The sequence below is a fragment of the Podarcis bocagei genome (assembly GCF_964188305.1).
Source record: "Podarcis bocagei genome assembly, chromosome: 2".
In the NCBI taxonomy this organism is placed as follows: domain Eukaryota; kingdom Metazoa; phylum Chordata; class Lepidosauria; order Squamata; family Lacertidae; genus Podarcis; species Podarcis bocagei.
The window spans coordinates 61,677,552-61,792,939 of record NC_138126.1 but is presented as its reverse complement, the minus strand read 5'-3'; the positions used below and the strand labels follow the sequence as shown (position 1 = coordinate 61,792,939).

Below are 115,388 nucleotides of genomic sequence, written 5' to 3'. Positions count from 1 at the left end.
CTACATGTATTTCATATTAAATAGAGATAACAGCAATACTTGAAAGACTAAAGCTAGTTGGGCAATTCAGGATAGCAATATTTATATCTTTTCAATGTGTAGACATGGACATGATTCCATAGCATTCAATTGCCCTATTTAAATGCATATAGGCAATGTCATAGAAGCCTTGAAATGACTTGTGGGTAAGGGACACAACTGTCGAAGGTTAATTAAACCTACAGAAATGTCATTTGTGCCCCTTTAGCCCCTTTAAACACTTGCCACAGCATGCAACAGTTAGGATTTCTACTTTATTTAGTAAATTTGTGAATGAAACTCCAAAGATCTTAATACATATTTCTGCATGTAGCACTACAAACAACACAACAGGCTAGAACACTATACAAACGAGCAATGAAATATTTTCATGAGACGAAAGCAACCAAAATGAACATTTTAGTATTTTTTCAAATGTTTAATCAAACATTTCAAATCTTGATTCTTGACTCAAATGAAAAGTTGTATTTTTTTTTTTTACATATCACGGGTGGAGAATATTTAGGGATGGACAGAGAGCAAGGCATATGAGAGAGAAAAAGGGAGACAGATCTGGATGCAAGGAGAAAAGTGCTTTGATTTTCAAGGTGCAAATCTTTCTAGAGATCCACATAAGCTCACTGAAGCACAGGTGTTCTGGACACACAATCCATTCAATATTTGCTTCCTTTAATTTGCTAGTTCCAGTAATTATGCCATGAAGAATTTAAGCCAGTATAGCCCATGCTAATCAGAGCTGTCTTCATCACTGTCTTTGATATCCATCCCATCTTCATTCTCTGAATCTTCCCCTTCCTCCTCCTCCTCCTGGGAAAAAAAAAATCATGGCACTGATGCACAAGCGGTGAAGATTAAGGGATACAGATGTATGCACATTATCTATAAGCATTTTCATTGAGCTAGCCACCACAACCCCAAATATTTCTTGGCCTCTCACCACCAGTTTAAACCTTATTAGCATATATGTAAAGTTAGGGGTAGGTTTCACCAATGTGCAAATTGCTGCCTTTCCATGTCCAAGAAAGGAATGGTTCAGAGTGCCATTTCCATCTTAATCTTATCTCATTAGGCTAACCGGATTATGCCCATTGGTCAGCCTACCCCCCCTCGAGCCTACAGACTACAGCTCATTTCATGCAAAAGATGTTAGTGAGAAAGAAGCAACAGTGGCACAGCTCAGATTACAACAACAGTGAAGACATCTTATCATTGTGCATTTCCTGTACCAGAAACAGAATGATAATCTTGACCCTTCCCCTACTGAAGAATATAATGATCATAAAAACAACAACAACCACAATAGGTGCTTTAGACAATTACCTCTGTAGGAAGCTTGGAAATCTCCTCCTCCATCTTGCTAGCTTGAGATGCCTGTGAAAGAATCTCTTCTCCCTAAAATGGACACAATAAACTTATGATGCCACTCAAAAATAGAACTCTCCTCTCTCTTGACTGGCTTTCTGCTAGTCTGTGAAGACCTTTTGTTTTAGACAAGCATTTGACTCCTGGCATATGACTATTTGGTTTTAAAGCTCTTTTGGTTGCTGCCCCTGCCCCTTTTTTGCACATGGCTCATCTAGTTCCAACAATTTTAACTTTACCATTTCTTCACCGTACAGAGCTTGCTTAGTGTTCACTCAGCTTTCTAAAAAGACATCTGATAACATAAAAGTTATGATCTTCCATGTATTTAAATGTTATTTACTCTGCTAATACTTGAATAATGATGTCCATTCAAATTCCACCAAGCTCAGTCAATGAGCCATTCACAAGAAACCAAGTAGTGCTGTACACATATATATTCTCACCTGCAGATCCCTGTTTTTGAGGACGCCCACCCAGAAAGCTTCCTGACAATGATTGAGAGCCAGCATTGCTTTCACTCGGTAAACAAACAGCTCAAGGGATTTCTTCAGTAGCGGTACATGGCTGGTGAGTCCTGTGTCTTGATGAATCTACACATGGAAGAAATGCACAGAAGGAAATTAACAATCCTTATCTTTTTCTGTATTTAATCAGGATTGTTCAGTTGGTTTGGGATATAGGAAATCTGGCTTCAAACCCTGTTTTATGAATGCACTGAATGGCATTCAGCAAGGTTTTATCTCCCTGTCTCTGCTATGATGGAAATAACGGCCTTCAATATGGTTGTTATAACTAAATAGTATAAAGATTGTAAAATGTATATTATAAACTTAAGAGTGCTATTGATATTGTAGCTTGTTGCCTTTCGACAAACTTGCTCTTTCTTCTGAAGTTTGTCTTCTACCTCCCCTTCTCTCCCAGTTGCTAACTCTAAAAGGACAAGTGTAAGATCAAGGAACAAGTTGTAGGCAACAGGACTGGCAGTGGGGCACAGGGGAGCAGGAAAGGGTCTGCTGCCATAAATATAACCTTCTTAAGTTGATCAGGGTTGAATATTATATTACTACTACTACTATTTTACAACAAAACAACAACAAAAAACAATATCAGGAGTAGCAAAACAGATGATGACAATTTAGCCTTCCAGAAGAATATACCTGTGGTTGTGATATGTCCATAATAATAAAGGTCAGACTTACAAGCTAATAGCAATTAGCTTATAAAAACATTAGCCGGACCCTTCTTATTATGCATGGACAGGAATGGATAAAGCAAGAATAGCTGGAGTACAACCTGGAGATTCCCAGCCTTTTACTGGATTTGCAATTCATTACAAATAATCACTGAAATGGGAAGACTGAGCATACTCTGATAGAGAACTTAAAGCAGATTGACCAGATTGTACTAAATTAGAAGCCAACACCTTTTTTGTAGCCTTCTTTACCTTGGAATGGCCACATATGTGGTGAAGTTGTCTAGTGCTCAGCTGCAAGGTTTTCAGCAAACTCTGCACATCCTCCTGGAAGGTGGAAGAAAACCATTTACAAGCCTGTTCAAAACTGCCACCTATTGGGCTACTTGGAATACTGCATTATCACTAACTCAAGGCTCTATTTTCACTCAATGGGGTATACTGAACCAATTAGGACGGCTTTGCATATTACATCACACCAAACTCAGGTTTGCTACCAAGTGTACAGTCTTGGTTCCTGGACAAGTGTACTTGTATGATGCCCATATTTGCCACATGTCCCCTAAACCTCTTTGAGATGTACATTTAAAAGTAACACACGAAACAGCCCTTATCTGAGTTACTGTCTTACTATTATCCCATGCTCTGGGTCATGGCAGGTTTGCAAGGAAGTGTCACTAAGGCACATAAGTTGTTTCACTATTGGCACTGTTCAGTTCTCAGATCAACTCAGTTATACCAAACATTTCCTCCCCCATTTTCATTGTATCATTTGCACAGTCACTATACTCCATGCTTAGAAAGAGCAGCCACAAATTGTTCAGTCCATTCCCGTGTCAATCAGACGACAGCCCTGTTTCCAACACCTTACCCTGTGTTTTTTAAAGCTGCAGTCCAATAGGGGCATGCCAAGCTTCAAGAATGTTTCCACAAAAAGACGCCCATACTACATGGAGCAAAGACAAAAAGGCAGAAAATGTGGTAATTGCTTACAATAATTAGGAGCTGCTATTTGAACAAGCCATGAGTTTACAACACAGAGCATGGAACCTTGCATATTTGTTTATTTCCCTTTCCAGCCTAATCAGGGAAGAAGTATTAAAGCATATCCCTGCCACCAAATTACATCATTTTAATTTTTATAGTTTCTCCCAAACAATCTCAGGAACTGTTTCATAGGATGCCTGTAGTGCAATGTAGCTATGTAATCAAAAGGTATTTGTGCTCCAAAGTTTCTCTACTGTAGCAGGAATACTTGGGCAGAAGGTACATGTGCCAGTAATTTCAAGTATCAGCATGGTGCTCCCTCATACCTACATCCAAGTTCACATAATAAGCACCTTTCACTGAATGAAGTTCTGTGCTCCCTGCCTTGCAATTATAGCCAGGTGCAGAGTCAAATTGAAGTATCAGAGTGGAAGGCTCTTGGAAGTCCTAGATTGCCTGGGTTGTTTTTGGCACTGAGAGACCAGCAACTTTTGGATGCTCTCCATTTTTTCCTCAATTCCTGCTGTTCACTGCAGATCTCTGTAACTAAGAAATAGCACCTGAGCTTGCTTCCCCCCCCGCCCTGCTCTCTCCCAGCCCCCTTTTCTTTTGTGTGAGCTTGAAGGCAGGGATTGTCTTCTCATGCATTTGTAAGCCCCTGTGGGAGCCACCATTGTCATCAGATCCTCAACTTACCTTCAGGCAAGCACTGAGCACAGGCCTACTGTCAAATACCTGTTTGGAAAGAGTAAAGGATCCAGCAGAAAGAATGATGAGAAGCCAGAATGCTAGTTAAAGCAATTCCTCCCACCTTCCCAATGAACGTAAAAGTCTGTACAAGGTCCTGAGGCAGCTCATTCCAGCTGAACAGCTCTTGTAAGAAATTGCTGTTAGGAAGTTTCTCCTAATGTTTAGCCAAAATCAGCTTCCCTGCAATTTCCACCCATTGATTCTAGTCTGCACTCTGGAACAGCCCCCTGTTTCTGCATGGCAGTCCCTTCAGATGTTTGATGATGGTTACCACATTTTTTTTTTTTTACTCTTCTCCAGGTTAAACATAAAGGCACTCGTTTTGACTAAATGGATAAGAATACAGGAATCCTGCACGGTCATATTCCAGCAATGCATGTTCCTTGTTAATGTGAAGGCTGCTCACCTTGACTAAATTAACAAGGATGTGGAAATCCCGGACAGCCAGGTTCCAGCGTAGCAACTTCTCTAGCTGGACCTGTGGAATAACAGGAGTAGAAATATGTTTATTTGGGTATCATCTGGCTGCTGCCAGGAGATATGTTCCTCAAGGTGAGAGGGAGAGGCAGTGGTGATGAGCAAGTCTGAGGTTCACCTAGGCTTGTTCACACAATGCTAAATCACAGGTTAGTGTTACATCTCATTTAGGCCACTGTCAGTTATGAAAGACAACACATTTATATGACTGAGGTTCCCTACGATAAACAATGCAAGTGAGGGTTTGATCCTCCTCCAGCAAGTACTTTTAATCCAATTGTGCTTAAATGCCATGGAGTGTTTGTGTGTGCGCACATTTACAATCGATTACAAATGTGCTATTTTGCCACTTAGTTATTGTACTTGTGCAAAATCAGCTCTGAGCTTCAGGAATGAAGTACATGGTGAGGCTGAACACGCTCTAACACATTCTGCCAGAGCTATGGCATGCAGACTTCCTGCTAGAAATCTCAGATACCCTATGTCACCCTACCTCACTGGAATCTGATGGTTTTCCAGCAGAAATGCTTTTCGCTGAGCTTTCAAGCTGAGCCATCATCACTCGGAAGAAAACTGGAAAAGTTTGCCTGGTGAAAATAGAAAGTTGTGTTGAAGTCACACCATTTTGAAATAATACACAGCTTTCTGAGCATTCTTATTCTCTGAAGCATTTACATATTATTCATGCTGTATACATAATATAAGTTTCTCCAATATTCCTTCTTTTTGAAGAACTGTTCAATGGAAAAAATAAATCTCAAGGTCTCCATTACCTGGTCAATGTAGGGTAAGTGGAAGAGTATTCATCCTTAGAAGATTGAATCAGCTGCGGAATCCCAACACTGCAAATGTCTTCTATCGCCTTCAATATATTATCTGTGTGCTCCATATAGATACTGTGTGGAACAATTTTTTTTTACACAAATTACCAGAATTCCATATGGTATCAGAAAGCCTTATAAGGCTTATACTACATTACATTACATTTGGCTTGATGTACTAGAAAAGCATAAATGATGTTTTCCTCCCTATTTCATCAACATTCATAATTATAAAAATGTAGCGTAATTACAAATGCAATTTGATTAGAAATTGTGATTTTTAAACAATCTCAGTCGTTGCCAATGAGGCATTTTCAATGTCAAATGAAATAAACTGGCTGCTACATCATGATCTTTTTGTGGGAATGAAAGTAGAGAGCATTATGCTTATATCTCAAACAGAAAGCCATCCTTACCAGAACAAAGTGTGGAGAGCATCATTAAACTGGGAGCCCTTCTGACGAATTCCACTGGGCTGCAGCCATGATTGGCAGAGAAAATGTTTAGTGATGGAAGCTGTCGAAGAAGAACAAAAGAAGAATGCATGGATTTATTTTATTGTGCAGGGCATGCAACAGTCTGTTGATCCGCTTTCAGTGTCTCAGTCAGGTAGCCAGCATGGGGCTATCCTGAGGTTGCTGAACTCCAACTCCCATTAGGCCAGCCAAGAAAGCCAACGGTCTGGCATGATGAGAGTTGTAGTCCAGCAACATTTTAGGGACACCATACAGTGGTGCCCCGCAAGACGAATGCAGGGGCGCAGACTTATAAAAAATATTGGGGGGGGGGGGCGGGAAAGCTCATGAATAATAAATAAGCTCATGAATATGTAGATAAAGTGGCGCCGCCTCCTCGTGAGCGAATAGGGGAGAGCGTGTTGCGCCTATTAATCAGCTCCGAAGGAAATTGGGTGGAGCTTTCGCTCGGAAGGGAGGGCAGGAGGCATGCAGCCCGACCCTGTGCATTTTGGGCTGGGGGAGGGGCGGCGGTGGCGCTCTGCTGGAGGGGTGCCCGAGATTATTGGGGGGGCAGAGCCCCCCCAAACGAATTTTTGAGAGGGCTCGGGCCCCCTCAGGCCCCATGGAGTCGGCGCCTATGGACGAATGCCTCGCAAGACGGAAAACTCGCTAGACGAAAGAGTTTTCCGTTTTGGAGGTGCTTCGCAAAACGAATCTCCTATGGGCTTGCTTCGCAAGACGAAAATGTCTTGCGAGTTCCTGTGGGTTTTTTTCCTCCCCCCCCTTTTTCTAAGCCGCTAAGCCGTTTATCAGCTGATCCGATAAGCTGATAAGCCACTAAAAGCCGCTAAAAGCCACTAATAGCGCTAATGCGCTAATGCGCTAATCCATCAATGGGCTTGCTTCGCAAGACGAAAAAACCGCTAGACGAAGAGAATCACAGAATGGATTCTTTTCGTCTTGCGAGGCACCACTGTACTGGCTATCCATGAGCTAGGCAGATAACATGTGTTGAACACACCATGTGATTTTGCATCAACTTTTATTTCTTGCCATTTGTGACATCTGTGGGCTCAAGTACCTGTGGTTCTGCACCCATTGGAGTCATAGTCTCATAATCCTGCAACTATTTTTCAATGATCTCTGTTGGGTTGTGACATACAAAGCTCCCCCTGTTTTCAGGGAATTTCCAATAAGACGTACAAACATTGTGTGCATCATCCACTTTGGAATCCTATTTCCATCCAGGTTAGTTAAGAAACACTAACCATAAATTAAATCATTTCAACATTTTATTTTTTGAAAGCATAGCATGCCTTCTTCAATGTGCTTGCTGAAACTCTCAAAACTACACATAATTTATACAAATTAAAGCTATGCAATGCAAGGAAACTGTACACATTACCTATTTCATTGCTTTTCTGGCTAGTCCCAGATTTTTCAGTAATGACAAGCAGAAGCTGAGTGAGGCTCAGTGCACAGTAAATGTTGGGAATACTGTGCTGGAAGTTCAGTAAGTATTGAAAACTCTGACTATAGGATACAAAAAAGAAATTATTATTATTACTATTACTATTATTAACAACATTGCTGATAAATTGGCATAATAAACACATTCTAATATTCAGTTTCCCGTGCCCATTGATGGATCCTATATCCTGTTTCTGAATCTTTACCTTTTAGATCCATTTGAAAAACTATCCGGAAGGATCAAGCACTTTGACAAGAGGAAAGGTGGTCTATTCAGAATGGGACTAAAAAAACACTAAGGGGTGCACCATGAGGGACATGTTCTTTATTTTACCTGAGCAACTCCTCAAGAGGGAGATCTCTCTCCCCTGGCTTGAGTCTATGTGCTAGGACACGAAGACCAGATTTCAGCAAGCTATGGTTTTCGTGTTGAGAAAATCCACTCCTGAGGAAAGAGAAGACATCAATCACCTTTTGCAATAATGCCTAGTGTGGGGAAGAGAAATGTAAGCATTCTTCAAGCTCTGTATGCTTTTCATGCACAGACTGCCAGCCACATGTCGTCAGAAATCTTGGGACTCATTTCTACAGCAGAGGACTATCAGCTCTGATTGCATAGTTGAGCACCCTAAAGTTTTGCTTACATTCTTGTCTTAATCTGACAAAGTAACTGTGTCAGGGCTATATGACAATGAGCTTCACAGGAGCCCGTTCCTGACCTTAGCTAAGACTGGCTTGTTTGATGGGAGTCCTAGCCAAGAAGAAAAATAAGAGTCCTAAAATAAGAGTGATGGTTCATCCTCACTGTCATATTTGCACTTCCACACACTCACCAAGCAAACAGAAGGTGAAAGATTTGCAATAATCGCTGGTAACAGGATGACATGAGGTGGTGTTCTTGAATGTTGACCCTTGGCCCATCGATCACACCATGGTTCTCTGCAATCAGTGCCTTAATTGAAGAACAAACTATTAAGTAAAAAGCTGCCATTTGCTTGCTTACATTGTGATCCACCTACTTTACAAAACACTCATGATGGAAACAAACCCCATACCTGTTAAAACACACATTGTATGTTGATGTAGTCTAAGCAATTTACTTTCTAACCTGGAAGTAGTTGTGCATATTTTCCATGTGGTTACACAGTGGCTTCAAGAGTTCAACAGCATATTCAATCACTTCTTGAGATGATCTTTGACAAAGATGTGAGAATCCAACATTTCTATTTCCTTTTCCCTGTAGAAAATCCAAGGTTTTTAAAGTTTTATGCAGTGATCAAACCTTAGTATAGGTGAAAGGGATTTTACCAATGAATGCTCAGCAAACATGAAATTGTCTCCAGTATAGACTAAAGTGCATGGCTGGTACCAGCGTAAAGCTGGGCACATAACTGGGTCACCTTTTGAAGAGAATAAACTTGGAAAAATGTGGCTTGGACTTCCTCCCTCCCCAGCTTCCTACTTTGATCAAACCATAGTTTACTAAATTAGGTTTAACAACAAACTATAATTTGATCAAACCAGGAAGTATACAAGAGTGAATCAGAATGCACAAGGGACAAAGAGAGTGCATTACTTTTGCACAATAGGCTAGTTTTTACACACTCAACGCATCCCTCTCTGCCCTCCACCCAGGCAAGCAAGAAGCACTATCAGAATTCAAGGACACATTTCAACTGGGCCAAAAAACCTCTAGTAGGTTGTAAAGCAGAGCTGATGACAACTGTGGTTCGGGAGGATGTATGCCTTGGGGAGAGTCCTGCAGGCTAGAGGCCTGGGGAGATGCATTTGGTCCCCGACATAAGGAACACAATGCCTTCTTGCTATCTCTTTTGTACGTACCTTAAAAAAGGGGGCTCTTCTTGCAGCAGCTGGAATCAGCATGTGTTCCAACTTACGACTCAGATCGTCCAAAAGGAACAGAAGCTGTGTTGGCCCGATCTGCACCACTTCATGGGTCTAAAAATTTAAGGGAAGAATATGACACAATTAAGCCAAATGCTCATATGGTGCCTATAAATGAAGTATTCTGGGATCTTCAGGGATTTAAATATAGCACTACATAAAAATGCAAGTTCAGGAGATATCAGAGTAGGATGGGACAAGTGTGTGTGTTGCTGCTGTGTATTATCACCACAACAGGTGAGAGTAAGTAGACTGAAGTTTATGTCATTGTTTAAATTTACATGCCTTTGTGTGCATCTCCGTATCCAGAGCAGATTTGGTCAGCAGGCCACTGTGAATAATGCTAAAAACCTCTAAGTCTAGTTCACGGAAATACGCACTATAACTCTGCAGTGGTACCAAAGGAGTCTCTGGTTCTTTTTCTGTTGAGTCCTGAAAAGAAGAAGAAGAACATATTTCTTTGCACAGGACACATCTCTGGGAACTGACTGAGTGCCAGTCAAGTGCAAAAGTAACTCTGCATTTTGCCAGCATTGGTTCTCAATGGCATTTGATAATATGAAATACACAGGTGGCATATACAGATACAGACTGTGCAAATTCCCCTTTCAACAGTATAGAATTATAGAAATGTAAGGCATCTCAAAGGTATCTTTGCCCAACCCACTGCTGAAGCAAGAAATGTTGCTGCTATAGGATCCCTGATAGGTAGATAGCCATCCTAGTCTGTGCTTAAAAACAGCTATAGGACAATAGAATTGGAAGAGCATCACAGAATGGGAAGATAGAAGCACTGCCAAACAATATGGAAATGACTGCACATTCAGATTATGGTGCTTCTTCCTTAATGTCTTGTCTTAGATTTTCACTAAGGGGGCATGTATTTGTATATGCTGCCAGTGTACTGCACATCCAGAAGGAAAGAATATAAGAAAAATAACAAATCATGGGTACACCGATTTAAGACTTGAAAAATCCAAGGCACCCTAAGAATCTGAAATGCATTTTTGCTGGCCCCAACCCCTTAAGCCACTGAGTGGATACCAATTACCCTGGCATGTTTGCACCAATGCTGCTTTTTTATCATGCGGTTTATCAGATTTTTCATGAGAGGATGGTCATAATCAGGGAGAGAATAAAGCTCAAATTTCTAGGGGGAAAACCCACAGCACCCCAGTCTGCTCTTTTCAGTTTCCTTTTGTATACTCCTTAAAAGAACTTGGGCTATATAGAACCTTCTCTGGTTGGCTGATCTCAGCTTCAGGCTGATTTGCTTCTGTGTTCTCATCCAGCTGTGAGTTGTCTGCAGAACTGTTTTTGCCATTATCAGATTTGGGGGTTTTTTGCCCTGAAAAACAAGGGAGCATTTCACAAGCAGAGGGAAAGGGGGCAAGATCTGTTGGGATGAGCATCTTTGGATCCCCAGCTAAGCTGGGAAGTTCCTGACACAGCTAAGTCCCCACCCTTGGCTCAGATGGAGCTATGCAAACTCCTGCAGCAGCCAAAGCTGGTGCAAGCCCAGAATAAGGGGCGTTCCAGGACAGGAGGGAGGGGGGACATAATGTGCATCCCAAGCCCCGTCTGATCAGTCATGTGACCCTAGGAGCCCTGCATGAGTTAAGCTAGCAAAAAGGATGGCCTAATGGAAACAACACCACAGAAGTCAACGAAGAGGACCTGGTCCTCAGTAACTGGGCCCAGTAGCACCTGGTGCCCCACTGAGGCCACTCCAAATGGGACTTCTGGACCCAGTGGATCTCCAGTTCAATCTCATGGTTGTACCTGCAGGATTCAAACTGTGCATGCCCCAAGCACAGCTCACTTCACTTCTTGACATCTGTGGTGTGTGGTATGCTGCCTCACAGGCTCCCTGCATATGGACTTTGCATTCAGGAGAGGGGCTGGGGGCACTTGGAGAAAGGCGCTATGCACTTGAGGAACACACTCCACAAACACTGGGTGCCTTCCAAACAAAGGCTGCCCCTCAGACATGGAGAACAATCAATACCTTCATGCTAACACCTTTCTCCCTATCTTCACTCTCCAAAGGAATGCCACTAGCGCAGCAGTGACTGCTGCCGTACTACTACTCACAAGAAGGAGTAGCTATAGACGGAGAACTGGGTAAGCCTGGAAGAGGGGAGCCCTTCTCAGTGTGGAGGCCTGGCAGCCTCCCGGTCGACCCAGCCCTTCTAATACTCCTGCAGCACCATGGTATACAGGCCATGATATACAGAATCCTTCACTGAACAAAGGCACAATTATACTTTAAGCTTGAGGTGCTGTGCTATACAGTCTTTTTATTGCGTAACCTCTTCTGCATTCCTGGACTTATTTGCAAAAAAAGTTTATAGTCTCGATTATATCCTTCCATGAATTTTTATTTTAAAAATAAAGTTTAGCATATGTTACCTTTGCTCTTCTTTTTGGTGGCACCAATGGTATTGATGACAGGTACTCCTTCTGAGGATTCAGAATCAAAATTTGCAAGAGGGGGAACATATCCAGGGCTTGCTGAGAAACAAAAGGGGAAGCAATTATGTTGACTACATTAAGGCAGCCTTCATACATTACAAAGTTTCTACATGAATTGTATTTCCATGTGGCAATGAGAAATATACAGGTAGCTCTAACTGTGCAGCAATCCTACACATGCAGAAAAACCACAGTCAACCTGTTTGCCAGCCCATCTACTTGTAGACATATGCAGATACTGGATATTCTCTTTCCCCCATGCCCTTTAACCCTGAATTTTGTTCTTGCTCACCTGCCAAGCATTTTTCCAGCAGACACTGTAGCTCCGTAATGTTCTGTAACCGAGTCAAAACTTTCCCCTTTATCTCGGGGTCATCTTGTTGACAGAAGGCATTCACCACCTTAAAAGGCAAAGCGAAATTGTGAAACTGAGAAAGGGACATCTCCTTTCCTAGCTACCTCTGCTAATCTAGGATGGCTGCTAAACCTTTTATCAAATCTGATAATTCCAGAGCACACTGGAGAGACATCTTAATGCACTCCACAATAAGGATTGTGTCCTTCAGCCTTTGTCCAATTCCAAATACATCACCTGTTATAAATAAGTTGCTGACTTGGACCATAAAATGTCAGCCAAACAACATGGTGAAGTGCATCTGCAAATTTCATCCCCTTGACCAGGAACCCACAGCTTTAATGATGCAGATATATTTTTTGAAACTGTTGTACTATACTGCATGAGACAGTGCTCTGACATCTTGGGGCAGACAGTCTTTTCAAAAGTAATGTGACAAACAAAGAAAACAATTAAAAAGAATAAAAAGAACCCTGGAGGCTCCTTTGTACACTTATTTTTCCAGTTAGAAATATTAATATCTGTATTATAAAAAGTGTGTACTTCTGAAGGCATGTATTTTTTTACATGTACCAATTAGGAAGCCACACACTTCTTCACCCCCAAACGCAAAAATACTATTTATGTCATGAAAATGTGACTCCATTTAGACACACACAGAACCCAGTTTAGGAACGCTTCCCTTTATGTTTTTGGGGAGATAGTATTGTCATATCAGACAGACATCTGGCCTATTAGCCAGAATTTGAAGGAGTAGGAAATTAACTATTTCTTGCATAGTACTGCTCACCTCACGAAACCAGTTGAGGGCATGAAATAGAAGAGAACAGAGGAATTCACGTTCTTGCTTCGATAAGGAATCTAACTTTCCTACCACCTCCAAGTTGGTCAGATACAAAGGACATCCTGTAACAAACATGGCAAAACCCCAGGGCTTAAGTTAACTTAAGTTCAACATAATCAAAGCACCCACCCACTGCCACCTTCACAAAGTTCAGCTGGCCTGAGAGGTAAATGGCACACGACCAGTGATTCCTAGTATACCTTGGGTTACATACGCTTCAGGTTGCAGACTACGCTAACCCATAAATAGTACCTCAGGTTAAGAACTTTGCTTCAGGATAAGAACAGAAATCGTGCTCCGGCGGCATGGCAGCAGCAGGAGGCCCCGTTAGCTAAAGTGGTGCTTCACGTTAAGAACAGATTAAGAACGGTTTCAGATTAAGAACAGACCTCCAGAATGAATTAAGTACTTAACCCGAGGTACCACTGTAATTCAGTCCATTTTGGGGGAATTAATAGTATAACTTAGGAGACAACAAATTAGAAGATAAGATGTTTTGCTCACAACCCAGCTCTGAACATCCCAAGTCCTCAAAGAGATTACAGGACAGGCAGAGCCAACTATCTTCTGCTGTAGTCCATGGGCTAAAGCAATAAATCATGGAACTTTGGAGTGTCAGGCATAGCCCTACTGGCTTTAGCCCAAACGTAGCAGAGTTTTCCTGCACAGCGAAGAAGCTAGTTGCGGCAGTAATGACTAGTCAGCTAGACTCAGAAGAACTATTTACAGGATTTATTAAAAAAGGGAAAATAAAACCAGCAGAGTTTCTGCATACAAATAAAAGCAAAATAAATCCTCTTTTTCTCTCTCTCAAAACCATACACAGCACTTCTAACTCCTAACACACCTCACACCAAACTGTGCTAGCAATCCCTAGATAACAGAGTTGAGTGCTGCTCGTTAACCAATCAGAGTGAGTAGTTTCTAGGTCAAGCAGACCTGGGCTTTCTGCCAAGAGTAAATTGACACCAGCTGGAGTTAATTGGTGAAGCTAGAATCTGCAAGTTTCCCACAAGAACCAATTAACAGAAACTGAAACCGAAACTGAACACCCCCTCACAGATTCTGCTGAACAATTAACACCAAATACACCTATGTAGGAGATCATTTTTCCAGCAAACCTAAACCCTTGCACATTCGCTTGTTCTTTACCTTTGCCAATGGTTTAGTTAATACATCTGCTACATTTTCTTCACTTGACACATAAGTACAGGTGATTACATTGTCTTGTACACAGCAACGTACATTTTGGTATTTTACAGAGATATGTTTTGAACGCGATTTGAAACCCTCTGTTTTACTTAAGGTTATACAAGCTTGATTATCAATGTAAACTTGTACTGGTTCTCCACAATTTACATTTAAATCTGCCATCAAATGCTTGAAATAAATCACCTCGTTGCACAATTCACTCAATGCGGCATACTCTGATTCCGTTGATGACACACTTACAACGTCTTGCTTGCGTGACCGCCAGCTGATTAAAACTCCACCGACCATTATAACTAGTCCTGTGACAGATTTTCTATCCGGCAAATTTCCCCAGTCACTATCACAGTAGCAACTCAACATTTCGTCCTCTGAAGAATTTAATTGTAACATATAGCCAATTGTCTGTTTGAGATATCTCAGAACTTGTTTTACCCCTTTCCAGGCATTTAGTGTGGGTTTTGAGACCAATCTACTTAATATGCCTACTGCATAGCTAATATCAGGTCTGGACCACTGTGCTAGATACAATAAACTTCCAATTACAGAGTGATATACATCAGGATATTCAAATTCAGGACTCTCATCTATGTGAAGTGTTTTTATGAAACCTGGATCCATAGGCACCGCTGCCCCTTTGCAATCCTGCATCCTGTATGTAGTCAGTAGTTGTTTAACTTTGTTCTGCTGACTAATTAGGCAGCTGCCATCTTGGGCCCAGCACACTTCCAACCCTAGATATGTCCTAACCAGGCCTAAGTCTTTTGTACACCCACCTGCAGCCTACAATCTTTGCCCCCTCAGGCGCTGCTACTGGTGTAAAGACCTTATGCTCATTCAGAGAGGACATCTCTTCCTCCATTGCCTGTTTCCAGCGCTCTGCCTCCTCTTTTGGTAACTTTAACACCTCCTGAAAACTCTTGGGCTCTGCACTTACACTAAACACATTTGCAGTATCTGGGGAAAAACGCACTGGAGGCACTCCTTTGTTTTGTCTTTTAGATCTTCTGGGAGAAAATTTTTCTTCTGACCCACTTTCCTCCTCAGAACTACGACCTCTCTTTTGTTGCTTAGCCACTGGTCTCTGGCTAACTTCACTTTCCTGAGAGCTCTTATCTGAACTTTCCTCCCCCTCAGACTCTGATTCTCTATGTTTACCTTCAGAGTCATGAAGCTCCTGGGAAGGTTCAAACCAAACCTCAGTATTGGCATGTAGTCTCTCCCAGCCACTATGTTCACAAAAGCTGGCATTCCTGGAGATCACAATGCCATTCGTCCCTTCAGCAAAGCGGAAACCTTTTCCCAGCTCCTGGTAATCCACAAACACTAACTGTTTGGTCTTAGGATCTCCCTTCTTCCTCATTTGTTTCGGAATTAATACCCAGGCTTTTGATCCAAACACATGCAAGTGGTCAATTTTGGGTTTTTTCTGAAACAATTTAAAGTACGGAGTTGTACCTATTGTTTGGTGAAAGAGCCTATTTTGGAGATAACACGCGGTGAGCATGCTCTCCCCCCAATAAGACATGGGTAAATCAGCATCATCAAGCATGGCAAACATCATATCTTGTAAAGATCTGTTTTTTCGCTCTGCAACGCCATTCTCCTCTGGGGAAAAAACATTCGTTTTTCTATGCCCAATGCCACGCTTTTGTAACCAATCTCTAAAGGCATTTGACATAAATTCGCCACCTCTGTCCGTCTGTATCCTTTTGAGTTTAATGGACAGAAATCTTTCCACAGATGCCACCCAGCCTTTAAACTTAGTGAACACATCACCCTTATTTTTCATGGGAAAAACCCAAGAATAACGCGTGGCGTCATCCACAATTGTTAGTGAAAAACGCGATCCACCCCTGCTTACAGCAAATGGACCAATTACGTCCATGTGAACCAGCTGTAGCGGTGACTCACTAACTCTGTCACTTCTGGGGTAAGAGACTCTGTGGGTTTTAACCTTTTTACAGACATTACAATCAAGGTACTTGTTACAACTCTTTAAATTACCCCCATCAGCCAATTCAGACATTTTTAGTACACTTTTCCAGCAAGCATGCCCCATTTTCCTATGCAATAAGTGCACACAGTTGTCATGTATAGCTTTGTTATTCACTGCAGGCTGAGATTTACTGACTACTGCTGCAACTTGAGATCCTGCTTTAAGCCAAAACAAGCCTCCCTCTGACTTAGCAGTGCCTAAAATCTCACCAGCCTTCTTAATAATGCAACTGTCTCCTTCAAAATGCACTTTAAACCCAGCTTTTAGCAAACAATCTACAGACATCAGATTGCTCCTTAATGACGGCACACAAAGTACATTTTGCAGGCATTCACGAAGACAAGGAACAAAAACTGCACCCCCCGAAATCACTTCGGAAGTACTTCCGTCTGCTAGAGCCACCTGGCTGCGCTGTGCTGAGTTCTTGGAAACAAACAATTCATCTGAATTCACGATGTGGCGAGACGCTCCCGAATCGACCACCCAGACCGCTTGTTTCTCATCAGCAATCTTGACCTCGCCGGTCACCAGCTGAGCCGACTGTTTTCGTTTGAAGAATTTCTTTTTACGCTGCTGCTGCTGCTGCTGCTGATCTCGTCTCTGCTCCTGCACTGGCAACTGAGACTTGACCAACTCCGGACATTGTCGTTTTAGATGCGCTGAAGACCCACATCGGAAACAACGCCTAACAGCAAACGCTGACTCCTCACTGGTACGCTGCTTTTGCTCCACCTCTGGCACGGCATGAGAACTCCTTCCAAACCGTCCACCTGTAGAAGCCTCTGCAGCCAACGACCTTTCTTGCCTCTTCTGCCATTCTTCAATCAAACGCCCAGTAACGTAACTGACTGATAAATCACGCTCCTGCATGCCTTCTAAAGACAAAACTAAATTATCCCAGCTTTCCGGGAGAGAACTCAAAATAATAGCCACCTTCTCCTGCTGGTCTAATGCACAGTCTCTTTCCTGTAGCGCGGCAAACTTTAACTGTAAACTGTGTAGGTGTTCCTGCATTGTAACCCCAGGCTGTAGCATTGCCTTGTACAATGCCTTGCGAATGAACAGCTTGGAAACCGCTGTCTCACGCACATGGAGTTCTTTAAGTGCTTGCCACACACCTCTAGCTGTCTTGATTCCCCTCACATACGGCAACTGGGAATCTTCCAGCCCCAAGACAATTGTGGCCCTTGCTCTTTGGTCTTTATCGAGATCTTCATCATCAGGCTTCGTAGGAAACTTACTCACCACTTGCCAGAGACGATCCCTCTGCAGCACTGCCTGCATGCGTTCCGACCACAGCAAGTAATTGGAGTCATTCAGACGCTCAAAAGCCATCTGAACTGGTTGTGAGGCCATCTTGAGAGCGATGTCCCTGGAACCCGGAACCAGCTACTCACGACCACCGAGAGAGAAAACAGGAACCACAGCACCCAGCACTCACACGCTGCAGCTGTTGTCCTTGAGTCCACTGCGTCACCAGCTCACCACGGTCAGGAACCAGCCAGAGAACAACAACCTCTGGAACTACTGGAACCAACGCCGTTGATGCTGACACCACCGCAACTCAGGCTGGCAGCACAATGCCCATAACCTCATGGAACTTTGGAGTGTCAGGCATAGCCCTACTGGCTTTAGCCCAAACGTAGCAGAGTTTTCCTGCACAGCGAAGAAGCTAGTTGCGGCAGTAATGACTAGTCAGCTAGACTCAGAAGAACTATTTACAGGATTTATTAAAAAAGGGAAAATAAAACCAGCAGAGTTTCTGCATACAAATAAAAGCAAAATAAATCCTCTTTTTCTCTCTCTCAAAACCATACACAGCACTTCTAACTCCTAACACACCTCACACCAAACTGTGCTAGCAATCCCTAGATAACAGAGTTGAGTGCTGCTCGTTAACCAATCAGAGTGAGTAGTTTCTAGGTCAAGCAGACCTGGGCTTTCTGCCAAGAGTAAATTGACACCAGCTGGAGTTAATTGGTGAAGCTAGAATCTGCAAGTTTCCCACAAGAACCAATTAACAGAAACTGAAACCGAAACTGAACAATAAATGCCATTCATTCACAGAGATAACTGTCCATAACCTGTACCTAATAGGGCATCAACATCATCCAAGCTCCCTTTATTCAGTTCCGCCATGCAGAGTCTCAGCAGTCGGAAGAATGGTGACAAACACAGAGGAGACACTACCCTGGGGAGAGAAAGGAGAGAAGAAATGAAAAATGTCCTAGTCCAGTCTTCAGTATCTCCGGACATGGCTTGGAAAGACCAGTCTGAAGCCCTAGATCAGGAGCAGCTAACTTGCAGCCTTTCCAGACGTTGATGAACTCCAACTCTCATCAGCTCCACCCAGCATGGCCAACAGTCTGGGATGATAGGAACTGGAGTCCAACAACTATGTTGGCTGCCCTGGTCTAAATCTATACAGGACCAATAAATGACCACCAAGTTATCTCACACCACTTAATACGTTAAAAAACCAACAGTTAGTTTCCTTGGGGGATCTCTTTAATAGGCATATTCATTGTGTTTATGTATGAGGGCCACAGGTTAGCCACCCCAACCCTAGACAATACTATGCTAGGTGAATAAATAGTTTGGACTTTGCTTAAGGCAACTTTATGTGTTCTTACTACGTTCTTCTGACAATGTAAAACTTGGCAAATTTTTTAAAGTATATTTAAATTTGCCTGCATCTTTCTTGTTGCATAAATTGCCTCCTCTCATGAAACTGGAATCTTTGTTCCCATTTGCAAGGACTAGGGGAAAAAGTTGGGATAATTGGGAGATGCAGATGCACTACTTAGCAAACTGGAGAGATAGGGAAGGTAAGCTGTGGCAAGGCAATGAGATGTGTTTTGAAAAGGAATACTGTGAGTCTGCTGCTCTTTCCCCTTGTTTTTACATTTATCAGAAATGTCTGCGTGTTTTCTTCATAACCATCCTGACTAGTTCTTTCTGAAGGAACAAAACAACATATTTCCATGATTCCATTTAAATTTTAAAAAGTATGTGTTAGGAGTCACATTCTGCCTTGGCCAATAAGAACAGAGAAGCACCACTGACCTTTTGTCATGGCTCTTAGCTGCTACTTCATCTACATTCTTGCTCAAATAGCTCTGGGACAGCAGAGGCAACAAGTTAATAGCAATTATTCCCTCACTTTTGTCATCTTCCAAGCTATACAGGGACTTCACCGGGAGCAGAAAAGCACTGCAGAGGAATCAAATATCAATTGATGGCCAATGGTACAATAACTAATTAAATTTTTTTGTACTAAAGGAGGTGAATGGTATTTTTTTCCTGAAATACCTGTCCTCTATAGGGAGAAGATCTGTCACAAAATCTCTCTCAAAGTCCTTCTCCACACTGTTCTCAATCCACTCCTGAAAGAATGACAGTTCCACAGGGAAAATTCATTTTAAAGAATTATGTTGAAGGGTGACTGTGTAGGCTAGAGGAGGAAGTGAAGCATGCAAACTAGCTAAAGCAACTCCTCCTTTATCCCCCACTACTTTTCCTTTGACTGCTTCCACTGAGAACCCCTTTACCCTCCTAGACTTTAATTAGCCTAATCTACTCCCAATACTGGTTCAAGTGGTATGGCACTTAGGTGTGGGGCCAAAACCTTATTTTCCCTCCAAAAACAAGATATTATTTTATTTAAGGATTTAGTAAAGCAGCAAGTTAAACTTTCTTTAAGGAAAAAAGATTTTAGGATGTAGAAGTCAGAAGAAGTCAGAAACAAACTATGGCTTACCACAAACATGCAGCATGCTGGTGCATGTTATTCCAATTGCATCCACGCTGTTTCTTTTGTTGCCAAAAGCCAGGTGAAAACCAACCACAGTGCTGGCAGAGTGTTACGTGTGAACCAGCGCTCATGGTTTGTTTCTTCCATGTAAACCAAGAGCATGAAGTAAAAAACAAACCTTCAACTCATGGCTTATAGAGAGAGAAACAAACCATGAACAATGGTTTGCATGTGACGCTAAGCTAGTGCTGTGGTTGGTTTCCTCTCAGCTTGGTAAAGGGAGCAGGAGGAGCAACTGGAGCAATATGTATGAGCACAATTGCTTCAGATTAAGGTTTACCATGATTTACCAGACTACTGTTTCAGCTAATATTATCCCAGCTACGGTTATACAATGTCTGTAACTGAATGGATGCAGACCAATAGCTCTATAACTTACCAGGATCTGAGAATCCAAATTCCCTTTTTGAATCAAGTTGGCGAGTTCATCGTAATAGAGAGCCAAGGCCTGGGGGACCTGTCCGCAGCAAGAGCAAACCAGCTCTAGTAAAGATATAATCTGTAGGAAAAAAAGAAGCAGAGTAGTTACTGGAGGATGATATGGTTTCAGCTTTCCAATGTTCGCACATAGCCCACAAACCCCCAAGTGGCTTTAGAGGTTACAAGAAATGTCATTAGCCAAATGAATGTCACTCTGGCATTTGGTCGACGGCTCTTCTCATAATTGTGATAGGATAATTGTACAGGCAACTTGTGATGGTTCCACAAGTGCAGGCAGCCTCTGCACATTCCCCTGTGAACATTATAAGGAACACCAGCAGCCAAATGTTAAGTAATATCTGACACCTATCTCTGAAACGCATTCTGTGTGCACAAATCTACACTGACACCTTGTCTTATTGACAGTGACATCCTGCTCCTCCCATAACTCCAACTCATCCATTCTCAGATTAATTCTTCCAAGTTTATTTTTCTAACCTCTTTACCTGGCCTCACCTCACATAATGCTAAACCATGGTTTCTAGCATTATGAGCAAAGGCTCTGACAAGCCTTGGGCTTGAATATTCTCTCCTCCCATCTCCTCTTTAGCACATAAGGAGATAGTTTAAAATGAAAAGCAGAAACTTTCTAACGACTCCCCCCCCCCCATGTTAAAATTGGGGCAGATTACGGTCAGTTTAAATTCTAAGTTAATAAATAAGCAAGCATCATGTTGGTCTGAATATCTCCCCAAGCTTTACACTGACTGATCCTTCCCATTCAGTTCTGCTGCAATTTTTCAAAGAACACATCTCTTCCCCACATACTACCTATTCCCAGAGGGGTCCTGCAAATATCCAAATACTTGCCTGTCTACATTGCTCCTTGCTCAGCTGTGCCCGTTCCAAGAGCTGTCCATTTTCTTTACTCCTGAAATTATATTTTAGAGTAATTATTTTTAACAGATGTAGTTGGGCGCTCGCATATACATTTCTGAGCCACAGAAATGGAACGAAGGCTGCTTCAAAGACTATAAATTCATTACATTCTTTACATCTCATTGATCATCATTCACTGTCCAATTAATCATCACAATGATATAACTGTCACAGTCCCATATGGGTAGGGAGGTGGCTTCAAATGCCATAAATGCTCACATATCCTCTGAAGGCTTACTCTCTAAAACAAACGAACCCCAAATACTATTGCCTAATGAACTGAAAACTGAAATCCAGTAAGAATTGTGTCTCTTCACAAGAACACTATTATTTTATTTTATAGCTTCTGTTGTGTTTTCGATCATGCAGCACTTCATATCACAGAATTAAAACAATACCATGGAGGGGTCCCTTCCTAATTTGCAGAATGCATTTTGATAGCATTCATTCCAAAAGCCCAGGAACGCAGAATTCTACCTCACCTTTAACAAGGCATCAATAAATCATATGCAAATGTATTGCAGATCATTAGGCTCTACAACATTTTGGCAGACATTTGAAAAGCGGTGTGCCCCTCATCTCTCTTGCACTATTGGTATACGTTGTGTGTACACAGGGAACACAGAAATCCTGCTGCTCACTTTTTCTAAGGCTCTGCTTTCTTTTTCCCCATAGACCACTTAAAAATTGCTGAGGGTCCTGGTGGACCAATTAATGATTTTTTTCTGCTTGTTGTAGCAACTGTACTGCACTGTGCTAGACGCTGTACAATTTTAAACTGTATTTTTATTGCGTCCTTCAGTTCTTATATAATTGTATTTTATTGTATAACAATCTGAATTCCAGAGACTTCAAACTGTAATATAGTAGAATACAAGAAATAAATGAATAAATAAAAATACAATTAAAAATCACCATATTTAACACAATGGATAAGCTGCCTCCTGTCTTCAGCCACAAATCCACCTGAATGAAGTTTGCCCATGGACGAGTTTGGAAGCCCCTGTTCTAAGGCATACTGTTGGCATCAGCCTTAATGGAGCTCTTTTGGGCAACCTATATATTTGGAAATTGGTTTTTGAAAATTGCTATATTCTCTTGGGTTTTTCATGGTGCGGTTTTCAAGAGACACCCTCGGTTGCCATCTGTATATAGAAAAGAGTTAAACGACAGTGGGCAAATTCTTCTCCATTTCCTCACCTCTTTGCTGCCATGCTTCCCACCATGGTAACTGCACCAATAATACCAATGCGCTTATACTTTGGAATAGTGCTGGAGAGTTGCTTCCTGATCACCATATGCATGTCATCCTGCATGGAAAGAGAGGAACCAGAATGTCAGAAATAACAACGCCTCATCCAGATGCAGTCACAGTAAATCTCATGCCACTGAATTATGCGTGAAATCTCTAACACCTGAAAGGGTAGAAGTAGTACATGTGCTGGAATTCAGTGGAGTAAGTCTGAGAAGTGGATAAATGTTTTCTCTCTAAGGTAGCAGGTATCAGCAACGTTCAGCAAATTTTGACCATTCAGTTAACACACACACACACACACACACACACACACACACACACACACACACACACTGGCATCTAGATATTTGCAATTAGGTCATAAGAACATCCCTGCTGGATCAGACCAAAAGCCCATTTAGTCCATCATCCTGTTCTCACAGTGGCGAACTAGGTGCGTATGGGAGCCCAGAATCAGGACATGAGTGCAACAGCAATGCTCCCCACTTGTGCTCTTCAGCAACTGGTACTCAAAGGAATTCCATCTTGGAGGTAGTACTGTATTGGCCCAAATATAAGCTGCACTTTTTTCCAAATTCCGACTCTGAGAAGTTAAAGTGCGGCTTATATTTGGAGCCGAGTGCCAGCACCGGCTTGGGGAGTGGGGTGCTGAGCACCGGCTGCCCCCTGTTCAGGGCGTTAGTGCTGGGAGGCGGGCCGCACCCGTAAATAAACCTTGAATTTTAAAGGTGTGGCTTATTTGCGGGTGCGGCTTATAGCCAGGCCAATACAGTGCATAACCATCAGGATCCACAGGACTCAGTATGTTTTTACTCACCTGAATGTGACTGCTTTTGTGCCCCTGGCTGAGTGCCAGCATGCTAAGAATCTGGAATAGCTTCCGGATTTGTTGTGGACTTAGATTATCCATATAATCTAAAATGCTCTGAAAAGGAGAGATCGGAGTCATGCCAAGTACTCCATATCTTCATGATAAATTCTAATAACAGAATGTGCAGTACAGCAAAAAGTATACTGTTAACACCTGGACTGACTTCCTCTGTGTAAAGGGCCACAAAAGGTGGACCATTAACCAAACTGTGGTGGACCGTCAAGCACCAGCCGACTGCTCAAAGAAGAATGGTTAGTTGTGAAGCTGTTAGTACCAAAGTGAGGGCTCCTAGCTTTGTACCATACTTGCCTTCAGAAAGACTGCATAAGGAACTATGGATGAAGTGTGAAGAGACACTAGGTCAATGAGCATATCCAGAGAGACATCAACTGCAATATTATTGCCACCACATGCATGAGTTACCAAGGCACCCACAATCTCCTGCAGGAACAAACACAAGGAAAAATGAAAAGCATGCAGTCCAGCTTTGGGCAGAATGGCCCTGACCTGGTATAAGAGAGGCTAGAGATGCTGCCTACTTCCAGAGGCATCCCATCCTGTTTTGCCACCTGAGTCCAAGGCCTCCTTCAGTTGGGTCACACAGCAGTGCCCACAAAGTGAAGGGCACAAGATGTCTCAAGATTTTGGTGAGATCTTGCTGGAAGTTGCCACTTTCCCAACAGTCATGGGGACACTGCCTCCTGGGATTCTGCCGCCTGAGGTGGCTGCCTCAGCGCATCTCATAGGTGGGCCGGCCCTGCCTTCTTTGCCTGTATAGTCTTGTTCCGCTTTCCCCTATTGGTTAACATAGTTTGCACCTACATAAATTGGACTGTAGAGAATGACAAGAAACTCTACATAAACCAGAGCAAAACACAGAACAGAGATGTGCTGATCAAACTAATCACAGCAGGCATCTTGATGTAACAAAAGGAAAATAAAAGAGAGAAGTGCAGATAAACGTTTTTGACTTTTGACGCCAGAGGTGTGTGTTTTCAGAACTCATCATATTATTGTGATTTTTATCTATTTTTATTCTGAATTTTAAATTGTTCTAACCTTCCCTGGGACCTCTCTAGTGAAGAGCAGGCAATAATTTTAATAAATAATAATATGCTGAACTATTCCCTCCCTCTCAGTGGTGTTTAATGTGAGGAATTAAATATTTCCCACCCACCAGAACGTGGCCCAGCCCTGGTAGCTGCAGGGTGGCTAATAGTGCTGTGGCCAGAAAGGGCCTTTGGCCAGTGCCCTGTCTCACCTATCACTGGCACAGGCCTGGCTACAAAACAGGAAACTTGATGCAAACTGGTTGTCTTCTATGATCCATGGCATTCTGCCCCCCACTACATTAGAACCAGTAGCTGTCAATTGCTACAAGGCAACAACACACACACACTTCACCAAACAGAGAATGGAACTATACCTGCTGGCAATAAGAGTCAAAGACTGTGAATGCTTGCTTGTACATACAGCAGCCAAAAGAGACAATGCAGGGATCTGCCGAGTGTACAAAGATCTCAGCCAGTGACAGGACAGCTGGAAAGAGGTCTCTCATAACCTAGATAAAGACAGAAAAAAGGGAGATTCTGATACATACCTCTACTATCTTTCCAATTGTCTATCTTACTCCAAGTTAAGGGTTTTTTTTTATATTTTACTGTCCTGAAAAGATTGGCAATGATTACAGGAAACACTTCAACATCTCACAAAGATGAGCTAACAAAATACTGGAGCAATTCATACAGATTTGCCAGACAGACTGACATTTCTAAAATTACATTGTAAATCGATAAGACAATGAGGCAAGCAATAAGGAGGCTTCTGAGGGGATAGAAGCCACCAACGCTGCCTAGTTCTGCCAGAAGGAAGTTTTACTCCAGCTGGCTTTAGGAAGCGTACGTATGAGGATGTCTCCTGTTGACAGTTTCCAGACGTAAAGAAGGACATGTTCAGGGAGCATATCTTTGTAGGAGCCAGTAACACCCTGAATCCTAGAGCCAGTTCACACATACAAGTCTTGTTATCTTCAGAATAAATCAGGCAGCATGCGGAGGCAGCCAGCAGCCATTTCTGCAGTTGAAACCACCATGATTGCAGGAAAAGCTGTAACCATCTCTGCCTGTTTTACTTTAATGTCTCTCCATGCAGATCTGTACCTGTGTACACAGCCATGTGGATAAAATAAGCAAGGTCTGTATGCAAACCAGTAAATAGTGATGCAGATTTTTGGACGGAGGATGGAATGGGGGAAAGACTGTCAGCATGCTGGATCACACAGCAGCAGAAGTACTCACCATTAAGTAGTAACGGAAGGCATTGCGCAGCAACTGCTCTCTTACGCAGCCTGATTGAATCTTGTTTTTCAGCACTCTCTCAATCTGCTTCTTGTTCTTGCCATTTGTAGCATAGATTACTAACAGCATTATCAGATCCAGAACCTTTTGGCAAGTAAAACAATTAACAAAGGTTAACAACCAGACAAGGTAGAAGAATAAGGATCAGACCAGACAATGGATCTAGACAGCTCACTTGGCAGAACCTGTGGTAATTTTATATAGCATTCTGAAAAATGTCTCTTTAGTTTTGCTTTTAAAATGACACGTTCCTAGTGTTCATGATTCAGAAGAAAGATTGGAAGGCCCAGCCACTGTTTACAATAAACTAAGGTTTCAGTGAAAATTCATTCCTAGTCCTCATCTACTTTCTGATAAGAATTTCTTCCATAGCACAAATACATGGAGGGGAGAAAGTGAATCCAAATTCTGAAAACAACTCCTTTTTGTACTTATGTAAATCAAATATAAATGTGCATACACTGAAGGCAGTGTCTAAAAGCAGAATCTGACAAGACTCTAAAACAGAATTCTAGTATCTTGGCCAAAGAATGGAATAATTTTCTGTCATATCGACAAGCAGGCCAGAGATTGAGATCTCTCAGTTTAGAGGATGGATGAAAAAGAAGTTTGGCCCTTGCCCTGACTTCTAATGGCTTTGAGTGAAGAGACAGATTTGCTACAAATATTGAGCTAGAAAGGTAACTCAGGTGTGTCAGAAATGCAGCGAAAGAAGGTAAAGGTCAGTTTCAAGAGGTCCTCTTATTACACAAGTGACAACTTCACACTATTCCAAATTAATGTAATTGCTGCTGGGAATTTTTTTTTAAAAAGTTCCCCCCTTCAATTAACATCCCTAAAAAAATAATTATAGGTAGAGAACAGCTACTGCAGAATCTAAGATATTACCTTATGTTCAGAGGCAGAAGCAACACTTTCAATGGCCTAGAACAGAAGCAGAAAAGACAGTTGCCAATGCTGAACAAATAACCACCCTACACAAGAGACTAAACACATATTTCCAGCTGATTGCTGGGATCACATGAAATCATGCACAAGTCAGACATAGGTAGAGGGCCTTCTCAGTAGTGGTGCCCATCTTGTGGAATGCCCTCCCATCAAATGTTAAGGAGATGAGTAATTATATAACATTTAGGAAACATCTGAAGGCAGCCCTGTATAGGGAAGCCTTTTAAAGATTTAATAATTTGCTGTGTTTTTATATATGCTGGAATCCACCCAGAGTGGCTGGGTTGGCAACAGAGTCAGATGGGTGGGGTACAAATAATAAATAATAATAATAATAATAATAATAATAATAATAATAATAATAATAATAATAATAATAAGTGTAAACCTATTGGAACCTTCCTAATACAGTGGTACCTCTGGTTAAGTACTTAGTTCGTTCTGGAGGTCCGTTCTTAACCTGAAACTGTTCTTAACCTGAAGTACCACTTTAGCTAATGGGGCCTCCCCCCGCCGCCACTGCATAATTTCTGTTCTCATCCTGAAGCAAAGTTCTTAACCCGAGGTACTATTTCTGGGTTAGCGGCATCTGTAACCTGAAGCGTATGTAACCCGAGGTACCACTGTACATATCTTCTACCACAGTCTTAGGACAAAGGTTGTGCTATGGGAATGGGGAGGAGAAACACACCTGGGCACTTCTGCCACATGAGTCAAAATGCTCCTGGAACTTATTAGGGCTCACCATCAAATACTGAAAAGAGACATTCATCCCATTTCAGGAATATAAGCCTCTGTTCTGGTGGTGTAGTGGTTGGAGTGTTGGACTAGGACCTGGGAGACCACGGTTCAAATCCCCACTCAGCTCAATTCTATGATTCTATTATCTGCATCTTCCTGGATTATTATGTTATTTTATCTTCTTTTGACTATTAGTTAATAAGTTTGGAAAGGAATTTACTCCCAGTCTTTCTGCATTCCTAGCAGTAATTCCAGGCAGCCAGATGTTATACTGCCAAGGTTAGAAACTCAGGTTGGAACTCAGGCACCAGATGAGGAAGAGTTAAGGAAGCCTCCTTAACAGCACAATCTTATACATGTCCACTCAGAGGCAGGTCCCACTTTCAGTGGGGCTTGCTCCCCATGAGTGGGTATTGGATTGCCGCTTAAGACGGCCTGCATTGGCAGCAGGGAGATAGAAAGGCTTCAGAGCACAATGAGAGGATTACATCATCAAGAGATGGTGTTGAATAGGGAGGATAGCTCATGGTTAGCAAGGCTGTCCCTTCCCAGGAGTGTATGCTGGTCATTAGACTAGCCACGCATGTGCCTGTCCATCTCCACTGCCCATGTTCATTACTACATATGGTTATGCTCTATCAAGTGTTTTCCTTTCCCGTTTCTTCCTCAACGACTATGATTGTATGTTACACCCTACATTGCAGAATCTGGACTGGATGTCCTCAAAAGATTCCTCCCAACTCTGTGATTCTATTCTATTCTGTTCTGATTTTCTCAAATAGGACTCAAAGTCTGAATTCAACAGCAGAGCCGTTCTGTGATGATTCTATCATTCACATATAATTTCCTTACTGAAAAGGAAATAGATTTTAACAGGATCTTTAAATAAAAATCTGAAGTACATATTTTTTATAGAACTGCATCTGAAAGAAAGAACTTGGCAAAAGTGCATACCCACAGAGAAAATACACCCTGACCTTAATCCAGCCTTCTGAAATGGTCTTCTGGAATTTAACAGCAGACTTTATAATTTCAAAAAGGAGCTTGACGCAGTCCTGGTTGACACACAGTTGGCTTGCAGACAGACTGAAAAGAAGCACAAGATGGGTAGGCAGCCCGTCATCTTAACCACAAAAACAGCTAAGCAGGTAAAGTCTAACTTTGGTGGCTAAATTGCCACCCACAAAAGAATGCATTGGCAGGTATAAGGCACAGCAGCATTGAAAGGGAGCGAGAAAGTGGGAACCCACTAAAATGAAGGCAGCAGTGATAACTGCACAAAGCAGCAGTACCATCTAAGGCAAATAAATGGCAAAGAAGGAGGGCAACAGCTGGAGGAGATGCAACAGTTAACACACCAGCCATGCCACGGAATGCTTAGGATTGTCCAAGTGCACACTGAGGTCTTGGGTCCCCTCATTGTATCAATCACCCTCTTGGTGTGAAGAACTGTCAAACCTCTATCAGATAGTTGGTAGCTGCTGTTGGTGGAAAGGCTCTCCATGTGTTGGGGACACGCCACACAACCCCTTTCTAGCCATTACCCTTGTCATATGGAATATTTCCTACTCCCGTAGGCGACTCCTAGATCTACCCAAAGATTCATATGATCTTTAAGAAGAAAACCTCCTTGTGGCAGATAAGCTGTGGAATCTGTATGTTCTTCTTCAAGGATCAGGTGGGGATTCTTAGTTTTGTGTGTATGTGAACATGTACTACCAAAAAAAAGGGGGGGGAACTCACCAGGGGAGATGAGCATAGATAAATATAGAGCTGTGATGGTGATGCTGATTTGGCTGAAAGGGAGAGAACAACTAAATAGTGAGATTTCAAAGTGAACACGTTCAAAAGGAGATGAAATGTTGCAATCCCATCCATGCAAACAAAGGCACCAGAAACCTGATGTAATATTTTCTTTGCTATGTTTCGCTGAGGCTATGATTTTGCCTCATCCTAACTGCTCATGCACGGAGACTGCAAGTCTTTGGGTGAAGCTGAATGTCAACACACAAACCTTGTCCGAGTCTGGCTCCTGAACTTGGTCTGAGAAACATGAATCAGTGGAAGTGAAACACACGAGTCCAGGTCCAGCTTCTTACGAAGGTCAGAAATTACCTGCATAACACAGTGCATAGGTTTCTGCAGCTATTACTCAGAAATACGCACGAACATTCATGGTCATATATTTTAAGACAGTGATTGTGGAGTAGGAGAAAAAAAGTGTAAATGGGGTAAATGTCAAGGAAGGAGCCTGCAAAAATACTTTTTATAATTTATACAGAATCATCAAAACTAAACAAAAGCTTAACATTGTTTTTGGACTGAAAAGAGGATATTTTTTTAACTATCATACTTAAAATAGTTTTTACAAACGCAAACCTAGTTCTACTTCCTTTTATGGAAGGGAATGCTGAATGAGCAATAAAAAAGGAAGAAATTATTCCCATTTAAAAAAAAGTTTGGTTTTAACCCTTTGTCTGCAGCAAGAAAAGAAATGTCTTTTGCTGCCCTGTGAGCCATAATTCAGTTTTTGACTACTATATGCCAAGCAAGCATTTAGCACAGAGAAAGGGGTCACACTTCTTTAAGAGTCATGCACCTGCTTAAAAGATGAAAAATTTTAGCCAAACGATACTCTTATCTGCCTAGGTAAAAAGATAAAAAGGATTTAAAGCAACTGGAAATCATGAACTTATAACATTAGTTTCAGAGGTGTGTGCTGGCTCATCTTGTACACATGTAGAAATAAAACAAATGTTTGAGTGCTTATCCCAACAAAGTCATCTCTGCATTCCTAAAGAGTATACTTTTCAGCTTTAATAGTAGACACTTTACCTCTGTTGCATCTGTGGCCTTGACGGAACGGAGAATAAATTTTACTACTACAGGCAAATCTTCCACTTTTACGGCACTGACTGTGATCATAACAGATTGGCGCACCTAGGTTGAGAGCAGGACATTTTTCAGCTGTAGGAGCAGGGGAAAGTGCAGCATTTATTTACAGTTCTTCCTTACCTCATTATTAGGGCTCTCAGCAGTTGTTAGTGGAAAATTCACACAGGCTGAGAATATACTAGAATCCTGAAGGCTCAAATAAAAAATGACCACCAAGCACCACCCCATATTTTAAGTCACTCAGAACTTCCAGAAAGTGATCAGGAACAAGCTTAGGGGAGCCTCCAGAGGGAAAGGATTTTATAATTACAGAGCAGCCACCAAGATTGCATGTTAATGTGTCTGCTATCCAAACCTGGGATCCACGTGCTATAGTTAATGAGGATTTTTCAGATCTGAAAATGCATTACTTCCAGCCTTGGCAAACCTAATTCCCATAATTTCTAACTCTCCTATGCTCTCCCTGAATGCCTGTATGTATTTATGTACAAAGAGTACCTAGTCTCACCTATATCATGACTTTAAGTAACACTTATACCTTGCTTGTGTGCCCATCTATTTAACACAGAGCTTCCTACCTCAGACAGAAGTCCCACATCTAGATTCAAACTGGAAAGGGCATCAAGGATTGGAACAGATAGCTCAGTCTTCTCCTTTAATAACGAACTAAAATGCAGGACAACAAAACGACCTTTTAAGATCTAGCAACATTCCCAAACTGCAATTGTGGATTACAGTCCATCCAGTATCAATTTGTACAAAGACAGTTTTGTAGGCTGCTACAATAAAAGTTTATGAATGATTTATTGCTTATCTCTACAATGTGTAACTTGCCCGTGTTTGCTGTCTTTCTTTTTCAATCAAGGATACACAAAAGGGTTTACAAAAGATTTTAAAATATACAATCAAAACAAGAAAATAAAATATAAAACACAAAATATCCATTTTAAACTGTGGGTGCTTCCATATGTGGATGATTTAATCATTCTTGTTTCCTTTAAGCTGTAAATGGAACAGCAACTCTGCTTTGAGATTTCAGGAATCTAAATAATGTTCTGTAGTTGGCGAGGAGGAGGGGGTATTTTAATTGAGATTATGGTATTAGGGATTAGGCTAAATAATGACCCACGCGCCCCCCCCCCCTTTCCGGCTGCACTCTCAGTCATGATCTTCCCCACTCTGCAATTAAGGAGTGTGGGGAGAAACAGATATTAGACAATGGTTCATCTACACTTAAGAGAAATTATGCAGCTGTTCCATTGTGTTAAATAAACAAAGCACAGTGGATTTTCTGGGAGAGAGGAACAGAAACTGAAAAGGGAAAACATGGGAGGAGGCTGTTTTGATTATGATACTATGAAGATGCTCTATTAAAAGTGAACAAAGCATGGCTCTTCCACAGTAAATGCCCAAATATGGAAGGAAGCAGCTTGTGACAAAAATAAAAACATATATGACCATATATGAGAATGTTGAAGTGTGATGCAGTTTTCTGCCCTGAAGACTAATTACGGTAGTTGAAATGCATCAGGATCAACTGACCTTGTTCAATAAAAACTTTGTTTGAATTTTGTGGCCTTCTGGTTTTATCCATGTGTTATAAGAAGAGGAAGAGGAGGGTGTGGGGTTCTGCTGAAATCTTGCTTTTTTATGGAGCACTTGAAAAGCTCAGACTGTCAGTGCATCAGATGAAGACCACACTGAATGCAGCAGCAGCAACAGCAGCAATGAACTGAGAGATACAGCCTTAAGGATTATGATGCCACCACCATTTCTTGTGAATAATCAGATTGGCATGGAGAAAATACTATGTGCAGAGTTCATGCTTTGAAGGCTCCTTATATCAATTCTAGGCAACTCAATGCCCTTCCCTCTCAGAACTCTTTTGAAACTGCAATTACACACACGCACGCACGCGCACACACACACACACACACACACGCACACCTGTAAAGCATGAACTGAGACACAGCAGTGTCTTACAATTGTGGCTGCAGTCTCTTGAATGCCAGGGTTTGGATGCAAGAATTGATGGGATGACAATCAAACATGCAGATGACATCAAACTGGGAGGGGTAGCTATGCCATAGAAGACAGAATTGGGATTCGATTGGACAACTGGGCCAAAATTAACCAAATGAATTTCTATAGGGACAAACATAAGGTTCTGCATTTAGGCAGGAATAACCAGCTGTACAAATATAAAATGGGGGGACACCTAGCTTGCCAATAGTACATGGGAAAATGATTAGGGGTCTTAATGGACCACAAACTTAATGCGAGTCCTGGTCACTCTTGTCTGGATGCACTCTAAATTCACTTCTTTTCACCTTATGCCTAGTCAGAAGGTATCTTCAGCTAAGGCACCAGAAACAGCTAACAGAAAATTATAGAGAGAGTAAAAAGAGAACATGGCAGCATCAAACTTACCTAAGCTCTCTGGCAATTTCACTATGCTGAGAATCCTCTAGGATTTCTGGCAGGCTTGTGATTATGTCGTGTTGGATTGATGGAGGAGAAACACAAATCATCTGCATGAGTTTCTGAACAAGATCCTGCAGATGAACAAAAGCTTTAGAACACCAGGAATTCAGAAAAATGACATTTCCTTAATGCTGACAGCTTAAACACAGATAAGCCAACAAATGTATGCTACATATGCATCCAGAATGGAAGCTAAGTGATTGGTTTATTTATCAGACATATATTATTTTGTACTTTTTTAGCATGCAAATATTTTAAAATGCTTATCTCTTTTGTCTCCACAATATCTCAGTTCATTTCTAGACCCAATTAAAAATGCTGGTTATGATTGCTAAAGCCCTGGGATAGAGCTACTTGAAAGATCATCTGCACTCATATGTACCTGCCCAAACCTAATGCTTAGCCTCAGAGGCACTGCTTGTGGATTTGTCAGTGGGTACAATTAGAATGCCCTGTCTTATGTACATAGCAAGATATGAAAGTGCCCAAATCTGCTGTAGAAAGTAGTCATGAACACAGAAATTGATATGTGATAAAGCTGAAGCCTTAAGAGTTTTAAATGAATAAAATCTTTATTGCTAAAAGCTATAAGCCGTCACAATTGGTCACAATGCGTGAAATATAAATAATTAATTTAAAACTGAACAGCAACAACAGCAAAGCAAACACACCAAAATTCAAAAATCACACCTGCATAAGTGAAGCATTCCACTTCTCACACTCCCCCTTATGATACTTGTCTTGGTGCCTAGCTCTCAACTTACTTGCAGCCAAGGCAAATTTTGAAACCTGTGCACAGTGGGTGCACAGTTCTTTGAAATCCCAACTATGAGACTTCAAAGCACCCAAGCTCCCAATGCCATTGTAATGTCAGATGATTGACGGGTGAGCATTCCTATCCACCTATCAAATTTGGCCTACAAGGTTAGGATCTGATAAAGATCTGGTCCATGAATTCAAAAAGGTTTCCCATCTCTGGGTTAAAGAAACCAACATCTAACTAGCACGTTGCTAGTGCTCACTGAATGTTAAACAATACCCCATGAGAAACATACGGTAACTGATTGCATTGGTGGTACTTGCCTTGCTGTCAGCTATCCTGTCAAGCCATTTTAACTGATTGACAATGAGCCGAGGCAAATTGAGTCCATCACTGCCCACACTGAAAGATCAGAAGAGATAAAACATAAGCCCTTGTTCCTTTTTATTACTGAGAAACCCTTCTTTCTGAAGTCACTTCCAGATGCAGCTATGGAGGACTGCTCTCAATCCTCTCTAGATGCTTTTCGAAATCCAATGTATTTAGAACTATAGTTTCTTTTAACAAATTCTGTTAAAAATAAATATGCCATGCCATTCTGTATATGAGCCACTTGAGGAGATGCAATACACACTAGTTTTCAGCCAAGCAAGAAACCCAGCCTCAGGATCAACAGCAAGGTAATAATAATAATAATAATAATAATAATAATAATGGTAATAATTGCTGTTGTTATTGTTAATACCCCACATAACTGGCTGGGTTTTCCCAGCCACTCTGGGCAGCTTACAGCATATCTAAAAACAAAATAAAAACATCAAGCATTAAAAACCTCCCAATGCAGAGTTGCCTTCAGATGTCTTCTAAAAGTTGTGCAATTCTTTATCTCCCTGACACCTGAAGGGAGGGTGTTCCACAGGGAGGGTGCCACTACCGAGAAGGCCCTCTGCCTGGTTCCCTGTAACTTGGCTTGTCACAGTGAGGGAACCAGCTGTCGCATTCTGCATTAGTTGTAGTTTCTGGGTCACCTTCAAAGGTAGCCCCACCTAGAGCGCATTGCAGTAGTCAAAGCAGGAGATGACCAGAGTGGGCCACCAAGGAATCAGCTAAAAGGCCATCAGCATGGGATAAAACATCCCTTACCACTCTCTGGAAACCATTTGGATCCATTAAGTGGTGGGGCAGGAGCATCCGAATTGGTCCCACTTCCCTGTGGAGAGGAAGGGTTGCAGAGAAGTCTAGTTGCACCAGGAAGTGACAGCTCACTGTAATCCATTCATTTATTCCGCCATCTAAAACTTGCTTTGTACAGCAGAAAAGAACACACAGTAAAAGCTTAAACTTCAGTCCTTTATAGCGGGGTGACTACTAACCTTTGGCTCTCCAGATGTTGTTGGATTCCAACCCCCATCATTCCTGACTATTGGCCATGCTGGTCAGGGCTGATGGGAGTTCAACAACATCTTGAGGACCACAAGTTTGTCCAAGTTCCTGAACCTTAAATGAGTATAGAGCATGAGTGGCAAAGATTTTTTAAAATCTTTCATGCATGCTAACGAGATCAAGTTTTGAGGATTTCAACAAGTGGTTGAGGAGAAGCAGATGGAAAATGCAGAGCAGTCAACATTTCAAGTTAAAATAGCGGAGTACTTGCCTTTCATGAAAAAATTCGGGGAGTTTTTCAAATAGTAGTCTTATAACAGCAGGCTTCCAAAAAGAAAAAGGCATTTTGAGAAATTACATTTTCAATGAGGTAGCACACTGTGTACACAACACTGCAGACCAAACCCCATCACCCACTGTTAAAGAAGAGTTCTCTGCTATGAAGCACAGTATTCAGCGCTTGTGCAATAGGACCTTCCCCATTCTGTGCTTCTCCAACTCTACTCCAGAGGGCCAGGGGAACCACAGGTGTGTGTGTGTGTGTGTGTGTGTGTGTGTGTGTGTGTGTGTGTGTGTGTAGAGTACTTTAACAGTGGGATTGCTTTTTGTCAGGGCAAGCCAGAACTGTAACTCATATTGGTTTTAACTTTGGGAACTTGTGCTTAAGGTTGCTTTTCCCTCCTCCCTCCGATTCCTTTTCCCTTATGCCTTTTTAGTTTGTGAGCTTGTAGCGCAAGAACAGTCTTGGTGTGCTTTTCCCCCTATGCCAATCTGAAAAGGTTGGGATATAAAATGCAATCAATCAATCAATCAACCAATCAACCAATAATAGGAAGCTGGGAGATGGTTGGGAGAACTGCATGGAAAAGTGATCTTACCTGTAATATCTCAATGCCAAGGAGCAGTTTAATGAGGCTTTCACAATATGAATGGATTGCATTACTGTAATGGAGAGAGACACTTTGCTATTATTATTAGAAAATGGCATCATGTGAGTACCTGGGTTTAAAACAATATACTGTATTTGTGATAGGCGCTCCCTGCCCCACTTTGAGCTCCTTAGACAAAGGGACACACATGTAATAAATAAAATCAGATTAGTTTAACCCCAAGTACCTTCTCTTTTGTTGCTGTTTAGAGTTTGACCTTTAAAAGGTGTATATGTTTACAACAGAATTAAGTTTGTTTCTTTAAAAAAACAACACATTAAAAAAACACCTCCAGCTGCAGTACAGAGGCAGATTGGAGTATATACAGGTAGTCATTTACTACACTGTCATGGTAACATACTGCAAGTATTAAACCATTTACATGGCAACTTGCAGGGAGAAAACAAATGAGGTTTTTCATTGACCTTGTTTCCTGATTTTGTGCGGGTATGCATGGTAGAAGACAATTCCTGAAGTGATCTCTGTTTTCTATGTGGGATTCCAAGCCACTGATGAACTCCTCACCAATCTAGACAGGATGGAGGGAAGGAGAGAGAGAAAATGAAGGCTGAACAATTATCCCTACTGTTTCAAATGCATGAATGTGCAAATCAAGCAGTGAAAGCCTACTGTTTACACAATGCCTGTTCTTGATCTTTGTGTGGGATGCATAAAACTGTAATTTGTAAATTGTTACTTTTTAATGGAAAAATCCAGTGACCGGTTTCATACTCTTTCCAAATCTGTCAGCAGCGAATCATAAGCAAGAACTCTGTATCGATTATGGAGGTCTCCTATTTTTCTCTTGTGTTCTGTTTTTATTTAATTCATATATTTAAAATGTAAGGTAAAGAATAAGAGAAGTGGATTGAAAAAGAGATTTTAATTTGGGAGAGTGTGTTTGTCAGAAGAGAGACACACAGAGAGAGATGGACAGAGACAGAGAGCTTTGGGTGTTAGAATCAATACAGGCCCACTTCAGTTTCAAAGACATGAAATAATGCCAGTTCATACCTGTGGTTGAGAAGGGTGCTTCTTCAATGCTTGATACAACTTCTTCTGGAAAATTGCTCCATCCACAGCTATGGAAAAAGTGCCAAGAAGGACAAACATTGTCATGTTCATGTCATAATAGTCTGAATCTGCCATTTTCTGCCCTTCCCACTAACTGCCACGTGACAGACAGAAATCCACCTGGCAAAACTTTCCCTGGCATAGAGGTAGTGAGGCTAGAATGCTAAAAAGGTAAAATTAAATAAATACATTTCTAGCAGAGCTCCTCTATTTTTAATAGTTGTGCAAAGTAGCAGAAAACCAGCAGGTAAATGTTTTACACTTTAATTTCCTTTTAGAATTACTGCTAAGAATGTCATGAAAGTATATACCTATTTCATTCTGTCGTTCTCCAGCTTTCAGTATAATTCCTCCTGTCTTGAGGAGCTGCCCAAAAACATTGTTGTTCTCTACTACTCCATCTTTGGGAATGGATCTGTTCTTACCAAGCGTGCAAGATTTCTTTGTTTCTAAGATGGAAAAGTTACTAGCGTAAGATAAATGTCATATTTGAGAGTCAAATACCTCAAAACAAATAAATGGAAAAAATCAACCTTTATATCATGAAGTTTGTACTGTATAAAGTTTGAGGTCCCTTGGAAGATGAACCCAAGGGCTATATATTCTAACCTAGAACAATTTCTAAGAGAGTGTAGGAAATACATACAATAGAGCAGGGTTTCCCAAAACTGGGTCTCCAGCTGTTTTTGGGCTACAATTCCCACCATCCCTGACCACTGGTCCAGCTAGCAAGGGAAGAAGGGAGTTGTAGTCCAAAAACAGCTGGAGGCCCAAGTCTGGGAAATCTTACAATAGAGGAAGCAGGATATAAAGCAAAGTTAGGGAACCTGAGGCCCTCCTGATGTTATTTGGACTAATTCCCAGCATCCCTTACCATTGGCCATGTTGGCTGAGGCTAATGGGAGTTGGAGTCTAACAATATTTAGCAGACCACTAAGTTCCCATCCCTAGTATAAAGGGTGCAACTAACAAAGCATTTGAGTAAGTGGTTTGTGGATTGCAATCCCAGTCCTAAAATTACTGGACAGTGAAGAGAGTTAAGATGACATCACTCCTCTGAAACCCTAAGATTATAATTATGGAATATTATATACACCACAAATAGCCAGCCAAGACTTGTGGCCAATAAAGGATGCATGTTGTCTTGTCCCTGACCTTATGTTGTACTTCACCAGTGTCTGGTGTACAAATCAGGAACAATTCCCATCTCCAAGCTCAAGATGAAGGATGAAGCTCATCTCTATCCTACTGTGCTTCTTATGTACCAAGACTACCTCCAAAAAACAGTATAACAGTACAGCCCTTTTCTCAAGCTGGAGAGGGAAACATGGATCACATCCAAAAACACAGGAGCGCCAAATACTTGGAAGTTTAACAAGCCCCAGACAAGCCCCAGCCCCCCTCTCGAGTGTGGAGTATAAGAAGAGGTTGATAAATTGTTCTCACTTACACCACAATTCCAAAACACTCGTGAATTCTTTAGAAGAACAGTTTACTCAAGTCTCCCCTCAAGCTGGGAAGAATAGGATAGCTGGGAACAGCAGGACTGTTATGAGACCCATTACGTACAGTGTGACTTCTGAAAATATCCCTGACTCCTTTTCCATTTCCAAACAATCACATAGTGCTTCCAAGGGCACAATACAATTCCACAGCCTCTAACTCAGGAGTGAAGCTAGCATTCTGCTGAAGATGGAACATTCACTGTGGCAAAAATATGTACAGACTCTGCATAAAATGTAGGAGCATAATTTAAGTCCCTGTCAGCAATCCTGTATGTCATTACTTAAACAAAGCAAGATTATCACGCTTGTGGAATATTATTTTCATTTTATGATAGATAAAGAATTTTCTCCTTTGTAATTTTTCTCAACGAGCTTACAGTGAATTTATATACAGTTGTACCTTGGATCCCAAACACCTTGTGAGTCGAACGTTTTGGCTTCTGAATGCTGCAAACCTGGAAGTGAGTGTTCTGGTTTGCGAACATTCTTTGCAACCCGAAAGTCCAAAGTGACTCCGCAGCTTCTGATTGGCTGCAGGAGCTGCACCTTGGTTTCTGGATGTTTTGGAAGTTGAATGGACTTCCGGAACAGATTCCATTCAACTTCCGAGGTACCACTGTATTCAGTGCTCATAACCATGGAGAAAAAAGTATTCCAGGGCTGGGGGGAAACACCACTGAACTCTATGAATATTTTTGTTGTTGCATTGGGTATTACTAAAAAGGCAGGTGTTTCTGCCTAATAATAACAATAACAATTATTATTATTATTATTATTATTATTATTATTATTATTTATTATTTATACCCCGCCCATCTGCCTGGGTTTCCCCAGCCACTCTGGGCAGCTCCCAACAGAATATTAAAAACATGATAAAACATTAAACATTAAAAAACTTCCCTAAACAGGGCTGCCTTCAGAAAGTCAGATAGTTGTTTACTTCCTTGACCTTGGATGGGAAGGTGTGCAACAGGGCGGGTGCCACTACCGAGAAGGCCCTCTGCCTAGCTCCCTGTAACATCACTTCTTGCAGTGAGGGAACCACCAGAAGGCTGAAGGATGGGGTTGGAGATGCTTCAGGTATACTGGGCCAGATGACAGGAAAGATTCTTGCTTTACATACTTGGTAAGTTTTCCATCAGATTTTCTCCTTCCACATCAGATTTGGACAGTTTCCTTTTTGGAGCCATGACAGCAAGCACTGAGGTAGTCTATTTCAACTGTGGGGTGGGGGGAGGGAAACAATTAGAAGCTGACTGAACGAGATGTTTTGTTATAAAATGGTGCACAAAAGAGAATTTATGATGATACAACTCTGTTCTTGAAATGGCAGTAGGACCTGTTTGAAATATACCTTATTTACAATAACGAGTATCTGTGAATGGCAAAAGGGCCTACTACAATAATTTGCTGAAGTAAGCCATTTACCACAGTGAACCAATCCATATTGACCTGAGGCAACAAATATTAGATCAGTAGTTTACTTATTTTAGACATATGTGCAACTGGATACATTTTCATGAACACATTGGACGCAAGATCACAATTAGTGTACACGTTGCATTTATTACACTTTATTTTTATTTCTGGATTTTTAAACTATCTGTGTGAGACAAAAAGCAGTCCTGGTCACAAATCCTCCTCCTTCCCCAGTTTTCTTCTATACCCAACAGGCGATTTGGGAAAGAAAGATGAGGCCAAATGCATTAAATCCTGCTCTTTCTCACAACAAGAAGGATGGGAAAGCTCCACTATACGTAATCCTGCTGTCAGCTCGGGTCCTGATTTCCCCTCCCCTCCCCTCCTTCAGGCCACAGAAATGCCTCCAATGCAATGGAGGTTATCATTAACAGGCAGGGGAAAAGTGATGCTTCATTGGGTTCTTGAGCCCTATATAATTCTGCATCCGTACCCACTTTGACAACTGGTTGAGAGCCCAGCCCAATAGGGCCAACAGGGCCAGAACTCGTACCTGCGCTGTCTGTTAACCCACCTGAGCAACCGCGGAAGCGCTGTTGAAGGCCAGCGGAGGCCAAGGGATAACCACCCAACCTGCCTTTCAGAAGCTGGTGGGGGACAATCTCCTGCACACTGGCTCATTCAGAAGTACAACCCCTCGCCCGCTTCGTGGCTGTTCAGCCGGAGCCCTGCCCGAGTCCCGCTCCTCCTGAATTCCCGGGACGGCGGAGTCTTAGTCCCAGTGAAGCAGCGCTGGAACAGCAGCGCTTAAGCAGAAGGCGCCCCTCACGCGGCGCTGAGAGGCCAATGGAACTCCGCCTCCCTTCCCCGCCGAGGCGCAGTTGAAACGGCGCGCGCGCTCCCTCAGCCACCCTTCGCCCCGCTTTCAAAGGTTCCCGCCAAGCGCCGCCTCGGGACGCGTCTCAGTGACGTCAGCGAACGCGCGACGCCTCTCCCTACCGGGCGCCGCGAAAGCGAGTCGGGCGTCGCTCCCGGAAGGGTGAAGCGGGGGAGGGAGACCGAGCTGCTGCTGCCGCCGAAGAGGTAAGGAGCCGGTGGGCGCGCGGCGGGGGTCGTGGCGCAGGTGCGCCTGAGGGGGGGCCGCGCGGCGTCTGCTTTCCTCCTCCGGGGGGGTGGTGGCCGCGGCTGTGGCCGCTGAGGGGTCGTGTAAAATCTGCCCACCTGTGGTGAATTTGTTGGGGGGGGGTTAAGAGGTGCTGGGGCTTGAGCCTCATCCCTGCGACTTAATTCCAGGTGCGTGGAATCCGGCTGTGATCCCTTCTCCGAAAAGGCAAGGCCGTGTATGTGCGCATGTATTTACATTTGTTGGTTTCCGTTGACCTAGTCCTAATAGGTGAAGAAATTTTTTTAAGGACTTTGCAGTTTTCTAGAGGGCTTGTCTCTGTTTCGTCGGTCCCGGGATTGAGCTCTCCTTCATACGGAGTGCTGCCTGCTTTTAATGACATTTCGGTTTGCTTCCTGCCTTGTCTCTTAGGCCTCTGCCTGTACCAGGTACTCGAGTGGCAAATTATTCGGCCTCACTGTGCTTCCCTGAGGACAAATGGGGATTAATGCCCAGAGCTTCCATTGCTGCCCAGTGTCTTGCTGTGGCTGCCTTGTAACTTAAGAAGAAACATAAGAAATTCCTGGGTGTAAGGAATGACTGCTAGGGTAGAATTAGAAAAGCCACTGTGCTCTGGGGAACTTAGGCAGCCTTCAAAATAAACAAAACTTGGCTAGCAACACGCTAACTGGCTCAATGTTTTCGGAAAGTTGAAGGTAAGTGGAAATTTCTAATTGACGACTTGTGCTTTGTTCCCCTAGATACTGAAGGTTGAAGTGCATGACCAGAACTGAATTTTAACAATGAGTGAGCCGGAGCTGTTGTTGGACTCTAATATTCGATTATGGGTGGTGCTCCCAATCGTCTTCATAACCTTCTTTGTGGGGATGATTCGTCACTATGTATCTATCCTTCTCCAAAGTGACAAAAAACTCACCCAGGAGCAAGTATCTGACAGGTAAAAGATGCTTGCAATTGAAAACTGAGCATTGTCACTGATACTAATAATTGACAACTATAGAGCTTGATGACAGTACTTTATGGTAGCACATAGGCTTACTAAACTGCAGTAGGTGGGCTATATCTTGCTGCGTATGTATTTGGGAATACTTGTAAACCCAGCTTTGTGCCTGGGAGTCCAGATAGCAGGTAGGTTTGGGGTGTTTTCAGAAAATGAAGCCTGGTCTTTGTATATTAGCAAAGAAGACTGCACAGGATAGATTAGAAAAAGTGGACCCTAGCTCCTGGATCCTGTCAGCTGGGCTGATTAAAATCCCCAGGATTATCATACTTAATCTTAAAAATGGTAAAAATTCAAAACAAACTGTTATTTGTAATATTTGTAATACTCAAATTCCTAAATTTTATTTTGAATGTTTTTGCTTTTTAGATTTTGATTTCTCTCTTTAGTCTTTATATGGACTTTCCCCAGCTTTTCTTCTATAAATATGTATATCTTTCTTCAGATTGTTTCTAGTCACATAGATGATAGCAAAGGACTAGTGGTGATGGTAGAAGGGGATAAGAAAACAGTTATCAAAAATCGCTAGGCCAATCTGATTGAAAATATCTGTTCTTTTCAAGTAGATTTTGTCATGTTCTATGACTGTTCACTTCTTTATGGTTTTACAATACAGTGGTGCCCCGCAAGACGAACGCCTCGCAAGACGGAAAACCCGCTAGACGAAAGGGTTTTCCGTTTTGGAGGCGCTTCGCAAAACGAATTTCCCTATGGGCTTCCTTCGCAAGACGAAAGCCCATAGGGAAATCTCCGGGACAGCGGGGAAGCGCAGCGCTTCTTCCCCACTGTCCTCGGACCTCCTCCGAAGGCTGGCGGTGGGGTGGAAAGCCCTTCTCCCCGCGCCAGCCTTTGGAAGGCTCCTCCGAAGGCTGGCGGTGGGGCGGAAAGCCCTTCTCCCCGCGCCAGCCTTCGGAAGGCTCCTCCGAAGGCTGGCGGTGGGGAGAAAAGCCCTTCTCCCTGCGCCAGCCTTCGGAAGGCTCCTCCGAAGGCTGGCGGTGGGGAGAAAAGCCCTTCTCCCCGCGCCAGCCTTCGGAAGGCTGCTCCGAAGGCTGGTGGTGGGGCGGAAAGCCCTTCTCCCCACGCCAGCCTTTGGATGGCTGTCCTGAAGACTTGCGGTGGGAGGAGGGTTTTCCTTCCCACCGCCAACATTCAGAATGCTGTTCTGAATGTTGGCGGTGGGGAGGAAAAACCCTCCTCCCACCGCAAGCCCCGGGAACAGAGGAGAAGCGCTGCGCCCCTTCCCCTCTGTTCCCGTACCTGTCCTGAAGGCTTGCGGTGGGGAGAAAAGCCCTTCTCTGCACCGCCAGCCTGGCAAGCAGTTTCCATAGGAACGCATTAATTGATTTTCAATGCATTCCTATGGGAAACCGTGCTTCGCAAGATGAAAAACTCGCAAGAAGAAAAAACTTGCGGAACGAATTAATTTCGTCTTGCGAGGCACCACTGTATGGAGATAATATAGGGAAATGTATGTACACTATAATGTTTCCCCACAGCAAATGCATGGATTGAGTATTTGTACTTTTCTACCCTGCTTTCTGGTAAAAAAGGGGGAGGGGGAGTTTCCCCACAATGGCTGTCTGGTCAATAACTGCTTGTACACTTTAGATATTTATGAGCAGCCCTGTGTTTTCTTCATGGAGCATTTTTGTGTTTTAAAAAAGAAGTATATGAAGCAGCTCTCTGTGGCAAGGAATGAAACTGTTGCCCTCATTGGATTAATATCTTGCATTGGTTCCCAAATCAGTTCTTGCTGTTCTTGAAATCTTGCTCAACACGTTTTTAAACTATGAAAGATGATCAGTTTTTATATGAAACTGTGGATATTGATAACTTGTTGGGAGGCTCTCAGTTGTATTTTGCATCAGTGTCACATGCAGTGTTCGTGCAGGAATATTTTTCTGTCTTCCTCCTTATTCTCTTCTTCTATTTCATATGTATGATAATGGCTTTCTTTCTTTCAGTCAAGTTCTGATTCGAAGCAGAGTTCTCAGAGAAAATGGAAAGTACATTCCAAAGCAGGTACGTTTCCATTTGTGCGAGAATTTAAAAACTAGAGGTAGGGGAAACCTTAATTGTTCCAAGATTTGGAATGTAGTCTTCATAAGGATCTAAAATGCACATTGTAAGCACATTTGTGGAGTAGACCCAGTCATTTCTATTACTATTAATATGCAGCAATGTACATCCAAGACAGTGGGGTATTCCATCATTCTAATTTGCTGTCATGTTGCAAAATTGGATCTATTACTATTTTGAAATATATTTACTAAGATCAGCATGCTTAGACCAGATTAAACTAATGTTAATTGCAGCAGTTAAAATGTTAATGGTTAGAATGAATCTGGGACATCCTGTCAATCCAAGGGGGGCAATCCCTATCAAATTAAAGTGGCTCATAACAGACACAAGCTAGCAGACTACAGAGCTTGCATAGTTCCCTGATAATCCAACCTCATACATTGTCTAAATGTGTCTTTTGGAGACCTACCGTATTTTTTGCTCTATAACACGCACCCGACCATAACACGCACATAGTTTTTAGAGGGGGGAAATCCGTAGGCATGCCACCCGTAGGCACTCCCTCCATAACACGCGCAGACATTTCCCCTTACTTTTTAGGAGGAAAAAAGTGAGTGTTATGGTGCAAAAAATACGGTACTTTGTTTCTACGTCACATGCTTTAAGTTTTTTCTAATGCATAGCACTAAAAAAATAATGTGAGCATCATATAGCTTTCAGTATAATTTTGACTTTGCATCTTATCAACATTATGGGTATACTAGACGGAGGAAATTATTTGTATTACCACTGATCTTTTGGAAAATGTGTAATATGATTATCTGTAAAAATGTTTGGCTACATCTCTGTTTATATCACAAGTGCCTAAACTATGTCACAGGCAAAGATACTTGGAAAAATTAAAGGAGGGTATGCATTGCCACAGTTTCCATTGAAACCTGGAAATATTTGGAAAAGCAGGGTAGGTCGTTTGCAGGGTAAATGTCTGTCATCCTTATTGCCAGCTCTTCTACAGAGAAATACAGTGGTACCTCGCAAGACGAAAGAGTTTTTCGTTTTTTGAGTTGCTTTGCAAGACGAATTTCCCTATGGGCTTGCTTCGCAAGACGAAAACGTCTTGCAAGTTTGTTTCCTTTTTCTTAAAACCGTTAATGCATTCCTATGGGAAACCGTTTCAATGCATTCCTATGGGAAACCGTGCTTCGCAAGGCGAAAAATTCGCAAGGCGAAAAAACTCGCAGAACGAATTAATTTCGTCTTGCGAGGCACCACTGTAACCTGTGCTTAATTTTGAAGCCTTGTGTCCACTTTTTTCATCATTAGAACTTGTTTTTCTTTTTTCAGTCCTTTCTGACACGGAAGTATTACTTCAATAATCCAGATGATGGGTTCTTTAAGAAAACTAAAAGGAAGGTAGTGCCACCTTCCCCAATGACAGGTAAGTAAGAAGGCTTTTCCTAAGAGTTTGTTATATTCTAAAACATGAGCAATAGAGTAGTAATCAGTGTTCGAAACTCCCATTGTTCTAGGCGCATTTTGGAACAGGGAATTTCATTAGCATGAGCAGCTTCTGAGCTCTGGGTGCAGTACTGCACCTAAGATTTCTTATTAAAACTGCAGAATAGAATAAAAGGAGGACCTTTTTCTGCTTCCCCACTTCCAGCTACTCTCTGAAGAGAACCTCTTAAGAGTATTAGGGGGTTGGGCAGGGGAAGGATTAGACCATGTGAAAAATGAACATAATATTTTAACTGCAGTTCATTCATTTTCAGCTTTGTATTATTTGTATTATTGTTATAAAAAAGCATGCGTAGACATAACCTAGGTTTAAGGTGCCATTTAGCTCCTAGCTTTCATATCACAGTTTCTAACTCTGGTAGTAATAGGAACATCTGATTTGCTTTTGTGCTTAGCAGCAGCCACTAATTCTGAAGTCTACCTGGTTTTCTCATAAAATAGCCCAGATATACTTAAAGTCAGATTAAATAGCAAATTAAAGACTAAAGACTAAACCAGGTTGATCTTTTCAATTATGCTAAGGAGGTTTCCTTTGTTTTTAAAGTAGTATACCCAAACTTCAGAAATCCGTGGGTTTATAGACTTTCTATTGTGTGGTCACTTTAACTGCATTTGCTTTGCAGATCCTACTATGCTGACAGATATGATGAAAGGGAATGTAACAAATGTACTTCCTATGATTCTTATCGGAGGCTGGATCAACATGACCTTTTCTGGTTTTGTCACAAGTAAGTGTCAGTTTAGGAATCTAAACTTGTGTGGTCTAGAGGCCTTCTAAAATCCCCTGATGCTTCTAAAATCCCAAATTTAATCAGCGTTTTCATTAGCTGAGTGTTCGTGTTCCCTGTCACAGGTTTTAAGCTCCTTGTGAGAGAAATTTCCCTTCAGTTATATTCCCCTGCAAAGCACTGTGTTTTATGGTGCTTTGTAATAATCATAATTGTTTCTGACCATATTTTTATTTTTTACAGCAAAAGTCCCCTTTCCTTTGACGCTTCGTTTTAAACCAATGCTACAGCAGGGGATTGAGTTGCTTACTTTGGATGCATCCTGGTAAGAATCCTTCACTGTGCTTCAAACAATCTTTGTCCATCTGAAAATGTGAAAGTTACAGCAGTGTTGGGAATTGGGCATTTGTGCATTTGTTTAAATGACACTCAGTTTCTTTGGTTTGTTAGGGTTAGCTCTGCTTCTTGGTATTTTCTGAATGTGTTTGGACTTCGAAGCATTTATACCCTCATTCTTGGTCAAGATAATGGTAAGAAACTGCTATTTATGTAAAAGTAAGAGTGATTCTTGATTTCTTAAATGTGTCAAACTATGCTTAAATGTTTCTTAGGAATTTTGGCCTAGTTACTAATATTAGTAAATTGTAAAAATTTCCAGCAATAATAGACAAAAATCTTGTCTTCAGCTTATTAAGGCTGAAGAAAGTTAAGCATACCTGACTGAGACCTCATACCTTTTTCGGCCTAACTTGTACAATACAAGGGAGATATGTTGCTGTCTACCTCAGCACAGCACTATAATGCTCACATTCTTAATTTTTCCCAGCTTTGATAGTATTGCTACTGTTATATAGAGTCATGCAAGTCACGCTTTCATATTTACAGCTGCCGATCAGTCCAGAGTAATGCAGGAGCAGATGACAGGGGCGGCAATGGCCATGCCTGCAGATACTAATAAAGCATTCAAGGTATGAGGCTTCTGTTCCAGTTGCTGAAACGAGCTGCTCAAGTTTCATGTAGCCTTGCTTCTATTCCTTGAATGTACAGAAAAAATACTTCAAAGGATTAAAACCTGCAAAAAATGATGGTCTTAAATATCTGTTTATTGAATGTATGCTAAATAAATTTTGTAGCTTATAGGAGTGTGATTGGAAACCCCTATTCTATTGTAATTTTTTCATGCCGCTTTAGGGTAGATAAAACTTCCATTCATCAGGAAACACTAGATGAGAAGACCAGTAATGGTGCAGAAGCTTAGCCAAAAGAAGTGCCCATTATTACCAGTGCATAGACAGGGGGTATGGGTGGGGTCCTTGGAAGACAAAATGGTAAAGTAAGAGTGTCCAGGGGGTAGAAAGTTTGAAAACCTATGCATTAAAATATACCGTATTCTAGTTGATGACCTGTATGGAGAAGATACTTAACATTGTATACAAAGTGGAAATATGTTGAACAGAAACTTGTTTTACAGTACTAGTTGCAAGGAATAAGAAACAGAGGTTTCAAACCCCATAAGTAGCTTCATGCATTCTGAGCTGTTCTTCTGTCTGCAACTTGTGCAGTAAAATAAAAGCTTAATCTCCAGAAAACAGCCCACTTGTCAAATGCTAGGCACTAGCAGCCATGTACACACAAACCAGAAATGCCCAATGATCTCCGTTTAGTATTGCAGGCAGTTGTTAGCTGTGAGGACCTGCCCCTCCCCCAAACATAGCTGCTTGTATGTTCAATAGCCTTGCTGCTTCCTTGTACACATTATAATTCTTCTTTGCAAGTTCCTACTATTTAATCACTCTGCACACATACAGTTCAGTCACAAACTTCAGTGTCCTTGTTCAAGATTCAGAGTCTAAAGCAGCATGAATAAATTAAGGCAGAATTGTTGAGCAAAGGCTTTTTTCCAAGATGGAAAGTAGGTGGTTGGTACACTTCTGTTGGCTGCATCAATGTTTTTTCTTTATCACTGCAGACAGAATGGGAGGCTCTAGAACTGACTGACCATCAATGGGCCCTAGAGGATGTTGAAGAGGAACTCATGGCTAAAGACCTCCGCTTTGAAGGCATGTTTAAGGAAGAGCTGCAGACGTCCATGTTCTGAGTTGCTTCATATGGTTGGCATTAAGTCAGTTTGTGTTTATTTATCTATAATGTACTCTTACTGGTGGCCAGAATAAAGATGGTCAGAACTTATGTGAGTTATATACCTGCAGGACAGAGTCTTGCTTCTGAGGTATCCTCTGATGCCTTTTGAGTCACATGGAGCTCTGATTTGGCAGCTGCTAATAGTCATGTCAGAAGGCAAACTACCAAACTTGTAGTGATTGACCAAACTTACTGGAAGAAACATTTATAATTCAGGAAAACTTGAAATTGAGTGTGGGTCCCTGCAAATTTTAAATGTACCTGCTACTCTAGAGACATACTAAGCCTAAGTCAGAATCCATTAATGATTAAAATATTGGTATAAGATTTAACCCTTGAAGCATCTCTCATTGCCAGGGCTCAGCCTTGCTGCATATGCAGCATAACTGCCAATACTCAAAGACTTGAATTTAGATGAGAGAAGCATCCAAAGATGATTCTCCTTACTGTTGCCATTCAGTGGTCCACAGACTGAGGACTCTGTCTACTGGGAGGCTGGTTCTTTTGAGGAGAAAGGCTTGATTAGGGTCTGGACTAGAAGCGACCTGTTGTCTCTAGAGCCACTCTTTCTCCTGCCCCTTAAGTGCATGGTCAGAGGTTATGGGTCTGCTTGAGCAGTAACTAAACACTGATTTTGGTATTGAAAAAGGACCATTGGTACACTTTGACTTTAGCTGGCACCAGCACTGAATCTATTTGTGAGTAGACTTCTTTCATTTTAAGAATTTGATTTAAATGTTTTTAAGACACGATCTAGAACCAAGGAAAATCCCTTTTTTTATTAAGATACTGGTTTGTCTTTGAAAGACAAGCTTTGAGCTTTTGCTTTTATCGTCCATTAGGGAACAAGCATCTGAAGTCTCCCAATATCTATGACCTAAGGTACTTGGTGAATTATAGTTCAGTGCTTCTTGGGGGCTCGTTTGTATAATCAGAAGACAATGCACATTCCTCAGATTCATAATAACAGAACTAGGTTGATTGGATAAACTGTTCTTTAATGACTGTGGGTCAGTTGGCATAGTGTGACAGTAGAGAAAAGGCTACTGATGCCATAGTCTGAAGTTGGTCAGAATGTAAGCATTTGATTATCCTTTTGGAATAACATGTGGCCTTGGCTTATGTTTTTATGCCTGAGAAAAATGAAGGGAGCTGTTCACTGTATTTGTGTCTTTAAGAAACAAGATAATGTGTCAATGAAACAGAATTCTGGTTCAGCTCTGGTCGCATACTGGTCACTAGTACTGTAAGGGAAAGTATTACATCCCTCCTGGAGCAGCTGTATCTGCCCATGTCAGTGAGGCTCTGAAATATATCCTGTTGCCCATTTCTGCCTATGTACAGCTCTCCCTTGCTGCAGCAGTATATTTATGTTTAGAGTAAGTTATAAAGTGTTCATTAGTGAAATTCAGAAGCTTTCATTTTATTCTCTGATTCTAAAGACACATCTCCTATCCAGTTGTAGGCTTATGTGAAAACTGCTTTTAATATGATAAAATCCATCCTAAGCAGTGACCTAATTTGACTCCAGCATCAAGACTGCTTTACTAATAAGCATTGCCCCCCTGCAACTGAAATGGTTAAAGCTACCTATACACAATAACTTGAAAAGCAAAAGAAGATTTATCACAAGTGTATGTGTGGGGTACTGGGAGATGGGTACAGCTGCTTATTATCTCCATGTTTATAGCAAATAAACTCTTAGACTGCTCTTCAACCTTGATGGTGTACATATTCCCTGCCCCCCTTGTGGCAGATTGTAAATCTGCTCTTGAGGGGAATGTAAAGAGGTTTCTGTACTATAGCAGATGCTGAATGTTTTAAGGTGCATGGAGTAACTTTAAATGCTCACTTTGTAGTTAGTTACTTCTAAAATCACTTTCACAATATCTCATCCTGTCCTTGCAAGCATTTTCTCTTGAATAGCTTTACAAAATAAGGCAGCTAAAAGCTTGAAGAACTTTAAGGCAGTTTTGACATAATGTAGATAGTTGGATTTGTACCATCCCATTGCTTGACAAATGTAGTGGGAAACCATGACTATATAATCAGTTACCCCTTGTCATGCACATTGCGGATAAGTTGTTCCTCAAAAGACAGGAAGACAATATCTTAAGGGTAGTATCTTCTGATCCAGGCCTAGATAATGTTCCGTGTTCATTAGCCTATGGGGAAAACACTATAACGCCACACTATTGTAAATCACTTTAATAGTGCATCTTGCAACAGAAAGGATTATTTGCCTAAGTTTCCATGGTTCAGAAGCATTAATTATCAAATCTTAAATAGCTCACACCTCACACCAGCCTTTCTACTGCAGCTGCTGCAAGGTGGAGCTGTTTGGTTTGTAATCCTCTTCCATATCCAGCAGTGTTTCAATAATTGCTTCATCCTCTAAGGTATGCTCCAGGACCTTTCTGAAACCGATCTGTGCACTTGGATCCAAGGCTGAGGCCTCATCTAGAGGAAACAGTTCACTTGAGAGCCTAGACATCTGCTGAAGTTCATTCTCAAAGTCAGTTTTCCTGTGCATCCTCTCTGATGGCCAAATAGCTGGGTTATCTTCAGTGTAAAAACAAGAATGCAACTTATCAGTCCTGCCCCTAAATATCTGCACAAGTTGAAGAATAGCTGATACATAGAGGGATTTTCAGCATAAACACTCCTGATAAGCTTCCATTACATGTAAAGTAAGTGCAAGTACTAGGCTTTTTCCCCCCCTAAAGAGGAACCCAGTGCTTTTAGCATTCTAATAACAATTACTCAAATATCTCCCTTCCAAGTTTGGAATAAAGTACCTTCATGTTTGTCAATAGGTGATGGCTTGAAAGCAAGTGTGTAGCAATGGATGTGAAGGATTCTAAATTATGAACGCTAATTGGACCACAGTGGTCTAAAGGAGGGATGATTCACCTATGAGCTGCATCCTGCCTGCCAAGACTTTTCTATGCCCTTCTCTTCTCTCTCTTTCCTCACCCCCAGGAATTTGGCAGGGATGGTGATTAATTATTTAACCAATTCAATTCTTCCTGCATGTAGAGTACTTCTCAGAAGGCTTGTGCAAGTTCAGGATGCAAATGGTCTCCCACTCACCTGATCAATTACCTGATGTGTGGGAACGAAGCTGCATTCCCATTGTGATGGAAGGATCAGAGTACAGAGCCTCCATCTCCCTGTTCACCAGATCAATCATTGGGTCCAAAAGGTTAGCCATCCTGGTCTAAAGTATTCCTCCCTAGCCATATGTAACAGTTTCCAAGTCAGAAAGTTTTATTTCAAGGATGTGCTTGCTTAACCTTTTCTGATGAAATTATTTGCCATGGTACACCCTGTAATAATGCACTCACTCTAGCAGCTATTGGTTAAAAACTTGATTAAAATAGTACTGACTGCTTGTTCATGTAATGGAGAAATAACTAAAGATACCTCACCAGGTTACACAGTCTATTACAGGCTCTGCAGATATGCAACTCAATTGCTCTTTACAGTCCCAGTTTTAAAAAGCCATGTCTGGTAAGCAGGGCAGACAACACTTACCACTCATATTGGCAAGATCTTTCAGGCTCTGTGGAGGAACATCAGTGGCACTTATACTTGCTTCTGACTTCACAGGCCTTTCATCAGGTTTGCTAAACACCACAGAAACACGTTATGGAGACTGTTCTTACATTGTTCAGTTAAACATTCTCTAAAGTGTATGATCTCTACCAAAATTGTACACTAGTATATCTTAGCTTTCTGAATCATGGTTTAGAACTTTCCTGTATGTTGAGAAATAAATGTGCTTGCACCAGCAATTACAAAACAATTACCATATTTTTCGCCCTATAGGACGCACTTTTCCTCCTCCAAAAATGAAGGGGAAATGTGTGTGCGTCCTATGGGTCGAATGCAGGCTTTCGCTGAAGCCTGGAGAGCGAGAGGGGTCGGTGTGCACCGACCCCTCTGGCTCTCCAGGCTTCAGGAAGCTATCCGCAAGCCGTGGGAGAGCTGCGTGACTTCGCACAGCTCTCCCACGGCTTGCGGAGAGCTGCCTGCAACCCGAAGCCTAGGGCATGCTGAGCTCAGCACGCCCCAGTCTTTGGGCTTCGCGCAGCTCTCCGCAAGCCGTGGGAGAGCTGCGCGAAGTTGAGCAGCTCTCCCACGGCTTGCGGATAGCAGCCTGTTCTGGGGGCTGGGGGAAAAATTTTTCTTTTCTTTATTTCCCCCCAAAAAACTAGGTGCGCCCTATGGGCCGGTGCGCCCTATGGGGCGAAAAATACAGTAGTAGAGGTGGTCTAAAACTGAACCATGAGGAGCACCCTAACACTGTGCTTTACCATTCCACAGAGTAAGGCAGTGGGATTTGAGCATCTCTGAAAGGTGGCAAATTGTTAATTAATAAATATATTTCTCATGTGACAACATATTTTGAGCCAACTCTTTGGACCAGTCTGAAGCCACATCAACAGCCATCCGAATAGAAGCTCAGTGCTATTCATCCTAAGACAAAAATTAAGCCTGTGACAAGCAGAGCATACCTTAGGTGTCCTTTCTTCCATCTCTCACTGTCTTCTGGGCTGATAAAAAACTGCCGGTCAGCCATGAAGATGGGAGGATGTAGCCATGTGTTTTCCTTGCTTGTCAAGGGTTCCCGTTTTGTACATGGAATGTTGGAAGCGGTAGTCACTGGAATTAAGTTTGGCCTGAAGAGGGGATTCTCCTTTTCAGGAGTGGAAGAGACTGGTAAAGATGACTGGGGGCAATACACAGTTGAAAGAGTAAGTTCTCCCTTCTGACTAAAGAGATCTGCATTTAGGGGTGAAGAGGGCCGTGCTGTCTGCAAGTCAAAGTTCTGGTCAGTGGTGGAATCTGGGGAGGGGGGAAAAGGAACCAAGAGGTCTTCCATCGCTCTGTCAATAGCTGCAGTTAGCTCCTTACGGCATCTGTTCAGTTTTTCTGACATCTCACCTGAAAGGAAGAAGTATCACGTTTCCAGGAGTTTGGTTATGTAAGAAATATAAGGTTGGGAGGGTGCGCACAGATTGAAATCAATACTAAGTTGCTAATCCATTCAGTTATAGTGCAGTCAGCTAATCCTAGCATTTCCTTTTCTCTGTATACTATGTCCTTGATGCAGATGGATTACTGAATGTTAATGCAACATTAAAAACAAAAAGGATTAAAAAATCAGATGCGATTTTTCAAATACTTCACACACAGGCCATGATTTTTACATGTGCTGAAGTACACTTTAGATTGTTTTATTCAGGGCTACTTAGTTTGACATTTGCATAGCATACAATACTTCCTGCTAGACTTTCTTCAGGACGACTTGTCTTCAAAACCTTATTCAGCTGTTAAACTTGTCAGGTGAATTTGAGACCAGCCTAGTCTACGTTACAAGGCTGTAAGGATAAGGAGAACCCTTATACCCCAGCTCAATCACCGATACCTGTGGGAGAATCAATGGCTGTCCCCCAAGTTGGTGAGGCACATTTGACATCAGCACAAAACTGATCCTTCAGTGTTACTGACCTCCTGTGGAATGAACGTCCAATAGAGATTTAGCAGGCACTTGCAATATTAACCTTCAAACTCTTGCTCGAAAACTTATTTACCATCAGGCTTGTGTCAATTAAGGTGTGTGTGTCAGTTTTACTAGACACTTGCTCTAGTAAAACCCAGCCATAGAAATCCCGTTATATTCTCCCAATATATCCAGAAAGCCACTACAGCTTACCTGGTTCTTTACTTGCAGTCAACAACCTTTCACTTCATCTATTAACAATGTATAAGAATGGACCATTTTTTCTACTCTTGTGACTACTGAGTGGTTAATAAGTGCTAACGAGTAATTTAACACACTTTCATAGTTTGAATAAATGCCCTTTCTAAATTGAACGTGGAGCAATCCATCCTACAGACAAATCAACTCTGAATTGTTCACCTGTTGTGATGGTTTACCAAGTTGTCCCAATATCAAGACAAGTGCAGGATAGAAGATCGATTGCTTAAGCACTTTTGAGTAACATGGGGATGATCAACAACTGGATATGGAGACTTCTAGTAAACAGTCTGTTGCCTCCCCCCTCTACTGAAGGTTTTCAACTGTCACGGAACCTTTCCCCTGTGCTAGAACTTTCTCTCAAGTTTGTACTCGGTGCCTTTTGCCCAACAGCATAAGACAGACCATTTCAAAATCAACTTTGAGTAAAACCATCTCTCTGCCACATAACCGTCTTGGTGCCAACTGATGTTTCCCACCTAGCATTTTTTACCTAGTGCTTGTCACATAAACCAGGGCTGTGGTCCTCTAGAGGTTACTGGGCTCCACCTCGCATTAGCCCCAGCCAGCCAATGATCAGGGATTATGGGCACTGTAATCCAGCAACCTCTGGATGACCACAGGTTCCTCACCCTCGCAATCAATGATAAGAATAATGAATTTTATTATTTATACCCATCTTACTGGGTTTCCCCAGCCACTCTGGCCATCTGACAGCATATATAAAACATAGTAAAATATCAAACATTAAAAACTTCCCTATGTCTAAAAGTTATGTAGTTCTTTATCTTTTTGGCATCTGCAATCCTTTCTGTCACCTCTGCCTTTTCCTTGGCACTGCTCCATAGCTGATCCAATGTAGGATTTAATACTATACTAGGATTCACTCAAGAATCACCACATTTTAACATGGATTGGCAAGGAAGGAAATCAACTATTCAACTTTCTTCCAACTGTCCTTTTGTGCTTGAACAGTAATTTTAATTCTTTCCATACTCTGATCACACAGCTGGAGAAGTTAACAAAGAAAACTAGTTCCATTTTAGAAATCAAAATGACAAAAATAATGTTTTTACATGAGATGCACCTCTATCCATTTTATAATCTTACCTACATAGTCAAAAAATTTTTAGGGATAGCCAGCACAATAGTATCAGGTGTAAATTATAGTTTGTATTACTGTAAATATATTCTGGTCTTGTCTTTTTCCATTAAATTGGTACCTCTGGTTAAGAACTTACCGTACTTTTTGCCCTATAGGGCGCACCGGCCTATAGGGCGCACCTAGTTTTTTTGGGGGGAAACAAAGAAAAAAAATATTTACCCCCCAGGCGCGGGGCTGGGGAAGCCCGAGCTTCCCCCGACCCCAGAACAGGCTGCTATCCGCAAGCCTGGAGAGTGAGAGGGGTCGGTGCGCACCGATCCCTCTTGCTCTCCAAGCTTCAGTGAAAGCCTGCATTCGCCCCATAGGACGCACACACATTTCCCCTTCATTTTTGGAGGGGAAAAAGTGCGTCCTATAGGGCTAAAAATACGGTAATTCATTCCAGAGGTTCGTTCTTAACCTGAAACTGTTCTTAACCTGAAGCACTACTTTAGCTAATGGGGCCTCCCGCTGCCGTCGCACGATTTCTGTTCTCATCCTGAAGCAAAGTTCTTAACCCGATGTACTATTTCTGGGTTAGCGGAGTCTGTAACCTGAAGCGTCTGCAACCTGAGGTACCACTGTACTTACCCCCCCTTTATGCTTTATTATAATAAAAGCTTCTTAAATTAGTGTCATCAAATACATTGCTTACACTATAGTCATTCAGATATACTTTTTACAATGGGAATCAGAGAGAAAGCTATTTCCCCCCAAGCCAAATGGGAAATTAATGTCTCAGCAAATGGAAATCCTTGCTCTGATGGGATGTGCTAGTTGAATACCTTACAGATAAAAGCTGGCCCAGTTTTCAGAAGCAATTTCCAAATAAAGCCAATTTTGATCAAATTTATTTGTACTAGATACTACTGTGCTCTCGCAACCTTGTATATAGTGCTGGTTTGCAATGACTTTATTTCCTTTGGACAGGGTGGGAGAGGGAGAGAGATATATATATTTACAGACAGAGATTATATTTTTTGGAATTATGCATTTATCTACATGCATATCCTGGGCACATTTATCTACATGCACCATGATTTTTAAAACACAAGTCACTTGGAATCCTTTGGGTAACAAATGAGTAACAAGTCTAAATAATAAATAAACAATAATAAAATTGCAAAGCACCACTGTATTCCAAAATACACACTTCTGCCGAAAATAAAGTTCCCATAACATTTGCGGTGTTTCATACAGACTACCAATTAAAAACTAGAGATACAGGTTTGAGTATCTATTTCAAATCCCCATCCACCATACAGAAAAAACAAGGTCCACACTCAAGTGCAATCCACTCCTTTTTAATTTTTTTTCCTTTTATACAGTAAAGCCAGTCACTTACAAAGTGCTAGTCTAAAAACAGATTTTGACACTATACAGAATGTACACACCAGCTAGGATCCAGCCTGGTCAGAGGCAAATCCAGGTTCCTAATACCATCTTTACAGCATTTAGAAGAAATTTAGTTCAGGAGCCCAAAAATCACCCAAACACAAATGTGCACACTATCTGACCATACAGAGCAGTGAAAAGATTGCTGCAACAGTATGGAACAGAAATACATATGGTTACATTAAATTGCTCTTTGCTTTTAAATATCTGTTTCCTTATCGGTCCAAATGTTACATTCCAAAGAAAATATAACCCAGAAAAACAGGAAAAAACAAAACAGTGCAATGCTACAGTTTGAACTTAGCCTTTAAATAATTCCAGCCCTAACCCCACCCACCAACCCAAGTGTGCAGGAAAATAATATCCAGTTGAGACAAGACCTCAAATCAATTAAAGAACCTGGAAGCATTAGCAACTGAACCAAACAACTCAAATTTCAGTGTTTAAAAGGACTATCCTGGAGAACGCAATAGTAATCACTGGAAGATAGTGAGGAAAATGCAGCTGACAGCAATGAGGACTCTTCTGCTCTGTAAGTTAAAAAGAACACGATCACTTTTAATCAGTTCTGCTAAAATGGTGTGGCCTGACGATTCCACTGGCTACCACTTGCCTGACGTCATGCCGATAAAGATCAGCACAGAAGCAGTCTGGGAGAGGAATATTTCTTAGTTTGCTGAAGGGAATCCGTGGGAATGTGTTCAGAGCACAAAAGTGAAACACCTTTACACAGGTGCCAAGATAGTTTCAAAGCCATGACACTAAATGGGAAATGTCTTGAGGTGTCATAGCAGTGTGCATGGGAATTCCACGGTGTTACCTGAAAGCTCCTTTCCTAGAAGGTTCTTGTCTATCATCCTCCATGGAGGAGGAGGCTGTGGGTAGGAAGAAGTCAAACAACATTTACTCTTGCCATCTCTCAGCCAATGAGGAAAAAATACTAAGGAAGTATGAGGATAGCAGAAGATTACAAAAAGAGAAATGAAATGGCTAGAAAGAAAAATAGTGTGTCTGAGACCACCCAAAAGGACATATGCCACTGGACGTTGATTCCTATGCAGCCTTCAAGAGATGGACTCTGAACTTTTCATGGTGTGGCTGAAAGTGCACAGAAATAGAAGACAGTTGACAGCGGAAATTTTAAAAACTACCCCAATGAGACTTGAATAAAGAAGCCTTGTGATTGCGCAATATGTAAGTTACCAACTAGATCAGGAAGAAACTCAGAGCATATAAGACTCCATGTGAGTTGGTGTGAAGAATAGGCCCCATGAATACTGCTGCTGGAAAGGCTGGGGGTGGGGGAGAGTTAATCTTTGGGACAGATCCTAAATAATTGTTTTATTAGCACACCACAAGAAAATGTGGGGATTGTGACTCCTGTATGGGACACAATGTGCCAGAACAAATAGGCAATTTTCTCTTTTTCTTAAAAGCACACACAAGCTCACCATGCCATGTCAGCAAGGGACTGACAGCAACATAGTGCCAAAATGTGCTGTGCAAGATTGGAACTTGTGCCAAATGTTCACTTCTCTTTTACTCTGGAAACACAAGCACTCAGGCATCTTCTGCAATGCATAGAGCTCAAACCAGAGTTCTACTTACAGTCAAATGTTGTTTCCTCTTGCAACACAGCCCCACTTTCATGCATTGCTCCAGTCATACAGCATAGCTCCTGCTTCCACACAGTTTCTGCCAGACTACACAGTCAGATTTAGATAACACTTTATTGAATAACTATTTGTTTAAAAGCTCTTTGGCTATGATATACCCAAGTCCTTGACATCTTATTGCTTCCCTATGCTATCCATAGTTACTGCTCATTGAGTCCTTCTGTACTGAAACTCCTGTTTGATTCTTACAAAAATCAGTTCTTGGGTGCCTTTTAAAATTAGCAATATGACTTGTTTAAACCCCACCACATAGGTTCAGTTGGTATCCATGCCATCACATTCCTCAGATTTCAGCTCAGTGCTTATGCAAGGAGCGGGGTTTCCCTTGAGCATGCCATCCCTACGTTGGTAGAAGAGGACATATGCCGCTTTTGTCTGCAAGGCAAGGTGAGAAATAATGGGATTAAATTGTCTTCAAGCCTGCATGCAAGAGAAGTCCCAGTACCAACACCCTATTCTCTAGTAGCTCTGTAGATCTAGGGCAGCCTCCCACAACTTGGTGCACTCTGCATGTTTTGGACTACAACTCTCGATCATCCCTGACCATTCACCATACTGGCTGGAGCCAATGGAAACTGTAGTGCCACATCTGGAGGGATGTATGTTTGCTACCTGTGTTTGACAGAAATAGATAATCCAGCACTCATTCCTGAAAGTGATTTAAGAAAACAGTGTGAAGAAAGTCTGACCAAGTCAAACAGCTGCACTCAGCTCCATCTTCCTTATAAGTTTCCATGTGTATGGCTTCAATTATTTTTAGAAAACACTCTGCATGTCCATTCCTACCTTGCCGATTTAGCAGCTGCATAAACATTGTTAGGGAGTATTTGGGGGGGGGGGAGGCCTGAATCTCAGATCTCATGCCCCTTTAAAAAAAAGGGGTTTTTAAACACACTGCTTACACAGCAGCCAGGCACACTGAAAAGTAAAGTGCCAATGAAATCCCTGTCAACCAGCATCTTAATGTGTAGAACTATGCAGTGATGAAAATGTGTATTGTTGGTCAGAGCCTCAATTTTAAGTACTCAGCAACACCCCAAAAATTCTAAAAGTTACAAAGTACATCAAGGTATACTCAGTTGACTTCAAATACATACCACTATTTGCTCTTCGGATGCTGGAGACACACTGCTGTCATCAAAGTAGTACCATTTGCCATTCACTTTATTCTTAGCATATGCAGTATCTACCAGGGAAGCAGAAGAGACATAATGGACTTGTTTAGAGGTACAGAGTGAGATTTACAAGTGCTGATAGCCCACAGTTCCATTTAACAGTAGCTCCCCCCCCTTAAACTCACTTATCAAAGGCCACTTTGTGCCTAGCTGACAATGACCAAAAGGAGCATGAATAAATCACGAAGAGCCATTAATAGTTTGAGATTAGAAAAACATTCTGATGTGCTATCTGTGTCAAATATGTGGCAAACCTTGAACAGTTTAATCAGATGTAACTTGTAGATTCTCTTCTACAGCTTAATTGAATGGTTTTATGTTTTGCACAGGAAGTATTTTTGGTGCAACAGGAGCAACTACAAAGATGCTAGTCCCAATCCTCCAGTGGTACAAATGTGATGGAGGTTCAGTGGGACAGAGGAAGAAAGCCTTGATTTGAAGCAGAGCAAAGGCTATTGGTTTAAGAAGGCATGTACTCTAGTTATATAAAGAGAAAGTTACTGAGAAGGAGAAGCACTGCACTGGGGCAAGGCATAGCTTCACATTTTTAATAGCAAAGGTCCAATGAGCATTTGTGTGGTACACACTCAACCCACAAGTTGTTGTTTTTTTAAGAAGAAGCAACTGCATTTTACTCAATTCAGTTTTTCTCTTAAAATACTACTATAGTCCACACACAGCAAGCCTGACTAACACGGGGGGGGGGGGGGCTGCGCTGAAATCTGTCAGGTCTTCCACTAAGCTCCTTTTATCTTGCATATTATCTAATGGGAACATTTTGAAATTCTGCAGTTACACATCCAGAAAGAACATAATTACTCACAGTGGCCAACACCCATGCCTCCATAGTGATTGGAAACAGCAATGAGGTCATACACATATGGGCTTGCTGCCGGGTCACAAACGAACTCAGACATGTTCAAATCCCTACAAGAAAGAGTCGCAAGGGAAAGGTCAGCCAGCAACAAGTGCAAGGTGATATTGAAACCTCAAGACAAATAAAAAGACTTCCATGAGCCCCCAGACAGTGCTGTAAGCACCCAACACTTCTTTTTTAAATATCCCAATATTTAGCGTCAGTAACTGACTTCACTGCCACTGCTAACTCCTAGGAGGAAAGCCAGTTCACAATATCAACCTCAATAACCACACAGTGCTCCCCCAATGTCCCTGCAGATGCAGGAACAGGCATTTCCACAATACACCACAAATGTAGTGGCAATTTTTTCAGTTGCAGCCAATGCTGGGTGATTTCCATGACTGCAACATCTGTGGACATTGGAAAGCCTGGTTTGCATGAGGCACTGTACAAGTGCAATCTCGAAGTGCATTGAGACAAAACTGACTGTGTGACCTAACCTGAAGTAACGTTTGGAAGAGGTGCTCGAATATGGTAGCTTAGCAGTTGTTGTTCAGAGTTGGACTTATCATATATTCCAGTGCTACAGAATTACAGAGAAAATATTAGACCTCAATATCCTCCGGTGAGCAGAAATAGCAGGCGCAAGATCAGGGCCAGGAACTTACGACTTTGTATTCTGCCTCTACTATACCCTACATCCAAATCAAGTCCTGGATGCATATAAAGTGGTATCTTGGTTCTCGAACGTAATCTGTTCCAGAAGTCCGTTCGAGTTCCGAAACATTCGAAAACTGAAAGCGGAAGCCTCAATACGGAAAACTCAAAATGGAAGCCATGTTTCCTGTTCGACTTCCGAGGAGCGTTTGAAAACTGTGGCATTTACTTCCAGGTTTTTGGTGTTCAAGTTCCGAAACGTTCAACTACGTTCAAAAACCAAGGTACCATCGTATATGTCAAAGCTCTGACTGTGCAGCAGACTTAGGGAGAAATTCAACATCACACTACGATAGTTCCATTAATGCAAGCATTTCTGCATGCCAGATGGAACCATCTTCCCTCTCCTCTCCTACCACACTGTCCTAGGGAACCACTCAGCTGGTGGAAGGCATGCAGGGGGGGGGGGGGAGGAGTGGGAAAGCCCCATTCTGTTGGCTCCTGCTAGTGCAACTATTTAGCTGAATCCAGCTCTTAACCTCGAGTGCACTATGTTGTTGTAAAATATTAATCGACCACTGAAGTGGATGGTAGAAAACCGTGACAGACATGCTTCTGGCTCCTCACATTTTGAAGGCTAAAATCCAGCCTGTGTACCAAGGTTCTAGTTCCCAGCTGGGTTCTCCAGTCAGTGAACCCAAATTATTTGTATTTCTTTTTTGCTCTGACCACCAATGCAACCAAAAATCCTACCTGATAGGGAATTCAACCACAGTGTCAAGCTTATCCCTCCAGTATCTGTTATATGAGAAGCGTTTTAAATGTACTACTAAAATACGTGGAAGTGACCAGAGATCAAATTTCTTAGTGGCTTGTTGATGTTTCTTGCAATTGGGACAGTACCTGAAAGAACACCAAAAAGAAAGGTAAACTAAAATAATTATTATTCCTCCTCCTTTCTAATCTTTGAAAACATTTACATTTGTATATATTTAATAAAAAACCTTAGGGACAAAAAATGAATAATACTGAGGAAACACAGAAACCATGCCCTGAATAAGGACCAGGCTGGAAAACTGGATGTAACATCAAGTTCTGTTCTGGCATAACAGCAAGACAGCAGTTAGGAAAAGCTTAAGCTACCTTCCTGTCAAGGCCAGCAAATTGGATGTCCATCCTGATGAGGTGGCAAAGAGAGCTAAGGAACAATAATCAGAGAAGAGGAAATACTGACTGATGGATTCTCAAGGAGCCCCCAACTAGACTGCACTGTGAAAATGCTGTGCCACTTTTTGCCTCCAATTTGTCTTCCAATGGGTAGTCTGATCCGCCAGTATACCAGAATGTAGCTTCATGTTAAGTCCAGCATTTCAGTTCAGTCACAGGCCAGGCTAGCAAGCGGGAAAGTTTTGCTTAAAAACAAAGCCCACATCCAGAGATCGGGAGGAACAAAAGAGATTTGTGCTGAAGGATCCTCCAGTCTACAGAGGCATGTGTGCTGAGGCAAAGTTATCAATGTCCAAAGATAGAAGGGGTAGCCTATGTGGCTGGCCTACACAAGTTTCCCAGCAGTACATTAGTTCTGTGGAAATAGCAGCTGCCTGTATAAACCTGTAAGATCACTTACATCATCTGGGGAAATTTTACTCATGACACTGTAGCCTACAGATAATCACAGGGTGATTACCTGAAACAGGTATTTTTGCCCAGGCTTTCCTTAGTCTATAGGTTTGGACCCTATTATTGCTCTTAATGCAATTGTACATAATCATATAAGCCTTCCTGCTGACGGCATGTTATAATTCTTATATGCATGTAGTACAAAGAAGTTAATATTTTCCAGGATCGGTCAAGCGCTGTTCTTACTACAAGATTTAACCATGTGAAATCAAGCCACCTCAAAAGTTACTAAATGAAATCAGCCTGAGCTACCTTTTCTACATGACCTACAGGGCAAAATGCATAGATAATATCCATGCTTTAGTCACTTGCTAAACACAGCCCAGAGATGTTATTGATATGCGAAAACACAGCAAACCTACCATGGATCATGTTCACCAAGTGTTTCCATAGTAGTGAACAGTTCTATGCAATCTTTCAGAGCTACGGTAGTTTTCTTCTTCTGTGGCTGAAACATACTGTTGTGTTTTTCAAATGCCTACCAAAAAGAAATATACATTATGTTTTTTCCTCAAGTGTAAGATGCATGTTAAACCTTCTAAAAATTAACACACCACACAGGAGAATACTTTAAACCCTTCTGTACTAATTGTCTACAACTTTTATTTCAGCTTGATTCTTTGCCCTCCTCCTCTTCTCTGGTAATGCCTTCGTACACTTTACTCATACAAAGATGGTACAATACCGTTTTTGTAATCACACATATGATGTCAAGTGTGAGACAGGTAAAAGACCTGTGTCAGCCAAAATGGGGTTTGCAAAGCTCAGTGGTAAGCGGTGTGCACAAAGCTGAACCATCAGCTGATCACCAACTCTTGAGAAGCCTTGTGCATGGCACTCTGCTGGTGCTGATAATGACCTGTTGTCAATATTCTATGACAATGCTCTATTTCCTCAGTACCTTTATCAAAGTACAAAGGCAGAATAAACCACATAATCTTGCCTAACCCCCTGCCAACAGTTATTAGGGGCCAGACTACAGCAGTGCCCTTTAAAAGGTGGGGGAACGCTAATCACCTGTGCCTCATGTTCATCAAAAAGCAACTTTCGGGTGTCAGAATCCCAATCAATAGCAAGAGTTGCATGAGCTGGAAAAGAAGAAAAGAAGAAAAGCAATAACATCATGTAAATCTGCCAAAGATGAGGTGTGTCTAGGATGACAATTAGAGGAGATACCTACAACTCAACTTGAGGATTTTCCCATCTGTATTAAGGGAGTTTATTTCTGATGTTCCATAAGAGTTCACAAGACTGAAGCTAAAGAGATGCCTTCTGTGATGCAGGCCTTCCTTTTCCAGGTCATCCTGGATGCAGTCCTCTGATTTGCAGGCATCTGTTTCTGATATTTTCTCCTTACTGTCTTCCTCTCCATTCTGATGTTCCATTTCTTCAACATCACCTGAAACATATTTTAAAGATTGTTTTTCAGTTTTGTTGTTCCTCCATAGCATTTATAATATCCTTTGTCTGAAAATTAATAAGCAAATGATTACAACAGCAGCTTTGAAAGGAATGCAGCTAAATCAGAGAGGACCAGGGAGGAGTCTGTACCCAACTTTGCAAGTTATCACAACATGCAATATACTTAATAGTGTTATTTGAAGAATATTTCTAAAGCACAAAAGGTTGTATACTAGCACAGGATGTATAAAACTATTGAGGAGTCATGTCTACTACTTTAGACAACACAGATTTAGTTAAATAATACCCATCTTAGGATAATTTACCTTCAGACACACTACTGGAGCCATTGCAATTCTCACTATCTGGACATCTTTCAGAACATTCTTCTTTTAAGGAAACTTTTACATAGCGACTGAAACACATAAATTATTTTTTTCATTAAACGCTGACACGAGTGACCCATTATTGGAAAGGCAGGTACATTAGGAGAAAAGAACAATTAGTGCAAAATCTCCTCTAGATGTTGATGATTACAATTCCTACCATTCCTAACTGTTAGCAATGTTGACTGGGATTGATGGGAGTTGGGTATCTATCTCATCAGGAAAGCAGCCAGATTGAAAGTACAGAAATATTTCCTCACCCACTATGATTATCATACACATATAAAATAAAAGGATCCTTAAATCCCTTCAATTTCCTTGAAAATTGGTAAGATATGTAAAAGAAAATATGAAATAAGCAAATTGATTCACTGTTTATGTTATTACCATAGGAGTTTTCTCTTAGGATATAGAATGCTGTAATATAATCAACATTTTCACAAATATGGTAACATCAAGATAAACAAACTAATTTAGTTCAGTTCCTTAAGTTAAGCATGCATTGTGTGATGACTACTAGTTTAGATTTGGGGTGGAGTTTTTTTAGCAAAAAGAAATTCATGGAAGCTTAATGCAACCTGTATACACAGAAGCAGTACACAGATAAGGGCCAGGACTTTCTTGTGCCGCTTCTGAGTTTTCAGAGGTATCTGGTTGATAGCTGCTAGTGACAAAAAGTTGGTCTTTGATCTTAGATTCTTTTTGGGTTCATATAAAGGAAGAGTTTCAACCAACCAGGTTAATACAAGACATTTGTCAGAAAATTCTACAACTATGGAAGTACTTGCAGTTTCAAACTCATATACTGATAAGCTACCAGTGGATGCAGAACAATAACAATTAGGCACACACAAACTAGTAACATCTAATAACAATCCTGTTGTAGAGTAATTGGAGAAACGAAGATGATTGCACTTAGAAATGAGTAAACTTATATGCCACAGAGGTCCTGTACTCACCTAATCCGCTCCAATATAACATTGTACAAGTGATCTAGGGTAAGCTTGTGTTTGGGTATAGCTATGAGTAGTGGTTGCCCATAGAGAACAGTCCCCGGAGCAGCACTGGATTGTCTTGCTTTCTTTTCTCTGAAGTAAACTGAAAGAGTGATGCATTCAGCACCATCTTCCGTTGACTTACAAACTTCGTATCTGCACAAAAGAGAGAAGAAGAGTGAGCAAAGTTCAGTCCTTTCAGAACTGGTAAGAGTGTCATGCCAGTCTTAAGCATTCACACTTGGAAGAGTCATATTCTACATCACAGTTCTTAAAATAGGAGCTGATTCTTAGCTCATGACTGAATAAACCATTTCCTTCTCTCTTTACTTGAACAATTAGATCCGGTTTTATTTTGAAAGTGTCAAAAGTTACCAGGTAATGAGGGCCCTGCCTGCAGACATGCAATGTAAAAAGATCTAGCGATCAGTCCTATGATGTTAACCCAAGACAGTAACTTGTACCCACAGGCATTCACAAACACCTGTTAATACAAACAACTAGAGCCATGAAGAATTTAATGCTGTATGACATAGTACTGGAACAATAAATCAGTTTGCTAGGAACCAGGATTTTTTTTAGGAGTCAAGGAGAACCAGGTGATTGAAGGGTGCATAAAGATCGGAAGGATGAGAAAAAGAGTACAGGAACCATAGGGAAAAAGGAAAAGACCTGTGAAACTCATCTGGGACAAAGAAAGTAAAGAAGTGGAGTACTGTTCCCTCAGGCACAGCTACAATAAACAGCAGCAGACCAAGTCTCCTCATTATTGCAACACTTGCAACTTGTATCTTCTCTGAACACCTCCCATGAATATGAAAGTCCTCCCATCTACTAGCACTTCCACCATGCATGTAGTAGTAGCCCTACTCAGAATGGTGCCTTGTAGTGATTCCTCACCACTTTTCTGAGTGGCAAAACAGAGGCATTGTACCTACCAAGGTTACAAAACATAAAGCCTTTTGCCTCTCACACTTAAAGTAAACACACAATCTGTATGCATGAATATAGGGAGGTATTCCTCTTGCTGTACCTCAACATTTGGTGTCTGTGAATTCATCCAGATTTCTCAAATCCTATTGATACTGCGTAAGTAAAATAAACAAACCAACTGTACACCTAAGTACATAAACATGCAACTGCCCATTATTATTAACAACCTCCACAATAAACCTAAATAGAATATTATTGATATGAAAATATAGCTTAAATGGGTATTATTAGTTAGCTTAATGTGCAAAGTTGCTGCAGTGTTACCTCGGGTTAAGTACTTAATTCGTTCCAGAGGTCCGTTCTTAACCTGAAACTGTTCTTAACCTGAAGCACCACTTTAGCTAATAGGGCCTCCTGCTACCGCTGCACCGCCGGAGCATGATTTCTGTTCTCATCCTGAAGCAAAGTTCTTAACCCGAGGTACTATTTCTGGGTTAGCGGAGTCTGTAACCTGAAGCGTATATAACCCGAAGTACCACTGTACTTCGTTCTTTACATATTGTTTTTCGTTCTTTTTTTACTCAAGACCCAAATTACAAAAAGTTCATTCTAGATTTAGCCCTGACTTATTTTTCTGACTTCTTTAACAATGTTAATTTAGATTAATCTGAATTATGCTTCAATTAAGTTAGATTCAGAGACTGGCCTTAAATTTTTTTCTAGACCCCCAAGACCAACCAATTTTGGCCACAGTTGCAAAAAGGGAAAAAAATAGCCAAAGTAGACAGAGAGCCCAGCATCCAAATGTGGCTACAAATGATCCCTTCCCTCAGTCATCAGATCAGTCATTTGAAGAGTGGAGAATGGGCGATAACCCTTCCTCCTCATCTAATCTGCATGGATCAACTAAAGAGGGGAGCTGCCTGCCTATGTAAACCTTGGGTGAGTGTGTATATGTGAGTGTGTGGAAGTGGCCACGCCTACTGCTGCTATGTGACTCTCAGAGGGTAGGCTAGGAGTGAATGTGTCCCTTAGGTCCCAAAATGTTACCCAACCCTGCTCTAAAGCAAAGAGCAGAATCACTCAAAACTATTTTGCTTCAGGCTATATAATCTCTAAGGAAGGAGCATTTCTAGGGTCAGATTTTATCTTAGTTTATAGTTGTATTTCACCACACATCCAAAACCCATTATCAGAGAGAAAACCAAAGAGTAATAGGATAAATCTTGTATTTCAGATACTACGTTCAAAATCTCCATAACCATTCAGTCTTTTACCAGTTCCAAGCAAACAAGGGTAGAGAAACTATGCAAGGTAAGGTGGGGGCAGGAAACCAGGGTAAAGTGACTGGCATGAGAATATTATGACAGTTGATGTCAGTAAGTTAAGTGTGACCTGCAAATCATTTTGGCAAAGTTTCATCAATTTTAAACATATATGCTGAATGCCTCCATTATCCAGGCTAAAATAACAAAGGCACTCAAACATATAAAATCTCTCCAGCCTCATATCCCAAGATGCTTCCCCTGGGAAGGAAAAACCCGACAAAAACTTTGCATATTTGTGCAATGATAGACACTTACCTGACCCCTTGTAGGCTGGCTCCATGCTCCAGCAGGATCCTGGGTGATGTGATATCACCATCATGGCACATGCTGGGGCTTTACATCGGAGCAGGAGCCTAGTTGGGGCGGAGCATCATGGGACCTAAGGGGAAAAAATAGTAAGTGTCTGCACTGAGTGCTGAATGCCCCTTCTAGTTTAGCCTGGGGGAATTCAGCACAAGTGACGCATGTTGATGTAGTTTTGCCAGATTGATTTGCAGATCACCTTTATTACAATCTGTCAACTGAACATTCAGTAGGAGAAGCAACTTTCCCAAGAATCGCTGACCACCATGTTCTTATAAACGCTTGGACTCAAACTTTACATCCTCCTGCCACTCATGAATGCCTCCAACGCATCTACCATACCACATTAACCAATCCTCTAAGAACTGGTTAAAGTATGTATGCAATACACCTGGAGAGCAATTCAGCTAATAGATTAATACTGGAAATTCTTTGTTAGCTCCCAGCTACTGAAAAAAAAGTGATTTCCGATATTTGCAATATGGTGCCAAAAACAGCACAACTGAGAAAGAAAAAAGGGCAAACATGATAGAACTAATTCAAGTTCCAAAACAGAGGAGATGCTGGAGATTGGTGATCAGCTCACCTAAATTTTCCCTCTCACTTAAAAACTGTGGGGTGGAAGGATTCATTTTTGATCACCACCGTTTCCTTAAGGAATAGAGGTAAGCTTTGCTTTGTGCCATTTTCCAGGTCTACATTATGCACATTCTGAAGCTTCAAGCCCTCCAAGTAGAAATATTACAGGCACCTACATTTTAATTGCTACATATATATGGGTTTAGAATGAATTGGTGCGAGTTTATCACACAAAAACATACTCAATTTTTGCAGGAAAGTGCAAATAGTGACTGCCTGCCATATCTCAACAGGAATGCTATTTCACCAAACAGGGGCAACATCACCCTAAGTTAGCGTTACACTAATTTAGTGTCTTTGTGTACTGCATTCCAATCCCTTCTCATCCTCAGGCATGGATGTGAGGAAACTTTTGCTTCGTTTTTCAGCTAACCAAGATTACTTCTTGTATCCAAGCTGTGCTTACTATTAACGATGTTTTCAGGAAATAGACAGGATCATGAATCACAATTTGAAATTTGAGTCTCTAAACCCTGATAAATGGTAAACAGCTTGTCTGGGTTTGGACATAACGAGTAACTATTATTAGCTGAAGGAGCGTCTCCACCCCCATCATTCAGCCCGGACACAGAGATCCAGCGCTGAGGGCCTTCTGACGGTTCCCTCATTGCGAGAAGTGAGGTTACAGGGAACCAGACAGAGGGCCTTCTCGGTAGTGGCGCCCGCCCTGTGGAAGGCCATCCCTTCAGATGAGAAGGAAATAAGCAGCTATCTTATCTTTAAAAGACATCTGAAGACAACCCTGTTTAGGGAAGTTTTTAATGTTTAATGCTATATTGTTTTTAACACTTGATTGGAAGCCGCCCAGAGTGGCTGGGGAAACTCAGCCAGATGGGCAGGGTATAAATAATAAATTATTATTATTATTATTATTATTATTATTAAGCTGAAAGCTGATTCTCTTGTGACTACACTGGAGGAAAATGGAGGGGACCACATGACCCTAAGATTTGGACATGTAACACTAAACTAAGCTTTAGTAATCTGGGTGTTGCCATGAAAAAGGTCCACCCTTGCATTACTGCGCATCATCCTTAAGTAGTGGGACACCCAACAGGACCTCAGAAGATGTTTGTAACCTATGGGTAGATACATGCGAATGAGGCCACTAATAGCTGAAATGACAAACCATGGTTTGTGGTAGGCTAGCAAATGAGAATTAAGACAATCCTGTTTTGAAACGTGTTTTCAAATTGTGCTTTGTCCTAACCAGAGTTGGGTATGATGACTTGAGTTGACAAACCATGGTTATGGCCATGACTCCAACCCAGAAGATCACAGTATCAAGAGATATGAATGCTGAGTAGACCAAGTATGAAAGCTCTAACATCATCTGCATATATGCTTGAAAGCTCAAAATCATGATTCGCGTTCTAAAATGGGATTAGTACAAAGTATAATTTGCATAATGCTGGAACTGAGATGCCTCGACAAGCCATTATCAACTTCCAAATATATAAGAGCAATGCAGATACAAAATAAGGGAGAGTGTAATATATTAATCACATTTGTTAATAAACCTTAAAAGTTCACTTTACATTTGAAGAACTTCAAATGCTTTAGTTCAAAATGTTGTTCAAATCCATTCTTTCATGTCTAAGTCAGGAAGCCTCCTTTGATCCATCTAACTCAGTATGCTAACTGTCAGAGTCTTGCCAGGGGCTTAGTCAGGAGTCTTTGCCAGCTTCACTGCTATCAGGGACTGTACAGTGGTGCCTCGCAAGACGAAAAGAATCCGTTCTGTGATTCTCTTCGTCTAGCGGTTTTTTCGTCTTGCGAAGCAAGCCCATTGACGGATTAGCGGATTAGCGCTGTTAGCAGCTTTTAGCGGCTTATCTGCTGATCAGATCAGCTGATAAGCGGATTAGTGACTTAGAAAAAGGGGGGGAGGAGGAAAAAAACCCCGCAGGAACTCGCAAGGCATTGTCGTCTTGCGAAGCAAGTCCATAGGAAATTCGTTTTGTGAAGCACCTCCAAAATGGAAAACTCTTTCGTCTAGCGAGTTTTCCATCTTGCGAGGCATTCGTCTTGCGGGGCACCACTGTATCTAGAATTCGGAAAAGGGGAAGGAGGGAAGTGGAGGTTGGAACTGTATGCCCTGCTAGCTTGCAGTGTGGACTAAGCGGCTGAGATAAAGTGTGGACTAAGCGGCTGAGATAAAGCTTGGGCAACTCTGAGTCGTGTTGGAGGAAGTCATTAAAGGAGACTTGGTCTCTGACACCCAACACCTGGTTCTGCTTTGCCTGTATATTCATATGGATTTAAAGGAATATATGATAATGTGGCAATAAGAGTCAGCAGCCCTGAATATAAGGAATACTTCTTAGCTGCTCTTCCACGCCTCCGTCCAGAAGAAACTCTGTGTGCCCTGCTAATTCGCAGTGTGGACTAGGTGGCTGAGACAAAGTTTGGGCAACCACGTGTCGTGTTGGAGGAAGGCATTACAGGTGATTTGGTTTTGGTTCCTGATATTCAACACCTGGCTGTGCCTAGCCTGCATACTTATTTGGATTTAAAGGGACATACGATAATGTGGGAATAAGAAACGTTAGTAATCAGCTTGGACTATAAAGAACACTTCTCGACTGCTCTTCCACGCCTCTATATAGGAAAAATTTTGTGGCTTTAGACGTTTAATATATATACCCTCAAGAATATAAGGACATAAAAGTGTGTACAAACTTAGGTGCTTTAAGACTGTGTTAATACTTTAAGGTGCTTAGGTGCTTTAAGACTGTGTTAATACTTGGTTCCTTACCCCTGCGACACCTTGACAGAGACTAAAGGAGGAAATAACACCAAGACCTTAAAATGACAAACGGTTCAAAGAAGGGGGTGGCAACGCCAGCAGAAAGGAGACCATCGAGACAAGAAGAAGGCAAGGAGACAAAAGAAATTAAAGATTACAGCAGCTTGATGGCGGAAATAAGAAAAGAATTTAAAAACAATGAACAATATATTGAAAGGAAATTTTTTGAAATGCAAAATACTTTGGATAAGAAATTGGAGGGAGTGGTGGGGGAACTGACAGGGAAGGTTAAAGACCTATCGGTGAGAGCAAAGGTTCTTGAGGATTCAGTGAAAAGGGCGCAAAAAGACACGAAAGACAATAAGAGGGAGGTGGACAGGATTAGAGGTGAAATTAAAGAGATAGAAAAGGTACAGGAAGAGTTGTTGGATAATATGGCTATGACACAGATGAGACAAAATCAATGTAATTTGAAATTCCGAGGTATACCAGAGAATCTAAATGAGAATATTAGAACCAAAGTGATAAAAGAACTAGCAACTTGGTTAGATAAGAAAGAGGACGAGATAAGCTACCAGTTAGTAAATATTTTTCGAATAAGGTCAAAATCGATCAAAGTTAAAAAGAAAAAACTGCCAGGAGACGCAATTGCTATGTTCAATTCGTTAGAGATAAGAAATGATATATTGAAACAGAACCACACCAAAAGGTTGTTTATTGAAGGAATCCCAATTATTATCTTTAAAGAAATCCCTTCAAGATTTCTTCGAAGGAGAGACCCATATAAAAAAATGACAAGTCAATTGAAGAAAAACGGGATCTTGTACAGATGGGAGTTCCCGGAAGGCATTTCGTTCTATTTTAAGGAAAAAAGGTTTTAATTGTCTTCCACTTTAGAACTCCAGAAATTTGTAAGGAGATACGAGAAGGACTTTGGAAAGTTGGAGGGAGAGGAGGAAAAGGGGGAACAGCTGAGAGACGAAGAGGGAGAAGGGTGTGAGGAAGAGGAAAGAGAGGAGAATTCAGTAGAAGAAAGCGAGGAAGAACAAAGGGAAGACAAGGAACAGTAGTTCCTACCTAGATTAGAGATCAGTTAGTGTAACATAACAGATGGCTCTAAAAGCACTAAGTTGGAATGTGAATGGGTTGAACAACAAAAATAAAAGGAATCAGATTACGCATGTATTATTGAAAAAGAACTGGGATTTAATCTGCTTACAAGAGACGCATGTAATAAACAAACATAAAAGGGTATTAAGTAATAAGAGATTAGGATTGGATTTTGTGACCTCGGACAAGGTCAAGAAAAGAGGGGTAATACTATACATTAAGGAAAAATTCAATCCACAATTACTGTACAAAGATGAACAAGGGAGAGTGGTTGTAATTCAGATGGTGTTCCAGGGGGAAAAAATAATTGTGGCTGGAATATATGCACCAAATGATAAAAAATCTGCTTTCTTCTTTGAATTAGGTAATATACTGATGGAATGGATGGATCAAAAAATGATATTGATGGGTGACTTTAATGGAGTGGTGTCCCCAAATTTAGATAAACTAACAAAAAGACAGGAGATGAAAGATGGCAAGCTACCCCGATCTTTTTTTGACATGGTAAATAATCTGGGCTTAATTGATGCATGGAGACTTAAGAACCCCGCTACGAAACAATTCACTTTTTTCTCAAACCCAAATCAAAGCTGGGGGAGAATAGACAGTATTTGGATTTCGAATGAACTGGTACCGAACTTAACTAAATCTGAAATCCAACCACGAGTTATATCCGACCACAACGCGGTTACTATTGAACTAAAAAGCAAAGATGTTAAAGTAGGTAGATGGAGAATGAATGAATTCCTATTTAATGATCAGAACATCGTAAATAAGGCCATAGAAACAATTGAAGAATACTTTAAGTGGAATTTAAATGGAGAAACCCCAATAGAGACTGTGTGGGATGCAGGAAAGGCGGTTATGAGGGGATTCTTGATTCAGAAAAACAGTCAATTAAGAAAAGAAAAAGAGACAAAGAAAGAAGAGACTTTACTACAGATTATGGAAAATGAAAGAAAACTGACTATTAACCCTAACGATGAGACTACAAAACAGAATCTAAAAATTTTACAAGCCAAATTCTCCACAATAATAAACCAAGAGATAGAGTGGAAAATTAAATCATTGAATCAAAAGAGCTTTGAATCCGCAAATAAGATAGGGAAGTATTTAGCCTGGCAAATAAGAGAAAGGAAGAAACAAAATACGATTAGTAAAATAAGAGAAGGAGAAAGAATTGTGGAAGAACCTAAGGAAATAAAAAAGATATTTCAAAAATTCTACAAGGATTTATATAAAAGAGGAAACGAAAAAGAACAAGAAATAGACCAATACTTACAAAAATACCACCTAAAGCAAATCCCAAAAGAGGAAAAAGAGATATTAGATCAGAAAATCAGCCAAGAAGAGATAAAGAAGGCAATAAAAAAGATGAAAGCGGGGAAAGCGCCGGGGCCGGACGGCCTTTCGGCCAAATATTATAAAACGTTAAGTAATCAAATATCCCCAGTGCTAGGCGAGGTGATGAATAACATATTGAGGGAAGGAAAGTTGCCAAACACCTGGAAGGAAGCATATATTACATTGATTCCTAAAAAAGATGTAGATAATTTGGAAGTGAAGAATTACAGGCCAATTTCATTACTAAATAATGATTATAAATTATTCGCAGACATAATGGCGGAAAGATTAAAAAAGGTTTTGATTAATAAAATACATAAAGATCAAACAGGCTTCCTTCCAGGGAGACAACTACGGGATAATGTAAGAAACCTGATAGATATTATTGAATACTTGGATATGAAAATAGACAGACAGGCCGCTCTGGTTTTCATAGATGCCGAAAAGGCATTTGACAATATCTCGTGGGATTTCCTAAGGAAAAGTCTAGAAATGATGGGAATAGGGGAAAATTTTAGAAGAGGAATAGAAACAATATATAAGGAGCAGAAAGCAAAATTGGTAATAAATAACACCACCACGGAATATCTGAACATTTACAAAGGAACTAGACAAGGTTGCCCCCTATCCCCTTTATTATTTATAATAGTACTGGAAATTCTCAATGAGAGACTGAGGGAGGCAACAGAAGTGAAAGGAATCAAGGTGGGAAAAAGGGAATTTAAAATTAAAGCATTTGCGGATGATATCGTACTGACCCTAGAAGATCCAAAGGAGAGTGTTAAAGAAGCCTTACAAAAAATAGAGGAATTCGGGGGTGTGGCAGGACTCAAAGTAAATAAGACCAAAACTAAAATGCTGGTTAAAAATTTAAATAAGGAAGAGACGACAGAACTAGAACGAAAGGTGGAAATTATGGCAGTTAAAAAAGTGAAATATCTTGGAGTGTGGATTACGGCCAAAAACTTAAATTTATATAAGGACAATTATGAGGTCACCTGGAGGAATATAAAGAAAGATATGGAAATTTGGGGGAGGATGAAACTTTCCTTTTTGGGGAGGATAGCTGTGGTCAAAATGAATATCTTGCCTAGAATGCTGTTCTTATATCAAACTATACCAGTACTTAAAGGTCTAAAACAATGTAAAGAATGGCAGAAAGCCCTGGCGAGATACATCTGGCAGGGAAAAAGACCACGGATAAAAATGAAAATATTGATTGACAAAAAGGAAAGAGGGGGTTTTTCACTACCAGATCTGAGTATTTACTATGAAGCAGCATGTCTACTTTGGGTAAAGGATTGGATAAAATTGGAGAACAGAGATTTGCTGGACCTGGAAGGTTTCAACAACCGGTACGGGTGGCATGCATACCTCTGGTATGGGAAGGTGAAGGTCCACAGGGGCTTCCTAAACCATATCTTTAGGGGACCGTTATACCAGGTTTGGGAGAGAAATAAAAACCTCCTTGAAAGAAAGACACCCTGGTGGATCTCACCAATAGAGGTATCAACAATTAAGAAGACTAATATGGAAGGGGAAAATGCCACATACGAAGATTTGGTAAGAAAAACAGAACAAGGGTTCAAACTTAAACCTTATGAAGAGATAAAACATTTATTTACTAGTTGGCTACAATATCATGAGGTGAATGATCTGCTGAAGGAGGATAAGAGGAAAACAGGCTTTGATGACAAAAAATCAAGATTTAACATAGAGATAGTAGAAGGAAAGAACAAAACATTATCTAAAATATACGATATGCTGTTGGAATGGTACACAGGGGATGAGGAGGTGAAAGAGGCAACGATTAAATGGGCAATTGACTTTGGCTATAATATAGATTATGAGAGGTGGCGGGAATTGTGGAACAGTAATATTAAGTTTACGGCTTGTACAGTATTGAGAGAGAATGTCTGGAAGATGATATATAGATGGTATCTCACACCGGCGAAGTTGGCCAAAATGTATAGATTAAAGAATAAGACATGCTGGAAATGTGGCGAAGTGGGGGGAGACCTTTATCATATGTGGTGGTTATGCAGCAAGGTGAAGGCCTTTTGGGAATTAATTTATAATGAGCTTAAAAAAATATTAAAATATACCTTTCCCAAGAGACCTGAGGCCTTTCTGTTGGGTATAATGGGCAAAGAAATAAAAAGCGAGGACAAAATAATATTCCTCTACGCCACCACAGCCGCAAGAACTCTGCTGGCACAAAATTGGAAGTCGGAGGCTATACCTGGCATAAGTGACTAGCAGATTAAAATGGTAAATTACGCCGAGCTGGATAGACTAACAGGCAGGTTACGTGACCAAGATGAACAGAAATTCAAGAAAAATTGGAGTAAATTTTGGAATTATATTGGAACAGATTTATAAGATGATCTGGCGGGGAGAGAAAAACTCTATCAGCGACAATCTTAAGATTAAAAATAAATACGCAACCATGGAATTTATTAGAAATCTACCAAAAGGGTGGAGGGAAGTCAAAGACCTGACAGAGTACAAAACAGTTTCTATCTTTATGATTTTCTATGTTTAATTTCTGTGTGTATAAAATGGGAAATGGGAACAACAACTTATGTAATGGTTAATTTGCTTGATATGTAAACTTGTTTGTTTATTTATTTATTTTTTGTTTTTTACTAAATACGAATAAAAATTTAATGCATAAAAAAAATAAAAAAAATAGAATTCATTTTACACAAACATGCACAGCCTTTGAGCTGCCATAATTAATGAAGCATGTAAAGAAGGGGGGGATATCTTGTCTGCTTCAGAAACTGGCAAAAAGATATTTCTAAGTTCGTCTGGAATGGGAAAAAACCTAGAATAAAATATAAAATACTTATAGATACAAAAGATAAAGGAGGCTTCTCCCTTCCAGACTTGAAATTATACTACGAAGATTGTTAGAAGAAGTATGCATGGAAAAATCAATAAAAAATATTTTTAAAAAGGGGGGGGGGGAATCAAACAAACATTTTAGGTAGACTAGAACCGAGATGCTAAATTCTGGTTAAGAGAGGTTTTACCTCTACAAAAGTGTTTTGTTTGCTTTTCAACAAGACGTCCACCACCTGTACTCTAGTGTAATGCAGCCTGTTTCATCATTTGCAGCTCCCAAAGCACCAGGCTACTGAATGGACTCCACAGCACTTAAGAGAGCACTTGGGAGGATTTGTGTCAGTGGCCCATCTCATCTTGACATTCTATAGTGAGACCAAGGCCTTGACCGGTTCACTTACTCTATCCACCAGAAACTCCTGCATAACATTCAGGAATCCACTGCATTCTATTAATCTCCATGGACCTCCACCCCTGCAGTTGGATGTAGGCACCACAATTCCAAACTTCACCAGGAAGTGGTCTGACCATGATGACTGTGTTGTAGAACCCACCCACCCCCTAACTCCACAGAAAGAGACAGATACTACCACTTTCACCACTTGAATCAAAGACAAGATCCAAGCTATGTCCTACCACATCTTAGATAGATGATGAGACAGATGCATGGTTGCCACAGAGACCATGAACTCAAAAACTGGCCCTGAGAGCCTCGGCACACACACTGAAGGTTACCCAGGACAATCATCCTGGGTTCCTTCAATACTATTTTCACAACCACCACAGCCATCAAGGCTGTTGGGAAACAGGGTGGACGGCATACCAGCAGAACCCCTAATCTGTCTCTATGGCCCAACATCAGGTAAAGACATTCACATTCTGCTCTGAGGGCAAGAGGTATACTAGTGAGCTGCACTGAAATTCTAAGAACTATGTCAATAAAGTGGTACCTTGGTTCTCAAACGCCTTGGTTCTCAAACGCCAAAACCCCGGAAGTAAGTGTTCCAGTTTTCTAATGCTTTTCGGAAGTGTTTCTGGGTAACCTGCACCAATCAGAAGCTACACCTTGGTTTTCGAACATTTCGGAAGTAAAATGGACTTCTGGAATGGATTAAGTTTGGTGCTCTCTCTTTTTTGCTATTTATTTTGCGTTTTTGTTTTTGAGACTTTTTTGATTGATTTGTTTTTGTGACTGTGTGGAACCCAGTTCAGCTACTGATTGATTTTGTGACTGTGGAAATGGATAAAAGCCCCCCATCCAAACAATGACTATCATCAGTGCAGGTAAGGGGGAAAAAATAATTTTAATTTTTATCATCTATAATACTGTCTTATTTATTTTATATTACAGTATGTTGATCATTGCTTTCATTTTATGGATCAATGGTTTTGTGAAATAGTAAAATTCATGTTAAATTGCTGTTTTAGGGGTTGTTTTTAAAAGCCTGGAACTGATTAATCCATTTTGCATTACTTTCTATGGGGAAGCATACCTTGGTTTTGGAAAGCTTTGGTTTTGGAACTGACTTCCGGAATGGATTACGTTTGAGAACCAAGGTACCACTGTACCTCTATCCCCAGCACTCAAGTCTGACCTGCTGTTGCACTGAATAACTGGTCAGAGAGATCAGGCCCACCCAAGTCTTACTTATGCTAGGTTAGCCTCTTTATCCTCCACAATCAAGTTGTGGATAAGTAAGTTCTTATTCTGAACCTACCTAGTATTTAACAAAACCATGTTATCATTTTAGAGAGGCTTAATGATGCAGCTCTATAAATACAACACAAAACAAAGCCAGACCCTCCTATTGCCACCAACAAGTTTTCACTGTCACTTGATATCAATAGTCAATCACTGTACTGCCACTAACACCACTTCTCCTAATCTAATTTCGCAATCTGTTTCCCTTTAACTACTTTGATGTTTCCTATTAAAGAAGTGTAAAACAATCTGCTATTAACAAATATCTAATGAAGTCCTAACTAAATACCGAGAGTTTTTAGGAATTTAAAAATAGATAAATTTAGTTGGATTTGTGATGTTCTGCCATCATATCCAATTGCTAGGAACTTAGTTTAAAGGCTCATCTTTTATAGTTCATATTTGTACTCATAGCTCCAACACAATGGGAATACAATCCAAAATGCAATTCTAATACAGTATGCGTATGTGTGCTCGCATGCATGTATGCACAAAAAAAACCTTCTTAAAAAGAGGTGCATTTTAAGATGTCAAAATATACTGCTTTTAAAATGTCTCTGTTTTAGCCATTTCTTACTTGACAGTGATGAACAAGTCCCATCCACTTACTATAAATAAATGTGATATCAGTACCTCGAAAAAAAGATTGAATCTTTAGGCATCGAGCTGGAGCCCCTGTACAATTCTAATGAGCAATACATCTTCCATAATATCCTAACTAGACTAAAGGATGTCGAGAGACAAAATATTATGGCAGCTGTAAACAAAATTTGCTCCCCCATATTCTATGATTTAAATATCTTAGATAGCAGAGCCAATTACGTCACTAAATTAATAATCCCAGCCCAACGTAGGGCTTTTATGCTGGCCCGGTTGAATGTTTTTCCCTCAGCATTTGTCTGGGGAAGATATCAAAACATCCCTAGAAACAAGAGATTCTGCAGATGCTCTATGAATGTCCCGGACACTGTAGAGCATATTCTTTCATTGCCCATTGTACAGCACGCTCCGTCAACGCGTGCTGTCCCCTATTTTGGGCGGTCTGGAACCCCAGCAAGGTGAATGTGTGGCATTCTGCCTATCCGACGTTGACCAAAGGGTAACGGCGGGGGTAGCCGAGTTTTTGGTAGCAGTCCTCCAAGGAGCAGGTTAACAAGGAAAACCACTGATTCTATATGTATATATATATATATGTATGTAGCCAACTGCTGCCTTTTTATATATATTCCAAGGCTTTTACATGTTATTTTCTCTCCTATGGTTTTATTTGCATAATGCCTAATAAAGGTTTGATTGAAAAAAAAATAAAAATAAATAAATGTTGCACCAAACTTGCCCAAACTGACCGACTCCAGGATCAGTTTTACTGGTGCATTTCCAAAAGATTGACAAAAGAAGTACAAGGTAGTGCTCATGATGTTTATCCACCAACATTTCATGTATACACAACTTTATAGGAATGTGTACATGACAGATACTCAGAAAACAATACCTGCAGACACACTGGAAGTTGGGGGAAGTTGGGGAAGGGGTATGTGAGGCAGGCTTACAGCTAACGTTAAAACTAGAATGCAAAGTTTAAGGTTTAGTTTCGAATTGTCACAAGTTCTCCATGCCTAATTTCCCAAGGTAAATGTAAACATTTTCATGCTCTTTTAAGTTCCAAAAACAATAATAATTTTCAGTGGAGATTTAGCATTCCATGTAACATGGCCCCAATGTTTTCTAGAATCTATTGGTACAGCTAAACAATAAAAAACCCAAAAGGAAAATAGCAGCACACAAACACCCCAAAGGTCACTAATTAAACAATATGTGTCCCACTCATCAGAATAGCATACAACACAATGTAAGAACTACTGATCACCCACATAAATTGTGGGTACCAAACAATCTTTTCAGGCTAAACACTCAAATGTAATATAGCAAAAGTTTCTTATCTCTACTCTTCCCAAAGAACCGGTTACTCACACAAAAATGTTGTCCTTTGGCATAATCTGACTTAAGCCTTCATCCATCTGGAAAATTTTGTGAAATCGGTGATTATAAACATCTGTCACCACCATCTAAAAACAGGAAATAGTTGAGAATGGAAGTCAGAATAGCATAATGATAATCAAAATATAAACCAAAGTTACTTGAAGTTTAAGAAAAATATTGAACATTTCTCCTAGGCATTTTCAATATTCTCCAATGAATCACAGAATAATAGAATTGTAGAGTTGGAAGTAACCCTAAGGACCATCTAGTCTAACCCCAAGAGGAAGTATGGTATCAAGTGACTCATGAGATATGCTTAAATAAGCCCACTAAGCAAAAAACCACCAGTGGTCAAATGAAAGAACTAGTACAATATACTGGATCTCAGTGATGAAGAATAGTTAAGACTCCTTGTGTTTGCCAAGAAAACAGATGCCAAAACTGAAGGAATAGAACTGGTTGCTTTAATAGCTTGCCCAGAGAAAAATCTCTTTAAGATTTCAAAATGGGCAATATAATTTGAAAAACAGCTGCTTGAAAGCAAGGATGGCAAAGAGAATGCCTAACAGCCACTGGCAACAAAAACTCTCATCTGATAATAAGCAGTTAGGTAGTGGAATGAAACAGGGTTCTTCTTCTCCCAAGGGTACTGGCCTAGCCACTGCTTCTTCTTACTTCCTTAATCCCAAATGTGTTCTTTTCCTAGCTCAATCACCTTCTCCACCATTTTCAGCTTACAGAGTTGAATTCAAGATAATTAAGGTTGGCTATCATATACGTTAGGGAGCTGACAAAAGAAGTAGGTGGGAACGGACCTGAATACACTAACCAGAATAGGGATTCCCTCCTATTCTCTCAAATCCCCATTTATTTGGTCTGGTTTCTAGAATATCCCTTAAGTTCTGCATGAGATCACCATCATCAAATACACTTTCAAAGAGCCCATTAGAATAGGAATTGTTATTTTTCTTTCTTTCCTCTTAAATATTATCTGATTATAAAACATTAAGATGATGTCTTTCACCAGACGATTTCACAGAATTGTAGAGTTGGAAGAAACCATGAGGTTCATTTAATCCAACCCCTACAATGCAGGAATCTTTTGCCCAACGTGGGACTTGAACCCACGGCACTGAGATTAACAGCCTCGTGATCTACAGACTGAGCTATGTAAGATATAGGAAATAGATAATATTTCCAGTTTAAAGAACTCTTCATTATTACACTAGATCAATTCTCAACTACATACAGAACATTTGCAACATGATACCAAATTCTGCTCGAATCCCTTCCTATTAAATATTTGTAGAATGTACATAATTATCAAGGAGTTATCAGTGCTAAGGATCCAAGGTCTCACTTCGACCCAATGCTCACTTCAAGCACTTGGGGACATTTTTCAAAAGGAGTGCTATGCATAGTTGGTATTAGGGCAAGCAGAACAAGGCCAAGGTCAGAGAACGGGCTCATGCTGACAAGCTGTTCTTGTCAGAGTTTTTATCTGAAAGAGGACAGTTTGTTTTCATCTAAGTTTCTGTATAGACAAACATTTTAACATGTGGAAAGTGGAACGTGACTCCTCACTTCTTGCCCTAAAAAGAAAAATTTACAACCTTTTAAAAGATGTGCCCAATACACAATATCTAGTCACCTTCTTATAATGTTTGTTACAGTTATTTTTAACTAATTCAGGAATCAGTCTACCTAATAACATTTCGTAGAAAACTGAACCCTTTTATTTATCACACAATATTATTTAGCCTTACGTTTTCTGCAGGAACCCCGGAGAATTTTGAGAGTGCATCACACAGGTCAGATACAGCCCCCATCATTGGCACAATTACCTTGTACTGGGGGGAAAAGCAGAACATTAAACTTATACTAAGCAAAATAAACCTTGGTAAGGAACACAATTCTAGACTTAAGGATCAGCATCAGTAACCAGGTTTGATACAGGGTGTGTTTGTGTGTTATAGTCAGACATGGTTAACAGTTTACTGTGAACGTAGCTTCTGCTTTTCTCCTACCTGCTAGTAAGTAGGAGCAACAAACCACTATCCTTGGCTTACTGTTATGTCCAAACCAGCCACCATTGTTTGTGCAATCAAGCAAAATTGTGAAGAAACTACATTTTATTAGGATAAATTTAAATGTAAAAATGTTGTCCTGTTATAAGCACTGCTGGGATTGTAAAAAGCTAATGGTATGACAGGAAAAAACTGGCATTTTTTACTCTTAACTAAAGCTAGAAAGATACACTGTATTGGGGGTTCAGCTTGCAATCTACCAAGAAGCAATTAATACTATTACTAAGGGGGTCACTATTGTTGATATCTAATATTAGTCATATGCAATATACACCCGATGACTTAACTTAATTGATTTCAGTGGATCTACTCTGAGTAAAATTCAGTCAGATACTACCCTATGTAGTTTGTGAGGTATAAGTTATGACACTTAGCAACAAAATTCAGTTTATAGAAGACTCAGAAATATGCAGAAGACTAGGTTGTGAAAGATTGTTTAGTGGAAACTACATCCAAAATTATCAGCCCATAATTACAGGCCAATTAGGTTTCTTTGTGGGAATGTTGTTGCTAGGCGGTGACTGAAAGCAGAGAGGTCATCTCTGATTCTTGGGCTGCAATTGTGGCCAGGGCTTCACTTCTGTGTGAACATCCTTGGGGTTCCCTCCTCCCTGTGTGTAATATGACTGGCAATTGGGATCTCACCTGCTGAAAAATGGATTGGACAGATTCCCTCTCCAAACATGTAGATCACAAAACATACAGGTGAGGTCAATCTCACTATGCTCAGTTGGGCTTACTCATAGGTGAGCATGCTTGGAGTACAGACTTAGCTGCGTTCCCAGAGTCTCTGTAAAACTGATCTCAAGATTGGGTATTGGATGTATCTTATCTCTGCCTGTACGTATGCTGATATATATATATATATATATATATATATATATATATATATATATATATATATATATATATATATATATATATAAAATGCAAAGCTGGTCATTTTACATGCTGGGGTAGGAAGGCTTGTTGTGAACTGTGTATTTTAAGACAGCAATGTTTGTTCCAGCTATATCTATTTTAAATTTGATTTCATTCCATTTATCTGTTGGAGATAAAGGTGTTGTACATGATCTCTTCCTCTGCACATTTTTTCCTCAACAATCCTGGAAGGTAGGTAACTAGAAAAGGTAGGTAATAGAGGTTGTAATTGACTCAAGGTGATCATGTGAGCTTTATGGGGAAGATGGGATTTGAACCTGATATCTGAGTGTGTTTCTATGTACATTGAGCAGGCGGGAAGCGTGCAACGCAGCTCATACAATGACCCTTAGTATCGGAGTTCTAATACTAAAAGCAAGCAACCTCTTGTAAGTTGCAGAGGGCACTAAACACCACAATTTGATTTTTCTGTCTTTCATAACAAAGACCAACATGAACACCTCTACTTACCTGAGTAGGTTTGCGCTGTGGATCTGCAAAAACCAAGAAAACCTCCATGGTTCGATCTTTCTTCAAGGGCAATGGAAGGGTTAAGTAGCAAAAAGGGTCAAAAGTCACGGAAACTTTAGAACATTTGGGGCAGACCAATGTGGATTTGAAGAGACCATGGAAAATATCTACAATTATAGAGTTATTACGCAATCGATGATTCTCCCAAGCTTCTTTTGCTACCACCTGCAAAAAATAAAACACATTGCAGAGAAGCAGAAACACAGTATAAAGATTAAGATGCAAGTTCTGATGAAACAGCTTTTATCTGTAGGGAAGGATATTGAAATACAATAGAAGGACGTGATGTGACAAACTGATGCTGAACAACTATGTTTGTATGCAATGAAATCATTCACTTATTGGTATACCTGTAATTCAACATGCAAGTGACCTGCAACAGAACAGACTGTACAAGATGATTGCACCCTAGTGTGTAGGTGAAATTTGCATAGTATGAGAGAATCCAATTCTAGGGATGGAATTCCAATGTCACACTATTGGAAACACTCTGTCTGCCTAAGCATTTCAGTTTGCGAGATGGAACAATGCCCCTCCTCTTCCCCTGATGTTCTGGGGGTTCTCCCAATCACCCAAACCAATTTCAGAGGGAATTTGGGGCACACAGGGGAGGAGAAGTGTTCTGTGCAGGGCTGCTGCTGACAGGGTCTTTTTCAGTGAATCCCAACCTAGGGAAAGGCAGATTAGAGGTAGCTTCTAGCAAGTGAGCAAGGAACTGCTTAAGCAGTAAGGTAAAGCTAAAGGGACCCCTGACCATTAGGTCCAGTCGTGGCCAACTCTGGGGTTGCGGCACTCATCTCGCTTTATTGGCCGAAGGAGCCGGTGTACAGCTTCCGGGTCATGTGGCCAGCATGACTAAGCCATTTCTGGCGAACCAGAGCAGCGCACGGAAACGCCGTTTACCTTCCCGCCAGAGCGGTACCTATTTATCTACTTGCACTCTGACGTGCTTTCGAACTGCTAGGTTGGCTTAAGCAGTACTGCAGTGCAATTTGTAATGTACAGTCAAACCTAAGAAATATGTAGCTTTCGGCAATGTTTGCTCCAACTATGATCGTTGTGACATTCATGCAAAGGCAGTTATTTAATAAACACTACACTGGGGTGTGCGCGCGTGTGTATGTGTGGCATCAATTCTCAAAATTACCGTAATAAAAACTAGGCCTGCAAAGGAAAAGCAGCCCAATTAAGTGAAACTTTAAATTGGGCACTGTCCCCAAGTAATTATTTATGTCATTCCCTTTTAAGCCCTTGTTCTACTTCGGTTTAAACAGGGCCAAGAAAGGAGGATTACAGCAACTGACTGCAATTGGAAAGGGTCACCTGGCTCTCAGGTTTCCCCAGCCAAACTGGGTGGCTTACAAAATATATAAAACATAATAAAGCATCTAACATTTAAAAAACTTCCTGATGATGGTGATTTAGCTGTGCAGGTCTTATGTTCTTAATGAGAAGAAGGATAGTTATATCTGGCTGGCCACAACTGAAAACAGCTAATGTGATCTCAATACTGTAGTTGTGTTCCAGCCAGCATCAGTCACAGTGATCTGTCCAGCGTCCTGACAAACTGTGCTTTGCCTTGCCTGTTGTGATCCTGCATCGCCTATCTGGACTCTGCCTTTCTAGTAAGTGCCACTAATTTGACCCAACTTTGGAGCTAGTGGAGTTTGCCATGCAACTGCTTGGACAATCTCGTCCATGTATGCATCTTCAAAATTAGGAGGAAGGCTACCTGCTTATCAGAGCGCAGGGCCACAGTCACAATGGGAAGCACATTTGTTGAAGCCTGGCTAAGAGTCAATGGTCCCAAGTGGACTGATTCATGGATTCATTTGCTAAGAAAAAGACATCCTCAGTAAGATAAACAAAGGAACTGGATGGGCAAAAATAATTTGTAACATATGTTGAGTGTTACTCTTTTATAGCACAATTTAACTCCAAGCAGTGGAATGTCTATGCAGCATACCGAATCAGGCCTGCCATTAGCATCCTTCAACTCCAAGTAAGGTTTCTTTTTTACTCTGTTTAGATCCTCATGTAAACCATCTAAAAGAAAGGCCAGGAGCTCTTGGGAATCTTGTTGCTGGTACCCTGAAAACTGAGGAGCAAAGCGGCCAACCTGGGTCTAAAATTAAAAAAAGAAAGGGAAAAAGAACATTAGGAAGATGCATGTGAGCAGTGAAGGGAAAAGCAGTAACTCTAGCCTCATTTGCAGAATTCAATGAAGATTAGCTAATTCCTAGCAATAAACTAATGTCAAAAAGATACCAAGATGTATGAAGTCTCCTCTCATATCAGTTTCTTTGGATAACAGTTATCAGATACAGTTGCCGTATGGTTAATCCATGTAAAATTCTGTGAAACTGACAAACGTGCTAATAAAGTACATTTGTTACTTATTTGAGTACAGAATATCAACAAGTGATTTGAAGACCATGTGTACAATTTTAACAACTGTTTCAAAAGCAACTCAGTGTACAACTAATTTCAGAGAGATATAAAGTTGCTAACTTTCGGCTCAATTTTATTTGGAATATTGCACTTTACAACATACCACAGTGGTACAAAACAATAAAAAGTAAACAGATAAAACAGTTCTCAAAAAAGAAGTCAGATAACTCCTAAAATCTTGTTAAAAATCAAATTGTATCAGTAAAAGCTTTAGAAGCTACAACTATTCTAAACAGAATGCATGGCATTTCCCTGCAATATGCAACATTCAGTGAACTATTAAGGCACTGTAGCACTCAGGAGTCCATATCATACTTAGCATTCTTTTAAGTTCAACCTAAGCTACCAGGCTAGACATTTCATGATGGGGAAAGTATTTCCCCAAGGGCTAACATTAAAGCTCCATGCAGAAAGCATGAAACCAAAAATGTCACTTCCTCTAGCTGTGTTGCAATGACAGAAAGTCTACTTACTTTGAACATGCGGGGGGCCACGTGAGAATTTCTCCCAGACCACATCTGTTTGATGAGTTCTGCATATGCTTCTGCAATTTCTCCTCTCATTCCCAGAGGATTCTCCTGATTTATTTCAGCTTCATACTCATCTTCCAAGAAATAGTCAGTCAGTGGAGGGGTGTTACTCAAACACTAGAAGAACATTCAGACACAAGAAATGCATAAAAAAGAAAGCCATGCCAACAACCCATTTTCAGCCCAATGAAAACTAAAATTGTACTAGAGTCAGCAAAATCACCCTATACAGGACTGTATTGCAAGCTACATTAAATATTACATATGGAAACTGCTGAAAGAAGAAAACTGAGGAACATGTACTAGCTAGGTTATTTCTATTTTGGGAGGACGGGGTCATAGCTCAGGGTAGACCACTTGTTGTGTATACAGAAGGCTCCATGTTCAAACCCTGGCATCATCATATAGGGCTGAGAAAGTTTCATGCCTTGAACCCTAGAGAGCTGCTGCCAGTAAGCAGCCCGGTTTGCACACACTGCTAATCCAGACAATGGCTAAGTATGATTGAGTGAGTGGATTCTCGCAGCAAAAAGTGTAGCCACTTTGCTCCTCCCTTGGCCCTGCTGCTCCTGTGCCACTCATAGAGGAGCCAGGGTTTGGCTTATAACATATCGGCAATCCTGGAACAGTGTTCTGACACTAGAAAAATGCAGCTTTCTATCTTCCATTGTAACCCACAGCATTATGTAGGTTTTCCAAGCTGTATGGGAACCTAACGGTTATACAATTTAAGATGGGGTAGTATAAAACCCAAGCAGAAGAGTGCCTACCACTCTAGGTTCTTCAGTAGATTGTACCAGTTCTTTACCTGTAAAGCTGAATTCATGAAGCATGTATTTCCTAGGTTACTGAGCCCACAGAGACCAGGCTGTGACTGAGGAGGGCTCTCCCTGTTGTTGTAGGAATTGCAGGAAAAGCTAGAACCTCTGGAGGGGGGAAACATACTGGAATATGATAACAGGTTGCAGAATATTTCGGCTAAGAAACTATTTACAGCTATACAAAAATAATGTATATTTTATTTCTTACCCGCCCTGCATCAAAATTTTATGGGGAGTTTACAGAATATAAAAACACAATACAATTAAACACGTAACTCAAACTTCAAGACAAAGCAAACCTTCCAACTGATCTATAGTATACACATGCCTACACTATAAAATTCCTCCCTCAGACCTAGTTCTCACAATCAAGTATTATGAGGTAGCCAGTCTGCTGCCTGACTGTACCATTTCATACTGTAGGTGGAGACTCACTTTACTGATATTATATTTTGCTTAAAATACTCACATCCTGCTTTTCAGTTTCCAGAACATTATGCTAATGAAAAACGAAACCAAGACTAGAACTAAAGTTAGGAAAAACCACCACCACCACAAAAAACCCAAACCAAGCAGGATAAAAAGAACAACTGAAGTCAGAGGGTCCTAAAATCCTCCAATGTAATACTGTGTTTGCCAGGCATCTCAAAACTACCGTATCAAGGAAAAGGCAAGGAAAAGCCTTGCCTCAAGTAACCACCCACTACACCTCTGGGGGCAAGCGCCTTGAGAGCACAGCCTCCAAGGGAGATCTCAAATGTCCTAGTAGGTTTATATGGGAGAATGCAATCTGGTTTAATGAACTATTTTAGAGTGGCATTTTTTTCCTATCAGCTATTGTATGATAAAGAGCTATTGTAGGAAAAATTGACAGAACTCATACATCTTAATGGAATAGTAACTGGCAAAAAAATGCCAGAGGGCCATGAAACTGAAGTTAAGTTTAAAGTTCTACATAGCTAGCTTCCAAACAGTGGAACCATGAATGCTTCAGGGCAGAACCTTATTTAATAAAGAAGAGAATGCATAAAAGTATTCAGAGAAAGGAAGTTACATAAAGAACAGCAGACACATTCTTGCTATTACCCTTTGCCAAGGCTGGAGCAGTTCAAACTATAGGAGTTATTGCTATCACCATTTGTAATGGTTGAAGAGGAGCAAGAGCTTGCTGATGATTTTGAAGAGGTAGCTAGATTTCTGCTTGTTGCAGTGCTTGATCTGGGAGGGAAAAAAGTAGTAAAAATCCCATCAGGGTTTTTGTTGTTTGTTTTTTAAATAATTCCTGAGATTCTTTAACTGACTTTTTAGTATAGTTTACTATTTTAAACTGTTTATTTCTGGATTTCCAACCCAGAAGGAATGATTACAGCATCAGGTTGAAGAGGTGGATTGTTTATGAGTCAATGGAATTAGAAATCTAGTACTCACCCTCATTCTTTTTCAAATTTCCCTATTGTAAAATACCAAGGAGAACTTATGCAAGTGGTACTAAGCTACACAAGGCAATTTCTTACATGGCAGAGCGCATGATACGATGCGCCACCGTTTGCATTCCAGCTGATTAAGAGTTCTCCAAATAATTGCTAGGAAAGAGCCATACTTCTGAATCAGTGTTTGATCCACAATCAATCATTGTAATGAGTACTAGGTTAGCAAGACTACTAATCTTAACTGGTACAAGGACTCAGATTCATATTTGCATGCTCATAGCGTAAATCTGTCCCCTCCCAGCAGAACAGAAGGCAACCAACAGGATTTTTAGGACTAAAATTAATCTACAGTGGTGCCTCGCAAGACGAAAAGAATCCGTTCTGCGAGTCTCTTCGTCTTCCGATTTTTTCGTCTTGCGAAGCAAGCCCATTAGCGGATTAGCGCTATTAGCGGCTTAGCGGGCTCAGCGGCTTGGGAAAAGGGGGGGGACCCCGCAGGAACTCGCAAGACATTTTCGTCTTGCGAAGCAAGCCCATAGGAAATTCGTTTTGCGAAGTACCTCCAAAACGGAAAACCCTTTCGTCTAGCGGGTTTTCCGTCTTGCGAGGCATTCATCTTGCGGGGCACCACTGTACTAAATAAAATGATTATCTTTTGAAAAAGACGGCTTAAGTAGAATAGATATTCCTTGGCATAATCTACCAGTGATTTGTAAATACTCTAACATTTTAACTACCTCCAGCTGTAGTCAGAGACCAATAAGAATTGTAATGCCTGATACATTGGGTGGAATTCAATGTTTCATCTTCCAATAATTCCACCTATGCAAGTCATGTACTGTGCTAGAAGTTCTTCTGATCTTTCCCAAGCCAATTTGGGGAGCCCGTGGGAATCTTTTGTAGGGGCAGGTTAGGTGAATCCTTACATGCGGCTTAAATTGTAGATGGCTTTGCAACAGGCTCAATTCAGAATGAAGCGGTGCATAGGATAGTTCTTCACTGTTTTTTAAAAATCTGAGCTGCGCATCTCTTAAGGAAAGTATCATTTCAATATTGTAAAAGTAAGATTAATTTTGTCAAGATTATGCAAGGTAGAAATGTAACTTTAAAGTATGTTTTTGGTACTTATTTTTTAATTCAATGCTACTTCAATTTAGAAAAATGAGTATAACAGGATAACAGGGCATTTCCTGTCTCATTGTTTAGCCTGAAAGCTCTCAAAAGTGGCTAACAAATTAAAATACAACAGGACAATAAACACAATGTAATATTAACAGAATAGAGAAAGAAGAAAAATAGTCAGTGTCATGCCAAGTTAAACAGTGGTAGAGACACCTCTCAGACCCAAGTTAGACAGAGGCACAATTCAGACAACACAAAACCATGGTTTGGTGTTCAGGTTTTGCAATGTCTAAACAGAGATAGAGAAACGGAAAGTAAAAATAGAGAAAAACTTACTTTGTCTGAGATTGCCTGGGCCACGTACCGTCTTCATTCTTCACTTCTATTAACACTACCTTTAAAGTTAAAGAAAAATAATAGTAAAACTAGGTAAAGGGAGTGCTATCTTATAGATCTGGGCTTTCTTTGGTTCCGTGCAGAAAAATACAAGCAAATCAGTGCTTACAAAACAGGAGATTCCCAATTAAATAACCCCCATGCTAACACCTTAGGATGTACAGGAGGTTCTGGCAGGCTTTTGACTCAGCAGCATTTACAAGTTACCATTTAAGGAATCAGCATCTACACAGAAGAGTTGTTCACACTACTGTGGCAATTTGTTCACAACTTGTTTTTTTCAGGCCCACAAATCACACAATGGCAGGAACAGCCACCACATGCAGCTGCCTCTATATGATTGCTGCTAGGCTGTGAATGCAGTAGCTCTTCCACAACAGCTGGCGTTTGACTGAACCTGGCCAAATAGTTGAGAAACCAGCTCAAATTTCAGAATACTTTGTATGACTTCATAATCACATGGGATGGGATCCAACTTCCAAGTCCTACTAGCAAGAGCTCTTGCTAGCACAGTTGGGCGTGCCCCAAAATTGGCTTGTAGAGGTGTCAGAAGAACCCCCAGAACAGAATGCCAGGGTGGTGGTGAGGAGGAATAATTCTGTCTGGCAAGCTGGAAAGCTGGCCCTGACAGAATGACAGCCATAGTATTACCTTGAATTCTTCCCATTGTAACTTTTTTACAAATTGCAGCCTTGTCGACAGCCCACAGGGTGAGCAATACAACATATGATATTTGAACTTCTTACCTGTCCCTGATAGAGCCCCGCATCTTGTATAGTACTGTCGAGTTTGCTTAGCTGCTCATAAGTATTACTCATGTATCTGCTCCACAGCCTAATTTCTTTTCCGTCAGGAATATTAAACTGCTTTCGCATTTCATTTTCAATAGTAGCTGGTAAGAAAGAGACAAAGTTATTACAAGCTGTATTTTGACTAGGTTGGGAGGTGTGGCTTGTTCAAAGTGTAAAAACGTGCTTATTTACTAGTGCTAAATAAACAAGAAGGTGTATACTAATTCTGGATTATTTTACACTGGTGAATTATTAACTGTATCTGTACATACCAATTTTCTGTAAAATTTAATTTCTGACTATAGCTGTATTACCTGGAATAGCTAAATATTATCACTTTAAAAGATAAGGAATCATTTATTTAAAATGCAGCTAGGGTTATTTGAAGCTGACATTCTACTACTACTGAAATAACCAGTCTGCTGGTAGGATTGTTTGAACAATGGCAGAAGCATCTAAAGCTGAAGAGTAACTGTCAGTTCTAAGGACAAATAATAAAAGCTGGAGTGAAATTGTGGTTTAGCAATGCTATAGGAGGATCAGATAAGTAGAAGCATTCACCATTTCACGGGGGGGAAAGAAGTAATTTCAGATGATTGTGAAAACAAAATTTGCAAAAAGAAAATGGTAAAATATACTTGCCCCATTTAATGATCTAAATAAATTACTAGACACCACTAGGTGTAGATGTGTTTCAAGGTGTGTTGTGGCGTTAGCAAACAGCTACTTACCAACGGTGTCTGCTTTGCTGAAATAAGAGCTCATAAGATTAGCAGGATCACTGTTCTGACACAGCTTCAGCTCCAAAAGATAAACTTCTACTTTACAGTGCTTCACAAACAGACCATACTCCACAACCTAGGAAGAAAAGGCTTCCTGTAAAGTAGGTACAACAAACTATTCTGAAAGCAAATATGTAGTCTAAACTGAAAGGCTCCACCCTCAAAGTATCCATATCTTGGCCTGATAGATAACAGTGTCAACATCTAGAGTTTCACATAAAACAGAAGTCCTTGGTTTTAACTCTAGTTCTACAACGAGCAAAGTGGCTTCAGATAATCCTGCAGAGGTTTCTACAGCCCAATCCCAAGTGTGTTTATTTCAAAATTAGCTCCACTGAAGTCAACACCAACCAATGGTTATAGTTAACTATTCTTCTTAGCTATTCAAACCAAGAGGTAAGACCCATGGTGGATAAAAATCAATGATTTTTTTAAAGAAAAAATAATAAAATTTAAATTTAAATTGGATTTTTAAAATAAAATGCTTTTGGAGGAAAAAATCTTTCTAAAGATAGTTCTATTTTACCGGTAAGTTATATTATAGTCCAAAGGCTATTCATCAGGAAATAAGGATTTGTTTTAAGTTTTTCATGTGTGCTAAAACTCAGTCTAAGTTTTTTAAAAACGTGTTTAACATAATCAGTTAACAAACATGGATACATATGCTATAATGTTATTGTTTTAGTTAAATAAATTGTTTAAATTGTTATTAAGGAAATGATCATTTTTCTCCTTCCAATAAAGTACAGCAGAAAAGTTGTCCAAATATAAACTGTTAACTTATTAAACCTCACAATAATTTCATAATCATCTGTCTCAGTATTTTTTGCTATAACTGTAAAAACTACTCTGAAAATTTAATATTCAAAAAATGAAACCTTCATTTGTTTGTAAATATTAAGATTATACCAGCAAGAATGAGTCTTTCTGTTAAAAAATAATTAAATCAGGCCTTACTGGCTAGTGATTTAAATCGATTTGATTTAAATCAAATCCACCCTGGTAAGACCCAAACAGCAAAGGGCAAAATCAGGTTTACCAAGATCTCTTTTCCTCAAACTGCCTACCCAAAGTTGCTCTGGAGAGTTGGGAAACACTGGCACAAAACTGGAACATCCAATGCCTTGACAAGTTGAAGCTCCATTTTTATTGGGGAGTCCATTAACATGATTGTAAAATTCTACCACAACAAAACAAGAGAGCTGAATATGACCATCCAGGTCTCTTTATCTGGCCCGTCAGCAAACTTTTTTTGGAGGGGGCCAGTTCACTGTACCCCAGACCTTGTGGCGGGCCAGACTGCACGCACGCACGCACGCACGCACACAGCAGAGGCTTCTCTCTCTCTCCCTCTCTCCCCCAGGCCCTCCCCTTCCCCTGCCTACCTATGGTGCTGCCAGTGCAAGGGCGGGCTGGCTCTGGAGAGGCGCTGCTCTCTGCCAACTGCGGCTCCTGTGCCTGCCCTTGTGAGTGGCAGAGGTTGGCAGCAGTGGCAGCGGGATAAGCAGCCTGAAAGGGCTGGCTGGCTCTGGAGAGGCACTGCCCAAAATGGTGCTCAGCCCGCTCCCCTTCCTCCTCTACGCCAGGAGGGGGGAGGCGCTGTGGTGTGTGAGGAGAGGGGTGAAAATGGCGCCCCCCAAAAATGGCAGTGCAGGGGGGAAAATTAAAGAAGAAAAAATTAACGAAGAGAATCCACACGATCCACAGACCATCCCCAGGCCAGATCCTGAGGGCAATTGGGCTGGATCTGGCCCTTGGGCGGTGGTTTGCCGTCCCCTGCTGTAAACTTTCCATAGGTCACACGCCTCACTGGCCCTGCTTTATACTCTGAATGTTTTTGCCTGGCTGTAATGTGTCCAACACATAACACTAGGTACAATCTTCTGGCTCAGGGAAAGGAATGAATGTTATGTAATCATTTGGTAGACACTTGGGAGATGGTTTTGCTTTTCATTTCAATTTCAATCAATAATAAAAGCAATAAAAGAAAAAGGAAAGATCAGTAATGGATCATAGCAATTTGCTAAACCACTGAGCCTCTTGGGCTTGCCAATCAGAAGGTTGGTGGTTTGAATCCCCACGATGGGGTGAGCTCCTGTTGCTCTGTCCCAGCTCCTGTCAACCTAGCAGTTCAAAAGCACGCCCAAAAGTGCAAGTAGATAAATAAAGCGAGATGTGCGCCACAACCCCAGAGTCGTCTGCGACTGGACTTAATTGTCAGGGGTCCTTTACCTTTTTATCAAACAGAAAGTAAACACAATCTAAACAAAACTAAAAAAGGGAAAGGGGTTTTGTGGGGGAGGAGGGAGAAAAAGGGGAATTACCCTTCTTATTTTACATTTGCACATTCCTTTTAAGGCCTACATTTAAAAAGCATATACTGTATTTTAGCAGCAATATGGGCATGTTTAGCTTATCTTCTTATTCTGAAAATGGAATTATTCCTATGACATATCACATGCTCTTTTCTACATCGTTCATTAAAATTATACCAGATTGCATTAGCATGTACTATATATTATTTATTGCACAGTTAACTATTTGATTTAAGATCCAGCCTACAAAGCAATTTTCTGCGTTGTGTAGTTACTTGAAGTCCTGCTGTGTTTCTGAAGTCAGTATACATTATCTCTTACACTGAAAAGAAGCATTCCTGGTAGACCGGTCATGTGGAGCGTCCTTTACCATATTCCCCTCTCCAAAGAGTAAACAGTTATTCTATTTCCTCTCCTCCCCATGGCAATCCACTCTCTAACCTGCTCCAGTCTCCTCACTCTACACAACCCTCCAAAAATATTTTTTGAGATCCACAGGGGTAGCAGGGAGAGGAGAACAGCAAGTCCCAGTAGCTGATGGACACAATTGGATACCACCCTATAACTTCATCCTGTGTTCTGGCTAAATGACTAATCAACAGAGTACAGGGCAACTGAAGAGAAACTTTCTCCTCTACTCTACATTAGCTAAGCTAGAAACATTCTGTAAAGCCATTCTGAAACTGTAGGAGCCATCCTAATACTGGGAAGAGCAGTTCCTTTCCCACCCTGTATTTCCAGTTATTCAACCTTATACGTCACACAATATATCATTATCCTATGCACCAGTTAAATGACACCTAAATATTCTTTATAGTGTTCATTTCTCTGGGTAGCTCAAGAGATAATTCACATGATTCCCCAAAGCGACAAAACAGTGTAAGTTACATAAAGATCATTATCACTTACCTTTCTCACTATTGGTTTCTGTCCCTCTATACAACCATACCAATTTACTAATTTGTTCCAGGCTTCAGTAGGAACCAACACATAATCCAACTCATCAATGAGATGTTCTTTCAAAGTCTGAGCTTCTGAGTCTAAAAAGGAAAGGAAACATAACGATAAACAGGAAGATAAACAGTTCTCCTGGAAATCCTGAATAAAACAAACACACTTTCAAAGTGACAGACACTTCTGAAAATCTAACTTAAGGTAATTTAAATAGCCACATCAAAGTGAGTCTTGAAGAGACTCAAGTGGTATTATTTCACAATCTAATTTCAGACTTCCCTTCCACACATAATTTCAAACTATTAATCAAATAAAACCAGCTGTATAGTATTTGAAGTTTTCTTTAAAAAGTACAATGCAGAACTGGAAGACTTTCCTATACCAATATGATCCAGAGACTTTGAGAAGCAAACTTAAACTTTTTATGTTTGTACACAGACTTCCTAGTGATTTCCTGGGACTCAGCTAGACTGGTAAAGAAAAAGCAATTTATATGCATTGTATGTGAGATATAACATTGCGCTACCAGATGGCAGTGTGGAGTCCTGTTTTTCTCTACCTGTCTTCCCTGTTTAAATTTACAATGCTTTAAACTGAAACACTTCTTTGATATGTCTAGATCCAGCCCTGGTCTGAGGAACACAGCATCTATATTGCCTTTTGCTGCTAAATTTAAATAGCTCTACCTATCCACAATATGTATTACTTTAAATCTTTTAAAGAGTTGCTCAAGTGTTATTTCTCAGGACTGTATCTGGAGAGAGGTGGCGTGTCAGAATGGTGTGTTCTTTCCACTGCTTCTGCTGCCACTGGGAACCTCTTGCAATACAGGAAAATGTGATTTCAAGCTATCTAGTCTCCCAAATAATGAAAGATCATGTAAGAAACAGGCTTCAGATTTAAATCATCACCTTACCAAGGTCAACTTTGTGCCACAACAAACCTGAACCAGTACTAAGCCAAGGAAACAATGTGCACCTGGAGCTCAGGGGGCGAAACAAAAATGTATTCAAACATAAGTTTGAATTCAGTGGATACACCTAATGATTTGAAGTTCTATGACACAATATACCAAGCCAATAATGATTTGCAACCAACTGATTTACAACACAGAAGCAGATGTAACGGTTAACTCTTTTAGTTTCCATTTACAAAAAAAGGAAAGTCATCTGCTTTCAGGCCTAGGCTGAGTGGAGAAATACACACACACACACAAAAAAAAAAAAAACCCACAGAAAGGGTGTGGAAGCCAAGAATGAGACACTTATTTAAGGGTGGAACCTCTAAGACTTGTTACAATACTAGTTATGATTGCAGTAACTGCTGGTGTGACAGTCATGCTAGACTCCATCATAGTTTTTCCAAAGCGAGCTGCCTTATCATATAGAAAAACTAATATCCCTACTTAAGAATTGGGAAAGTGTACTGGGAAAGATTGGAGGGGAAGGGCACTGACTCCCTTAATGTCAGAACATAGTCCAAAAAGCAGTACCGTGCAGTGACATTTTCCCTCCTCCACTTCCCAGTCCCAGTCCAAACTCCAAATCCTAATCCCCTCTCCACACAACTTTACCTGCAAAAAGCCCCGAGTTATCAATGGGTCCCGGGAAGAGATTAGGTTCTCCAACGTTGTACAAGTCCCAACTGTCAAAGCCCACGTATTTCTTCCACTGCTTGAACCACCGGCTGTCAATTAGGAACCTGCAATAAAAGGGGGGGAAATACGCCTTGAGAAGAAGAGGAAGGGGGAAGAAAAGAGTAATAAAACAAACAAACAAACGGGGCAGAGTTGGAGCGGGAGGCAGGGAAGGTGAACGAAGTTGCTGGAGGGGCCGGGGCGGAAGAAGAGTGACTCAGCACCGGCACCGGGAGGGCCCGGCCGGCACCGACATGCCCTCTTCCTGCCACCAACACCGAACTCCCGGGGGGAGCAGCTCGCGCCTCCTGCTGCCCCCCCCCTTCCGAACACCCGCATTCGAAAGCCAACAGCCCGAGCGCGCGGAGGGCCTGCGCGGAGGAGGCGGCGCGCGCGCGGCCTGGCTCTCAACCTGACACCGAGAGGCGAAAGGAGCCGCCGCGCTCTCTCGCTCCCGCCGCCCCACCCGCCCTTCTCACCACGACTCTCCCGGCCTCAGCGCCGTCCCCAGCAACGGCATAAGTTCCGCCCGCTGCGTCCCGGCGTCCGGCCTCAGGCCGGCGCCGCCGCCTCCCCCGCCGTCTAACCCTACTTCGGCTGCCGCCATGACAGTACTGCAAGCGCTTTCGCCCGGCCGGCCGTCCCCAACTGCGGATATCCTTCCTCGCCCGGCCGCCGCCGCCGCCGCGCGCACAGAACGGCACTGCGCAGGCGCGGCGACGCCTCCGGGCGTTCGGAGGGCAGGGAGCGCCCGGCCGAGCGCGGTGTTTTGACGCTGAGGAAGAAGGGGCCGCTCTCCGCTGAAGTGAAAGGGCAGGGAGGCAGGGAATCCCTCCTTCTCCAGTAGCTCACACAGGCTCCGTCTGCGGTGTCAGTCACCTCTGAAGGGCTGAGAATTGCAGGTCGTGCCTCAAACTAGATAGCGACCCTGGCTATAAAGGGATCCTTCTGCATTCGGTGGACTAGAACTACCAACATCTAGAGGGCACCACGTTGGTGACCCCTGGATCTCTGCTGGTACAGCTCCCTTTTGGTTTCTTTAGCTGTTATGCTGCCATGACACTTGTCTCTGGACATCCCACTCCTTGAAACCAGCAGCCAACCCAGTGAATTGATATTGAAGGTCTTGTGGGTCGTCCTGCTGGGTTGGCATAAGGGCAATGGCAATCGTCCTTTTTATCCTAAGGTTTTTTGGAGACTGCTCGTCTAGGAAATATATGGTACGTACGATGTTGGGCTCTTTTTGCGGCAACCATTAATATTGGGTGATATTGAATTGCAGTTGCTTACTTGTGCAACAGGCTTCCTGCTCCTGCAAATGGGACTTCCCCTTTCCCATTTCTCCCCTGCAACTCCCCATGCAACACATGGCAAATCTGCTTTGGAGGTTAGCACCCTCTCCAGAACAGATTGTAGTAGGCAGAAAACTAGTATGTAAGTAAATTGTAATCACCACCACAAACTATGGTCCTAAAGATATGACTGAGGTATCACATTAAAGCACAGAAATATGCTTACAGAAGAGCAATAGCATTACTCTTCCCCATCAGATAATCTTCAAGAGAAAAATAGGGGGTAAAAGCAGCATGTAGTCTTTGAAATACTATTGGTTGCAAGATCTCTGGTTTCTGTTAATTGAAGTAAGTCCTCCATAGCCATTGGCTCAGCTGTTGAAATGAACAATTTATGAATGTTCCTCCAAAGGCCTTCATACACAAAGTCTAGGAAAGATTGGGCTGGAAGATATCCAATGGAAAGAAAGGATGCATGATTGCCCTCTGAAAACATAGATCTTGATGTGCTTTGACCATGCTAAAGATATTAGTGCTATTAGGACAACAGGATATGAGGATAATTTGTATAATTACACATTTTAACAACTGTCTGTTATAACTATATAGTAATTGTATTGTTATTCCCTTTTTCTTCTTATATGTTACATTCTTCAGACACCCATCTAATAAATCAATGCGGGGGCGTGTGTGGAATGAGCAAACAACATTGTTGCAATATTTGTCAATTGTGTGTGCATATTTGAGAGAGATTGACACAGGAATAGGACACAGGCAAGATACATGCACACAAATATCTACAAAGCTGAGCTTCATTTGTAGTATATTTTTCAACTAGTTCCAGTTTCCACTCCTGTCCCAAACGACTAATAACAAGCCTTTTTATTTCTAGCAAATTACCTTCCACATTTATTTGTAATGTTGCTTACTGAATCCAGCTTGTTAATAAGGACTACGATTTGGTAGAATTCTATGTAGAATTTTTGCCAGTAGAAGCCAGGTACCCAACCTATAACAAATAATTTATTATGTCAATCCACAGCTGTAGGGATTTTTTTTTTGTCTCAGTTCAGTCAGTACATAATGCTAAACCAAATCGTGGTTTAGCATGAACACAGATTCTTGGAGCCATCATAACTGCTGCACTCCTTTGGTTCTGCTGCTGGCATGCTACCCAGGGCTAAGCCATATTTTGGTTTAGCATGCTGTCTAAATGCAGGCTCATGGTTTGTCTTCTCCAAACAAACTAAGCTGTAAACCAAGAACATACCTTAACTACAGCTCATGGTTTGCCCTAGAGCAAGACAAAGTACAAGCTCTGGTTTGGACAACATGCTAAGCAAAACCATGGCTTAGGCCAGAAACTGCAGTAGTAGCAGCCATGAACTTCGCTTGAGGGACCTGCTTAGTCATGGTTTAAGTAATAATACTTCAGCCCTTTTGGTAATGTGTTAAATGAGCTTAGGATGAGATTTCAAATAACTAGTTGCAACCTAATTTTACGCAGCCTTATTATAAAGACACAGACATAATCGTCTTTGAAGCATTTTATTGGCATAGAATTTCATAAACTGCTGTTTCCCCTAGTGTAATTAACTACATCTTCACATACAAAATTTTACAAATACATCAAGTGTCCTTCAAGTGTTTAGAAGAAGCACCATCATAAATAAAATTTTGATGGAGAATAGAAACTTACTGCCAGAGTAAACAGATGAATTGCTGAAAAACAAGATAAGGCCACACAGACAAACAGCATGGAGTTTGACACATGGAGGGCTGCTTCACATAGTAGGATTTAACCCACACATTAAAGCAGCCACTCATATTATTCAGCCTTGAGTCACGTAATACATGGTTGCCTCGCACATTAGAGGAAGGGTTATAATTTAGCTTACATCACGGCAAATAGATTCCTGCATTTCAATTAAGTTTCATTGCTATGATGCATAAGCAACTTTCTTCTGCTTATTCGGTTAGATCAGCCCAGTCTAATCTAGGACAGATCTGCAATTCACTCTAGTATGGAAAGTATCATACTTAACCTAGGACATCATCTAAGCAATAGCCTAGCTGAAAAAAAGAAGTTGACATTTCTGCAAGGCAACTTTTCTGGTTCTTGGTGACTTGCTAAAGCAGCGTTTGAATATCATCCTGGATCTTGATGGTTTCAAAACGCCTGCTGTAACGCTTGAAAGGCACTCCATCACGGCTTATGAGGAACTTCTCAAAATTCCATGCGATGTCACTGCGACACACAGGGGACCAGATGATGAACTGTGGGTTGGTCATCAGAGACACGGGGTCATCATGTGGAAAGGGCAACTCTTTCTTCAGGAATTTGAAGAGTGGGTGAGCGTTTTCCCCATTCACCTCACACTTCTCAAAGACACTGAAGTTGGGCTCATACCCATTGCCTGGGCGGACATACTTTAGTGAATTCAGGATCTCCTCGTTGGTGGCATTTTCCTGTAAAAAGGAGAGAGAAGATATATGTTTAATTCCAAATGTCAGAACAAAGTGTAGCAAACAGCCACAGCAGCACCAACCAGGCTACTGACTTCTGCTTTATGTAACATTTTCTTTTGCTTCACCAACCCCTTCACCATGCCAATAGCAGCTTTGCAGAAACACTGGGCAAAAACATTCCCTTCCATCGCAACTTGCTACTTGTTACAGTATCTTAGTTTAGTTCAGCAAACATATGGAGATTAAAGTTATGGAGAAAAACAAGTTTTACCTACTAGTTCTATAAACTGCTCTGCTGCAGTTGCAAGGAGTTAGTAGGATCTGAAACTTCAAGTTCCTTATTGAAAGTAACATTTACAGAACAAATAATTTCTTCCTCAAACAAGTCAACTGATGTGACTTAAATATTCCCTAGCATATTGCCCAAGCAGTGATAGACATTTTGGGGTAGTGCTGTGGATGTCTCTTGACAAATAGCAGAAGGTCTTCAATAACTGGGCAGGAGGGGTGGGGAATGAAGCAATAAAAAGCACTTTTAAATTATTTCCAATTTAAGCCCTTACAAGCAGATTGTGATGTTGCCAACACAGTTTAGGCAAGTACCCTAATTAGAAGTTTGTGCATAAGGGTTTAGATGTGCAATCAAAATGCACTGTTCAGCTTTGTACACTTTGACTATACAAACTGCTTCATCCCCTGCCCCATCTTGAGTACCCCGCTGCTTTTTGTCCCATTCAGAGAAATACTACTTCAAGCCTCAGTTCATGTAACACTAATATGTCCCTGCTGCACACTGCCTCCAAGGTGTGGCTGGGAACTGAAATTTTACAACACCCTTATCAATTCTGGTGAAGCAGGTATTTGTACATGCCAGTATCAGCAACCATCAGTCTGTCTTCTGCCATGATTTGACCTAGTCCTAGATCTTTTGGGTTGCATGCAACAAAATCATCCTGTTAGCACAAGGACTTCCTTCCACTTGTGCAACAAGCTTTCCTCTTCCACTCCTTGTGTGCCCCCCCCATCTGCTCTTGACTGTTGGGGAGCCTCCAGAACAGACTGGATACAAGGGAATAGGATTTCCTATTGTATGCCAGGTAGGGTTTGAAAAACAAGAAGCTTATTTACACCCCCTACTGAGCAAGATCTGTCAAAATGACTGAGCCAGTAAGTATTGTAAGAGCACAGCTGCTTTATTAGTTTCACAGAGGTAGAGTAAAAAAATTCCTTCCAGTAGCACCGTAAAGACCAACTAAGTTAGTTCTTGGTATGAGCTTTCGTGTGCATGCACACATCTTCAGATACCACTGAAGAAGTGTGTATGCACACGAAAGCTCATACCAAGAACTAACTTAGTTGGTCTTTAAGGTGCTACTGGAAGGAATTTTTTTATTTTGACTATGGCAGACCAACACGGCTACCTATCTGTAAGAGGTAGAGTAGCCATCCTTTGAGCCAGCTACTTGGTTGAAAACTGCAGACTTCCAAGCCTTACCAAACTATCACCTCCCAATCCACATGCTCCAAATTATGATGGTAAAATGCATGTTTCAATTCCTGAATTTGACTGCTTGTCACTACCTGCTCCAACAACAAGAGGAGCAACTGGTCTATGCAGCCTTCCCCACTTAGCTCCTTGGTGTACAAAGTTTCCACTCACATCTGGAGAATACATTTATAGTATGAATATACCACTTTAATAGTCATGGAGAATCCTGAAAACCGTCAACTGGGAAATGTACCAGTAGCTTTGCAAGAGCAGCTCCCTTAAACTACAGTTCCCAGTATTCTCCTTGACTGCTGAAGCGGTACAGTAGCACTTTAAATGAAGTGCCAAATGCTGCCCTTCTCAAAAGAGGTAGCTGTAGCTGGTTCAGTCAAAACCACCATCCTCTTTTCCACTTCACACAAGTGGAGATGCACGGAAACGGCGGCATTTGATTGAGTGGGAAGGAAGCCATTACGCAGTTTAGCTTGTGAGCAGACGGGAAACTAGTAAGGTTGCAAAAGCAGCAGCCGCATGTCTACAGCACAACTTGTAGGGTGCTCTCTGCTGGAAAATGTAACGAACCCTTGCTTCCTCTCTCCGCTCCACAATCATCCAACAAGGTGCTGACTTGAGATGTAGAGCAACTGTATTAAGTGTCTCCTCGGGGCACGATTCCCCCCCCCCGCTATCAATGCCCCAAGGGGCTCTTGCAAACCTTTCCTGTGCTCGGCAGGCATAAAGCCAGCTTGGGGGGGGCATTCATCATCGAAGAACTCTTATGCCCAGATAAGAGCCTGTAAAGCAAGGGGAGGGGGATGTTGTGGCGATACGGAAGGAATCAGTTTCAGCATCTGGGAAGGCGCGGTTCTTATCACAGAGAAGGCAGGGGTGGCTGGGAGCCGTGATAGAGCTTCCAGGAACTAGGTTCACCCCGCTCCATCGCGAGCGTTAGGAAGAGAAAACAAAGCTTCTGGCCATGTGCAGAGTGCGTTCTTTCCTTCCCCCTCCCGCCCCTTCCAATAAACCTAGGACTCAGAAGCCCCCACACAAAGCAGCCCCCCATAAAAAGACCTACAAGCCGACTTGGGAGCTTGTGTCGCCCAAGGGCGCCTCGTTCCCTGCGAAGCAGGAAAAGCTCCCAAGGGGAAGGTCTCGTCCTCCTCCTCGCCCACCGCCAGGGGCGCCGACTTATAAAAAATATTGGGGGGGCCCATACCGGGGTCCTGCCGCTGGTTCGCTCGGGTAGCCGGGAGAACGCAGTTCGAGGTGGCGGTGATGGGGAGAGACCCTCGCTCAGGGCGCCACGAGACTTGGCGGCCGGCGGCCTATCTGGGGGGTTTTGGAGCGTATTTCGGCGGAGCGATTGGGGAGGAGGGGGCTTGTTGCCGGATTCTTCAGCTGGGCCGGAGATCCGCTGCTGGGGGTCCCTGGGCCGAGTTGTGAGCACGGCCTGCTGAAGGGAGATCCAGCCGATTGCGCGACGGGGACGGCCGGGGCTCTCCGGCTAGGGCGCGCGGCTGGCTGGCTGGTGAGGGAGCAGGTGGGGAGGAGGCGGTGGTCCTCACTCTCTTAGGAAACGAACCCGCGCGCCCGATTGCCACGAAGTCCGAAGGGTGCGTGTGTGGAATTAAAAAGCAAAAACGAGATACGGGCAGGGCAGGCAAAGAGTTTTCTGCAAGAGGATGGAGGGCAGGTTGAAGAGAAAATCACTCAGGATGAGACAGTCAAATCAGCCATGATAAAATGGGCTCAGGATATTGGGTATAACATCATGTTTGAGGACTGGGAAAGGTTATGGACCACCGGAATGAAATTCACGGCATGTAATGCCTTGAAGGAAAATATTATGAAAATGATTTATAGGTGGTACATGACCCCAGTCAAGCTTGCAAAAATATATCACCTGTCTGATAATAAATGTTGGAAATGTAAGGAGGCTGAAGGGACATTCTTTCACCTCTGGTGGACTTGTCCAAAAGTGAAGGCCTTCTGGGAAATGATCTATAATGAGTTAAAAAAGGTATTTAAGTATACCTTTCCCAAGAAACCAGAGGCCTTCCTCTTGGGCATTGTTGGCCAGAAAGTGTTAAAGAAGGATAGAACTTTCTTTATGTATGCAACTACAGCAGCAAGAATTCTCATCGCAAAATATTGGAAGACACAAGATTTGCCCACACTGGAAGAGTGGCAGACGCAAATGATGGACTACAGTGGTACCCCGCAAGACGAACGCCTCGCGAGACGAAAAACTCGCAAAACGAAAGGTTTTTTCGTTTTCGAGTTGCCTCGCAAGACGAATTTCCCTATGGGCTTGCTTCGCAAAACGAAGCTTGCCCCGGGGACAGCGGGTCTTCTCTTTTGAAGCAAGGGGCGGCGGGGAGATCGCTTCTCTCCGCAGCCGCTTGCTTCAAAAGAGATTGGGGGCAGCTTTTGAAGCAAGCGGCTGCAGGGAGATCGCTTCTTTCCGCAGCCGCTTGCAGCGGGGTGGGGGGGCGGGAACACCTGCCCCAGCCACCCCGCTTCGGAACGCTGCCCCGAAGCGTGGTGGGGGGGCGGGAACACCTGCCCCCACCGCCGAGCTTCAGAGCGGTGCTGCGAAGCCGGGCGGGGGGGGGGCGGGAACACCTGCCCCAGCCACCCCGCTTCGGAACGCTGCCCCGAAGCGGGGTGGGGGGGCGGGAACACCTGCCCCCACCGCCGAGCTTCGGAGCGGTGCTGCGAAGCCGGGCGGGGGGGGCGGGAACACCTGCCCCAGCCACCCCGCTTCGGAACGCTGCCCCGAAGCGGGGTGGGGGGGCGGGAACACCTGCCCCCACCGCCGAGCTTCGGAGCGGTGCTGCGAAGCCGGGCGGGGGGCGGGAACACCTGCCCCAGCCACCCCGCTTCGGAACGCTGCCCCGAAGCGGGGTGGGGGAGCGGGAACACCTTCTGAAGGCGGGCGGGGGGCGAAAGTCTTTGTCCCCCCTGCCTGCCTTCCCAGGGGCTTTTAAATCGCCCCGGACAGCGGAGAAGTCCTCCGCTGTCCGGGGCGATTTTAAAATGCCGCCCGCCAGCATTTTAAGATCGCCCGGACAGCGGAGAAGTCCTCCGCTGTCCCAGGGTTTTTTAAAATGCTGGGGGTGGGAAGAAAAGCCCTTGCCCCCCCCCCAGCCTTCAGAAGAGGTCCGGGGACAGACTGTCCCCGGACCTGGTCTGAAGGCGGTTTCCCTAGGAACGCATTAATTGATTTTCAATGCATTCCTATGGGAAACCGTGCATCGCAAGACAAAAAACCCGCTAGACGAAGAGACTTGCGGAACGAATTAATTTCGTCTTGCGAGGCACCACTGTATATGGAACTGGCTGAAATGACTGGCAGAATCCGAGATTTGGGAGAAGAAACAACGGAAGAGGACTGGAAAAAATTTAAGGACTATTTGCAAAAACAATATAAGTTGTATGAATGTTAAAAATTTACACGATTCGGAAACTATAGCTTCAGCAATTAGATTTGGGAAACAGGAAATTATATTTTAAGTAAGAAAAGGTCAAAATCTAAGGTAATACTATGTTTAATTTAAGATATAAGTAACTGATGAAAAGTATGTTAAATTTAGAGGTATAGTATTTGAAAAGTACAAAATAAGGTACGAAACAAGGTAATAATTTGCTGATATCTTTATTATAAAGAATGCAGGGTAAGGGAGATGCGAGGAAGTCCAGTTAGTTATATAAAAAATGTGTTGAATGGTTGGTTTTCTTTTCTTCTTTTTCTTTTTTTCTTTTTCTTGTTCTTTTACTTTTTTCTTCAGTGTATGTTTCTAACTTTGTATTTGAAACCTTAATAAAATATTTATAAAAAAAAAGAGAGAGAAAATCCTTTCGCTTTTCTGGGGCTCAGGGAAGTCTCAGAGCCGGAGGTTGGGGAAGGGACCCCCTTTGCTCTGCCCTCTTCTCCCGTCTTAGATTTGCATGGGGGTCCCCGCCCGAGCTTGCCTGGCCACCGGGCCACACAAGGGCCGCGCTCTACGCGGCGCACCTTGCTAGCCGCGCAGCTGTCCTCCGCGGCTGCAGAGCGGCCCTGCACTGGTGCCCAGCCCCTCTGGGCGCCCGCTGTGCTGCCAATGACAAGCGGCCGACGTCGCGGGCGGGGAAGGCGTCGCTTTCTTTCCCGATCCTTCATCCTCCCAGTCTTCCAGCCCTTTTTTGGGTTGGAAGCTCGTCTCGTTCGCCCTTCTCCTTTCTTCACCCTGCGCGCAATTTTCCTCCCTCGTCTCCCTCCCCATTTCTCCTTCCTTCTTTCCTGACTGACTGACTGACTGACTGACTGGCTGGCTTGGGCTTGGGCTCGGGCTTCGGCTCGGGCTCGGGCAGCCACAGCGTCGGCGGTGTTGGCGATCGGCGGCGCGGGGGGATGGCCCTCCCGGGGCAGCCGGCGCTGCTCAATGGGGTTGCCAAGGAGACAGGCCGGCCGCCCCCCCGGCCCGGCGCCCCCCGCCGCGCCGGTGCCCTATAAAAGCCGCAGACGCGCCAAGCGTCAACAGGCAGAGCCAGTGCGGCGGCGGCGCTCTGCTGGAGGGGCGCTCGAGATTATTGGGGGGGCTGAGCCCCCCCAAACGAATTTTTGAGGGGGCTCGGGCCCCCTCAAGCCCCATGGAGTCGGCGCCTATGCCCACCGCGCCCCCTCGACGGCGGCTACGGTACCTGGTGGCCGAATTGGTTGCACGGGAAGGCGAGCACCGTGAGCCCCTGAGGCCCAAAGCGCTGCTGGAGCTCTCGGAACTGCGTGAAGTCCCGGCTCGTGGTGCCTCAGAGGGAAGCCACGTTGGAGACCAGCACCACCCGGCCCAGCAGCGAGCCCAGGTCGACGGGCTCCCCGCCGCCCAGGGGCCGCACCAGCACTCCCGCCAGGCTAGACAGCGATGCTCCGGCCATGCTGCGAGCCATCGAGGATGCAGAGCAAGTGCGCAGCCCCGGGCCACCTCCGGCCCTTTTCAGCGCGCCCAGCAACCCCGCCCACCTCGCCATGGCTCCCTCTGGTCCTGGGGTGGGTGGGGCTGGCGGGAGAAAGCTCCGCCCATCGTCTTTGTCCTCGTCTGCCGCCGATAAGCCCGCTTTCTTTTACTCCACCCCGATTCCGACCGCTTCCTGCCGCGAGCATTCTGAGCATGCGCGGGAACCCTGCGATTCGAAGGTCATTTTCAAACGCCGATTGCGAATGAGTGATTGCTTGGCTCGAAGCCAGCGTGGTTTGCTGGCGTTTCTCTTCCGTGTGGATTAATTTAATCATTCTCTTCTTAAAGATCCCACCTCACGTAAAGCACAGCCGCTCTTCTGATGAAGGAAACGCAGCCCTGTTGCTGCTGGGGAGAGGAGACCAAGCAGCAAATAACTACCTGCCCCGTTTCTTAGGAAGCAGAAGCTGACTCCTAAGGTGTCTGATTTGGCAAGCTTAAGGTGGGCTTCATGCCCCAAGTTGCTTATCTGTCATTGCCGTTGAGTCATCACGCTTTTATGTGTGTTGTGCAAACAAAGGTTCTGAAGGTTATTTTATGTCTCGAAGGGGACGCTCACAGTCATGGGAATACTGTACATGGAGTGGGGTACAGCAAAGCTTATTTTGGAGCTCAGAACGTAATAATAATAACAATAATTAATAATAATTAATTTATACCCCGCCCATCTAGCTGAGTTTCCCCAGCCACTCTGGGCGGCTCCCAATCGAATGTTAAAAACAATACAGCATTAAATATTAAAAACTTCCCTAAACAGGGCTGCCTTCAGATGTCTTATAAAGATAGGATAGCTGCTTATTTCGCTAGTTCCCTTTAACCTTTTCAGATCCATCTCTGTTTCGAATTTCCATGCAAATAAGGAAATTAAAATTAGGCAACCAGGTTCAGCATCCTCTGATTTGACTCCCATAACCCAAGCCGCCTTCTCCAAGTCCTTTTGTAGGCAGCTGGGGAAATGCGAAATGTGTAGCTGCCCTTACTGCTCTTGGGGAAGGCGGGAGCAGTCTCTTGCTTGCTAACCGTCTCTGTGCAGGTTTGGTCATAGTTTACCAGGTTACTGTGGGGAACTTCTATGCCAGCCTGAGCATCATATAGGAGGGCTGGGATAAAAATGAAAAATGTTTCATCACTTCTTTCATTTTAAAAAAGGAAAGGAAAGGAACTGTAACAAAATGCCCAACCTGGATGGCCTGGGTTCTAGTACTGTGGGAGAAGGAGAACAAAAATCTCCCAGTGCATTTTCTCTATACACCACTTCATTATTATTATTATTTTAATGAATTATAAAGTACTATTTCCACTGAAAGGATTACGTGCTCCAGCCTCAGTTATTAGATATTTTATATTGTACAAGAGAAACTGTTAAAAAAGGAAACAAATTAGGGATTGGAAAGGTGTAGATCAGGTTCTGAATAGCCAGAACAATCAGGTGTTAGAACTGGAAGGAAAAGTCTTTGTTTCAGAAAACTGGGCTTAAAGTTGTGACTGATAATTACACCATCCTGGCAAGTTTTGAAATGCTGAAATCTAAATGTACCAACTCAGGAGTAAGTCTCATTAAACTCAATTTGGCTTACTCCCAGACAAGTGGATGTAGGATCGTTGCGTAAATCTAGATCTTCCTTATTGCCCCAGAAAAAAAGGTCATAATTTCCGCTTAGCAATCTCAATAGTTCCTCAGCATTGGACTTCAATGGAAGTACTTCAAAGCTCCCTCAATATTGCAGTATGCTATAAAGTCCAGGTGAGCAATAACTGGAAATAAAAAGCACTGAGGCTTACAATAGGAGTGGCAGTCAAACATTCAACAATAAATAGCAACCGCTCAGTCTCAGGTTGAGCAAGAGCTGGTTTCCTTTACCCTTAATAGCTCACCTGCCCTCCCACACTGCTCCTCTAGAAGCTTCTACACCAGCTTGGACACCTCCTCACGCTGGGTGGTGCCATGGTAAGGACTGGGCCCAGTTAGCCCATTCTGAAGAAGTAAGCAAAAGGAGTCAGAACACCCAGCTCCTCCTTTTCCTCTACTGCAGGCATGCATTGCACTAGACAATTAAAACTTCCCATCAGCACAATATAACAACAATTTAAACATCTATGGCTTCCCCCCAAATAATTCTGAGAAATGTAGTTTGTTACGGATGCTGATAGGGCACCTGAAACAAACCACAGAATGGTGTTCCCATTAGGGTAGAAGATCTGCATTGCGAACAAGGGGGAATGAAGATCTACCCTGGGAACAAAGGGATAATAAATATATACATATGGTACATAAGAGCCAATCCTAGGGGCCAAGGTCCCTAAACCTCCCCCAATAAAATGTTTGAGGTGGCCACCTCCCCAATGTTGATGAGCACTGCCATTTATATGGAGTGTGTGTGTGCTGCATCATGTATTTGATTATGCTGGGTGGGGCCTACCTGCCTCCCCAATATTTTATTCAAGTTGGCACCCCTGCTGCCCAAGCTCACTCACGGAGCTTTTTGGCCAAGTGGGGGCTTCAGACTTAGCTCATTCCACTTGACTCATCTTTGTGCACAAGTGAAGTGTACAGTATGGGTGTAATCTTGTGCGTCTGCCCCCAGATGCAGGACAGGGAAGGCAGCCAAATGGAAAAGGGAAGAGGTTTCAACATGTCGCTCTGCCTGTGTGCTGTTGCTGTAACTGTTCTTGCAAGAGATCTGCGGGAAAGACAAGGCACACACACACACAGTTCCTCCTGCGCCACTTCCTTTGTGAGCTCGGGGAGCTGCCTGTTATGTCAGCTTCTGCTTTTAAGCCAAGGTTGCCACCCTTTTCTCCATCAACGTTCCTGTGGTTTGGAACTGCTCTACGAGGCAAACGCTCGACAGGTTATACTTTCCTCCTGATTCATTGCATGGTTGTTGCGTGTTCCAGAATTGTTCTCTGACTATCAAGTGTCAAAGAATGCAAGACAAGTCATGCCACAGTTAAAAAGGAAAAAATGGCATCATTTGCCCTGTTCCCAATATTAAAAGTGGCAACAAATTGCTTCTTGGAAGTCAGGTGATCTTATGTCCTTTACGATCTGGCATGTCTTTTTAGAACTAAAAGCACCCTTTTAATTCTTTGTCTGTGATCCCCAGACTCAGTTATAAAGGAGCATCTTTGGTTCGGCTCATTATGAATGAATGAATGAATGCATGCTTTGCCTTTATACCCCATCATTTTCTTCAACGAACTCATGGTGGCATTCATAGTTTCCCCTCTCCTTATTTAATCCCCCAAACAATCCTGTGAGGTCGGCTAGACTGAGAGGCAGTGCCTGGCCGAGGGAGCTTCATTCATGGCCGAGTGGCGGTTTGAACCCTGGTCTCCCAGATCCTAGTCTGACACTCTAACCATTGCACCCCACTGAATAATTTGTGAACTCTGTTGTTTCAATAGGATTTAAATATGTAGCTCCCAGTTTTATGGCTGTTTGAATGTGCCACAATTTCCGCTTTCAGTGCTACTCAGTTTTTGTTTTGTTTTGAAGCAATAACTGCATTCTAAGTTGCTATTGCTTTTAGAAATTACTTGCAAATTGAACTTGTACATTTATTATATCATATATGGTTTTACGATTTGACTGTATGCCACTCTGGGTACTTTTAATAGAACAGGATACATAAAAGAAATGAATGTTTGATTGCCTGTGCTAAAAGAGTAAAGCATGCATCAGCATGGAACCTTACCATTTTTCAAATCAAAGCCCTACCAAATAATCTGCATGGCACATCTTGCAGATAGGTTTGTGCGACCCCAAAACATCCTGTTTGTCCTGCAAAGAGTATTTCTTAGCACTTATTGCTGCAAAGGTGCCTGCGACAATATGTTTGAGGAAGTTGTTTGTGAAAGTCATTTCCTCATATGTGTGAGCCTCGCTCTTGTTTCAGCCTAGCCATTGTTGAAATAATTGCACAAGTGTCAGTGCAAAGCAAATAAAGCGCACCTGGTGTAACAATTCAAAGCCATTTCTGTGCAGGCTTGGAGAGAAGGGGGCAAATACGCATTGCAAATATTTGTTTCTCCCCTTACAAGCCAAGCTGCCATAATGAAACCAGGAAGTAAAAGGACTGCTGGACTGATTAAATACTTTATTGTCTTCTCTGGGCCACCACATTGTGGGGGCTCAGTGATTTGCTGAAGCACTAAGACACGGCTTGTATAGATGCTATGCAACAAAGTCAGTGGCAGCTGCAACAAGGATGTGTTGTGCACCCCAGGACTATGAGGTGGAGGGAGGGAAGTCCAACTGAGTTTAGTGGTGCTCACTTCCAATTAAGAACATAAGAAGACCCTGCTGGATCAAGCCAGTGGCCCGCCTAGTATAGCATCATTTCTCACAATGGTCAACTAGATGTCCATTGGAAACCTGCAAACAGGATTTGAGCACAAGAGTCCTCTCCCCTCCTGTGGTTTCCAGCAACTGGTACTGGGAATCATTGCTGCCTCCAGCTGTGGAGGCAGAACACAGCCATCAGGGCTAGTAGCCATCAACAGCCCTCTCCTCCATGACTATATCTAATCCTCTTTGAAAGCCGTCTCGGTCGGTGGTCATCACTGTCTCCTATGGGAGCAAGACCCATCATATTAACTACTCGTTACGTGAAGAAATACTTTATCTCTCCTTAATCTTCCAACATTCAGCTTCATTCATTGGATGTCCATGAGTTCTAGAGTTATGAGGGAGGGGAAATAACTTTTCTCTATCCACTCTCCCCATGCCACACATAATTTTATACATGTCTATTATTGTTGAAGGGACGCGGGTGGCGCTGTGGTCTAAACCACAGAGCCTAGGACTTGCTGATCAGAAGGTTGGCGGTTCAAATCCCCGTGATGGGGTGAGCTCCCGTTTCTTGGTCCCTGCTCCTGCCAACCTAGCAGTTCGAAAGCACGTCAAGTGCAAGTAGATGAATAGGTACCGCTCCGGCGGGAAGGTAAACGGCGTTTCCGTGCACTGCTCTGGTTCACCAGAAGTGGCTTAGTCATGCTGGCCACATGACCCGTAAGCTGTATGCTGGCTCCCTCGGCCAGTAAAGCGAGATGAGCACCACAACCCGAGTCAGCCACAAATGGTCAGGGGTCCCTTTACCTTTATGTTGAATGGTCTCTTTAAATTTGAAGGTTCATTATTGTTCCACAAGACGTGTATTTCTTTAAGGGCCAGAGCAAATAACGTGACCTAGTTTTACAGCTGTGAAGCAGTATAGCAGGTGCTGTTAAGTTGTGTTAATTAAGCTGTGTCAGCAATTGGGTATAGTATATAAAGAGCAGCACCTAGCTCTCTCAGGACCCTGGTGGTTGGGTTGGTGGATGGGTCATGCTTATTGATATAATTAATGTAAAAAGGAGTTTTTGTTTTTGTTATTAAAACCAAGCAAAAATTATTTTTGCGTTCCTTGTAATGTGTGGTCTCCCCAGCACGCTTTCTGCAGCGCAGCTAATCTGCAAATAGCCAACAATTATATGTATGTAAATAAGTATGCCTAAGCTTGGAGTCTTCATCAGCTACTCTAGGTGTTACCTGACGTGCTTTTCAGTTCTCATGACTTTCACTGACACAGCAGGAGCTGAGGACCTTTCACTGCCCCACCCCCAGGTGTGCTCTGAGCATGGTTGCAATTCAGTCTGTAGTCTCTGTCACACAGATTCTCAACAGCATTTCCTCCCACTAGTCCTGTTTTCTTTTGTTGTTTAAATAGGTGCTTTGGGACTGTGTTGGCTGACTGACCAACCAACCAACCTTAATTATAGGGACGTGGGTTTGAGTCCCACATTGTGCAAAAGATTCCTGCATTGCAGGGGAGTGGACTAGATGTTCCTTGTGGTCCCACCCAATTCTACAATTCTATGAAAGATGTCCATACTTGCAGTACTGAACAAACAGTTCAGTATGACCAGTGTCTTGTAGATTTGCTATCTGAACAAAACAACTGAGCTGTTAATAATAAAGAGAATTTATTGAGTTACATATGATAGCCATTGACCATGCATTTGCCTGTGCTTTTAATGAGAATTCAAATGTTTCCATCTTGCGTCTTATCTATTCACTATATGTTTTCCAACATCTTTAATTGAGCAGAACTTTCAATCACCACACCATTCTTCTTCCTCAGTCTGGTTACAGGAGTTCCACTGGATCACACTACAGGTACAGCATCATGTTCCCAAGCACATGTGTCAAGGAAGCCCATAGCAGAGCATGAAGTACCCTCTCCCCTGAGCCTGTTTAGCTTGCATGGCAAACACCTAATAACTGACCTGCCCACCATAGGTTTGCATTAACACCACTTGAAAACCAGCCAGATTGGTGGCCCTTGCCACACCTGTGGCAGAAAGCTGCCAAAGTTATGCATTGTGTGAAATGTAAAAAACAGCCTGCAACGTTTTTCCAGCTCACACTGTGATAAAGATGAATGGTGGCAGTTTTTATTTGTTTTGTAATCTGACTTTAAAAACAAACTGATCTTGTTTTTGAAAGCTGCATTGGGTTCTTTTTCAATGGAGAAAAACAAGATATAAATTATTCAAATAAAAACAAGTATGTTGGAAAGTATTAGGAATCTGAGAACATAAACAACACAGTGCCTATTCAGTATTTCATAAACTGAATGCTGTACACAATATTTATCACCGAAAGGGAGTGTCAATATCACACAACTGAGGACTAGCGGAGGTTGAAATACAGCTTTTTAAAATGGTTTCACATGAACGTGGATGACTAAGAGTTGACAATATTTTCCATGCACAAAATGGAAGATGGAAATAATAATTACTGTGATATGCAAATGATGGAATATCCCTGTGCCCTTTTCTCTTTTGGATGCACCCCATCTTGGTTAGAGATAATGTTAATGCGTCATTCACTGAAACTGAAAAGTATCAAATTATTCTTACATCACCTTGGTATCATTGCTGAGGCACAGCGATATTCTGAGGTAATGTCTGGAAGAGATTGACAAATTATAAAGTGTATTTTGTACACACATTGAACATACTAACTTTACATGTTGCAAAGGCAAGATTCTGCAAGCACCTGTGAGGTTCTTTAGGCTTGCCCACATGACTATTTGGGTTTGTTTGTCTATTTAAACCCTTTGTCAACAGCAGATTCCCTTGCAGTATCAAACTGCTTCTGAAGTTTCCCTCAGTTTTAAAAGTCCTGCCACATGGGACAAAGTGTCGCAGAGCTGCTGTTCAAGAAGCAAACCTAAAACACTATGGGTCATACATAACTGAGAATGTATTTTAATTCTGTATTTAGCAGACAACGCAATAAAAGCAACGTGCAGACTTTATGGCAAGGGTCGGCAAACTAAGGCCCACAGGCTTCTAAATCTGGTCCACGGACGGTCTGGGAATCACTGCGTGGATCTGATTGTTCAGACTGCAGATGCATTATTTCCTTCTCCCTCACATGGCGCCGGCGCCTCCTCCCTCCCTCCTTCTGGCTTCTCCCCGCCCTGCCTAGAGGAAGGGAGCTTGACTTTGTTGGTGCCAGCAGCAGCAGCAGCGTTAGCACTCGAGTGGCTGCCACTGTAAGCAGGCTCAATTCGGGATTCGTTGCTGCCAGCCCCTCTCCGGAGCCCTTTCACGTGCCACTCATCATCCCACTGCTGCCA

The 115,388-nt window shown here is 41.9% G+C and overlaps 5 protein-coding genes across 10 annotated transcripts; 1 reads left to right on the top strand and 4 right to left on the bottom strand.

Moving 5' to 3' along the window:
* Window positions 1-436: 436 nt before the first annotated feature.
* Window positions 437-41,053, bottom strand: FANCD2 (FA complementation group D2). Of its 3 annotated transcripts, XM_081185812.1 has the most exons (45): window positions 40,814-41,053; window positions 40,715-40,773; window positions 39,845-39,941; window positions 37,528-37,665; window positions 37,157-37,224; window positions 36,568-36,671; window positions 36,092-36,155; window positions 35,485-35,537; window positions 34,154-34,232; window positions 33,017-33,141; window positions 31,165-31,252; window positions 30,527-30,631; window positions 29,706-29,806; window positions 28,669-28,777; window positions 26,891-26,926; window positions 25,943-26,086; window positions 25,072-25,206; window positions 23,955-24,086; window positions 23,592-23,699; window positions 22,720-22,829; window positions 21,451-21,511; window positions 20,540-20,659; window positions 19,659-19,732; window positions 19,413-19,559; window positions 18,437-18,537; window positions 13,085-13,200; window positions 12,232-12,340; window positions 11,877-11,978; window positions 10,700-10,812; window positions 9,750-9,896; window positions 9,402-9,518; window positions 8,668-8,796; window positions 8,393-8,511; window positions 7,894-8,004; window positions 7,495-7,622; window positions 6,048-6,147; window positions 5,584-5,706; window positions 5,304-5,397; window positions 4,740-4,811; window positions 4,280-4,318; window positions 3,468-3,542; window positions 2,849-2,923; window positions 1,848-1,994; window positions 1,360-1,431; window positions 437-846 (listed from the first exon to the last, which is right to left on the bottom strand). In XM_081185812.1, exons 3-45 carry the CDS (start codon window positions 39,909-39,911, stop codon window positions 766-768), a joined length of 4,338 nt encoding a protein of 1,445 aa, XP_081041938.1. In that variant the 5' UTR covers window positions 39,912-39,941; window positions 40,715-40,773; window positions 40,814-41,053; the 3' UTR covers window positions 437-765. The 3 variants fall into 3 exon arrangements, with proteins under 3 accessions (XP_081041938.1, XP_081041937.1, XP_081041939.1); XM_081185811.1 differs by having other exon boundaries at window positions 40,715-41,053; XM_081185813.1 differs by having other exon boundaries at window positions 437-843; window positions 40,715-41,053.
* A 42-nt stretch (window positions 41,054-41,095) lies between these two features.
* On the top strand, window positions 41,096-50,390 carry EMC3 (ER membrane protein complex subunit 3). Of its 2 annotated transcripts, XM_081185912.1 has the most exons (10): window positions 41,145-41,223; window positions 41,434-41,470; window positions 42,004-42,200; window positions 44,228-44,285; window positions 45,630-45,723; window positions 46,427-46,531; window positions 46,775-46,856; window positions 46,982-47,061; window positions 47,417-47,499; window positions 48,501-50,390. In XM_081185912.1, exons 3-10 carry the CDS (start codon window positions 42,046-42,048, stop codon window positions 48,627-48,629), a joined length of 786 nt encoding a protein of 261 aa, XP_081042038.1. In that variant the 5' UTR covers window positions 41,145-41,223; window positions 41,434-41,470; window positions 42,004-42,045; the 3' UTR covers window positions 48,630-50,390. The 2 variants fall into 2 exon arrangements, with proteins under 2 accessions (XP_081042037.1, XP_081042038.1); XM_081185911.1 differs by lacking the exon at window positions 41,434-41,470 and having other exon boundaries at window positions 41,096-41,223.
* Window positions 50,391-50,866: 476 nt separating this feature from the next.
* On the bottom strand, window positions 50,867-56,739 carry LOC308582605 (uncharacterized protein C3orf62). 2 transcript variants are annotated; one of them, XM_081185913.1, is made up of 5 exons: window positions 55,976-56,739; window positions 54,603-55,676; window positions 53,194-53,623; window positions 52,211-52,302; window positions 50,867-51,235 (listed from the first exon to the last, which is right to left on the bottom strand). In XM_081185913.1, the coding sequence occupies exons 3-5, from the start codon at window positions 53,616-53,618 to the stop codon at window positions 50,985-50,987; spliced, it is 768 nt and encodes a 255-aa protein (XP_081042039.1). In that variant the 5' UTR covers window positions 53,619-53,623; window positions 54,603-55,676; window positions 55,976-56,739; the 3' UTR covers window positions 50,867-50,984. The 2 variants fall into 2 exon arrangements, with proteins under 2 accessions (XP_081042039.1, XP_081042040.1); XM_081185914.1 differs by lacking the exons at window positions 54,603-55,676; window positions 55,976-56,739 and adding an exon at window positions 54,396-54,592.
* A 133-nt stretch (window positions 56,740-56,872) lies between these two features.
* USP4 (ubiquitin specific peptidase 4) lies at window positions 56,873-98,257 on the bottom strand. Of its 2 annotated transcripts, XM_081185828.1 has the most exons (22): window positions 97,993-98,257; window positions 97,451-97,578; window positions 95,833-95,963; window positions 92,558-92,684; window positions 91,782-91,927; window positions 90,976-91,034; window positions 89,174-89,305; window positions 88,075-88,192; window positions 87,210-87,383; window positions 86,252-86,410; window positions 84,226-84,450; window positions 82,513-82,596; window positions 80,738-80,832; window positions 65,773-65,964; window positions 64,754-64,842; window positions 64,207-64,425; window positions 64,044-64,114; window positions 63,389-63,504; window positions 62,100-62,249; window positions 60,654-60,757; window positions 59,753-59,841; window positions 56,873-59,030 (listed from the first exon to the last, which is right to left on the bottom strand). In XM_081185828.1, the coding sequence occupies exons 1-22, from the start codon at window positions 98,118-98,120 to the stop codon at window positions 58,911-58,913; spliced, it is 2,856 nt and encodes a 951-aa protein (XP_081041954.1). In that variant the 5' UTR covers window positions 98,121-98,257; the 3' UTR covers window positions 56,873-58,910. The 2 variants fall into 2 exon arrangements, with proteins under 2 accessions (XP_081041954.1, XP_081041955.1); XM_081185829.1 differs by lacking the exon at window positions 89,174-89,305.
* Window positions 98,258-100,337: 2,080 nt separating this feature from the next.
* GPX1 (glutathione peroxidase 1) lies at window positions 100,338-107,818 on the bottom strand. Its single transcript, XM_081185928.1, has 2 exons — window positions 107,447-107,818; window positions 100,338-101,274 (listed from the first exon to the last, which is right to left on the bottom strand). The coding sequence occupies exons 1-2, from the start codon at window positions 107,768-107,770 to the stop codon at window positions 100,936-100,938; spliced, it is 663 nt and encodes a 220-aa protein (XP_081042054.1). The 5' UTR covers window positions 107,771-107,818; the 3' UTR covers window positions 100,338-100,935.
* Window positions 107,819-115,388: the final 7,570 nt, after the last annotated feature.

Coding starts and splice junctions, on each gene's coding strand:
- FANCD2 (XM_081185811.1), bottom strand. CDS start 39,911: ATGGCTCCAAAAAGGAAACTGTCCAAATCTGATGTGGAAGGAGAAAAT. Junction 36,156..36,567: donor GCACAAAATCAGGAAACAAG/GTCAATGAAAAA, acceptor TCTCCATTACAG/TAATGCAATCCATTCATATT. Junction 30,632..31,164: donor ATGTGGGACTTCTGTCTGAG/GTAGGAAGCTCT, acceptor CTCTCAACCTAG/GTGCGCCAATCTGTTATGAT.
- EMC3 (XM_081185911.1), top strand. CDS start 42,046: ATGAGTGAGCCGGAGCTGTTGTTGGACTCTAATATTCGATTATGGGTG. Junction 47,062..47,416: donor CATTCTTGGTCAAGATAATG/GTAAGAAACTGC, acceptor TCATATTTACAG/CTGCCGATCAGTCCAGAGTA. Junction 47,500..48,500: donor ATACTAATAAAGCATTCAAG/GTATGAGGCTTC, acceptor TTATCACTGCAG/ACAGAATGGGAGGCTCTAGA.
- LOC308582605 (XM_081185913.1), bottom strand. CDS start 53,618: ATGTCAGAAAAACTGAACAGATGCCGTAAGGAGCTAACTGCAGCTATT. Junction 52,303..53,193: donor TGGAAGAAAGGACACCTAAG/GTATGCTCTGCT, acceptor TGTGGTGTTTAG/CAAACCTGATGAAAGGCCTG. Junction 51,236..52,210: donor AGATCTTGCCAATATGAGTG/GTAAGTGTTGTC, acceptor TTTACACTGAAG/ATAACCCAGCTATTTGGCCA.
- USP4 (XM_081185828.1), bottom strand. CDS start 98,120: ATGGCGGCAGCCGAAGTAGGGTTAGACGGCGGGGGAGGCGGCGGCGCC. Junction 87,384..88,074: donor TCATGAATTCAGCTTTACAG/GTAAAGAACTGG, acceptor ATGTTCTTCTAG/TGTTTGAGTAACACCCCTCC. Junction 59,031..59,752: donor CATCCGAAGAGCAAATAGTG/GTATGTATTTGA, acceptor CTTGCCTTGCAG/ACAAAAGCGGCATATGTCCT.